At 41.7% G+C, this 144179-nt stretch overlaps 1 protein-coding gene across 1 annotated transcript; it reads left to right on the forward strand.

The window, feature by feature from the left end:
* Positions 1–5361: 5361 nt before the first annotated feature.
* Positions 5362–79827, forward strand: CACUL1 (CDK2 associated cullin domain 1). The gene is made up of 9 exons (XM_034777115.1): positions 5362–5853; positions 16470–16596; positions 23892–23994; positions 33206–33301; positions 46820–46922; positions 60520–60609; positions 70942–71080; positions 76623–76666; positions 77742–79827. Exons 1-9 carry the CDS (start codon positions 5526–5528, stop codon positions 77780–77782), a joined length of 1071 nt encoding a protein of 356 aa, XP_034633006.1. The 5' UTR covers positions 5362–5525; the 3' UTR covers positions 77783–79827.
* The last annotated feature ends 64352 nt before the right edge of the window (positions 79828–144179 follow it).

The raw sequence follows: 144179 nt of genomic DNA on the forward strand, positions 1-144179 counted from the left end.
CGTCATTGCCCTGTAGGAAGCAGAAAGAACACAGTAAGAAAAGAAATTGACTGGTGAACGGAACCAATTTGTTGCCCAGAGCAGAGGAAGAGAATAAATATGGAACTTTTTGGTGCAATATTTTACAAACACTTTTGAATTTTCGCCACATTAAGTACAGTGTGAGGGTGCAAGTGCAGGGAATGTAATGCCATAACTTAGAAAGGAAACATATAGTCAAAGGTAGGGTGATGCATAAAGTGGCCAAAGCTAGAAAAAAGTTCTGCAAAGACACCAATACCAGGCATGTGCGAAAAGGGAAAATGATCTAGAGAAAAGAAAAAATCCCAGGAATAGATACGTTTTGGGCTTGTTTTCATTTTTCACTTTCCTCAAACATTGACAAGACAATTTATAAATAAACAGAATAAAGAAAAAACTATGCTGAGGCCAGATATATTCCTAGTGCTCACCTTGGCTCATAATTTTTAAGCACTTGGCATTAGATCTGAGAGTGTTTAGCTAGATCAGCAGGAGAAATGACTTGATCTGCAGGTTAACAACACAAACACTTCTTAGTAGCAATTAAGATGTGCAAACATTATTTACATATCTTTGTGATCACTAGAAAATAGACACACTAATCTAGTCTAAAAATTGTTTGCTGATTTAGATTTCACCATAACATTCATTATAAAGGGCTCTTTTCATATTAAATATTACACACCACCTGCTGCACAAAGAAAGCCGTGATACAGAGAAACAGCTCAAGTTAACAACAAACAAAGTAAATTATCAGTCCTTCATCTTGTCGTGGTCAAGGCATAGCAACAGATCACCAAAATTGGATGATGGGAGAGGGACCAGTATCTATCAAAAACAACAAGGAGTCCTTAAAGACTAACAGGTTGCATCTGAAGAAGTGGGTTTTTTAACCCACGGAAGTTTATGCCTAAATAATCTGTTAGTCTTTAAGGTACCACCAGACTCCTCGTTTTTGTGGATACAGACTAACACGGCTACCCCCTGATACTTGACATTATCTATCAGTAATCTGAGCTCTTACAAGAGATATGCCAATGCCATGTTTGGCCTCTGAATCAGACCATGACTCTGTGGGAAACAGAGAAATTCCAGAAAGCTGCAACTACAGCTTATTGAATGTTGGTCTGAACAAAGCCTGATGGAGTCGTCCTTATTTCTGCCAAACTGATTACCTAGATCCGATATATAACAAAAAAACATAACGTGGCCAAATTGTTTTAATCACTGAATGCATCCAGGCCCTTCGCAACGGGCCGGCTCCAATGGCCATTGTAGTCTAATGGTTTCAATAAGCATGGATCAGACCCAATGTCATTTAGGCCAAAAAATGAATGGGCATGAATCCTGCAGTACCTTCACACCTCTCTAGAGATTATCTCACCAAATTAGGATTTACATCAGTGACATGACAGTGAGGAGCTGTTTGCACTGCTGCCGTTTGTGCTATATTCATTTTGTACATAAATGGGGGGGGGAGGGTTGTGCTTTTCATGTTGTCAGCATGGACAAGCATTTAAGCAACTAAAAACCAGTGCTACTGAGGACTGAAGATCATTATAGCAGGTAGTCATATATTGTATGTAATATTATTTATTAGAAGAATATTATAGAAGCTATTATCCTCCATCCACACACAGTAAGACAATCCCCTCAAATAATACAATTCAAATAAAGACAAAGTAGGTTTCTGATAGAGATGCTAGAAAAATGCCAATTGTTTTTCCATGGGAAATTTGGGGGAAAAAAAAGGTTCCTTTTTTTGGTTTTGTCAAACCTTCCCAAAATGTTTTTGGTTGCTTTTTCAATGAAAAATCAAACCCATAACATCTGCAGCTTTGATAAAAAAAATTATTTTCCAGTTTTCCATTGAAAAACAGAAAATGTATTTGAAAGTTTGTTTTCAATTAAAAGATTTTGTTTTTGCCAAAATTACTTTTTGACATTTTTTTTTTCACCACTTCTAGTTTTAGCTCAATCTTCAAAGAAAAGTTCCAGGGTGCTCTACAACTCAAGTCCAAATCCAGATGATTTTATGTACAACTTTTCTTTCTCATTTGTCTGATGTTGACTGAAGCCAACAAGGATCTGAATTGCAGTTGTGCATAAGCTGGTAGCAAAAGACACTACCTCACGCGTCACAGCTGGAAACCAGCTTGTCAAGTACATCCTGAGAGATTCTAACAGAGATAAGTCAGTGGCAAGTTCAGCCATGTCAGCAAAGTGAGTTTGGAGTCAGACACAACAACTAACAGTATCATGCCCTCACTCATTCACAAAGGCCCTCACCCTGTCTCAAATTGGTGGCACAATTTGAATGACAGAGATTGAAATTTTTAAAGGACATGATCAACATAAAATGACAATTCTGTCTGAAATGTTTTACCTACTTTCATTACTATAGCCATGTCTTCACCTACAGCGCTGCAGCACATCTGGTGAAGATGCTCTATGGCTATGGGAGAGAGCTCTCTTGCCTGCCTAAGAAAACCACCCCTACGAGCAGCAGAAGCTATGCCGATGGAGAGAGTTCTCCTGTCATCATAAAAAACACCCCCCCCGCCCATGAGCAGCAGAAGCTATGTCAGTGGGAGAAGCTTTCCTATTGGCATAAAAAACATACCCCTGCGAGCAGCGGAAGCTATGCCAGTGGGAGAAGCGCTTATGTTGGTGTAATTTATGTCTATCAGGGGATGGAATATTCACACCCTAAGCGACATAAGTTTTGCCAACATAGGTGGTAGTGTAGACATAGCCTTAGATTATAAACTCTTTGGGGGCAGGAACTGTCTTTCTCTTCTGTGTCCGTACAGCACCTAGCACACTGGGGTTCTGGACCATGACTGGTGCTCCTAAGGGCTAAAATAATATAAATAAATAATAATAATTGCAAGTAACTCCTAAGACTACTATAACTGAAAGAGATTGGAGAATGTTTTCTGCTTTGCATTGGTCAGCACTCTGTACATAGTCAGTGTCACTGTATCACTATAATCAGTTCCCCCAGTTATTTGTGTGGGGTTTTTTTATATAATAATATGGGAGTGAGGAAGAAAAGATTCAAAAATAGGAATATTTTGAAGAATTTTTAAAATCACAAAAATTAGGAGGGAGATAAGGTGGGTGAGGTAATATCTTTTATTGGACCAAGTGGGTCCAATAAAAGTTATTACTTCACCCACCTTGTCTCTAATATCCTAGGACTGACATGGCTAGAATAACACTGCATACAAAAAAATGGTAGGGGCTGTCTAAGGCTGGTATAGTGCCTGAAACTACTTTAAACTCAGATTTTAAAACGGACTAGATTTCAATTTCTTATTTCAACACTTACATAGAAATCATATGCCAGCAGAGGGCGACCTTTCCAAATTGCCTGAAAACTAATCCAAAATGAGTCTTTTTGTTTCTAAATAAATGGGTTTCTGCAGGTCTTGAACTGATAAATACTGCTGGATCCCAGTGGGTGGAATTGAAAGAGAACTCCTGAAATTTTCTCTTTCCTCACCTTTCAAGTTAAAAACATAATTTCTTAGTTATAGGAGAAATATTAACACCCCCCCGCCCAATAACTAGAGAAAACTTCTGAAAACTAAAATTCCCTCCATTCTCTGCAGTGATAAAACAGATCAGTTTTAACTCTGCTGCAGCTTGGAAAGGCTCTGAGCAGCAGCAGGGGCACTGAGACTGTTTGTAATCTCTTTAAGACAGTCTGCAAGTAGGGTTGCCAACTTTCTAATCGCACAAACCCGAATACCCTTGCCCTGCCCCTTCCCTGAGCCTCTGCCCTGCACAGCCCCTTCTCCCAGGCCCCACCCCCACTCTCTCCACCCCCTCCCTTCGTTACTTGTTGTACCCCACCCTCACTCACTTTCACCATGCTGGGGCAGGGGATTGGGATGCGGGAGGGGTGAGGGCTCCAGTTGGGGGTGTGGGTGCTGGGGTGGGCCCGTGGATGATGGGTTTGGAGTACAGGAGGGGGCTCTGGGCTGTGAATGAGGCAGGTAGGGTGCAGGAGGGGGCTCAGGGCTGGGACAGGGAATTGGGGTGCAGGCTCCGGGAGAGAGTTAGGGTGTGGGAGGGGGTTCCGACCTGGGGCAGGAGGTTCGGGTGCAGGCAGGGGTTCAGGTTGTGGGCTCTGGCTGGGCAGCACTTACCTCAGGTGGCTCCCAGTCAGCAGCGCAGCAGGACTAAGGCAGGCTCCCTGTCTGCCCTAGCCTGTGCGACTCCCAAAAGCAGCTGGCACGTCCAGCTCCTAGGTGGAGAGGCCAGGCGGCTCTGCATGCTGCCTGCAGGCACTGCCCTGCAGCTCCCATTGTCCACGGTTCCCAGCCAATGGGAGCTGTAGAGCCGGCGCTCAGGGCAGGGACAGTGCGTGGAGCCCCAGTGCCAGCCCCTGTGCCTAGGAGCCCGACATGTCTGACACCTGGCAACCCTATCTGCAAGGGGTATGCAGATAATGAGCTGAGACTACTGCTCATTATGCAGAAAAGTGCTTTTCGACTGTTACCTTTTCCTTCCCTCCATTTGCCTCAATACTGCCAAACCCAACTGTTCAAAAATCACACGAGTGTCTTAAAAATCACGAGATTTTTATTTTTATTTTTTAAAACTACCATTTTGGGTTCTTTTTATTTGCCTTTTGGGTTTTGACCTTTTTGGGGGGTGGGGTTACACTCAGATCACTTTTTCAAACTTTTCTCCACAACCATGAGGGCTTTTTAAAATGAAAGCCGCTCGTCTCACAGTCACATGATTACAGGAGCTGGGACGTTAAGAAAACCACCAAATATTGTGAGAGGTGTGATGAAATTGAGAGTGGGCTACGCTGCATCTCTTTTGTCCACCATTGTGTCTTGTCAGGAAGCTAGGTTTGTATGCTCTCTGAAGCAGATAGTGCCTAGCACAATGGGGACCTGATCCCTGACTGGGCCCACTAGGCACTACTGCAATACAAATGACTAATCATTGGATTACACTCTGTTCACATTTGGAAATGAGTCTCCCTTCCCCACCCCTCACAACAGAAACAATGTATTTCCCTGACAGGTGTGGGGGGGTCTCTTCTCCTGGACAGGGTCTGTCAGTCCCCCAATTCACAGCGAGGGTACCGCCCACCACCCCCGCTGTGAGGCTGAGCAACTCGCCCCATCCACGCTTTGGCCCTTTGCCTATAGTGACATGGCGTCGGGAACAATGGCCAGAGGCCACGTCACGTGATACATCCTACCGCCTCCCTGGCCTGGTAGACTACGATCCCCATAGTGCCCCGCGGCGGCATCGGGCGGAGGCTCCGCTTCAGCCACCGCCGCCGCCGCAAAGTGTCGCGGCTTTGGAGCGGCGCTTTACGGCTGAAGCTCGAGTTTGCTTTTCCGCAGCTTTGCCCTGCCCTCCTGAGCCGGAGGTTCTGAGCCCTGGGATGTAACGTGCAGGATGGGAGGTCGGTTGTGAGCTCCCCGCCCCCCCCCAGCCGGACCGAGCGGGGCCCCCCTCCCCCGGGCAGGATGGAGGAGGAGAGCATGGAGGAGGAGGGGGGCAGCAGCAGCAGCTATGAGGCCATGATGGACGATCAGAACCATAACAACTGGGAGGCCGGTGTGGATGGCTACAGGCAGCAGCACCCTGCGGGCCATGCCCAGGCCCCCCTCGGGGACCGGGCCCTGCAGCTGCCCGCGGATAGGAAGGCCCAGAGGGGGCAGCAGGAGGAGGAGGAAGAGGCCCAGATGGTGCCAGAAGCCAATGGCCTGATGAAGGGCTGTGACTCTACAGGGGCTGCTGGCAAGGGAGGAGCCGTCGCTGCTGCCACCATCAACACCTCCACCTCCAAGTTCTGTGAGTGACAGAGCCTGGCCTGCCCCTCTCCTGTCCCGCCCCAGAGAGGTCTGCACCCCACCCCGAGACTGCCCCTGGGTCCCACCAGCTTCCCACACATACACCCTGTGACCAGGGGGCCCTGGCCTGGAGTCTGTACCAGTGTCACCACTCACACGCCCCGCCCCTCGCATGCTCACACTCTGTGTCTGGGGTCTCACACCCTGTCCTGGTATTACACATGCGAGTCTACCCTAACTGCCACTTCCTCACCCCCTTCTGTAAAACTGAGCTATAGCTGGGACTTCGCCTGTGTGTCTGAGCTACCCTTCCCTCCACTTTCTGGAGTCAAGGCTGAAACTGTTCTCTCTCCCACCACGTGCTCCCCTCTCTCATCCTACTGCTTAGCTAAAACTGTCACTGTCTTTCGCTCCTCCTTCCCATTGAACACGCTCTTTCCCCCACATACCTGGATGGGCCTTGAGTCTGTTCTCAAACTGGTCCACTTCCCTGACTGTCTCAGCCCTTGCCTAATGTGAACTAAGAACAAAAATATTTGAACTGTTGACTGTGTTGGAAGTAGAAAGCATCCCTTCACACTCGTGCTTCGCACTTGCCTCAGAGTTGGGACTTCCCATGCTGTCTGGCTCCTCACCTGGTGGGCAGTTGGGGCTCCAGGCAGTTTGGTATCAAGTATCAGAGAGGTAGCCGTGTTAGTCTGTAGCCACAAAAACAACGAGGAGTCCGGTGGCACCTTAATGACTAACAGATTTATTTGGGCATAAGCTTTCGTGAGTAAAAAACCACTTCTTCAGATGCAGTTGAAGAAGTGGTTTTTTTACCCACGAAAGCGTATGCCCAAATAAATCCCTTAGTCTTTAAGGTAGTTTGGTAGTTTCAGAAAGGTCAAAATGGAATGTCATTTCAGCTTCTTCTGAATGAAATTTAGGAATTCTGGTTCTGCAAGAAATCTTGAAATTTAATTTTTCATTCTATTTTGGAGCAATTTTGTTACACAAAAAATTCTGAAATTTTGTTTTTAATGTGAATTCCAGTTTTCAGACAACTCTATTTTTTAGGTTTGAGGAACTACTGTGTTTGCTTTTGTGTTGTGTGGGTCTTCTAAAATATAGATCTATTATTAAAATGGCAGATTTCTTTTTGTTTTAAAGCATATTTGAGCATTTGTTCCCAGAGCTTCCATTAAATAGCTATGTATTAGAAGGTATGCAGACCTTCACTTATCTTTAGAATTCCCTTATCCAGTACTGCTATGTAAAAACTAGTAAAATGGTTTAATCGGAATATTTATGAAATCATAAACAAGTGTTCGGTTCATTAGAACTCCTCAGTGTGATAGATCAGTAGTTCTCAACCGGGGGCCTGAGGTGGCTGCGAGCAGGTTTCAGGGGGTCCGCCAAGCAGGGCCAGCATTAGACTCGCTGGGGCCCAGGGCAGAAACCCGGGACCCCACTTCAGGGGGCTGGAGTCTGGGGCCATCCGAGGCTGAAGCCGAAGCCTGAGCAATGCAGCTTTGTGGGGGCCCCTGTCGCGTAGGGCCCCAGGCAATTGCCCTGCTTTCTATCCCCTAACGCTGGCCCTGGCTTTTATATGCAGAAAAACAGTAGTTGTGGCACAGGTGGGCTGGGGAGTTTTTATAGCATGTTGGCGGGAGGAGGGGCTCAGAAAAAAAAGGTTGAGAACCCCATGATAGATCACTTTGGCCTGTCACAGATAAACCTTGGTGGTACGTGTACATGGGCAACATAGATCTTAGCCTCTGCAGCTGCTGCCGAAATGGTATAGTCTATAGAGGCACTGTGATCTGAATGCAGGGCCAAGAACTCCTGTGTTTTAATCCTGGCTCTGACACTGACTCCATTTTTGGCCTTGGATAAACCATTTAATCTCTTTGCCTTAGTTTCTACATCTGAAAAATGGGGATAATAATTACTCCACAGGTGTGTTCTGAGGATGTTTTGAAGAGATAAGTGTGTAGGAGTGAGGAGATGGAAGAGGAGAGACAAACCAACAATTTCTCTCCTGCCTTCACCACCTCAGCAGCAGCTTATTGTCTAAACCAGGTGTTCTCACATCAAATTTTTTGGTGGCCTCAGAGTGCGGCCACTAACTCTTGCTGGTGGTGGCTCTTACAATTTTTCCTAAAACACTTAATTAACTTTAGGAAAAACAAATAAATATTCACATATACACGTCCAAATCATTGTAATATATTTATGCAGTAGGAAGGCGGTAGTAAATAGAGCTCCCCAGCACACCCAGACTTTGCTCCTATTCTTGTGCTCGGAGTGTGTCCTGGAGCGGGAGCCCCGCACAGTGCCGGGGAGCTGCCAAGCCTGTTGAACAACTGTGGTACCTACAGCAATGTAAACAGCGAGTGCGGCCCCAGGCGTGGGAAGTGCCAACCCCTCTCTCTGTTCCTGCCTCCTCCGGCGCTTCAGCAAGACTGGGCACTCACCGGCCATCAGTGGAGTCCCAGGCTTCCCGTGCCCCAGCTGGGGGGAACGGGGGAGCTGCCCGGGGGAGCGCCCCAGCGACTGAGTGCCGCAGCTGCTTCCGCTGACGAGCTGCCTCCGGCACTGGCCCCACTTATCTCCAGAGGTGCTGCCCGGAGCCCACAAGGAGGATGCGCAGTGCAGGGCACCGATCCCTGCAGGCAGCACCAGCATAAACACCAAAGTGGTACATCTCGCTGTCTTTGGTAACAGCTACTCAGAAGCAACAGCAGGGTGCTGCAGGGAGGGGCTGCTTCTTTGTTCCCCACTTGTCCCTCTCTGCTCATGCTTTGGAGGCTGTCATGGCTGCAAAAAAATCCACTGGTGGCACCATTTGAGAAACGCTGGTCTAAACTACTCTTCAGTCTTGCAGTTTTCAGCACGAGTGCAGTTGGATCCATTGCTGATCCTCATGTCATGAAGGGGCAGTTTTCTAAAGGTAGACAAGATTTTAAACAGAATACTCCCAGGCAGCAGAGTAGACCTGACTAGGAGCATGTTAATTTCACTCTTCTTGCTCTTGCCCTATACTGTCTCAATCCTCTGTGAATGGTTTTTCCATCTCTTGATAAATTTGAAGTCCGGTAACATCTGAATAGATCCCGCTCTCTTGTTTCCTTCCTGCAAAATAGAAAATAATGACTGGCGGTGTAATATTAATTTACATGCAGTGTGTTGGTTTTGTTTCTGGTTTAGTTGCCAACCAGTGTACTTTTTTGTCTAACTACTCCTGCAGGCTTGTAGGGGGAGATGTTTGAAGGCTGACCCTTTTAAATACATATGGGGGGGGGAGGGTCAAATCTAGTTTAATATATAAATGATATTCTGGTAGGGTTGGTAGACTTAAAACTAGATAGACTTGATATTGCATATTTAATTTCACACTGTCCTCCTTTTGTTCCCATAAAAGATTTAAAATAAATTACTTCTCTGGTGCAAGCTGTGTTGTTCATCGCCAGATAGATGATTATAAACCTAATATTTATAGAAGCTGTTCATTTTGTAGGTTTTTTCTAAGGTCATTAGAGAGTCAATTCATGTCGTTTTACTTAAAATATTGAGAATTTATCTGTGTTTTAATCAGATCATAAGATAATTGTAGAAAAAATGGATAAAGCGCAGTTTGCATCAATGCACAATGTGGCTGTAAACTGTTTTAAGTTAGGCTTTTGCCCTACTTGCAAACATGGCCAATATGGGTTTGTTGCTCAGCTTAATAAAATCCTTGTTTGGCAGTGCAGCTAGCAGCACGCATGATCGTCAGATATGCTGACATGTGTTTACCCAATTTATGTAAGAACTTAGTTATAAAGCATTCTGTATGTTCATTTTTCTGTGTAAACAAATCCATTGATGTAGACAAAAAGTTTGAAATTTACTCTTGGTAAGCATTGTGAGTGGGAAGTAGTGGTGTGAAATGCAACCACAGAATGGATTCATAATCTTGCTACATTATGCCGGGCCGCAGCTGGGGGAAAGTGCCATTGGACATTCTTTTAACTTCCTGTACTACTTTGTCTAAAAACAAAGAACAATATGGAATGGTCATCGTATGAAAAGCAACAATTTCTACAGGTAAACTCTTCATGCAGCATATGACAGACTGTTTTCCAAAAGTATTCATTCTTAGAACTAATTTGTTATAGTTGTGAATGGTGATTGCAGGAGGAAAACTAGAGTTATTTTTCTTTTATTGTTAAATGAATAAAAATATGAGATGCAAGATGTGCTTGGATATATTGATATATTTGAATGACACTATCTAGCAGGCTTTGCTAATTTAGTTGGATTTCTTTCAACCGTGCTTTGCAATTGCCTATAATGCAGTTTCTTCCAACTGGCTCTTCCTGATCTGAATTACCTAAGACCTATTAAATAGGGCTTGCACTGTAGTGGAGAATAAAGATTTACATTACTCTTGGCACTTCTGGATGATCTTGCAGGAAAATGTGCGGGTTGCTTTTTTGCTGAAAAATGAGTCAGTGCTGCCATTGGCAATATGGAGGCCCTATGCAAACCAGTTTCAGTCAAGCTTTCGCCTCTCTCATTTAACACTGCTGATGAATCTTTCTGCATTTTCAGCTTTTCTCCTCTCCTCTTATGCTGAGTTTTCTTTATTTTGGAATAATGCACTTCACAAATCCCATGGACTGTGAGACCTTTGTGAACTAATCAAAAGACACAGAACATATGATTTAGCATTTAGCCATCATGACAGTTTGCAACCACTGTTTGGATGTTCTCTCTGAGAAGGAGTGGGTCCCTATAGGTGCTTTAGAAACTATAAAAGCTCTGTTGTTGATTGCAAAGTCATCTGAGCGTGGGTAAGGTTGGATACGCCTTTGGAACTGATGAAAAAGCTTCTTTAAATTTCTGTAGAGCCGCAGAGACCAGACCCATAATGGTAGCCACAAGCTGATGTGATTGGATTTTATATCAGGGAAGCCGCGGGATTCTGTTTGAGGTTAATGGTGTTTTTGGAAGAATTCTTGAGTTTTCACAGTGTGGTTTAGGGTTGTGTTAGGTATTACTATTTTCTCAATATGATTTAAAAAGTGTGCTGTACATCCTCACGTCAGAAGTTTGGGATTATTCCTGCTAAATTCTCTCTCTCTGCTGTCATTTTATTTTTGTTGTCTGAATAAATGACAAATAGCCCCTTGTCAGACCTTGACATGCATAGGCATTCTTGGCAATTTGGACACAATATTCTTCTGTTTTACTTTGACATATAATTAATAGCAATAAGTAGGCACAGATTTTTTTTTTCTACATGGATACATGTAGCTATTGTTGGTTCACTTTTCATGTTAGACTAATCGCCTTGCATTAATGTCCATGTTAACTCTTTTAGTTTTTCCTTTAAAATTTCTTCACTTGCAGGATCTATTAGTCGATCTGTGAATTTAAATCTGTCTGGAAGAGTGTTCAGGGACAAAGTGCTTCAGTCTTTTTTTTTAATTTGTCACTTTGTGCTATACAGGAAGTGATGTTAGCATAAAAAGAACTCTGCAGCTTTCTTATCAATTTCAAGTTTATTTTAATGACAATTATTGATTGCGCTTTGCTGTTTTTTGGCATTTGGACAGCTTCTGAATGAAGTTGATGTAGAAGAGTTCATGGAAGGCCTGGAACATGAATATTTTTTGACTATATTTCAGTTATGACCATGACATTGAAAATATTGGTTACAGAATAAAACTCATCAGCATTCTGCTTTTCCACTTTAATAGACAACATTTAATTCAGTGGCACATTTGACTTTAGGCTCTGAAGAAACTGAATTTCTACACTTTCTGAGATGAGCACAAATTCCTTCTATCTTGCTACTTTTCAAATCTTGGCAGTGTTTACAATTTACCTGGGAAGAATTGTTTGGTTTACTTCTGTCCTTTCAATCACCGGTTTTCTACCACTTGTTTCAACAGTAGTCATAGTGCATCAGATAAAATCATACGGTGATAGCTGGTAATCGGTGGTTTGCAGGATTGATCAGCAGCTTTCACATTTACTATGATTTGAATGTGAAATAGCCACTGGATGATTTCAACACTGAAAAAATAAATAAAAATATGTTGCCAGATTTATGTAGAACCATATTATCAGCTGCCCTTTGGAGAATTGTAAAGAATTTTCTTCTAATATTTTAGAATGTTTTCACTTACAGATTAAAACTGGAGACTAATGATGTTGGTGTTTTAAAAACAATAACCCCCCCAAACCCTCTACTTTCAAATATTTGTGATATTCATAAACAAATGGAAAAAATACAAATAATTCACCTAAAAACTCAGAGTTGGTCTCCCTACCCTCCACCCTGCCCTTGCTCTCGATAAAACTGTTTTTGCACAATCTCAATGTTACCCCCACAAACCTGATCATCAGGCAGTATTGTACTAATTCAGCATTTGTTCTGTGTTAGTAGATATGGGTGGGAAAGAAAGGGATGTGATGTATATGAGAGCGAGAGTTCTTAGAACTCTGGAGTAATTTTTTTATTTTTTTTATTTAAAGAATAAAATGAGCAGAAATTGAACAGTTTATAGTCATTGGACTGTTTGATATATAAACATTTTGGTTGGCTTCAGTTCAAGTGTGTGTGGCAATCAAGTGCACTTTACTCCTGAATGGAATAAATAGTGTTTGTAATAGCTTTCTAATTAAAATCTACTACACAGTACTTCCAAAATCAATAAATTCCAGCCAGTTAGTACACTGCAACCACTACCTGTATCAGAGCTTTATTCATAAAAGTGTCACTTTACCCTTTCCCTCTTCAAGACTGAAACTGAATAGTTTTTCAGGTTTCTAGTGCTTAATTCTTTGTGGTGCCACAAAAACATTGATAGAGCTTATAACTCTGTTTAAAAATTGATTCCATTTAGTTCCAAATTAGTTCTTAGGTCACTCATTTTCTTTGTCACTGTAGCTTAGTTTAATTACACTCAAATCTACACAAGGGTTTGGACTAATATTTAGTGTTGGCTGCATGGAGGCATTATCTTTTGGATGAGACTTTAAACTAAAGTCTCTTCTTCCTCTGGTGACCAAATGGACTTTAAATATCCCAACATTCTTTTTAATAAAAGCAGATTGGGCTGTCCAAAGCTACATGTAAGGTATTGTTGAGAATAGCTACCCAGACACTGGACAACTGAGTTTTAGGGCTAGATCCATAAAGCAGTTTAGGTACCTAATTGCCACTTTGAGCACCTAAATCCGGAAATTAAATCCTCAAAACCCCTAGTCAGCTGCCACCTAACCATGTAGGTGCCTAAATTCCCACCTGTAAAGTTCCCCTGCCGCCGGCCATGTTCACAGCTGCCTTAATCCTAACACCACTGAGCAGCTTGGTGACTAAGCCCTGAAGGATGCTCAGACTAAATATTTCCCTGCTTGTCTCTCCTGCAGGGCCAAATCCTGTAGGCATATTCTGAGGCGTCCTACTGGATCAGGCCATGCATAAAAATCCAAGGAGAAGAAGTTGGTCTCTCCCTTATGCACAATAACCCACTGGTTAGGACATTCACCTTGGATGTGAGAGATCTGGGTTCAAGTCCCCTCTCTGCCTGATTTCGAGAAGGCTCTTGAAGCTAGGTCTCCCACCTCCCAAGTGAGCACTCTAAGCCCGGGTGTGGGTATTATTCTGTCAAGCTGAAGCTGTGCCACTTTGTATAAATTATTTAAATATTCATTGTGCCAAAGAGAGCAAGACTGATTTTCCAGCACAGCGTGCAGGCATTCTCCTGGAAGGTGGGGACTTGAACTTTGGTCTTATGCTCCAATGACTATTTAATTATTTATATTGCTCTCCTCAGCATTTCCTGTTGGCTAGCTTAGGCGGCTCCCCACTCATCTTGCTGGCTTTTGTGGATCCCATTCTTGGATGCATCACTCTCCCCAGGCATTGCATAGGGAGCCTGCGTGCCCAGCTTGGGGACGTAGATTCCACTAGGTGACAGGGCACCTAAATGTTACATGTTGTAATGCTAAGCTTGTCTCATAGACTCATAGACTTTATGTCCCCTTTGTGGCTCTAGTCCTTAGTGTCGTAGATAACTTTCACTTCGCAGATTTGCTGGAGTATAGTGGCATGCTGTCCGAATGAAGGTTTAGGTGTGGCTAAGGCAGGCTACAGTACTCGATAGGAGTGCAACATACACTGCTGAGTGTCCTAAAGCCTCTAGTGTCCATCCATTTGTAATGAACAGAATGTATAACAAATATTAAACAAGAGTGAACAGATAGTTAGTTTTGCCAAGATGGGCTGGCAGTATAGCATTGTAGAGTTACCCAGTCGGCAAAACTGCTGAATCTGAACTAAATGCTATAAGAAGAAATATGTAAAGTACCATTCTACTGAGAAATCTTTGCAATTCGGTTCTGCTGCCACTGCTACTATTCAGACACTTGCCTGACTCACACCTCTTTCCATGCCCTTTATAGCTTTCTTTTTTTGTGTTAGTGCAGTCTTTCATATTGCACGTTTTGCCTGAAATTCTGTCCCTCTTGTTGCATTAAGCTACCACGCTCCCTTCATTCAAATCGCAAACTAAAACATGTTTAGTTCACTAATCCCATCAGTTTTAATCCACCAAATAGAGTAGTGATGCTACATTTAGAAATGTATTTAAAATACCTTCATGGTTTCTGACTATAGCCCTCTCCAAAACATTGTTTGAATTTATGTTGTCCATTTAGAATGTGAGTGATTTGGAACTGGAGCAATCTCTTCTTCTGCTCTGTACAGCACCAAGCTCCCTGCTCAGATGATAATACACTTTTGAACTGATCAGTTCAGATTTGGGAAAAAGCATGCTCTGTATTGTGTTGTGTTGACTATCCAGTGTCTTTGGGTTAGTTGAAACTTGTGTTCAAACTCTCTAGGCCTTGGCTACACTCGCGTGAAGCGTGAGTGTAGTCGCGCCGCCAGTGCTGCAAGAGCTTTCTAGCAGCGTTGCAAGTACTCCACCTCTCCGAGTGGAATAGCTTGCAGTGCTGTGAGCAAGCGTGCAGCTCTGCTGGCGCTGATTACACTGGCGCTTTACAGCGCTGCACTCGCTGCGCTCAGGGTGTGTGTTTTTTTCACACCCCTGAGCGCAGCAAGTGCAGTGCTGTGAATTGCCAGTGTAGCCAAGGCCTCTGAGAGCAAGAGCTAGCAAGATGGTCCTGCTAATGCAATACACTGTGTGTTTTTGAGGAAAAAGGTGTTGTCCATTCTAGAATGGCTGATCCATGGAACAATTCCATGGGTAGTTAATCAAGCTTTCTTTTCTGAGAAGAGAGAGAGAGCTTTAATTTCAGCTGTTAGGGGCTTGACTATGCCTGTGCGGATGCACAAAGTGTGTTGGGAAAAGGACACAGGAAACAGAAGTGGGATGGTGGTGGAGCTCAGTAGTATATTTATTCTTAGGAACTTACGTCCCCCATTACCATAATATCCGAGTGCATTGCAATTTTTAATGTATTGCTTCCTGCAACATCCCTGCCAGGTATGGGTGTACTATGCTTCTCTTATAGAAGGAGGACTAAGGCACTGAAAGATATAGGGCTTGTTTACATGGTGCCTTACTTTACACCCCAGCCAATGGGGACTAGTGTTCACTAGTGTGTTGTGCACTAACTGGCTCATATGGCCCCTTGCTGGCATGCACAAAAAGTTCCCTAGTGCGTGTTAATGGTCTACATCAACACACACTAGGGAACTTTTAGGGTATGTCTACACTGTTTTAAAACTGGTGGCGGTGGGTCTAGAGACTTGAGCTCATGCTATGGCACTAAAATCATCTGCGTAGATGTTCAGGTTTGGGTTGGTACTCAGGCTCTGAAGCCTGGGAGAGGGTGGGTTTCAGATCCAGAGTTCCAGCCTGAGCCCAAATGTCTACACGGCTTACATTTAGTGCTGTAGCATGAGTCAGTCTGTAGACCTGGGGTCTGAGACTTGCCACAGATTTTGAAACACAGCATAGACATACCCTGAGTTTGCACCAGCAGGGTCCACATAGGCCAGTTAACACACAATATGCTGGCGCACGTTATAATTTACAGCCCACTTAGTATGGACTAAGGCACCATGTAGACAAGTCCTAAATTGTCGCTGCATTGACTCATGAACCTGTAGTCACGAGAGTTGATGGTCTCCTTTAACATGGTTGTTGTTTGCATACCAATTGAGAGGGATTGTTCTGGGAAACTGTTGCTCCCAGCCTGCCCTTGTTCTTCCGCCGTGGGAGAGCTTAGTGTTAATCTTTAATTCTGGTTTCCCACACAGTTGCATAATATGTTATAAGCCAAGTCACTGAGCCACTTTCTGTTTGTTTCATATTATCATTATTGGAGCTTCCAGGGTGGTGATTTTCCCTTTCACAGCAGAATTGCTAACTATTTTTTGGGGCCACAAAACACTGACTTAGCAACCTTTCCATTTCAGTAAACATGAGATTCAAATTGGGGTATAACCTCTATTGTGAAAGATGGGTGTATCCTAACAAAGATTAAATGCACTTATTCATATGAAGTTCTTTGCGTGCTTATCAGTTGTGATCTGACAGTTCACCAGCCTCTGAGTACCTCGGCTAAAAGTGCAGTAAAACACAGTTTTTTCTTTTTTTCTTTTCATAGTAATGAATGTTATAACCATTGAAGATTATAAGAGCACATATTGGCCAAAGTTGGACAGTGCCATAGATCAGCTTTTAACTCAGAGTCCTGGTGACTACATCCCTATCTCCTATGAACAAATATACAGGTAAGGAAACCTTTAAGCACTACATAGCTTCCTTTCAATTGAACGTATGTGGAAAATCTTTCCTTACGTGCTACATATGTCACTGATTTTGTCTATTATATAAAGTGCAACCCATTTACTACTGATGTGGTTAGAATCCGAAAAAATAAGTTGTCCAAATACCCTTGCATCTCCTGTCGGGGAATAAATGCATTTATGCTTGATCTATGTAGATCAAAACCATGATCACCTTGAATAAGTGAAAACTATAAAAATAAAATACGGTGCCCTCACAGAATTTTGGTATAATACACCCAGAAGTGTGTAGCACACCCTTAATTATGGCAGTAGAGGGAGGGGTTATGGTAAGAAGTTGAGTGAAACCCTAAAAGGTTACTTGAGGCAATGATTACACAGCAAAAAAAATCCCCATCTTAACAAGTCTCGGAGCCTGTGTCAACTGACTTGAGCTCACGCTTCAAGGCCAAAAGTAGCAGTTCAGACATTCAAGCTTGGGCTGGAACCCAGGCTCTGAGACCCTCTCCTCTCGCCAGGCTTCAGAGCCCAGGCTCCAGCGTGAGCCGAAACGCCTACACTGCTAATTTTAGCTCTGCAGCACGAGCCTGAGTCAATTGACCCGGGTCCTGAGTCTCACTGCCGTGGGTCTCTTTTTGCGGTGTAGATATACCCTTAGATGCCTGATCCTGCAAGGTGCTACGAGTCTACTCTAGAAAAGGATTAGTGATTTATATTTCTAAACCTGGGATGAAAGGGAGTTTTTGTCCTGTGCTTGGCAGCTATTCAGGGAGTAGGAGAAATGCTGGTGGGAGTAGATGCAGCTGCTTATATTGGGTAAGGGGCTGACTCTTGCTAGTGACACCAGCAGATTAAAGGCACCTTCCATGTTCCTTAGCAGAGAACTGGGTGCCTGGAATGCAGTCCTATTTCAGCTCTATTTCATGGGGCTTGTGGCCTCTCAGCTCTTGTCTACTGCCGTCACTTGGACAGAGCTTTCCACTTCTACCTCCCCATTTCCCCAAGCTGGATCCTTAGAAAAAGGAGCCAGATGGGGAAAATTAAATTACCTGCCACATTGCCTCTTGGGCACTGCCTGTTGCTGCCCTACTTGTTTAATAAAAGTATTTATAATTTTTCAACAATTACAAAATTAATCACCTCTACCCTGCTCTTCTCTCCCTCTCCCTGCACTTAGAAAATGCTCTCATCAGTCTCTGGCCTGCAACATCTGTATCAAAAATTCAGAGGGATAAGTTCACTTTAATTCATTAGATGGTTACTGAATCTGCATTCTTCAGAAGTAACAGATGTTCTCCCCATCTAGAAATCTCAGATGAGCACAAAGCCAGCAATAAAGACAAGCTTAGCACCTACCAGCATTGACCTATGATAAACAATAGACACAGCAAATCCAGACCGTTTTTTTCCCCCTTCAGATAATTAGAGTAACTCTTTACTCCTTTAGAAATAAAAATAATTGGTCACAATCATAAAATGAATGATATATTTTCATAAGAAACTAATCATAAGGATAAATAATTTTAAATTTCTCCCAAAAGATTTAAATCTCAGAAGCAACAATTGGTATTCAGATTGTGATAGTGCCTACAGGCCCCAACAGAGATCAAAGCCTTAGTGTTCTAGCCACCATACAAACACATAGTAAGAGACAATTCTTGTCTCACAGAGTTTACAAGCTAAATAGACAAGGTAGACGAAGCATGGGGGGAAGGAAGTATATATTTTTGTATACCGAGACATAGATGAAAAGACTTGCCCAAAGTGTTGCAGGAATTCAGTAAGAGAGCCAGGACTTGAACCCACATCTCTTGTTCCAGTCCAGTGCCTTAACCAGAAGACTGTTTTTCCTCTCCAAATCTACAAACAGCTACACATCTTTATCTTTCTCACTGTCTGAGAAAGCGATGGGAAAAACAAAGACCTTCTGGACTTAAAACCTAAGATGTACTAAATAAAGGAGCCAATCCTTCTCTCACACACAAAGTACTTTAATAAAGTTTCCCTATACACTGATTATTTTTCCTGTATCCCTGAGGAGTTAAAAATAACAGACACAATCTGTAAAGAGCATCTCTTAGAAAATCTGAGGTAGACGGATCAGTTGTACTTCTAGCACTTTTTGTAAGATCTCTTTAAATCTAATAAAAACGTAGAATTTCGATCACCGTTATTAGAAAATTTACAAATCTCCGATTATTTTCCATTCAGTTATTTTCTAATTGTTCTATTTGGGGAGTTGATAATCTCTCATTAAAGTGTGGGACTGTGCCAAAAGGAACAGCAGTCTGGTAGAATTCTTTCAGCTTCCTTAGAGTAATATCAGAGCAGTGATGACTCAGACTCAGCCTGCAATCGGGAAGTGAAAACAGGATCTGAAAATGGGAAATAAGTTCTAAAATAGAAGTGTTCAAATACAAAGTTAAACACCGAAACCTATATGCACATACAAACATTGCTGTCTAACTACAGCTGTTTGCTGTTTAACTACATAAAGAAATGCAGAAATTCAGGGCAGGAGTAGATATAGCAGCAATTAAAGTACAAACCTGCACAATGTCACGTAGAACTTTGTAAAATGACGTACTATTTCAAATGAATCAGTCCACTTCACTTATTGTGGGAGTGGCCATATATTGTGCTGTGTCTGAACAAATAAACCCCATAGTCGTGTGCTGTCTTTATCTAAATGTAAGTTTAAGAGGTCACAAAACCAATCTCATCCGTCTTATTCTATCTCCATTTCTCTGGATCCAAATTACACTGTTGTTTCTGACATTAATGTATTCTATGATATATTTCTACCTGGTCATTCCCAGTACAGTTATTGCTGTCATTAGAATTTATGCTAGACGACTGAACTCCTCAGTATGGAGGCGTAAACATGAGAAACTACAGGGAGTTGAGTTGAAAACTAAGTATATGTAAGAGGATGAGGAGCAGTTTCTAAAAAGAGTCCTGTTGGCTAGGGAAGTAGCAGTGTAGGTGGCCACTGGAGGAGACCTAGAAGGGGATGGACAAAATGTGTTCTATAGTAAAAATTGTCATGACTTTGTAATGTCTCTGAAGGAGCTATTAGTCTGCCATGATAATTCTACCAAAATGCCTCTTCATTGGCCTGAGAGGGTGATATAGTTACTGAGTGTGCTTCTCTTTATTCGTCTGTGAAACTGTGAGGTTAATTCCTAACATTTCATCAGTGTTCGAGTTCTTGGAGGTCTTATCCTATGATTCATTATGTGATCCATATTACATGTTTATTGGCATTGTTAGCCTCTGCTGAGGGAGGGAAAAAAAACAAAGGAAGGAACTGGAGATTGTATACGCTTGAGGGCATTCTGTGCCAAAAAATTAAAAATTCTGCAACAAAAACCAAAAATTTTGCGAAGAATATTTTAAAATTCTGCAAATTTTATTTGTCAAATAAATGTGGAGGCTCCAGCATGGCATTGGGGAGCACAAGACACAGTACGCAGAGGTGGGAGATCACCTGTGCAGCTCCCCCCGGGACATAGACTCAGCGGTGAGGCTGCACCGAACCCTGACAAGTGCAAGGACCAGGCCTGCCCCAGAAACACCTCAGGGCACTGCCCCTCCTTGCCAGGTGTGGGCAAGCAGGCTCAGCAAGGCAGGATCCAAGTGTGGAGGGACTTAGTGTTGGGGGATCCAGGTGGGGTTGAGAGGGTTCTGTGTGGGGCAGTCTGCGGGTGCGTGCAGTTCAGTGGGATGTGCGTGGGAGGGGGGATCTGGATGCACAGGGGCTTGTTGGGAGGGAGGGGGTTCTGGGTGCAAGGGTAATGGGACTCTGCAGTGTGGGGTCCAGGTGAAGGTGATTTGGGCTCATCAGGGGGATCTGGGTGTGTGGGGGGGATAGAGCTCTGCAGGGGGCTATGGGTGTGGGGGGCTCAGTGGGCAGTCGGGCTCAGTGGGGTAGGGATCCAGGTGCAGCTGGTTGGGGCTCGATGGGGTGGGCATCTGGGTGCGGGTGGCTCGTCGGGTGATCCAGGGGCAGGGGGAGTGGGGTTTATCGGGGGGATTCTGATTGCGGGATGAGGCTCAGTGGAAGGGTCTGGGCATGAGGGTGTCTGGATGCATGGGGGTTGGGCAGATGGGAGAACAGCTCCCTGTACAGGGATCCCTGCACCTGCAGATGAGGTGTGATGGGTGCAGGTAGCGGGGGAGGCGGAGAGGAGGTTGGCAGAGCTTCCTGCAGTCGGGGGAGAAATATGGGGTTGGGTCTGACCCGGCTCCGGATGCCATGCAGGGGAAGAGGAAGTCCTGTCCTCCCCATCCCAGCCAGGACTAGCAGCTGAGCCTGGCGCAGGGTAGGAGCCGCCAGCTGGGTCTTTCCCGGTCCCGCCTCCTGCCCCACAGTGATTTACTTCTCTGGCAGCTGCCTTGGGCCACTGAAACATACTGCTGGGGAGGGTCGCATGACCACTTTTGTGGCTTCCCTTTGCTTCCCCGTCAGAAAGTCATTTTTCTGTGGGGAAGCAAAGAAATCTGCAGGGGACATAAATTCTGTGCATGCGCAGTGGTGCAGAATTCCCCCAGGAATAGTTGTAGTCAAGATTTTGGCACTTCAGCAGAGGTGTAGAGAAGGTTGTTTGGCATTAGCTTGTTATAAATGTGTATTATAGTAGTACCTAGAGGCCTCAACTGGGATCAGAACCCATTCTGTTAGGCACTCTACAGACACACAGTAAGAGGCAGTCCCTACTGCAAATTGTGTGCATTCTAAATAGATAAGATGGACCAAATGTGGGGAGGAGAAACAAAGACACAAAGAGGTGAAGTGACTTGCCCAAGATCATACAACAGCTAGTGCCAGAGACAGGAGTAGGAACCAGATTTCCAGTCTGCTGCCCTATCCGTTAGTTCATGTTGCCTCTGAGTACTAGAAGGATTAGTAGTAGTATTAACTTTCAAAAGAGCCAAATTCACATAAAATTAAAAAAAAAAAAAAGTTGTATTAATATAACAGCAAAAGTTTTTGGTAGGGTGGATTGATTTTTAAATCATTGATTTAAATCAAGTGGGAAGCCTTTATTAAAATCAATGATTTAAACCAACTTTTCCATTTGTATGTTAGTTATTTTCTAGAGAGAGTTGCATTCTTATTAATTAATATAACCATTAAAACTTGTTGGTTTACAACTAAATGAGCCTTCATGCTAGAATTGGTACATCTTTCTGCTACTAAGGAAGCAAAACTGTATACATTTATAACTATATACATTTATTTAAGCAAACATATAGCTTAATATTTTCAGATTAATAATTGTACATTTTTAGTTAGAAAATGGAGAATGACATACTGATTTACTAGATAATTAACTTTTTTGCTCATGATTTGTGTCAAGTTGCATTAAGATGGTAACTGAAATTTAATTAAACACATAAAACAGAGTATAAAACTTACTTTGATTAAACAAAACAATCTTAAATGTTTTAGACACATAAACTTCTTATCAAAACATGTTTTATGTTTACAGCTAAACGATTTATTAAACAGAGGGATAAACTGTAGTAAATATGCCTACACGAAAGTGACTGAAGCTTATGTTCCTATTTGCCTAAGTCTCTTGAAAATGACATTGAAGTTACATAGGCTTGATCTATTTTGCCGTTTTTTTAAAAGCTTGACCTCAAAAGTTAGCTATTTCCTCCCGATTCTTTCTTAATATAGAAAACCAGCCTTTAACTCAAAGTTTGATTAGAGGCTCATGGATTCAGCATATTTATTTTTTATTGAAATGTTTTAGGAGAGTATAATAAGTTTAGCCCTTAACATATTTTGTATAAATTCATATTTCATTTTAAACAGGTTTATTGTTAGAAAAACTTATAGTTTAAATAACAAAATAAAAAAATCAAATTCAAATTAAAAATCTGATTTTTAATTTAAAAAAAAAGTAGGGCTGTCAAGCAATTAAAAATAATCATGATTAACAGTGCAATGAATAGCGATTAATTTTTTTTATTGCACAGTTAAACAATAGAATACCATTTATTTAAATATTTTGGCTGATTTCTACATTTTCAAATATATTGATTTCAATTACAACATAATGCAAAGTGTACAGTGCTCATTTTATATTTATTTTTGATTACAAGTATTTGCACTATAAAAAACAAAAGTAATAGTTTCTTTTGTTTATCATTTTACAGGGCAAATATTTATTAAAAATATACACTTTGATTTCAATTATAACACAGAATACAATATATATATGAAAATGTAAAAAAAATCCAAAATATTTAAAACATTTAAATTGGTATTCTATTGTTTAACAGTGCAATTAAAACTGCAATTAAATTTTTATAGCGATTAATTTTTTGAGTTAATTGCATGAGTTAACTGTGATTAATCGACATCCCTAAAAAAAATCTATTTTTATCCTCCCTATATTTTGGCAAAGGTAAGCTGTGTCTAATCTTCAAGACGTTTATGATTAGCTTAGGGCGTGTTTTTGCTGCAAGTATTGTAAATATTTGTTTTATTACTATTTAAGTATATTTCTAATGTGTAATTTTGTTGCCATGGAGGAAAATAAAATCTTTTAAAAGAAGAACTAATGTTGATGATTTGACTTACACCAACCAGATCCTAAAATGAGCAGTTAAGGTACCATTTATGGCCTCCTGACTTCATGTTGGTGTGGAGATATGGTTTTATGTCAAAAGTCTTAGACCAATGGTTGGCGATTTGTAATATGCTCTCATTCTAAGGCAGTCAGCCAAGTTTTACCCTTGGCAATACATTTTGTGGCTTTTGATGGCTTAAAACCGATGTTTGTGCTATTTTTATTTTTATGACTGATTGACAGTGCTGTATATCTTATATGAATTCAAGAGGCAGAAATCTTTTAAATGCATTGGTAATTTTAGTGGAAAGATTTTATTATTAATGTAACTTGAAAAAATCATCAACTGAGTACTTGATATGGTAACTTTAATGCTGTGTATGGAAGGAGAAACATACAAAGTATACTGTTCATAGAATTACCAATGTACTCAGGAGTGCAAAATGACTTCCTAGACAGCATTAGGTTCTGATCTTGCCCTGAGCTCCATTATGGTGGGTCTTCATTGAAGTCAATGGGGATCCATGCTGAGATTTCAGGATTGGGGCCTTAGTCATTGGCTTAGTGTACAAACTGTTAAAGTGTCATCTTGTTGCCCTCTAAATTGAGATTTAAAGCAGTATTTTAAATGTTCACTGCCCTCCATTGCAAACTGTTGTAAATTCATCATTGTTCCTATATTTGTTTCTGCAGTTGTGTGTATAAATGTGTATGCCAGCAGCATTCGGAACAGATGTATAGTGACCTAATAAAAAAGATAACTAACCACTTAGAGAGAGTCTCAAAGGAGCTGCAGGTAAGAAGCTGCACAATCTAATTTTGTTGTTTTCCTGGGATCTGCCATTGTACCGGAACCAGCATTTAGAAGGGGTTGCTATCAAGACTAGTGCCTGCAATTCAGTAAATTGATACGTAATTAACAGATTTAGACAGTAACACAATCGTAGGAAAGTTTAGATTGTACAGCACTGGTTTACAATTGGTTCATATTTGGCAAGTTGTCATTGCAAGCATAAGAGCTGAGAGTTAATATATTTTAAAATGAAAGCTTTGATAGCGGGGAATCTGAACATAATGCAGACAACAAATGCATCAAGCAGGCAGGATCTGGCCCACGTGACACAGGTGCTTGACTCAGCTTTGCTAATCTAAAGCACACAAGGTCACATACAATCCACGTAGATCAGAAATTGGAGACAACTGTGCATATTAAAAGAAAAAAAACTTGGTGATTTATGTATGAGATGGTAAAAAGTAGGTGTAAATTGTGTACCGTTAAATATGAATTCTTTGAGATAGAGACAAATGTGCATTTTTCTTACCCATCTCTAGATGTCAGTGGTTTACAGCAATCATAATACAGCTTGTATGTTCCTATCGCACTCTGCATTTCTGATATTTCTACAGTGTCTTTCATCCATTTCTTTTGTGTGTTGTGTTATGTTTGGAATTTCTAACATGGAAATTATAATGTAGCATTCTCCAAATTGTTATCACTTGGTCAACTGGAAGTCTAGGGTATCCGGAAAGTTTTCAAACAGCAGGCTGAAAATGGAAAACTATAGCTGTACTTTTATTGCTATACTGTAGGTAGTTCTGTTCATGTTTATTTCGAGTGAATGTTGCACTGACATTAGTTGTTAACAAACTAAAATTACAACAGAGTAATGTAATTGACTTTAATCACTTTTGAAAACTGATATTATAGTCACTTGCTGACTTAAAAGTCAAGCAATAACACGAAACATATAGGAGTCTTCAAATATAGCAGTTCTTTGTTTTCACTTGGTGAAAATATAGTACCTTGCCTATAAATCTCACTTTTTCCCCACAATGCTTCAAATTAATGACAGGGTTTTTTACTGGTTTTAACTTAAATCTGTTTTTGGTTTTTAAATATAAATGAACACATCAAAATATGTAATAATGTGATCATGCTGATGTTACCCTCATCTAAATTTAGGCTGTAAGCATTTTGGGGCATGGTCTCATTCTTTGTCTACTATGAAGTGCCTAGCGCACCTTTCTGTGCTTGTAAAGTAACCAAGAAATAAGAATAATTCCCTTACAATGTCTTACATCCCCACATAACAGCATAATGTTCTACAAGCATTAGTTATAGTTGCTGGTTGCAACATCTAGAATTAAGTCTTCAGCTCAGGTCCTGCTGAATTGGTGCAATATACACGTTTTTTCCTCCATTTGTATGAGAATTGACAATCCTTGCACTGGCTCAACTAGTCGTCCTAATTCCATCCTACGATGGAAATTTGTGTTTGGAAATTTCCCCCAAATCCCTTGCTCCCTGCTGTAGTGCTGGCTTCTGAGATAGTTTCTTCAGGAATTTACTGTTTTAAAGACATCTGTGCATGGATGCACTAAAATCCTTCTTCTAAAAATAACTGCTATAACCTATTGCAAGAATAAGCGAGAACTATTTCGTGCAGTCTCTGTCTTTGCAACAGCTTCTTTGCTTAGATTGAACACACCTTCTGACAGGTGATAGAATTATTATGGTATGATATAATGACATGACCTTTGACTTTAGCAATAATATTTTGTTTCATATACAACAAATCAAATAATTTGGAACGTGCATGTGCAAAGATTCCTCACTTAGCCTGGGTTCCTACAAGAAATCTCAGTAGAACAAAGAATGGCCACACTGGGTCAGACCACTGGTCTATCTAGCCTAGTATCCTGTCTTCTGATGGTGGCCAGTGCCAGGTGCTTCAGAGGGAATGAAAGAACAGGACAATTATTGAATGATCCGTTCCCTGCCTTCCAGTCCCAGCTTCAGGCAGAAAAACTAATTGGCAAGAACCCTAGTAGGCAGTTTTGTCCATGTCTACCAGGCCCAGACTTGCACACTGGCATTTTGGAGAATGCTAAATTCTCTTGCTAAAACAATTCATTCTTTTTTTGTGTACTCATAATGAGAGAGGTGGGACATTCTGATATTTTCATCATGCCTTCTTATTTTCACAGTTAAACTCCACCAGTTTGTACTTGCATGTTTTCAAAATGATATCTCTTTATACTCTCTCATGTAGAACTGTACGTTCAGTAAGTGATCAAGAACCAGTGTAAAGATGTATTATGAAATAAAACTGAGCATCTTGGTTTCTTGTTAGGACAACAGTCTTGTTTTTTCAGCTATTTTTATACTTTCCAAAGTATTACTTGCAAACTGACTCTTGGGGAGTGACATTTCTGCTGCTTACCCTAAACTCTCTTATTTAACTGAAAAAATTCTGGCTTGATGTAACATAAATCATTGTCAGTGTCTTATTATTTTGGTTTAGTTTCATACATTAAGGAGCTGACTTAAACTAAAACAATGTAATCCAGCTTTAAATTGGTTTTAAGAATGTCCATACAGGAATTTGCACAAGGTTTAACTAAATTCACTTTTTAAAAAGACATTCAGTTTAAACCCTTGCAACTCTGTTTAGAACAGGCCTTAAGTGTTAGATTCCTGACAAATAATCTATCTCTGAACCTGTCTGGGAAACCTCTAGCACGCCATTAATGCTATACAAATAATTAAAAATTATCGCGGTTTAAATCTCAAGTTTATGGAATGTAGTATTCATAAATATAGTTCTAGCTTTAACTTCAGTGGATAGAACTCCCTGTTGTGGAATGGTTACCTGTAGTTCAACTCATACATAAAAGCTTTCACACTGTAAAATGATGGAGTGTGTGTGAAAGGATTTTAACACTCACAACTTGAGGTGATGTTAAACAATTTGCACTGTGGGTCTGATTGTACAAGTTCTCTGCAGGTGAACTCACACTGAATTTGCTCACAAAAGGCTTCCAGGATTGGACCTTGAAAGTGGCTTTAGTAAGCAGAGGATTTTGTGCTATAAGACTGTCTTGGGTTCCCAATCTTTGTACAACGCTACTAGTTTACTATGCTAAGATTTTTGCCTGCATCAGCCAATTTCAGCTGCCTCTCCTTCAGTTTTGCTTGCTGTAATCTGCACTGGAGCTTGAGTTACTCCAAACGACAGTTTCACAAAGCAAGTTAGACTGTGTACAACTCAACTGTAGGTGGGTATCAGCGGAGTACTGGGTCCAGAGCAGAGTCATCATAAAAGGTCCACTTGAACACCTATTGAAATAACTGAAAAAACATCTACTGATTTTAATGGGGGCTTGCGGGTCTCAGAGTGCAGATCAAAGCCTGAAAATGTATCTAGTAACAGGTACCAGATGTGTGAGTGGGACAGGAATTGGTATGGCATTTATAAAGGGAGACATGGTTGGGGGTATTTGTAGCTACTGCATAGCATGTAAACATTGTTCTAAAATACTAGGCAAGATGGTTAAGTCTTAAAGTAGTGTCAATTTTTGGCAATTTTTTGTTGTCGGCTGCCAGTCTGGCACCAACCCTCCTCTTTTTCAATTGGGCTTGGAACCAGCTATAGCAGACTCTGGCAAATGCGTAGCAGCAAATGAGACCTGAAGGAATAAAAGGGTGTAAAGAAATTGGTCAGGAATGTAGTTGCAAAAGCAAATATATTCGAGGAACTTTACACAAGACTAGGAACAAAGACTTGGCACAAGCATGGGACAAAGGACTAAAGATATAAAGGAAGTGAGGTTCATCAAAGATGAAACTGGTGTGGTGTTGACTGATGGTAGTTTCCTAAAGATAAATGGAGAAGGTATTCTGAACAGCTTTTAAATGACGAAAACCCAGGAGAGCAATGCCTCTTTGAAATGATGAAGTAAGGTGTAGTGGAGCCTATCACAGCAATCTACTGTAATTAGAAATTTTTTTCCATGCCTGACTGAAGAGAACACATTTACTTTTTCTATAAAAGGGGGCTATTTAAAGTTTTTAAAGGACAATGTGTCATTTAAGTTGGGAGCGGGACAGATTGTAGTCTGAAAACTACCTATTACTCTCTAGCACTTAAAAATTCTTAAAACATGTAGTATTTCAGTGCATAGTTCACATGTGTGGCCCACAGCATAGCAGCTATTCTACAGTGCTGTAGCTGAGCAGACAAACACTTGCCTAACCGGTGTGATTTAATAGGGATAGATACAGAAGATGGGCCCTTGTACAAGGTGGTAATTAGTATAATTTTGTGTCAAGAGACTGGGTGATAAAAATTGCAATGGCAGGCATGCAAAATGTCATCTCAGCAAGCAGAGTAGTTAGCAGCGGTTGTGTAACAGCTGCATTACAGAGCATCTGTGTATAACCAGTATGCCAGAACAATCTGTCAAGTATCAGGGGGTAGCTGTGTTAGTCTGTATCTACAAAAACAACAAGGAGTCTGGTGGCACCTTAAAGACTAGCAGATTTATTTGGGCATAAGCTTTCGTGGGTAAAAACCTCACTTCTTCAGATGCATAGAGTGAAAGTTACAGATGCAGGCATTATATACTGACACATGGAGAGCAGGGAGTTACTTCGCAAGTGGAGAACCAGTGTTGACAGGGCCAATTCAGTCAGGGTGGATGTAGTCCACTCCCAATAATAGATGAGGAGGTGTCAATCCCAGTCCCTATTCAAGCCCAGATTAATGGTGTTAAATTTGCAAATGAATTTTAGTTCTGCTGTTTCTCTTTGAAGTCTGAAGACCCAACCACATCAGCCACACCATCAAGGGCTCATTCACCTGCACATCCACTAATGTTACATATGCCATCATGTGCCAGCAATGCCCCTCTGCCGTGTACATTGGCCAAACTGGACGGTCCCTCCGCAAAAGAATAAATGGACACAAATCGGACATCAGGAATGGTAACATACATAAGCCAGTAAGTGAACACTTCAGTCTCCCTGGTAATTCTATTACAGACTTAAAAGTCACTATCATTAAACAAAAAAACTTTAGAAACAGACTTCAAAGAGAAACAGCAGAACTAAAATTCATTTGCAAATTTAACACCATTAATCTGGGCTTGAATAGGGACTGGGAATGGCTGGCTCATTACAGAAGCAGCTTTTCCTCTCCTGGAATTGACATCTCCTCATCTGTTATTGGGAGTGGACTACATCCACCTTGATTGAATTGGCCCTGTCAACACTGGTTCTCCACTTGCGAAGTAACTCCCTGCTCTCCATGTGTCAGTATATAATGCCTGCATCTGTAACTTTCACTCTGTTCATCTGAAGAAGTGAGGTTTTTACCCACGAAAGCTTATGCCCAAATAAATCTGTTAGTCTTTAAGGTGCCACCAGACTCCTTGTTTTTTGCAGAACAATCTGGTCATCCTCACGTTGAAATTTCCTAGTGGGAACACTGAACAAAAAAAGTTGGAAATCTGTCAGTTATCTGAACATAATGCTTGAGCATTTGATATCTCTGGACAGGCTTTTTAGTTTTGCTGGTTTCTAGTTTTATTAAAACCTATCATCTGTCTGTAGTGGGTTCATCACAGAGATGCTTTTACTTGACACAGTTCCTTCTAGACTAGAGAATATTCGCCCCACGTACATATTCTTTTGAACACTGCATTAAGGGACCAGTCCATCTTCCATTGAAGTCAATAGAAAGACTTAATGATTTCAGAGGGGTTGAAAAGAGCCCTAAAAAAGCAAGAGGAAATGGTGTTTATAAACTTAGAATCTTTAGCTTTCCTAATATCCAATATTACTCCTGGTTATCAATTTGAGATTGATGAAGTGGGTTCTAGCCCACAAAAGCTTATGCCCCCAAAAATTTGTTAGTCTCTAAGGTGCCACAAGGACTCCTCGTTGTTTTTGCTGGTACAGACTAACACGGCTACCACTCTGAAATTTTAGATTTATACCTTTTACTGTAGGTGGCAGTAGAATGCAAATAAAAGTTTACTTTAGTCGCAATGTAGCTTAGACTTTACAGAGGGCTAAATTTTAATTTTGACACAAGCAGCAGTTCTGTCTAGAATGAATACTGCCATACTAATTGCAAACTAAAAAAAAGGCCAATTAACTTTTCTTCTTAACGTTAATGGATCACAGCCGCTTCTACACCCCCATTAAAGTTACAAAACATACAACGTATTGCTTCTGTATTCATTGCCTCCCGCCTCCTCTGTTTCAAATTGATTGCCAGGCCCCCACTTCATACATTCTTTGCTGGAGAAATTACAGTGTAAAGGGGTGGATGTAAAATGAATCTACAAGGCTGAATAACAGTTCGTTAGGTGGCACTGAAAAGTTAACAGAAACAGAATAGGAAATTATTGCTTAGTTTGAAAGAGTGTTCTTGGCTATCAATAGTAGGGTGGACTGGTGAGCAGCCCAAACCGCAAACAGAAGCCAATGTATATTTAATTAAAATATGGAATGTATGTGCCACTTGTCGTCATAGATCATAAACTTTATAAGGCAGGGACTGTTGTCCTGTTTGTGGAAAGTGCCTACATTTTGGGTGCTACTAGAATTCAAATAATGTTTCTTAATATTGATATATTGGGAGGAGAGAGTTGAGCAGGGGATGGCTTCCCGGCTTCTTATACTGCCATAGGGGTTCTCACCTCTCCGATCACCATTTATTGGAGTGAGTGGGTCTGTTGAATGGCCCTTCTCTTTCGGGTCCTCTCTGCATCTTTGGGCAAGGATTTCTTTGTCTCATCCCCCCCTTTCCTCCAGCTAATAGGCAGAGAAGGTGACTCAGTAAAAATGGAGTATGCTTATTGAACCCTTTTCCTAAGAGTCAGATTGCATGTGTGTGGTGAGTGGGCTGAGCAGAATTTCAGAAATGAGGCAGCTGAAAAATGGTTAATTTGGCATTCTTTAGGCATTATTAGAGATTTCGTTCTGGTCTGTCTAGGCAGAGGGCTTGTGGGGTTCCTTTGGCCTGGCAGCCATGGGTTCAGTTTTCTGCTGGACTTCGTCCCAAAAAGCTGAAAGAACTAAATATAATCTCATAATTTTTAGTGGATATTTTGTTGGAAAAAATGTAATCTTTAATGGACGTGGCCATGGGGAAAAAAATCAAGACATCTATTTCTGTTGTAGAGGCTTGACAGATTAATTTTCCCAGTGTGAAAAACAGCAAAAATTATTAATTGCACTTGTGGATGTGCCTAATTAGACTGTGACAGCGAGAGAAGTGATCATTCCTGGTATTGCACTTACATAAGTTGCTCTAGTTGGGGAATTATCTGTTACGCTTTCCTTTTTCAACCTAGTAGTCAAAATTTTATTAAATATGAACATCTCACTTTGAAATCACTAACTTGCAGTTACGTTGGTCACTTACTTTTCATCATGATTCTCTGCAACAGAGAACCACCCCTACTTCTTATCAAAATGGGTTTATTTAGTAATTTTTTGGTAACGTTTTATCACGTTGCTCTAATGGCTTGCACCAGGTTTTAAAACTGCATGGAAATAGACGTGTGGTGTTCTAGCAGTTAACTATTTCCTTGTGGTAAGTGTGCAAACATCTTTAGCCATGACACGTCTGTCAAGCAACTAGCTGTCAAACTTGGAAACACTCTATGTATCCATCTTAATTTGAATTTCCATTTAGTATCTCATTTTAATGAAGAGCCATATAAATAAGAAGCTAAATTCTTAAAACTACCAAATGTATTGTTAGTGTTTGTGTGGAGTCGGACAGGGGAAGGCATGTTCCCTGTTCAAGTTCCATAGCAAATGTGGCTGGCCTTGGAGAGTAGCAAACCCCTTGAGAGTGGTGCTGTTGCTTCTGGCCTAGAAACTTCATAAGGCATTATGTATCACACCACCTCCAACTGAACGTCTGATCATACTTCCCTCACACGGAAAAACTCAGCAAAACCCAGAGAGACAGTTTCTTGAGGAACAAATGCCTCCTGGAACTCCTACTTGGGCAATGTGGCTCCACACTACCTTATATGCCGAGCAGTAGCTTAATGTCACCATAATGTCTAAGAGCTAGATCAGGGGCGGGCAAACTTTTTGGCCTGAGTGCCACATTGGGTTTCCAACGTTGTATGGAGGGTCAGTTAGGGGAGGCTGTGTCTCCCTAAACAGCCAGGCGTGGCCCAATCCCCGCCTCCTATCCAACTCCCCCACTTCTCGCCCCTTGACTGCTCCCCCAGGACTCCTGCCCCATCCAACTCCCCTGTTCCCTGACAGCCCCTGCCCCGGGAGTCTTACCCCATCAACCCCCCCACACATTCCCTGTCCCCTGACCCCACCGCCGGACCCCCCACCTCTGACTACCCCCTGCCGCCCCATCCAACCCCCCTCTCATTCCTGACTGCCCCCCCGGCACCCTTGCCCCATACAACCCCCCTGTTCCCCGCCCTCTGACTGCCCCAACTCCTCTCCACCCCCCCAGCCCCTGACCACCACCCCGAATTCCCCTGTCCTCTATCCACACCCCCCCCCCCCCGCTCCTTGCCCCCTTACCGCACAACACAGAGCACCAGTGGCCGGCGGCATTACAGCCGCACTGCTCAGAGCACAGGGTCAGGCCGCAGCTGCCCAGAGTGTTGTGCTGGCAGCGTGGCGCGCTGAGGCTGCAGGGGTGGGGGGGGGAGGGGAGGGGCCGGGGGCTAGCCTCCCGGGCCAGGAGCTCAGGGGCCGGGCAGGAGGGGCCCGCGGGCCGTAGTTTGCCCACCTCTGAGCTAGATCCCAAAAATGGATCTATGCAGGCACACTTCAGTGCCCATACAGATTCATTGTCAGGATCTAGCCCTGACCTTTCAAAAGAATGTTTGGATGCTTAGTTAAATGTACATACTTGGTTGTGCTAAATAATGGTTTATATTACAGGCATGCTGGAGGTATAACTGGACATATTTGTCAGAGTAATGACACATTTCTGGGGGGGAAACTGGATGTTGTAGGCTAAGTTTTTGCTGGGTGTCTTGGTGGAGGTCGTTCTAATTCTAATTGGAAATAGGAATTCTGGATTAATATGTGACTTGCCCCTCTTGGACTAAGTGTTGCATTCTTTTTAGCCTTGGGAGTTTTGAGTTGAAAGTGTAGTCCATGGTGTCCTACATTTGTGTCTTCCTTTGTGTTAAAATTACTCCTTCCCTTTTACCGTTTCTTGCAGGCCAGCCCTCCAGATCTGTATATTGAAAGATTTAACATAGCTCTTGGACAATATATGGGAGCATTGCAGAGCATTGTGCCTCTTTTCATATATATGGTAAGTTTAGAACATTCTTTTTGAATAGACTATGTCCATGCACATTGAGATGTTAACTGAAAGTGGTAAGAGCTAAGTGCAACTTCAATGACTTATTTTCATACAGAATTTAGTATTCATTGTTGCTTTTGCTGCTGGTATCACACTTATGATCAAATCTAGAAAGATAAGAAAAGCAATGCAATTAAATTGAGAGTTGTTTGCTATTTTTCTGCCTTGCCAGAGTCTTCATAGCAGAAAGACTGATTTTTTTTTTTTTTTTTTGTACTGACAGCAAAAAATCAACTCTTGTGTAATTTTTTAAATGTATTGCGAGTTTGGCCAGCTCATAGGCTTGTTGTATGTTGGCCTGGTAGGTTGGGTGCATTATGGAGAAGATGATTTCTCTCTTTAGGTTGCACGAATTCTCTAGGCCTACAGTGGCTTCTTGTAGTTATGTAAGCGGGGGGGAACCACACAAACGGTCTCTTGGAAGTATAGATAGCCATATTGATAATGGAATTCAGCGCATCAGTTGCACCAAACAAATTTGTTTACAAACCTTACAGTTTGCAAGTATTTTTGCAGAAGTTCTAAACTCATTGAACTGTAACTATTGGTCTTCTAGATTTTCTAAATTCCTTCCTGTGGAGTTTATAAGCTCTTTGATACCTATGCAGAAGCTTATAATAATTCTGTGGGAACCTGTTAGAGCTCCAAGATTTATATTTTTGTAATGAATAACTAAAAACAAAAATAGCATGTGATCTCATCAAAAATAGTTTATGCATTGGACTTCACTCAAGAATATGAATAGAAGGAATATTTCATATGTAGATCAAGAAAAAACTTAGATAAAATTTTTAAAAATGTCTTATACTTTTAATCTCAAGCTCTGTTTAAAAAAATTCCCTTTCCTAGATGCAAAAAAAAATTTTGTTATAAGAAGGGGGAGTGCATGTGCGCATGTGTTTAATTCATTTGCCACAATTTTTAGCTAAGGGGTCTCTCTTGTATCTTTATTATAATCCTGCAAATTATAAAAGGAGATGGGGATTCTTTAGTCCCCTCCACATGGACCAGTGAGTAGTGGAGCCAGGGAGCATGATGAGGAGGTGAGGATTCTCCAGCCCTCTCCTTGGGAGCTAGCACTGTCTAGTTTGCCCAGCTTAATCTCTTGTACCAACCCCATTGTGCCCCTCCCCCACAAAAAAAAAACCCTAATCCCCTCCCCAACAGATCCCCAGAGATCTACTTGCTGGTGAAGGAATGAGTCAGTTCAGTCCCTTGAGATGGGATATGAAGGCAGAGATAGCTATACCTCTTGATTTACCCATCTTTGTTGCGATGAGTTGGCTCTCCTCAGGAGCGTGCCGTGCTCGCTTTCTGCGTGCTAAGTGAGAAACAGTTGCATTATCTGTATGCTTTGAGCTGTCCTTTGTTCATGATTTAGAGCCCATATCTAAAATAATATGTTCTTAATATTCAAGTACATGCTTTTATCACCAGGAGGTAGGTTTATTGTGTAAAATCCTGGTAAAAGCTGTCTTTAGCAGATAGCATTGCAGTAATTGTATTCTCTTATTCAGTATAATAACTTTTTTATTTAATCACAGGTTCTGATTGCTGCATAGGTTTCCCCATCCCATCTTTTGTCTTTTTATATAGCAGTCATAACAGTGTTATTTCAGCTGGTGTTCATTTCTTCTTGATGTGAAGGGAAACTTTTTAAATTCTGTTAGTTTTTTGATAGAGAGTTTTTGAGAGTACAGTTAACAGTATCTGAAAATGGTGAAAACAAATAAACTAATTATAAATCAAACTGTCAGACTTACTGATTAGACACTATACATGAGGGCTATGTAAGTAGTAAACAGGCAGATGGTAACAGAATCTGCTTTTAACTCTGTTTTAAAATGAAAAATATAGATTCTTCTTCGAGTAGTGTCCTTATGAGTGCTCCACTGTAGGCGTGCTTGCATCCCTGCGCTGCTAATCTGAGAACTTAAATAGCAGTGTCCATTGTGCCCGCACATACATTGTCTCTCCTCGTGCTGTGCCATGAGGCTAGCCAGCATGCGTGGCCTAACCCTCCTCAGTTCCTTCTCAACCGCCCCTGGCCAGAGATGGAGCCATTAGTAGTCCTTTAAGACTATCATCTTAATTCACATACCTATAGTTACTAGTTGTTTTTCTATTTTTATTTTATCCTTTAAAAAGAAAAAAATTTAAAGAAGACTTTTTTTTTTCTTCCGGCCTTTTCTCCCCCATTGGGGACCCTTTCCCCCAACGGGGTATGCCCAGTTCGCTGGGCTTCAAGAATTGCCTCACTTGTAAAGAGGTGATTCCAATCGCAGATAAGCATTCTCAGTGCTTTCACTGCCTCAGGGAAGGCCATATGCAACAAAAGCGTTGCCTTTGCCAACAACTCTGGCCAAGATCCTGCAAAGACAAAGAACTCTGCCAGAAGATTATCTTCATGGAGGCAGCTCTCCGACCCCAGTTTCCTGGTAGATGTGAGTCTTTCCCACAGTCTTCCACATCTAAGGGCTGTGGACCCCTCTCACAGATCATCTAAGAGGAGAGCAGGAAGCCCCCATAGTGAGCGCCGAGATAGCTGCAAGTGATCACCACCTCACTCAGTATCTTTGGCATTGAGGTCATCTCAGTCTGGCACCCATGGCTCATGGAAACCGACAGCAACTGGTACTGCTGACAGGCCCACGGACCCAATGGGCATGGGCGCCGTGTCATCGGCATCAAAAGACAGGAGTAAGCACTGTTCTAAAAAGACGCTCCCAGTATGCGAGCCTGAATAGGTACCGCCAATGATGGCTTGCCAGGCACCCAAGCGACGGGTGCGGAAAATATCTCTGTCCCCCCGGCATCACTACCATCATTGGCATCATCGCTACTAGCGGAATTCTGCCATTCTAGATACTTCCACATCACATGCACCAGAGTCTCCTCCTCTCAGTACCGAGACCTCTTCATTGAGCCTCTACCAAGCATGGGAAGTATCCCCACTCCCATGCGATGCCCCTCTGCTCTCTAGTGAGGGTTCAAACAGTGAGCCTGAGGAGGTAGTGTTGCAGTACTCCTCCCAAGCTCCATATGGTGCTCACTACCAAGAGAGCCCAACGATATACCCATAGAGGGTCCCAACACCACCATCCTCGTATGGCTATGCATGGGTGCCACCACCGGGTTCTATGCCACCACCACCCCAATGGCCATACTGGCTGGCGCTCTCTAGATTCCATTGGAGGAAGTCAAGAATACCCACTATCAACTCCTTGATACTCTATTCTTCTGCCTCCTCAAAGATCACCTTCCTGATTCAGGCCATTTTAGACCTGGCAAGGGACTGTGTGGCACACCCTGGCATTAGTGGCCCAACCTGCAAGCGAGCGGACAAAAAATACTATGTCCCTGCCAAGGAAGCTGAATTCCTATTCTCCCACCTGCCACCCAACTCCATCACGCCATCAACTCCCATGCACGACAACACCAGTCAAGAACTTCTCCCTATGACAAGGATTGGAAGTGCCTTGATCTGTTCGGTAGAAAAGCGTACACCTCAGCCACTCTACAATTTCGTATTGCCAACTACCAGGCCCTCATGGCAAAATACGATTACATAAATTACTCCAAACAGAATGACTTTATTGAAAAGATGCCAGAAGCACATTGTGACTCATTCAAGGCCATTATCCAGGAGGGCCAATTAGTGACAAAGATGTCACTTGCCCACATGCTCAGGGTTTAGCTGATCGCCATATTTGGGGTCGGGAAGGAATTTTCTCCAGGGCAAATTGGCAGAGGGCACAGATCACTTGCTGGAGGATTCTCTGCACTTTGAAGTCTTTAGACCATGATTTGAGGACTTCAGTAGCTCAGACATAGGTTAGGGGTTTATTACAGGAGTGGGTGGGTCAGATTCTGTGGCCTGCGTTGTGCAGGAGGTCAGACTAGACAATCATAATGGTTCCTTCTGACCTTAAAGTCTATCACTGCAATCTGCCCTCAATGCAGCCAACACGGCAGCTAGATCAGTCTACATGGCTCTGGTGATGCGACGAGTGTCATGGCTCCATTTATCGGGCTTTCCAAAAGAAGTACAGTCCACAAGCAAGGACCTTTCCTTTGAGGGTATGGAGCTCTTTTCCAAGAATATCCTAGATGATCCGGGAGGGATAGCTCAGTGGTTTGAGCATTGGCCTGCTAAATCCAGGGCTGTGAGTTCAATCCTTGAGGGGGCCATTTAGGGATCTGGGGCAAAAATCTGTCTGTGGATTGGTCCTGCTTTGAGCAGGGGGCTGGACTAGATGACCTCCTGAGGTCCCTTCCAACCCTGATACTCTATGATTATTTTTTAGCCCTAAAACAGTCCGGACTATCTCAGCTCTCTGAGGGTCCACCTAGTCTAGTGGCTATTACAGCCTTTCACCTACTTTTAGAGGGATACTCAGTGCTGTCACACCCAACTACAAAAAGGTTCCTCAAGGGTATAATAAACCTCTTCCCTCAGGACTTCCTATCCCCACATGGAACCTGAACCTTGCACTGAAAGGACTGACTAGGCCCCCCTTCAAACCGATGGCCACCTGTTCACTAATGTACCTATCAGTGACAACGGCCTTCCTGGTAGCGATTACCTTAGCCAGGAAAATAGGGGAGAGTGCAATTCTGATGACACATCCTCCCTACACAGTATTTTTTCCGGACAAGGTTACGCTCAGGTTGCACCCAAGATTCAAAGCTAAGGTAACCTGTCAGTTTCACATGAATCAGTTGATTCACCTCCTAATCTTCTACCTCAAACTTCACCAAGACAACAGGGAGGCTATGTTGCATGCCCTGGATGTCAGGCCTAATACCTGGACAGGACAAATGCCTTCTGGAAGCCCCCTGGCTTTTCCTCTCCATGGAGGAAAGATTCAAGGGCTCAGCAATTTCAGCCCAAACACTTTCGAAGTGGGTCTCAAACTGTATCAGACATTGCTACCAAGTTTGCAGTATGACACCTCCAAATGCCATTCATACATACGCCACAAGGTCGATCTCCTCATCCGTCACCTTCCTCAAGAATGTCCCTATTTTAGAGATCTGTAGAGTGGTGACGTGAGCATCAGTCCAGACTTTCACAGAACAACTGTGTGATCCTTAGTACTCTGCCTCCAATGCCATCTTCGGCTCCACGGGACTGTTATCTGTAACTGACCCAACTCTGAAGTCCTGGCCCTCTAGAAGGGATACTGCTCAGGAGTTGCCTGCAGTGGACCATTCATAGGGACACTACTCGAAGAAGACGAAGAAGTTACCTGGTGCTATAACCCTAGTTCTTCAACATGTGTCCCCCTTTAGATGCTCCACAATCCACCCTTCTCCCTCTACTTCAGAATTCTTGTCTTCTCTCTGCAGTAGAGAAGGAACTGAGGTGGGTTAGCCTGCGTGCACTGGTTAGCCTCATGGCGCAGCATGAGGAGAGACAGTGCATGTGTGGGCCCAGCAGACACTGCTACTGAAGTTCTCCAATCAGCAGTGCAGAGATGCAAGCACACCTACAGTGGAGTACCCAGAGGGAGAGACACATTGAAGAATCTTCGTTACTGCATAAATAGGGCCCTGCCAAATTCACTATCCATTTTGGTCAATTTCACAGTCATAGGATTTAAAAAATTTCAGCTATCTAAATCTGAAATTTCACGGTATTGTAATTGTAGGGATCCTGGCCCAAAAAAGGAGCTTGGGGGGGAGGGTGGGTCACAGTTGTTGTGGGGTACTCCTATCCTTACTTCTGTGCTGCTGCTGGCGGCAGCAGTGCTGGCTTCAGAGCTGGGCAGCTGGAGAGTGGTGGCTGCTGGCTGGGATCCCAGTTCTGAAGACAGAGCCGCCACCAGCAGCAGCACAGAAGTAAGGGTGGTAATACCGCAACCCCCCCTAAAATATCCTTGCGACCCCCTCCTGCAACTCCCTTTTGGCTCAGGAGCCTCAATTTGAGAAATGCAGGTCTCCCTCGTGAAATCTATAAAGTTATGGGTAAAAGCACACAAAAGACCAGATTTCACGGTCCGTGATGCTTTTTCATGGCCGTGAATTTGGTAGGGCCCCATGCATAAAATGACATAGCTTCACTTCCTAGTTATGATTTTCTTCAAATATTTGCATCATGGGCCCTGATTCTGCAATCTGATCTGCAAGGGAATGTTCTAGCACCAGGCAGAACTCCAGTGACGTCAGTGGGACTCTGCATGGACGGAAGGGTCCACTTGCATGGATCAGATTGTAGGACTGGGGCCACACCCAGTGGCCAGTGTTTAAAAGAAGGTACTTGTAACTTAAAACAGGAACAAACTAACGCTTAGAAAGCTTCATATGCATAGTATGAACCTTAAGTTACTGTTTAGCTTTTACTTTCCTGCTTTGGATTTTCCCTATCCTGCATCATTTTGGGTATAAGGCTTCCTTGTTCGACGACGGTCATATATCTTGCCATTCCTGAGCTGGTCCATATTCAAATTTTGTTTTGTAGATTTTTTTTTCTTAGATCTTGATATGTATTCCCTTCTCCCCCACCCTGAGAAAAGAAAACATGTATGTATCAGCACCCTCTTTTAAAATAAAGCAGTCTGATTCAGATGCAGGTAACAAACACTTGTACTTAACTGTATGCTCTTATAGTCTTTAAATAGATGTAGCGAAACAGTTGGAAAATCTATTGTTCCAGAACTAACTGTTCAGCTAAGTGGTTAGTGCATTGAAAAAATGAATTAGGATCATGAATTGCCTTTTCTGTATTGTCAAGTTGCATTCAAGTAGTGTATTTTGAAAGTATAACAGTATTCATATAAAAAAAAAAAACCCTCCAAGAAGTCAAACAACCTTTTTTCCTGAGAAATCTGTGGTACATCTTGAACATGTTTTTGTTCCTGAGCTCCTTGGCGTGTCTCAGCCTCCCCTCTCCATTGTTTCCTCAGTACTGCCAAACAGTGTATTTTGCCGTGGTTTGAATGTGTGTACCCATTGAAGTCAATAGCAAAACTCCTATTGACTCCAGTGGTACAGGATCAGGTCCAATGACATGTATGGGAGGATTGAAAAGGTAGGAAGTATGTATGCTTGATCAGCTCAGTGTATTGACCAGTATATGCTGTAAGGCTCATCTTTCTGAGGTGGTGGTGGTGGATTTCTGGAGAAGGGATTGTTGCAAGACAAGGAATTCTCATTTCTTTCTTTTGCTAAAAGCTGTCATTTATGGTTTTAAAGTTGCTGCTGGTTTACTCTTTGTTTAGGTGTGCTTTTAGGCTGGGCTTTTCTAAGGGTCTTAAAGGAGCTAAGCACTTAACTTCCACTGAAATTCAGTGGACTTAGAATCCTCTGAAATCCCAGCCTTTTTGCACAACTAAGCAAAGATCTAGCCAGCAGCAACCTACATTTGAATTCTTTTGGCTCCTTTGAAAATCCCAGCCTTAAGTAATTATCCAGGGCACCTAGAACTTAGGTGCATCTTTTTTTTTAATAAATCCAAATAAAAATATGATTCGCTTTCTGGATGCTTACTAAGTGTTTACTCCACAACATGCTGTGGGACATAAACTGTGGAATTCAAGTTAAACAAACAAAACATTTCCTATAATTGCCTTAAATTTATCATTTTGGAATATTCACCTATTTTTGTCTAGAATTTGATTATTTCTTTCTTACATGGATTTGTCCAAATTATGTCATGGCTGAGTCCCACTAGTTGAAACCCCGTTACATCTCATGTCATGAAGTGAGTCTAAATAAATGTATGGGCCCTTCTGGTTTTGACTGCTGAATTTCATCACCACTGCAATTCTTCTCAAATGTTAGCATTCTTATTTTGGCACCTTCACATACCTTGATGCTCACTGGATGGAGAATATATTGCATGGATGGTAGTGAAAGTGCTTTTCTTTCACATTTCCTGGTTCACCCTAGTAACACTAACTCAGGTTCACATTTGACATTTTAGTTGCAGTTATCTTTTACAAAAAATCTGCTGGTCTCTCCACTAAAGAGGGTTGGGGGGAGAATATTCTCCTCCTTGCCCTTTCTGCACTGAAATATTTATCACTTACAGGATAGCTACATTTGTGAGAAACAGCAAGTGGATATAGCATGTAAACAGCATTTCCGAGTAAACAAATAGGTCATTTATATTCTGTAATATTGCCTGTATGACAGTGTACATACAGTAATGTTTTCTGTCACAGCATTATAGAAATTATAAGCCCTGTTAAACCATCTAATCTTTTCCTCTTGTTGTTCAGCAGTATTCCCTACACCCCCACTATATTCTCTGTTGCTTTTCCAGTTATAAAACTTGTGGGATTTCCACCACTTCCCAAAGAGTGAGCGAGCATGTTGTCTGTCTAATTTGTTTAATCTTGGCAGAGACAGATTTATTAGAATTCTTTGACTATCTCTCCCCCACTGTCCCAGTCAAATCTGTTGTTTTGTCAGGTAGGTGTCTCACCCCAAAATAGTCTCAAAAATAGTTACTGTTGTGCTGGTTTCTGGCTGTCAGACATCAGCTGCCTGAGTTGGCATGGCAGGGAGGCTCTGTAGAAATAAATCACTTTATCTGGCTCTAGTCAACTGGTGAAAAAGACGGTAAATCTGACATTGCAAATACCATTAATGTAGTACTCTGGGTCTAGTTAGTTAGTGTTTACAGTGGCCTAGCTAGCTGATGGCTCCTACACTGGAAAAGCACTATATGCTGCATCATTGGCTACATGCGACTATTTAACGGGGAATTTCAGGGAACAAGGAAATAAGGTCTGACAAAGGGCACACTTGTTAGAATGTGAATGCACCAATCTCTTTTACAGTTCAGCAAGGGGTACATTTGAATCTGATTTATGCATAATTTCTGCACTGTAATGCCATGACTATTATTAATTCCACCAGTTTGCACTATTAATTAATGTATTTAGGAATGTTGTATGGGATGGTCCAAATCATCTCTCTGAAGTTGTCAATTTGAGCCATGAATGTGATTAGATAAATACTTTGACAGTACTAAACCACCTTGTACTGTAACAGACATTACTGGAACTGTTTAATAACACTGCATCATTTTTCAAAACTAATTGTGAAACCTGCTAAAATTATAAAAATAATGGGATCAGATTAAAGTTATAATACCTTTTTTATGAAGTATAAAAAAAGTGTGTTCTCTTATCATTGCTAATCTAATTAAAAAGAATGAAAATGCCAATAGCTATAGAGAAATTCTGAGTGTTTTTACTTAGGAAAACCGTAGAACGTAATTTATAGTCCAAATCAAAGGCAGTGTCTTCATGCAGTAAGAGGACCAGAAAAATGCCACCATGGCTGAACAGCAGCTTAAAAGAGGCATTTAGAGGCAAAAAGGCATCCTTTAAAAATTGGAAGTCAGATTCTACTGAGGCAAATAGAAAGGAGCATAATCTCTGGCAAGTCAAGTGTAAAAGTATAAGAAGGCAAGCCAAGAAAGAATTTTGAAGAATAATTAGCTAAGGACACCAAAACCAAGAGCACACAGTTTTTTAAATACATCAGAAGCCGGAGGCCTACCAAAGAGTCAGTAGGGTGATTGGATGATAGACGTGCTAAAGGAGCATTCAAGGAAGAGAAGGCCATTGTGGAGAAGCTAAATTAATTCTTTGCATAGGTCTTCACTGCAGAGGATGTGAGGAAGATTCACACACCCAACCATTTTTAGGTAACAAATTTGAGGAACAGTCACAGATTGAGGTGTCAGTAGAGAAGATTTTGGAACAAATTGATAAATTAAACAGTAGTCAATCACTAGTAACCAGGTAGTGTTCACCCAGGAGTTCTGAAGGAACTCAAATATGAATTGCAGAATTGCTAACTGTGGTGTGTAGCATATTGCTTAAATCAGCTTCTGCACCAGATGACTGGATGGTTGATAATGTATTGTCAATTTTTAAAAAAGCTCAAGAGGAGATCCTAGCAATTACAGGCCAATAAGCCTAACTTCAGTATCAGGCAAATTGGTTGAAACTATAGTTAAGAACAGAATTATCAGACATGTAGATCAGTGGTTTTCAAACTTTTTTCAGTTGTGAACCCCTAAAAAATTTCAAATGGAGGTGCGGACCCCTTTGGAAATTGAACCTGTGGTCCACGGACTCCTACCATAGGTATCTTGGGGTATGTCTATACTTACCTCCGGGTTCGGTGGTAAGCAATCGATCTTCTGGGATCAATTTATCGCGTCCTGTCTAGACGCGATAAATCGATCCCGGAAGTGCTCGCCGTCGACACCGGTGCTCCTGCTACGTTGTTCACGTAGCTGAAGTTGCTTATCTTAGTTCGAACTGGGGGGTTAGTGTGGACCAGCCCTTGGACTGAAAACTGACTGAACAGAATTCAGCTATAAATGTTGCATGTGCTCGGCATAGCATTTGATATGACATGTGAAAGGGCACTAAACTTTGGACTTCTATGGTAACACCTGCAGGTCAAAACCCATAAGTGTTGTTGTGGGTATTCACATACTTTTGATCAGAAAAACAGAATGCCTTTTCTGGGACCTGAAACTTAATTTTCATAGTCACCTTTTGCAGACCTTTTAGACATTAGTCTGCGGACCCCAAGTTGAAAACCACTGACATAGATGAACACAATATGTTGGGGAAGAATCAACATGGCTTTTGTAAAGGGAAATCTTGCCTCACCAATATGTTAGTATTCTCTGAGGGAGTCTATAAGCACGTGGACAAGGCTGATCCAGTAAATATAGTGTACTTGGCCTTTCAGAAAGCCTGTGACAAATTCCCTTACCAAAGACTCTTCAGCAAACTAAGTAGTCATGGGAAAAGAAGGAAGGTCTTCTGATAGATGAGTAACTTCCTAAAAGATAGGAAACACACTGGGACCTGTGGTGTTCAACATAGTCATAAATGATCTGGAAATGGAGGTGAACAGTGAGGTGGCAAAGTTTGCCAACGATACAGAATTACTCAGATAGTTAAGTCCAAAGCTGACTGAAGAATTACAAAGGGATCTCACTAAATTTGGTGAATGGATGACAAAATGGCAGATGAAATTCAATGTTGATAATTGCAAAGTAACGCACGTTGGAAAACATAATCCCAACTACACATACAAAAGGAAGGGATCTAAATTAGATGTTATCATTCAGTAAAGAGATCTTGGAGTCATCATGGATAGTTCTCTGAAAACATCTGCTCAATATGCAGCAGCAGTCAAAAAAGCTACCATTTTTAGAAACCATTTGGAAGGGGATAGATAAGACCGAAAATATCATAATGCCAATATATAAATCCATGACATGGCCACACCTTAAACTGCAAGCAGTTCTGGTTGCTCCATCTCAAAAAAGATACTAGAATTTGGAAAAGGTGCCGGGAAGGGCAACAAAAATGATTAGGGGGATGGAATTGCTACCCGCCTCCCCTCCCCCCCCACTTTTCCTCCTCTCTGCCCCCCACTTTTTACCTGCTCTATATAAACAAAACCATATGACTCATCTGTTGATGCACAACTTGAGTGCATCTTTACTTGCTTCTTTCCTCCAATTTTTTTTTTAAATCTTTCAAGGTAAAAATTATTCCTCTATATCTAATGGAAAAAGGGAAGAGAGAGGCTTCTCCTCTTCATCTTGCAGTGAGTCAAGGGCAGCAGGGCCTCTTTCCTCATGGTGTTCCCAGCTACTGCTGCTGGAGAAGGAGGGCAAGACACCTCACCCCTTCCCCCACTTCCCGCCCCACCTCTCCTAATTCCCTGACTCTGGATTCTGTGTAAATACAGCTCTTATCCCATCCCTTTCTGTCTCTTGATCTGTGGCTAGGCCTTCATTAGGAGGAGAGGTGTGTTCTTATCACGTTGCCTAACTCATGGTAAAATCCTAATGAAGTAAAAGCACGTTGTAATTTTCATGTGTGTTAACAGCTCAAAACACTAGATCCCAGGTGTTGATCTTGACCTGTAAACTGCCTTGTCACTAGGATTTTACCTTTTGCTAGTTACATATTAATACCCTTTTTTCACAATTTTTGTGGGCGGTAGCCATGACACAGGGGATACGGTCAGTGTTGAAGGGGAAAGCTACTAAATTCAAAAATATTGCTCCCAATTCAAACCTCTCTCCTCCCCCTTACATCAGTGACTAGACTTGTTTCACCTTGTGTTAATTCATTGCCATGTAACTGCAGGTACTTACTACATTTGTAAAGGCTGGTGTGAATGTTCCCTTGCATTTGTTCCAGGTTATAAATGTTTGTTGCCTTTATCAAAATCAATTGGATTTAGGCATTTTTGCAAACTTTACCAGCATTGTTTGAGCAAGGAACCAAGGTGTTTTAAAACACATAATTATGTGGTAAATTAAATCAAAACGAACACTTTAATGTTTCAATTTTTTTCCTAAATTCATTTCAAATTTAGGACTGCTGTTAATATAAATTACTATACAAAATTGGTGTTTCTGAAATGTGATAGTGCAAAAGAAATCTGTTTCTGGTCTATCTAATGTATTGCAGATTATGATTAGAGAATGGCAAGTGTATTCTGCTGTAGTATTTCACATTTCCTTTCCTCCCCGGTTCTACTGGGAAGAACATGGCTTCTGTTTTGGCATGTACTGTACTGAATGTTAGTACACTGTCTTCTATGGTTGGTTTAAACTCCTAGTTTTCTGCAGTGAGATTTATTCCTGGGAATAGGGTGTGTTGATTGGTGCTCGTTGACTGACTCTTTGGCAGCAAAGCAAAAATATTGTGAAGTTAAGTGTAAATAGTGGTTGTGCAGTGGTGGTTTTCTCTTGGAATTGTGAATTAAAAACAGTTTACAAAAAAGACTAAACCAAAAACTTAAATCTGCAGGACCTCTCCAACCAGATCATAATTTCAAAGTCAGTCAATTTTGTTCATAAACTATATGACAGTCTTTAATGAAGACCTGTATAATCCTCATGAAACTACCAGTGCTGTCACAAAATCTGTTAACTCTCCCTTGCCATGAAGCTGATGAAAAACACTTCAGATGATTTTTACACGCATGTTCACCCCCCCCCCCCCCCCCCCCCCCCCCCCCCAAACAAGTAGGTGAGTAGAATTTTGCAGATAGTAAATCACATCTTAAACATTTGGATGCCTTTGATAAACGCATCATTGCTATAAATATGATATCCACACCTATTTTGGTATTGTAGTCTGTTCAAAACTATCATTTAAAGTAAAATGTATTTTGCAGACACAAACCCCAATTCTGCAAACACGCATGTGCTTACCTTTGAGACTGTCTCATTGGCTTCAGTGGTACTACTCATGTGCTTAACTTTAAGCATGTTGCATGTTTGTAGAATCAGGGTTGTTTATTTGCTAATCTGATTCATATTACACAAATCGGTTTAGAATTCAAACAATAGCATTATTACAATTTTTAAATTTGGACTCCATTTGGTGGTAAAGTATATTTGCTTAGTCTGCTATTGTAAAGTCAAATATAAAAACCTCTGTCTGTATTGTTTTCCAGAATAAATTTTACATAGAAACCAAGCTTAACAGAGACTTAAAAGATGACCTTATAAAGCTGTTTACGGAACATGTTGCAGAAAAGCACATTTACAGCCTAATGCGTAAGTAAATTTATTGGACTTTTCTTAAAATGGGGGGCAATCAGATTCTGTCACAATTCTGGGAAACTATAATATTTTCAAGTGTAGGTTTTAGGAGAAAAAGCAGAATAGCTAGGAACAAAATGGCAAAGAACTAGAGGATTTAAATGCGGATTCCAAGAACAGTACTTAAAACAGGATTTAAAGATAGGGGAAAGGGTGCCATACTGTGGGGGTTTTTTTGGTCTCCCAGTAAAAATGCAATGTAATAAGGTTGGTTATTACTAAATTTATAGCTTTATAAATGTTTTAGGAGGAAGAATGAGGCATATTAATGGCAAAACAACAATTGCGCTTTCACAAACATCATTTTGTGTAGATGTCGCTGTTGTCCAAGTACTTCATACCAAAGATGTCCACTTTACGATTACAAGAACATAATATTTTATTGTCCAGCTGCCTATGCGCTTTTCTAGTTTCAATATCAAAATGCTAAGTAAAATGTGGTGTGGTTGGAGGAATCAGGTGCCCAGATGTGAAATGTGGTTCTCGTCTTGCTGTACATCCTATCTCCCTTCCCACCCCACCGATTAAGAAAAAGTTGGGGGATGGACAAAGTAGTGGCTAGTGTAGCCTTCATTTTTATTTAAAGTTAATTTTAGTGATGTTATATTACACCATTGAGGTGTAATGGTGGCTACAGTCTCAAGTTTAACAGAATTATCTCGGTTTGTTTTAGATCTAGAGCTAATAGGAACACATGAAACCACAGGCAAATAACACATAATCACAAGAACATGGTCCACTATCTTTTATCCATTTTTATTAAAGTTACCGACAAAGTTATGAATGTCAGCATACACAATTCCTAGATATTTCCAAGCATCGGTTATAACTACAGAAATACTCACATCCTCCTAGATATTATTAGGGTCTGGTGGGTCTCTCATAAATTGATCATCAGTAGAGGGATGGTTCCTGCTAGAGTTTTCCCATAGGAAGCTCAATTTTCCCAATCTGGGTACCCCATTTTTATAATATGATTTTGCCTATACCTACATTCTGCACATGTATATGAAAGTGTCAACTCTCCTTTTTTCTTATTGGTTTAATATACCCTAGGAACTTAAGGGACCCCGATTTCTATAGGTTGTATAGGTTTCTCTTTATTTTCATTAGCATTGACGCACAAACTGTATCCTGTGGTTAAGACACATGTTGGAGGCAGATGTGCCTCTACAGCTTTTTTTGTGAATTAGATTAAACCGCCAGCTAATTTTTTGCAATGTTATCGCTTGGTATCTTTTTTCCCCCCATAATTTTAGGACATCAGGTTATTCGGTCACTTATTTAAGAAACGCTAACATCTCTCCAAGGCCTAAAATAACTCAGCTAAAAATCTTACAGGCTTCAGCCTACAGGTCTTGTGTTTCAGCCTTCCTTACTTAGACATCTAATATATGATTATACCTTCTAAATACTGATCAATCTTATACTTCTATAATCTTACAGATTAACTCTATTTAACATACAATGATTATATATAACATGACATGGTAATTAATCATAACATTACACAATAAATGAATAATACATTAAAATCATTGGCTATACTAGCCAAATGAACTGTGTAATACTGACAGACTTTCTCTCTAATGCTATTATGTTAATACAGGTGCAGTATACTAAACTACCAGATGACTTCCAAGAACTTTGGGCTGATTTAAACCCCAATCCTGCAATTAACTCCACGTGGGTGGGTACCTGCACTCCATGAAACCCTACTGAAGTCAGCAGGCATCCCACATGGCAGAGTCAATTGCAGGATTGAGGCCTTATGAAAGTCACAGTTGGCTCTTTGAGTAATCACAAGAACACTGCTTCCGCCATTGTTCCTACTTGTCTCTGTCTGCAATGGAAGATAGGTTTGCAGTATATATGTATGTTCAAGGCATTGATAATACTTATATATATATATATATATATATATATATATATATATATAAAAGTATTATCAGAGAGAGAGAGAGTGTGTGTGTGTGTGTGTGTGTGTGTGTGTGTGTGTGTGTGTGAGAGAGAGAGAGATCCCAGGACTGACACACTGAAGCCTATTATGTCAGAGTCATTGAAGTGATGGAAGCAACTACAAGCGTGGCTGAGAGCCCTTGTTCAGAATATCGCTGTCTAATCATCACTGGGTTTTGTGGTCTGTTACCATTCAGTTTGTTCTCATCCATTTTGACTTTATGAAGTACACCCAGGCATTGTACAGCTACAGTAAGATATGTATCTATGACATGCAAAGAGTCCTAGACCATTGTGATATCATAGGTAACTCAACCAATCACCACCCTTACTCTACAGCTAATTTGCATGCTATAATTTCATTAGTTATCTGAGAGAGACTGCACAGATGGAGGATTAAGTGGGTGAACTGCCACCCACTTAAATCTCCAAGCACAACCCCTCTCCCCACCAGATACAAATCAAGACATCCACCCATACAACACAACCAGCATACCGAATAACCTCAGACACACACAGTCCCTTATGTTAATACAGACCACTCATTTGCCACATGAACAAATCCACACAACTCTCCGGGCATAACACAACCAGCACACCCAGTATAACCAAACATCACTCTGAAGCATAAAATGTATGAGTCAGTATGTAGCATGAAAATATCTACACACGTGGTTGATAGCTCTTTTTGTTCAGAATATCACTGGGTTCAACCATCACTGGGATTCATGGTCTGTTACCATCCAGTTTTTAAGTTCTCAGCCACATTTGGCTCTCTTACTACACATAACTTTACAAATTACACCTATACGACAGCATGGGCTTTCAGCTACTAGTGTGATTTAATTTAGTATGACCTTCTGTAAGGAAATAAGCTCTGTAGCACACTAGTTAAAATTTTTAGAAAATAAGAAATTCCTGATCTCTTTTGCCATATAATTTTTCTGTGAATTATAATTGCAATATCAAAAGCAATATACAAATAACAGAAAAAAGAATTTACCAGGTAACACATGTGACTTTTTCCTTTGATTACCACAGGCTATCTGTCTTTCTTCTCTACTGCTTTGTGATGAGCTGCAGAAATCAAATTAAAAGAAAATATTGGAAAAAGATAAAAAATAAAAAACTGCAGGAAGTAGAGAAACCTACTGTTTGGCTTTGTGTGAAGTAGGGTTGCCACCCCTGCAGGATTGTCCTGGAATCTCTAGGAATTAAAGGTTAATCTTTAATTAAAGATTGTCATGTGATGAAACCTCCAGGAATACATCCAACCAAAATTGGCAACCCTAGTGTGATGTGCACTGTTAATGGACACCCTGGTATGACTTCATTTATTTAGTCTCACCATTCAGCTTATTAGAACTAAGCCATTTAACATCTTGTGTTGTATTTTTAAACCTTTCACAAACTTTTTACTGTGATCTGACTTTCTTATATCCTGATTGTAATAGTGCTTTTTAAAAATCAAACGTAAAAAGTGGTATCTTAACAAAATTTTAAACTTGCTAAAGTATCCCAGCACATATTATACTACAGTAGGGAAATTGAGAAACATCTTGCAGTAACCTTCTCAAATAGTCACTCTAAAATTTAATGCCAGAATAAATGAATTTCCCTTTTATATTTTAAAGACCGTGTAACAAAAACAATATTATATCGTACCCCAGTGACTACCTATGGTTTGACTCAATATCTTTATATAAATTGCATTTTTTAATTTAAAAAATAATTTGGATGTCAGGTTACCTGCTACTATAGTTCAGTGAGACAATATCATGAGAATAAACGTTCAAAATAGGCATCTACTTAGACAAATAAATTAACTTTAATTTGTGGGCCTCTTGGAAGATTGAATTTTCCAATATATTTGAGAACGTTTTGATAAGATGTTGAAGCTGTCATTTTTTTTAACCCCCTCCCCCCCCTTCCTCCCCCGAACACACACAACGCCAATCTATCACTATGAAAAATGCTTGGAGATTATATATTCTAGGCTCAACACAAAAGAATAACTTTTATTTTTACTTTTGAAATTTGTTCATCTTTTTAATGCATTTTTGTTGATGGTATCTTGTCAGCCTATTGAAGGCTAAAAGTTGAAATTTCTATTTCAATTCCCATTCAAGAGGGAAAATGAGTATAGTTTAAGTTTAATTGATTTGTAAAGTGCTCCTACACAAAGGCACTGTCAGAAAAAGGACATATGGCATGGAGATTTTCCGCCTTTAATATGCTGCAAAGGCAAAAGTCCCACTGACTAAGGCTGTCTACACTAGCACTTTTGTTGGTAAAAACTTGTCGGTCAGGGGTATGAAAAAACATAACCCTGACCATGGGCGGCCGGTGAACCGGCTGTTGAGGGAAGCTAGCCCTCGGCCCCACCCCTTCTGCCCGAGGTCCCACCCATCATCCTTCCCTTCTCCCTCCTCTGCCCCACAGGAAGCAGAGCACCCCGTGGCCCCACCGCAACAGCCGTGGGCCGCCTGAGCACCCCCAGTCCCAGGCGGGTCCCTAAACCCTGCCTCGGAGCGCTGGGCGGTGTGGCCTTAGTGCCTTCATTCCTGAGCTCTGGGCAGCACGCCAGCTGCCCCAGCCCTAACCAGCTTTGGCTATTAAAGAGTGGGAACTGGGAAGGAACTGCAGGAAGGGGCCTAGGGATGGAGTATGAGTAGGGTCACACCAGGCTGTTTGGGGAGGCACAGCCTCCCCCAGCCTATGATACCCACTGCCTATGCCCCTGACCGACATAAGTTTCACTGACAAAAGTGCTGGTGTGGACAGCGCAATGCCAACATAGCTAACACCGCTCATTGGGATGATTATGCCTGCAGGAAAGCGCTCTCCTGCCGGCAAAGAGCGGCTTGACAGGACACCTGACAGCGGCATAGCTATAGTGGTACAGCCGTGCCACTGTAAGTTCCACAGTGTAGACATTGCCTAAAATAGGGCCTGCTTCTGCTCCCTTATAGTTGGGGGTGAGAAGAGAATAATTAGAACTCTAATCTTACTTGGAATCCTCTAATGCACCTAGGCAGTTGGGGGTGCAATGGGTTCTGAGTTAAAGCCTATGGTTGAGTCCGGGGTTGAACTTGAGCTGCTAACTAGTGTTAAAAGCTGAATTTCTGTCTCTTCACTGCTATTTTATGAACACACCTTTTATGTAGCATAGGCATTCCCTGACTTGTTGTTTGTTGTGGGTCTGAATTTAGAGTCCCTGAAGGAAAAAGGAAACACCGGCATATGGCACACAATCTTTTGTGACCAGTGCAGGATGGGGCCTACGCTCATCCTTGCTTTGCAGAAAAAGCATAAAATAAATGAGCTTTGTGCAGATTTCTAGCCATGTTTTGCCTGTGTTCATACCCGTTCAACCTGATTGTCTTTGCAAAAATTCATGGGTGTAACTGGTTGCAGAATTTGGCCTTTAGTGTGCTATTTCTGGACATAGTATCATAATTTAAAAAATACTACATAGATGTGCCCACACAACTGTGTACATATGTATAGAAAAATATATGAAATCACACAAACAGAAATAATTGTCATGGCAGAGCTCTTTAAAGTAGAGCCACATAAACTAAGTGAATATAACCATATTATTTTTCTTATGTGGGCTAAAGCTGCCTTCATTTGATAAGGCAGCTATATTAAATGATTAGTGGCGCATTTACTAAATGCAAAACAACTTTACTGGGTATAACAAGGAGAGATGCAACATCTGCTTTACAGGAAGCTTTGGTAATATTGAGTTATGCAGATAATGCCTTCTCTTTTTATTTCATGAAAAAATCTAGTTTGTTGTTGATGGGATTTATGCATGAGATTATTATAAGTAACAAAATCCAGAAATAAGTAATAGTCACTAATCTAAACCACAATCACTTTCTTTATATTGTAAACCTAAATACAGGTCATTTGAAAGGCTTAATGTTTTCATTCTTTTCAAACACACTAATATACAAATCTCCAGTCCTTCACTTTACAATAAACTGAGGTAGAAGATAGTTTTGTTCCTTCACGCTCTGTGCGAGCGATATGTCGCATTTGAAATGGTAGGAATAAAATGTTTTCTGATAATAGAACTACTATTATCCCTCACAATTTGGTCATTGACATTTAAAGTGGATTGTAATTCAGGAAGCCAGGCTTTTCTACAGGGCTAGTTGGAGACCTCTCCAGACAGTCGTGGCTCACAGCTATGCCTTGTATCCAGAAGAACCTTTAAAAAATGATTACTTTGTTGTGTGACATCACTGTTCACTGATGGAATAATAGGTACCTGAAATTCTGTGGTCCATTTGCAACTTCTTATATCTGCAAACCTATCCAGCCGCCTTCTTTAGTGGCAAAAGAAGATTTTCAAGTAACAACTGAGGGTTCATGTTTGAAATGAACAACTCCTTGGCACCTCCAGGAAGGGCTCACTACAACTCTAAAGTAGAAAGCTCAGTTGAGGGTCTGATGCCCAAAGAGCATAGTGTGTTTTCTGTTTATCTATGGATAGACTAGTGATTTACTATTATAAAGGCCTGGTCTACGCTGGCGGGGGGGGAGAAAGAGGGGGGAAATCTATCTAAGATACGCAACTTCAGCCACTCTATTCTCGTAGCTGAAGTCGACGTATCTTAGATCGAATTAAAATTACTTCGCGTCCTCGCGGCGCTGGATCGACGGCTGCAGCTCCCCCATCGACTTTGCTTCCACCTCTCGCACTGCTGGAGTTCAGCAGTCCACGGGAGAGCGATCGGGGATCGATTTATTGCATCTACACTACACGCGATAAATCGATCCCCGATAGATTGATCGCTACCCGCCGATCCAGCGGGTAGTGTAGACATACCCAAAGACTTGGGATGATCCTGTTCTCACTCCAGAAACTAAAGAAAGTCAGGTGACTCTTGCCAAGAAGATGTGGTCCATGCAGCATCTAGATACTGAGAGAAATAGCTGTACTAATTTCAATTGGTCTACTAAAGAACAAGCTAATAGGGAACAAACTGGATTTGGAAAAGTATCTAAAGAAAAATAATTCTGATTATTCTCAGTCTAGAGCAATGGTGCTCACTAACTTGTTTGGCTGGGGTGTGTTAGATTCTATCCTTGGGGCACACCAAGAGCCTCCGTAAATGTTGGCATCATACACTCCAAAGCTGACTTTCACCATTCCTGTTTTCATGTACACATTCTCCCTTCTCTCCATGTCAGTATTTGAGCTAAGGAATTTTCAGAGAGTTAATTGTAGTTAAGGGAAAGCTACCCTTGTAAAACATGTGATAATGCCTGCCGTTTGGTCCAGTCTGGTGATTTCCAAAAATGAAAAGATTGCCCTTCAAAAGCATCATTTTGATCCAAAGATAAAGCACTCCTGTCTTGAGCAGGAATCATTTAGCTGAACTAGAGGAGGAGATCAGCTCCACCAGAGGAAAGAAATTAATTTCTTCCACGCAGCTTCCCAGTTGCCACTTCCCTTTTTCATGGCTGCGGTGGTCAGGGGGCATGGGACTCAGGCTGAATCTTCATGCTTTCCCTTCACTCACCTGTCCTCTATATGAATGGATGAGAAAGGGAAACCTCCAGCTGCCTGTTAGTACAGACGCTCTCCGACCTACAGAACTTAGGGAACTTTTTGTGTAAGTGCGCGTTTGTGTAAGTCGGGTTTGCGTAAGACAGGGAGCGTCTGTATAGGTGTGTGATAGAGTGTACCTCTTATCCTGAGGAAGTACTATAAGGAAAGAGGAACGCTGGCTGGCTATTTTACTGATATAAAACCCTTAGTCAGATTTCAAACCAGAAGTGCAAGATTGGAATAAAGATGGACCCCCAGAAACAGAATCCCATTAAGAACCAGAGTCTAAGCATGAAAATACAGGCACAAAATTATACTAATGGTTTACAATATAGTTCAACACTGATTTTTTTTTCTAGCCCCACACTTTTTTAGACTCTGCTTTCCCAAGTCATAACATATACCTAGACAGTCATACAATTAGCTAATCAAAAGCTACTCCTTTATTTGACAGGTTTGTTATCTACAGGCTGGCTCACTATAATAGCAAGCAGGCATTTGATTTCTGTAGTACTAGGTTCTAGATTTAATTTACTTAAGTGCATTGAAAATAAATATTTACCTGAAAAGATAAATCTTGATATTGATCAAGAGCCAAAGCCAATATTTCTGTCAGTGTTTGTCACAAAAATAACTGTGGCATTGATTTGTGTGATTTACATTCTGAAGTCTGAGAGTCTGACTTTCGGTCTGTCAGGATTTTTTTTTTTTTTTTTTGCCCTGACACTGGAACCGCCTCCCCATCTCCCAGAATTCTTACTTGTGAAACATTGAATTGATCCTATGATATATTTTAGTCAGAGTTGTCATTTACAGTGTTGTTTCTTTTCCCCAGTCATGTTCCCCCAGACTCAGCAAGGGTCTAAAGTTGTTCACTGTTTCACATTTAAAAAGGGCAGGATTTCTTCCATAATCTCATATGAGAAAAGGGTTTGTTTTAAAAGGTCTTCTTTGACAAAGATAGGGGAAAGTGCTTCAACTGTAAAAAAAATTTCAAGGAGGAAGCAGAAAATTTGACCTGGAAGTTGAATAAGTTCAGCGATGGCTCTTTGCAAAAGAAATCCACTCAGATCATCCTTTCTTGCTTCTGATATGGAATTAAAAAGCATAAATACCATATGAAAATGCAGAAAAAACTAAGGCAGTTGGAGGCTGGTACATGTTGCAGGGAAAGAGGTTTTCTTGCAAGAGGTTTTTCCCCCCCACTTTTTCATACCTCAGTTAATGGACAGGCAGGAGAGGGTGTGTCACTTGATTTGCACTCCAGCGTATTACTAACAGATGTGTATCTCTATACTGTCATCAGTCAGCTCATTAATGTCAGGGGAACAAAATGTACTGATTCTTTCTTTGTTTACTAAGAAAGAAGGCAGTAGTGTGACTCACTGTCTTACACTGATGTGTCCCATGCCCAGCTTTTATATATGGGAAGAGGGACTATGCAAAATACTCAGAGAAAACTGGACAGTACTTAATGCCAAGATCAATGCCTGAATGGGCTGCTATGGCAGAGAAGCTGGTGTCTTTCCCCACCTCACCTTTTGGAACAGGCAGGCAGAACTCAAGATTAATCAGATTGAAGGATTTTGCTACCTTCCAATGATGACCTCTCTTTATTTCTCCAGTTTGACTCTTCCCTCTCAAGGGGTCAGCTACAGGAAAGCTACCTGCAGCTGCACTGGCAAAGCAAACTAGAAAAAGGGCCTGAAAAGAATATCTATGTTTTTGGTTTCCTGGCTGCCAAGAGGGATGGGAAATGCACAACATTCTCATGGGTGCCCCCATGTAAAGCCCTGCAAATCCATGGATATCCACTTTATATTTGTGGATATCTGCATCTGCGGATAGCCACGGACCATTTTTGAGGATTGGACGCGCATACAGATTTTGTATCTGCGCAGGGCTATAAATATAGGATCTCAAAGGCGGGAAAGCAGCTGTGTGCAGCTCATAGCCTATGCTGCTTCTCCGCTTTCCAGAGCCTATGCTCCCCCACCCCCGTACGTATGTACTTTGTAGAAGCAGCTGCCTCCCTCTACAACTGCCTTGATAAGGCAATAATGAAGTTGGGAGAGGTTTCCTGAATAGCTTGGCTGCTTAAACCATGGTGATAGGAGCATGCGGGATTTTGCTGCCTCTCTTGATCTATCACCTCCCCTTTATCTGTATATGGGGGTGGGGGAAGAGATTATAGGCTGCTTCCCTGTCTTCCAGATTCCCCTCTTCCCCCCAACAACTCCCATACAGAGAAAGGGGAGGTGATAGATCAAGAAGCGGTTGTCTACAGCTCATAACCTAGGAGGCTGCTTTCCTGCCTTCCAGATCCTCATAGGGAATATAGGATCTCGAAGGCGGGGAGGCAGCCTCATAGGCTTTTTGCTGCAGACAGCTGCTTCCCTGCCTTTGAGATCCTACAGTACACACCCATGCACACAGATGCTCCTCTGAGAGGCACTGTCAGCGTGCTGCTGCGGGGGTGGTGCGGATGCAGATAGAGATAAGATGGAGTGCAAGTCGCAGGTTGGACACAAGTTGATTCTTGCTGAGATGGATCGGATGCGGATCCACATTTTTGTATCTGCGCAGAGCTCTACCCCCATGCTTGCTTTACCTTTAAGATAGGGTTGGTACTGCTCCTACTTTCCTTTTCACTCCTACCTCAATGAGGAAATTAATCTGTGTTGTAGGAAAGGAACTATTTTTATTTTTCATTTAAATGACTTGGGCCCAGCAACTGTGCTGTCTCAAAATCAGTACAGTTTGAGTTAATAATCCAGAAAAGCTTTCCTGATGAGCTATTGTAGCTTTAAGGCTGGTGCAATCTGCCTACCAAAAACAAGTGGTAAAAAATGTTGGTGAGTTAAGATGTAATAAGGTTTGGGGAGGAAAGCACAAATTCACTTCTGTTAATGAGAGGATTGATCTCCAGGTGAACTTGCTAATGAAATTTGTTTATAAAAAGGCAGGTGCAGTAATCAGTAAACCAGCACAGAGATTACTGTTCACTTTTCTTGCCATGTATTGTGGTCTTCAAAGACTACATAGTGTGGAATAGAATTATATCTCAATTTGAAAAAGAAATGTTTTTATGGGAAAAAATCTAAACTAGTATGGAAATACTGTAGTCAGCAACTAAAATCATGTTTAAGTCTAAACATCTCCAAGCTATGAGTTAGTCATGCAAACAGTCCTAACTTTCAGGACTAGTTCCATTGACTTCAGTGCAAGGACTACTCATGTAAGTTTGCAGGTTGGTTTGTGAGCTGTCATCTCCTATGACAGTGGGGTCCCACCTGGGGTCCAGTGTCCGCTTGTGCACTTCAAGTGTCTAAACTGTGCCCTTGGGCAACTGTCACTGAGAAAAAAATGTATTTTGTCTGTTCTATAAGCTGTACCCCATGATTTTTAAACAGTGTTTGAATCAGCTCTGTCATTGCAGGGGGCCAGTAGGGGACAGCACTTTTCTAGCTGCCTCCCATTGTTTCCTCAGCAGCCCCAGGCTTAGCTCTGATGTGAGCTGAGAGCACTTTGAGCAGTTACTATCCCTTTGTTAGCTTCTCTGCTGGCTTCTTGCTGCATTGTAGGAGTTGAAGAATGAGTTGCATGCTTACTTACCAAATTGTGGGAGCCCCAGGGAGAACACAGCAGTTTTCCTCTGCCAGGGTCTAAGGGAAGGAATACCTGTTTAAAGATGGCTCCCCTTTCTCCTCCTCATACAGCCATGCAGGATAGCCCAGGAGAGGGAGGGCAAAAAAGGTGAGAACCTGCAACCAATTATATCTCCCTTATTCTCTGCCCCAGCCCTATCACAGATGAAAACAGCTTGGGGGATGGTTCTAACGTGCACCTGGTGGAGTGCAGTGTGATCCATCATGCTTCCTCCCTCCTTCCCGGCCCAACATGCCTCCTGTACCATGGGCAGCAGGGACAAAGCTGTAATAGCCAACACTGTTGGCTCTACATCTGTTAGAGACCCACCCATACAGCATTTTGCTTGGATCAGATGTGCCTTAAAAGAAAAAAGATGTTTTGTGTCTCTGGACACTTGAAGGCAAGATTTTGTTTTCCATAATGTGAAAGCAAATATATAAAAAGGTATGATTGGTTTATAAATTTGTTTCAGATTTCATCCCAAGAAGACTGTATCTGACTCTGATTTTATTTTCTGTGGTCAGAGGCATCGAAGTAATTTGCAGCTTGAAGCATGTTTTATGCACTTGTTTAGGGAGCTTGCTTTTCTGACTTCTCTCTGTCTGGCTGATAGGAACCTAACATTTGGTGATACCGTTCTTCTCTATAATAATATTCTGTCTGTCCTTCCCCATTTTGTAAAATTGCCTGTGATGAGTGTTAGTCCTGCTCAAGTATGATTAAATATCTCTGGCTGTTGCAGCCTATCGGGGATATAAGATCAAACACTACTACAAAGCAAGATTGGCTATTGGGTTACCTTTAAAGAAGTCAGTGAATTATGTCCAAATGGTTTGAAGATACTGTCAATGGCCATGTATTCAGCTACTCCTAGCTGTGAACTTTCTGGCTTTTGTTGAGTTTATGTTCATTTTAATGTTTAAATATTTACCTTTAATGTGATTATTATTTTTAAATAGTCTTCTCAAACGTTTTAAGGAGGAACTGAAAAAGCCATTTAGACTTGTGTTTTAGATGTATGATATATCTATAGCTTAATCTCTTCTAGACCATATTTAGATATCTCTACACATCATAATAAAGCCTTGTTCCCTATGTGACATCACTGTATGCAGCTTTCCTGACTAGCCTACAGACTGCTGCAGGGAAAATCTGTTGGGGGAAGGTTGCAAATGTCTCACTGAATGCAAATCACTGTCCTTTCAAAACTTCCAGATTTAAAGGGACACTGTTCTTTTTAAAATCACACTTCTGTCTGAGACAAATATACCTATAATAGTTACAAATAGCACTTTGGATTACTATAATTGAAAGATTAAAGACAGAGATTTCTCTTGTCAGGTTCCACTGTTCTGTGCAGGTCTTTTATACAACAGAAGAGGGAAGAACTTAAAAAAAAAAAAAAAAAAAAGCTGTGATTGTAAGTGTGGTGACTGCCATCTTGACCAATATTGGGGATTAACTGGGGACACTACAGCTAAAAACATACGTTTCTAGCTAAAGAGGCAGGACCATGCTCTGTGGATGGGGTAGAGAGAGGAGTGTATAACACACAAGGACCAGTGGCTTCTAGAAACATACAAACATTAGCAAGAAGGGCTTGGGGCACGTGTAGCTCTTTAACAAAATGAATTACAAGTAGTTCGTATTGTAGTTTATACAGGTACAACATTAATCAAATCCACCTCATGTTAAAAACTAATGCCGCATAATATGCTTAATAACAACAGTACCAAATTAACTATCATTACACACATCCGAAGAAAAAGTTATTGATAGTGTCTCCCAGTGACATATTAAGCCAATAAATGCATCAAGAATGAAAGATAAATATTCTCTCCTATTTAAAAAAAGAAAGCACTCTTGCTTATAGCTGATTTTTAAAAGAGAGGTTTTGTTTCAGGGTGAGTGTTCATGTTCGGACTTCAAATACAAAGCAGATATTGTTGCCAGGATGGTAAATGCCTTGAAACAGTTATTAGTGGAAATTCTTATGCTTACCATAGCACTGTGAATGTTACTGCTAAAATTAAGTTGCATTTACTTCAGATCTGTCTCAGAATCATTGAAACACAGTTACTTGCCTGTTTTTCCTTACAAGCCCTATACGCTTAGCTGTAACAGGAGAAATATTATTTCACATTTTGGCCACATATAACTTTATATTGTATATTGCACTTTAACTAAAAGGTTATATTTATACCTGTAAGAATGCAGTTCCCACTCATTTGTCTGTCACTTCCCCATTATGAACATCGGGTGACAGACACAGAGCAGGAAAAAATAACTTTCTTTAACTGCCAAAAATGTATGCAGAGAACCTAAAGTATTTAACCAAGAAAATGGCTAATCAGGCTTCTCTTTTTGTTTCAGCTTTACTTTTAGAAGCTCAGTCAACACCGTTTCAAATAACCCCTTCGACCATGGCAAATATTGTGAAAGGCCTGTATACACTTAGACCAGGTAAATATTCATTGCTTCCTTTTGGACTCTCCCATTATACTATAGTGCCAAAACATTCCACAAACTAGAATATTATGTGAGTGTCATGATCTTATCTGTCAGTCAGTGTTTAGCTGTGTTGTGCAACATCACAGCAAAGCCTTTGTTATGAATGCAGTAGATCTATGTTGTGACCTGCAGGAGGACTGATTCTTGCATTGGGCTCCCACCTTCACTTAAATAGTGTAAAATAAGAGGGGAAACAAGCATGAGCACTGTGCTTCTTTGTATTACTATAAGGGGATGAGGCTGCTCAATAGGACAATCATGGCAGATATTCAAAAACAAGATAGATAAAACAGTGGGAATAGTATGGCCTTTCCATCTAAATGGTCTTTCCATCTATGATGCTGTGGTGATTAGAGAAGTAATTTTGCTATAACAAAGAAATAAATAATTCATTGATTTCATGGTAAAGTTTTATTTTGCCCTTGGGTAAAATTTATATATTGTGGGCTTCAAGTCCAACATTAGTTATCTCAACAAGCCCAGAAAATTGTTGTGTGTGAGGGTATGTCTACACTGCAATAAAAAACCTTTGGCACTGTCGCAGATGGCCTGTGTCCGCTGTCTAAGGGCTCTGTCTGTGGGGTTATCAAATTGCAGTGTAGATGTTCTCATGAGTGGGGCGGGTCTCAGAGCCTGGGCTCCAGCCTGAGTGTCTACACTGCAGTTTTCAGCCCTGCAGCCTGGGTTCTACAAGTCTAAGTCAGCTACCCTGGCTCTGAGACTCGGTGCTGTAGGTTTTTTTTATGGCAGTGTAGACGTACTCTGAGGTTTTTCATTCATTAGAAATTTAATATGAAATTAAGAAGGTCCTGTAAAGTATAATTTGGAAACTGAAAGGAGCCCTAGTCAAGGGACAGTATTCCCAAGGAGTTTAACAGTGCAGCAGCAGGTAATTTAAAATAACCATTACTCACTGGTATGTGTAGTTTGCCATGTGGTGAGCTCCACAGTTGTTATAAGACTTACGAGGCATATAATAAAATATGTAATTTAAACAATATTGTAATGAACATGTATTCATTATGCTTTAGTTAGTGACCAGGTATAGTCTCTGCTGTAAATCTCTACTGTCAACAGCATCTAACTGGCAGTGAGGAGAGGGAATGTTTTGGGCACCCTGTGAAGTTCCCGGAATGAACATTTGTTATGCTCCTTTATTTTTCTGCTTCAAAAACACAAATACCAAAATGGGCCTGGATTTCCTCTTATCTACAATGCCAGTTTTAGCTCAGTGGAGTTATTCTTGTTTTGTACTCGTGTAACTGCAAAGAGGATTGTATCGAGGTGCCATCACATCATCTTTTCTATGGCATTGCCACTCAAAGAACCAGAAATGACAGGAAGCTTTATGAAAATTTCAGAGTCTGGCGTGTATGAGGGCCAGTAATGTGGTGGTCAGACAATCTACAGAATTGACAGATTAATCACTCTTCGCAGGCATGTCTTATTTTTTATCAAACATTAAAAAGTATAAGTGATAGGAGGTAGGGGAAGGAAACTGGTGATGACTTTCATCTTTACCCTCTTTTACTTTTCAGTGCTGGAGAAGGAAAATGTATTTGAAAAGAGCACAAAGGCATGATTTCATTCTAAGTTGAGCCGATCTGTAAGATTTTGATATTACTATCCTATTTTATATCCCAAAAGACAAGAGTATTGAAAACCTTACAAAGCCTGTCAACACTGAATGGAACTTGCCTTGCCTTTTCCTTCACAGACAAAGTTTAGTTTGGTTCAGTACTGTCATTTCCCTCTCAGATTTTCAGTATTCTTATTGTGTTCTAAAGGATATTTAAATAAGATTGTTACCAGGTCATGAAAAATCCACTGGCTAGTGTTGAAAAGGAAGACCTAAGCCATTGATTTCTTCTGAATTTAAGCTTTCCCTTAAAAACCAGTCCGCTCGTGATACTTGCTGTCAGTTACCAGCTGATCCAACTCCTGTGGCAGTGCTTTTGCAAATCCCTCCCTCAGTGCTTCTCTGCCCTCAGAACATTCAGCATCCCCTTCCACTCCGTGCACTTCCTGCAGCGAGTCTGCCTGGGCGGGGCTCCTGGGGAAGCCAGAGGGCCCTGCACCCCAACTCTGCAGTCAGACGTGACTCTCATTCAGTGCAAAATGGAAGGTTTATTAGTCAACAGGAACACAGCATAGAACAGAACTTGTTAGCACGGAAATCAGTGACTTCCGGCCAACTCCGTCTTGGGGAGTCCTGGGCCAGAAGCCCTGGACTCCCCCTCTTCCAGTCTCCCCAAGCAGACTGCCAGCTTCCAGCGACCCGACCTCAGACACCCCCATTGCTCCTCCATGTCTTTGTCTCGCTTCCTGAGCAAAGAGTCACCTGGTTGCATCCCCCTCCCGGGTCTCAGGTTACGAAGAGCACCAGTCATAGCATATGTGCAGGCAGCTGGAGCAGCCTCACTTGCCTCAGAGGTCACATCCCTATTCCCACCGCCGAGGCATTGGTGCAGCACACAGGGAAACTGAGGCACACAAAGTATTCATCCATATAGTAAAACTCTCATAGGCTCAACAGTAAGACTCTCGTACCCCATAACAAGGGGAAATCCCCACTTCATCAGTCATGTCCACAAAAATGAGATTTTAAAAAATGATATTTGGGGTTCTTTTTATTTGCCTTCTGGTGTTTGAGGTTTTGGGTTTAACCATCTTAACTTTTCAGTCCCATCTTGACAATCCCGAGGGATAGAAAAATGAAAGCTGAGATTCTCCTGTAATTGCATGACTCCAGAAGTGTAGGCTTTAAGAAAAACACCAAACAGCACAAGACTTGCAATAAAATCATGAGAGTTGGCAACACTATAATTATAACTTTGAGTATCTTTTACTCTAAATTCTCAAGTCATATACCCAGTAAGCTGCATACCTGTTGACTTTGACTAGAAGTACATAGTTGTCTGAGTAATCCTGCTGGACACTTCAGAAGTAAGCATTCAAATACCTTTGTAATATTTAGAGAGAGATAAGTAAAGAATGGCTGAGTGGGCACTGTGAAATCTGTGAACAGTGCTTATGCTGTGGAAGAGAACAGTGTCTCTTTGGTTAGGAATTAAGGAAAGAATATTGAGTTTGTAGTATATATAACACGCCAAATTCTTAAATTCCATCTGTCAGACATTCACCTTGTCATGGCTTTAGTCAATACCAGTATATTAAAACAAATTGTTTGGGTTGAAAAGATGAAGATAAGGATACTATGTGAATGCCGTTCTAGTCAGACTGGAAGTGCTCTAAGTTTGTACCAAGAACAATTCCTCTGTATTGAAAGATGTTCCTTAGTAGAGTCAGTCCTTGATGACTTGGATTCTAACGTGTTCAGAGGAGCAGGCCCCTGGGAGGCTGTGAGACCGCCTCAAAGGTGGGAAGCTGTTCCAGTTGTATATGATTGCTTGATGCCACTCAGTCTGGAAAAACAAACCAAGGGAATATGAGCTTCAAGAACTATCTCTTCTCTACGCTCTGTCTCCAAATGGTTCTGTGAGACTAGGCGATTGACAGAGTAATAAGACAGGCTGGCAAAGGGAGGAGAAGAAAAGTAGTGCGACTGGAGAAACTTGCCATGCACTTAAGTACTCTGATCTGGGCTGAAGTCAGGGAGCAAAATATGTCCAGCAGCTGAGTTCCCTGTAAGCTGCGCAGTAGCCTATTTAGCTCTGTGAAGGCGCTCAGGGAACCACCCAGCCCTGATCCAGACCTGCCGCGCCTAGGGAAAGGGCACCCCGGACCTGCCGAGGCACCCCTCCCCCAACCCCAACTCAGCCCTGCCCCGGACCTGCTGGGGGAGGGGCGCCTATCCCATGGCCCCAGCCCCAGAGCTGCTGCGGTGGGGAGAGGTGCCTTTCTTCCCCCCCCCCTCGCCAGCCCAGGTGCAGCTGGGCGGAGTCCTTTCTCTCTCCAGTGTAGCTCCGGAGCTCCCTCCTGCACCCCAAACCGCTCATCCCTGGCCTCATCCCAGCCCTACCCTGAACCCATACCCCCAGCCGAGCCCTCACACCCCTGCACCCCAACCCTCTGGCCCAGCCCTGAACCCCCTCCCACACTCCAAAATCCTCGGCCCCACCCCCACCACATGAATTTTGTTATGTGCACCGATATGAAGGTGATGTGTCACATATCGCCTCCATATTAGTGCACATAACAAAATTCATTCCACACATATGTGGAAAAAATTAGAGGGAACACTGTCCAGCAGCTCTCCTTAAGCAGCTCAATCTGCTTCTTTTTGTGCTCTCTTTTCTACCTAATTTAGTGTGCCTTTTCTGGAGGAACACAGAGACACTAGTAGATTCCTCTCCAGATCTCCAGCAGCACAATTTGCTCTGATTAATGTTGGGGATGGGGAGGGCAAAGGGTAGAGAAAGGAAGCCACATAGTGGAAGGAAGAAGAATTGGGTTTGTTTAGTTTGGAAAAGAGAAGAGTGAGAGGGGACATGATAGCAGTTTTCAGGTATCTAAAAGGATGGCATAAGGAGGAGGGAGAAAACTTGTTCACCTTAAGGCATGTCCATACTTACACGCTGGTTCGGTGGCTGGCAATCGAACTTCTGGGTTCGATTTATCGCGTCTTGTCTGGACGCAAATCGAACCCAGAAGTGCTCCCCGTCGACTCCGATAATCCTGCTCGGCACGAGGAGTATGCAGAGTCGACGGGGGAGCCTGCCTGCCGCGTCTGAACCGTGGTAAGTTCGAGCTAAGGTACGTCGACTTCAGCTACGTTATTCACGTAGCTGAAGTTGCGTACCTTAGTTCGAATTGGGGGGTTAGTGTAGACCAGTCCTTAGTCTCTAAGGATAGAACAAGAAGCAATGGGCTTAAACTGCAGCAAGGGAGGTTTAGGTTGGACATTAGGAAAAAGTTCCTAACTGTCAGGGTGGTTAAACACTGGAATAAATTGCCTAGGGAGGTTGTGGAATCTCCATCTCTGGAGATATTTAAGAGTAGGTTAGATAAATGTCTATCAGGGATGGTCTAGACCGTATTTGGTCCTGCCATGAGGGCAGGGGACTGGACTCAATGACCTCGCGAGGTCCCAGTCCTTGAATCTATGAAGGAGACAGAAGAAGGAAAGAGAATAGGGGCTGGGAAAGAGAGGAGGAAGGAGAACTGAAGGAAAGAGATAAGACTATGAATGAGCAACATGCATAGACAAAAGAGATGAGGGGGTGAAAAAAGAACAACATGAAAATGGCAGGGGTGGGGGCAGGGAAGAGAGGATGGAGAAAAACAGGTCAGATGCAGTGACCAGCCAACGCATGGGGTTGAGGTAACTCACACTCGAAGCTCTTGAAGATGTGGGGGTAAATGTGGGTTTAATCCGTTGTTCTAAGAAAATATGTAGACATTTACACAGTGCATTTGGCTGCTGTCCATAACTTTCCTTCATTGGTAAGGAATTTGTAAGATACTGTTCTCTCTGACTCTCATCACCATTAGAGGCTTTATCGTTCTAGGTTTAAACACTTTTTATGTCACATGTTCAGTGTCAATGGCAATGGCACAAAAGAGCTTGTCAGCAGTATTTTATGTTAAGAAATTAGCTTGGGCTAATGTGTCCAATGCTAATAGTTTAATTGTGTGTGTGTGTATTCATGAAATGGTATAATACCTAACTTACTGTGCAATGTGAAAGGTGGTACTGTTTTGTGCATGTTATTAGTGAACCCTACTACAGTGATGAAGGTATTGGTTTATGCACTGGTGTTCATGTGTAAGGCCATGTCTACACTAAGAACATGGTGTATTTTTAACACTTTAGGTAAGGCATGTTCAGTGGTCAAGTAAACCCTATGAGGGAGCCTAGGGTTTACCTTAGCCAATGAACACATGCTAAAAGTACAACTTGCCTTTTCTACACTAGGATTGCAACAGTTGTTAGCAAACATCCCCTTCCCTTCTTCTCCAAGCAATCTCAGCTATAGATACTTGCACTGTATCTTTGTGGTACTTCTCTGTTTCTCCATGTCTCTATAAGGGCTGGTCTACACTGGGGGGAAGGGAGAGGGGGAGGGGGATCGATCTAAGATATGCAACTTCAGCTACGCGAATAGCGTAGCTGAAGTCGAAGTATCTTAGATCAAATTACCTGGGGTCCACACGGTGCGGGATTGATGGCTGCGGCTCCCCCGTCGACTGCACTACCGCCGCTCGCTCTGGTGGAGTTCCGGAGTCGATGGTGAGCGCGTTCAGGGATCGATATAGCGCGTCTTAACAAGACGCTCTATATTGATCCCGGATAAATCGATTGCTACCCGCCGATACGGCGGGTAGTGAAGAAGTACCCTTAGGCAGGGTGCTGTATGCTACGTTATTTTTGCTTTGTCTCTTCTGAGAGTCTATGGATCAGCCTGGATGCATGGTTGCTTCAGTTAAGAGACCCTGTCCGTGGAGTTGCCTCCTGAAGGATGTATACTGTAGTAAGTGAAGGCAATGTAGTAAGTAAAGGCCTAGTGAAGGCCCAGTAGGAGGCCTGAACCAAAACTAAAGTAATGGTCAAGGCTTTGCTAGCATAGAAAGCAAAGTTAAGCTGTGAGCAAAAGGCAGGCCCTGCTCACAGAAGTTGGCAAGGAAAGGGCTGATGTTGCAGAAATACATATTCATTTAGCATAGTTATAGTATAAACATGGTACCAAGACATACCATACCGGAACATTCCACAGATAACAAGGTACAACCCCTCTATGCAGTAAGGGGCCGCCTCGCACCTTGTACCTGTTGGTTCGATCAAAACATCTCTATCCATCATTTTACCCTTTTGCCCCTGTCATTGGGATGGGTCGGTCTGTTCCATGTTTACAAATGTGCAAAATAAGTGGAGTGCATCAATTCGTGTCCATAATGTACAGTTAAGGGATGCAGGAACATATACAGGGACTTGGTCTAGCACCCCAAGTACCAGTAAATGCGTTTACCATGTGCAGGTTTGTGACAATGCCTGTCCTACCACAGTCCCAACACCATCTCCTTTCATTCCTCCAGACATTGATACTGACATAAAAGAAGGATGTCCAACTGTACAGCCATGGCCTGTATCAGGAATTTTCCTACACCCCACTACGGACTATATGGTAGAGAATGTAGGATGGCTTTACGTGCCATTGAAGCTGGACTTTGCAGGAATGAACATGCCAGAGCAATGTCCCAGTCATTATAAGGATTGGTTTAACTCTGAACTGCAATTGCAGTTACAACTTTGGAAGGGCTCTCAAATTGTCCCACAACAAGATAGAAATAAAAGGGACATACTGGGAACGGCCCTGGGAGGCTCGAGCCTTGGCATGTCATTATGGAATTCGGCAGATATCGAAAACCTAAATTGGAAGATAAGTACCGTGGTGGACGGAATAGGTAAAGCAGTTAAAACAGGGGGGGGTGTTAGCAGCTTATTAATGGACCAACATGCAATCACTATTGACAATATGCATGTCATTGCACAAGGGTTTCAACACTTGAATGCCACTGTTTTGTCTCTCATTAACAGTATACAGAACAATGACGTTTCATTGGCAGTAGCCTGCACGGCCTATGGAAATAGGGTAATAGAGATGGTACAGCAAAGTTTATTGCAGCTGCAGCTCCAAAATTGGCCACGTATCTTAAATCGTGCCACCATCATGAACCAAATACAACAACAGGGCATAGACCATATGATGCCTATCTTTCTACAATTTGCAAAATTTGACAGCATCCCAAAAAGAAACCAAGGGGAACGCAAATGCATACATCTCATGATGGCAGTGCCCAGATGGGTACAAGAGCCAGTTAAAGTATACTATGCTAATAGTGTGGGGACTCTAGTAAACAAAACTTACGTGCAACATTACCCCACTGTGCGTCTAGTGACGGAGACTGGCTCAGAGATCAATCAGGCCTGCTGTACAAAATTTAATGGATGGTGGCTGTGTGAGTGCTATGCCAAAATTGATATTAATGCCACTAAAAAAGGCTGGGCACGGCTGGTACAAAAGGAATTGGTTAAGGAGGTGGTGCGCATTCAGGATATGGCCTGTGCCATAGGGTACTACAATTTCTCTATACATGGTAACACCTGCCCTGCAAGTGAGGCAGGATTTTGTGTACCAGTCACTGGCACTATCCAAATAGGAGCCCATGCCTTTTGGCCAACAAAAAAGGGTAAGGCTGTCACTGAAATGGTCATCATTCATGAACATCTGCAGAAGTTACTAGTTGATCTGTTTCCACCTGTAAAGTTCTTACAGTTGGACATACACGACTTAGTAACCAGGACAAAAGAGTCCCTAATACCAATAGCACACCTAATACAACAGCAAATGCGTGAAGTGGACGAGGTTCAACAGGAAGTGGAAACACCCTGGTGGGCAATCCCCGAGGATGTAACTTTACACCCCGTAGTTCGTACTCTAAGCATCATCCTCATGGGAATCCAGGCCCTAACTGTGATGGTTTTAATAGGAATGTGTTGCTATATGATCCGTCAAACAAGACGCGCCAAGTTACAAGGTCGAGTGAATAAGGGAATGGAAATGGCAATCAATACTGCAATTGTACACCCAAATAGTCATTTCACAGAGTAAGGAGTTAAGGCACAGTAACTAAATACATGTATCCATATATGTTTTTATGTATTTATAGATAAGTTGTTTTATAGAGTAAGGAGTTAAGGTATAGTAATTAAATATATATATCCAGATATATATTCCCATTTAGTAATAAATAAGTTAAGATAAGTCATGTTCCGGGCATAGTTTGTATGTCCCCGCAAAGCCCTTGATAGGTATCCGAGAGACTGCTAAACCCCACATATGTGTGGTCCCGGGCCTAACATTCCCAGGCCCACCATATGGGATTGAAAAACTAATTGGATAATAGAAGCTGTCTGCCAGTCGTACGAGGGAATGTGCAGACTGGACAGACGGATGGGGCATGAGTGTATGGATGGTAAAAATAAGGTAACCACCTCAGTGTTTAGCCCACTGGGTTATCTTCAGTCCATGCATTATGCTTTTCCGGGACGATGGGTAAACATCCTCCCCTTAAAAAGACAAAAAGTGGGGGAATGTAGTAAGTGAAGGCAATGTAGTAAGTAAAGGCCTAGTGAAGGCCCAGTAGGAGGCCTGAACCAAAACTAAAGTAATGGTCAAGGCTTTGCTAGCATAGAAAGCAAAGTTAAGCTGTGAGCAAAAGGCAGGCCCTGCTCACAGAAGTTGGCAAGGAAAGGGCTGATGTTGCAGAAATACATATTCATTTAGCATAGTTATAGTATAAACATGGTACCAAGACATACCATACCGGAACATTCCACAGATAACATGGAACAGACCGACCCATCCCAATGACAGGGGCAAAAGGGTAAAATGATGGATAGAGATGTTTTGATCGAACCAACAGGTACAAGGTGCGAGGCGGCCCCTTACTGCATAGAGGGGTTGTACCTTGTTACGTAGAGGGGTTGCACCTCAATACGTCAGGAGTGATGTGTAACTTGTTTGTACTGGTGTATAAGAATGTGTCCCTGGGGTGGTGTCTTTGTCCGGCCACGGGGGCAGTGGAAAGTCCCGCCACTGAGCTGGGTCCTTGCCAAGAGGCACTTTTCTCGTAGTATGCCCTGATTGAGGCTCAGAAACCTACAGGGAACTGCAATTGTGTCCGAGATCGCAATAAACCTGGCCGAGGTGCCTTTGTATCTTAGTAGACTCTGTGGTTATTGGGGATTCTCGTCGGGTCTGCTGTGTCAGCTATCTGCGCAGAGCTGGGGCAGCACACAGAGGGAACACACGCACGCAGCCGAGTGATATCAACAGGAGAAAGCAGAAGCACCACACCGGTAGCCTCTCACAACATATACCATTCGGACTTAGTATGCTGTGTAGTTGTTTAAAAGCTTGTCTTTTTCACCACCAGAAGTTGGTCCAATAAAAGACATTACCTCATCCACCTTGTCATTCTGACTTAGTAGCATTTTATATCCTCATGCTCTGGTGTAAAGGATTACAGAAGGTACAGGGCAATAAAGTATATGGCTCATACTATTTACAGCTGTACGTGTCTATGGCACCATTGGCTCTTGATGGAGAAGCACAGACTCTTGCGCCAAAAATGTGTGTGACTTTAAGAATATCTAGTCTTTTAATTCAAGCTATTAAACAATTTATATACTCTTTTAAAAAACCTTCAGTCCTCCTTCAAAATAATCATTGCTAATTCTTAAAGAGAAAATTACCGCTCATAAGATTTTTCTTCCTATTCTGCATGTTGCATCATTATTATTTTTCCCTTTTCACACAGAGTGGGTTCAGATGGCACCAGCTTTATTTTCTAAATTCATCCCAAACATTCTCCCCCCTGCTGTGGAATCTGAGCTTCAGGAATATGCTGCTCAAGACCAGAAACTTCAAAGAGAGCTTATGCAGAATGGATTTACCAGGTAATTATTAGCCTTCAATGGCAGTTGCACTAGACAGCGCTGAAACTACTAAAATGCATATACTTTAAAAAAAAAAAAACTATAAAAATTTAATTATATTATATTCAATAGAATATTAAATATTATTCTAAAGACTTGAACCAGAATGTTCAAATCTGGGTATTTAGGCACCTAAATCCATAGTTAAGCACCTACCAATGTGGCCTGATTTTTCCATTGAAGGCAATAGGAAGTAATAGGTGATCAGCATCTTTCAAATACTTTCAGATAAAACTGAGATGCTTCTGATTTGTTTTATACCCTCATGGTATTTTGATTTATTTATTAGTGGGTGATCATCTTCACTGTCCATTCCCATTTAGCATTGTCCTTTGAACATTGCTTTTCTCTAAAGTAGTAAAAGGACACCATCTGTTTTAATTTTTGTTAGTTTTAAAAGATGTGCTGGGGCCTACTGTAAACACCTTTTCCTCCCGCTCCAGTCCATGCTCACACATCTTACGGGCCTATTGTCTTTCAGTGAACTTGGCAGGCTGCAGCACATGACTGCCACTTCTGCCTCTCCTGACCCAGTACTCCTGGCTCCCTCTGCAGGAGCCAGAAACACCAAAGTTAGGCTGAGGAAGTTAGCAAGCCCAGATCCAGTCACAGGAGCATCACTGCAGAGTAAAGCAGCTAATGCACAAGGCAGGAAGTGAAAGTGACCCTCAACAAAGCATTGAAACTGATTATACACACAGTACTATCAAATGCACAAAGTAAACAAACTGAGTAAAAGAGAATTTTATTTTTCTCTAAATGTCAATTATTCTAATCCTTGCGGCTGCTTATAACAATAGTAGGTATACAATATTCTCACAGAAATGGGAATTTATACATGATAGTCTTTCTTAAGGCTTTCAGTTATCACTTTTAGGTTAATATTATATTTCAGTTGATGATCAGTATTTCTGAGAAGCTCATTCTTTTATCTCCTAGCTAGAATAACATCATGTCTTGTATGTTGGCTGTCAGGATAGTATGCAAGGAGACAGAGAACTTTGTTCTCTCCAATCATAAAGAATACACATAAAACAAAAGGTCAGGTCAGTCTTAACACATTGCTGTTGACCTTCAGATCACTTTGTGATCTGTAGCTGAGCACGTCTGAGCTACTTTAAATATCCCCGAAGTGTGAGTTCCAGTTACTAAAGTAGAAATGTTACTAGTAAATGTTCTACTGTTCAAAGCACCAATGCTAAAGAATAATCATATGCCTGCCTTTTGACACAAAACCAGCACTCTGTATTTAATATTGGCTTCTATTGATGGGCAGCATCCTGGCGTTAAGATTAATGGGAGTAGGATCGGGTAATATTTTAAGTATTTCTTATGTGCCCATTGCCTTGGTATTTAAGTGGTAATTTGAAGACTCACATGTTTTCTACTGTGGTTCATTAAATACTGCTTGTATATATTGAATAGCCTAAGAAAATGAGAGGGCGTTTATACTTGGAAATTTAGTCAAGCCGTTTAAGTTTTGACATACTCCATTTCAAAGACTATAGATAGAGCAGAATTTATTTAAGTTGTTTTTGAGAAAAATTGACGTCATTAAAAGAACCCGCTTGTTGGTCTCTTGAATTATGGTTTGTTCTCAGTTATGGGGTTGTTCTTGGGGAGTGGAGAAGTAGAGGGGAGATTGATATTGACGACAGCATTGTCCACACAAAATGAGCATCCAGAATGAATTGTTGTGCTTATCAATTCAGCTAAGAAAAGTAGAAAAAGTTCTCGCTGCATTAAAACCCTCATTAAGAATGTGTGGTTAAAAAAATATATATATCAAGTTTAGAAAAGACTTTAAGGGCATTTATCTGCAAGATGACTTGAGATTTCTAAAGCTTCATTTTTGCCAGTAAACGTGTTTGAAATGATACAATTACATCTAATCACTTAAACCTGGAAATCTGATGATGAAATATGTCTATTTTTAATTGAGAAGTTAAACTATATTTCCTCAGAGACCATTCATAAGCAAGTTTTGGGCTGAGCTTTTTAAACACTGGCAGTATTCCAAGTGCTAATAAATTTGATTTGAAAGATCTTTTTCCATGATGCCATAGGTCAATAATTAATGATTCATAGCTTTATCATAAAGGGTTTAACTCTTTCCCATCAAACTATGCTGACAGCACTTTGAGTGGAAGGAAAAACTGTGAAAGCGTGTGTGCTGGTATATAGCTATTTCAGCATCATTTCTGACATTACCACTGCAACACAGAGCTTTATTTAAAAACCTACATAAAAATTATGTAGATAAGCCAACCTTTGTTCTTATCCTATTGGTTATTCATGTAAATCTACGTTCCCAGAAAACTCTATATATTTTGTCAGAACAACTTGATAAAAAAATTCTAGAGTGTATATTCTGTCTTGACTGCAGTAGTCTTTCTTTCTCTTTCCCCCAAAGAGTCACTTTGCTCCTCTCCAATCCCGCCCAAAAATTGCTGCAAATTTCACCTTTTCTCACCATGCCACTCTCCTCTTCCTATCCCTTCACTGGCTTCATCTCATCTTCCATATCAAATTCTAACTTCTTGTCCATGTTTTCAAGTCTTTTCTGTTCTACCCTACCTCCCCTCTTATTTTCTTCTCCTCTTTGCTCTTACCAGCACATTCTCTCATTATTTTGCTTTTTTTCCTATTCTGCTCCTTTTCCTGGAATCTTTGCCTGGGTGTGGACTGTAACCTCCATGGCCCTGATCCTACACTGGGATTTACATGGGTGCAAGAAAATACCTTTACCTGTTTGTAAAGGACTGATGATGTTGGTGCATTTAGTAAATAATCCTAGTTTTTTTCCACTGACTTGTGGGGCCCTGGGGCTTTAATATCTTTGTCTTCGTTTTCTATCTGCATATGTGATGTTGGATAGTTCTTGGGTACAACTGTCCCAATGTTTTCTGTGAAATAAAAAAAAAAAAAGTACTTTGCTATCTATTAATTGCTACCTGTGCGTGTGTGTGTGTGGGGGGGGGGACAACAATTGAACAGGAAATACCCACAATTTGGGTTTAGCCTTTGAAGGTGTTTATACGATAACTCTAATATAATGTAACTGATTTTATTCTGTAAATATCAATATGCTATATGAAAAAAAGGTCTGGTTTGATTGGGCATTTGGAATAAACTTAGTTGTTATGCTTGAAAGAGCAGTATTAGAGTATGCTATATATGCTTAGATATTGCTTTGCTGGCAAGCACTGGTGTTAATTTACAAAAAAAATTGTAATTTTCTTCTTTCCATTTTTAGCATTTAAAAGAGCCCATCACTGGTTCTGAGTGACTTAGCAGTAATTTAAATTCACTCTAGTTAAGTGATTGACAATAATACTATTATTACTCAACAGTATATTACCAGTCTAAAGATATAGAAATAAAGGCCTCCAGTTTTACCATCTACATATAATCCTCTCCTTCCTAAATGCTAGAGAGAGGCTTTGTAGTATATTACTGGGAAGTTCCCCAGTCTATACGCTAACAGACTAGTGGGGGGAAGTATGTTCAAGAATCAAGGAGCCCTTGTGGGGAGCAACCTACCAGCTGTCTTGTATGGACCCCACAGCAAGTGCTTTGAACCACCAGGGGTCCTTGAAACATAGTTTGTCAATTTCTATTTTGTACAAAAATAAATAATTGCCTGTTCCTGATGTTACTGACCATTGTAGCCCAGTTCCAATTCACGTTGTCTCAATACATTACTTTTGTTAATGGTTGTTATTTGGGATGGGAATACCCAGGGTCTTCTGCTGCCAAGTTTTGGTGTTCTACAGTGCTTAAACAGAGCCAGGCATTGATGGCTGGTTCCTTTGAAGAGCAGTATTGGTATCTGCCTGCAAACAGGCTATCTTGTCCTTTCTCTCTCAGTTCTGTCTGTGACCTCATAGGAGCATAGAAGCAAGAGGTCATACAGTAAGGGGGGATGGTAGAACCTAGAACAAAAAAGGGTGGATGATCCTCAAGACTTCTTTTGAGCAGCCTTTGGTCAAATGCACTATGAGAAACCACACACGCTCAGAACTATATAGTAAATTAAAAAAATTAAGTTGTATTAGGCTTTTATATTGAGAACTATAGGCTTATATTCAATTAGTGATTGGAGCTGCAAAGTTCCATATTAGTTCCTCTCTAATTTAATTGTATATGTGATTTGCTTATGTAATTTACATTCATGCTGATGAAACAGTTATTCTGCTAAATTAATTCTAGAGTTGGTAAAATTCAGCTGAGTTTCAAAAGAATGTGCACTGTGGGGATGGAGATAATTTCCTGCAGTTAGACTAAGCTTCTGCGGTGCTGTTTAGTACTTAAAATTACAGATTAACTCATTTATTAAATATAGATTGAAAAGCCATCAATTTTAGCAGCCTGATATATAAATTATGAAGTCAAAACAACATTCCTATTTCCTAAATGAGACTTTCTGTAAATGCAGTGGATTGTTGACATCTTCACTGCTCCACATCTCACACTAAAATTAACCACAAGGAGACTGCATTGAAGAATCTTCAGCAGCCCTAATTACATGAGGGCACCCCTCTAGAAAGTTTTCAGCAGTGATAATCAAATCACTAGTGCAACTGAAGATGGTGGGGGAGTTACCTAATCACTCAATGGTGATTCTTGCATTAATGACCTTAAACAAAGTGCTCACTGCAGGCTTAGCCTCAAAGAGGATGGATTTTATTAAAGTGGTTGACTGCTTCCTGTTGTCTCACATGAACGCCTGATCTGGATTGTCTGCTAGCAGAGAAGTGTCGGATTCTGGCTAGCATAAAGAAAATAAATAACACTGAGACATCTCTCTTGCCTCATAGTGGTCAGCTATTGCCATCTAACTTCAAATAAAACTACAAAGCAGTAGAGTTTTCTGCACATACTAGTCAATAAAGTCAAAGGGGTGACAAAATCCTAACCCTTTTGAAGTGAATGAGAGTGTTGCTGTTGACTTCAGTGGAGCCAGGATTTCACACACATTGTTTTTTAAAAATCCTCTTTTTAGAAGAATTGTATTTGGACTCAGTAGATCAGAAGAATAAGATGATTTCGGCAACTGCTAAATCTAAAAATCTTTCAGATCTTCTAAAATAGCTTTATAACACTGGTATAAGGAATTGGTTTTACAACAAATTACTCAATTACAGTCTAGTCTCAAATCAGACATTAAATAGTTTTATTTAAATCCAGAGGATGAGCTTTTTATTTATCATCAGAATTATTTTTAAAATAAATATTAAAGAAAAGGATAGAGTAACTAAACTATATAATTGTCCGATCTCACTTTTTATTGTATCAGGTGTATTGATTCTGGTGTGGGTTTTTCCCCTAATCATATACTTCGACTGTTGTTGTCATTAGCATATTTGCATACTGTTTAATTTCTGCTAAATGTCCGAGTTTTTCTTTTATAAATTAAATGTGGTGACTTTGCTGTCATTGGTCTCCACACTGGTTTTCTGTCTGATTCAGTGACCATTCTTTTCTCCCCATTCTTTCCCAGAGGTGACCAGTCACGCAAGAGAGCTGGAGAAGAATTAACTTACAGTAAGTAAGAATCCGCTATTGTTCATTGTCTAGTTTAAAAAAAATAAAAAGAATAAAACTCTTTGATTTTCTGTGCTAGTTGGGTTATGGGTCTCTCAACCAGCAGGTGGAGACAATATCATTTTCCAAGTATATAAAGGTGTTACTCTCCAGCAGGGGGAGGAATGATTCCTTTCCATGTGGACTGCTTGAATACAGAGAAAAGGGTGGGTCTCTGAGGTCTGGGAGTGATCAGAACCTGCACTCCAATGTGTTGCTGTCTTCCACGTAACCACTGCTAATGGGACCAACTCTAACAAGGCCCCCAATGTTGCCTCTGAGACAACAAGGTGTCCGTGGAGATGGGAGGCCAGATTCTCCCACAGTTATAGCCCTTTGCACCATTAAGCCCATGTAAAGGGGCCATAATTTGGCCAAAAAATGACCAACAGACAAGTCTATCAGATCTGGGCCCTGTACCTGAGTTTCCCACCTTATTCCCTCCCATGCATAAGGGATATATGAAGGGAAAGAGGGAGGAAAGTGGAACTCTGCTACAATTCTTTGCTGGCTACCCTATCCCAAAGGCACAAATTAGAGCTGCCCAACAGCTTGCTCTAACTTGTGTCAGGGCTGGAGCTGGCCTGCCGAATCAAGGATTGATAACTAGGTCTTTGGTGTCCTCACCTCAGTAGAGCTTTGGCACAGGAGAGAGGCTAGTCCCATATCTTTTACAGTGAGACTTAAAAGCAAGGTCCTGATCACTTGACACTAAAGATCCCTTGGATCTTTTGGTAACTGTTAGTAGCATCAGCTCTTGTTGAATTTTGACTGCACTCTATCTACCCAATTTCTTCCAGTAATATCAGTGGAATATGCCCTTCTTAATTTCCTTCTCTAGACTGGTATGCAGCATTGCTCTGTGCTGCCATTCTTCGATGCAGAAGGATGGTGGATGAAATGGCTATAGAGCTGGCATATCCGATTCAGTGTATACACAGTTCTTTATAATCTGTCAGGATGAAGGGCGCTACAGAAGTGTGTAAGTTCTAATGAGGATTTCTGATTAACCATTTCTCTTTTATGTATATTTCAGACGGCTCATCAGCATGTGCAAGCTCCAGAGGCTACAGATAGTGAACATACCGGATGTGCTTTTATTCCTAGCCAGAACAGACACTGGAGGAGCACAGATGATATCCAGAGCCTCAGCTGGGGTCTGCTGATATTCAGGAGCTCTGTCACAAGTTGTACCTGGAAGAGGAGTTTGGACATTCTTCGTTATGTAATAAAATGTCAGTTGCTGCTACACTTGGGATAACTTTGAAAGACATGACTCTTTGGTTCGGGGTCTCAGCAAGTTCTTAGTCTCTGATTCCGTGAGGGATGCGCCTTGAAAAACAGATAATTTCTAAGTGAAAATTCGCAGCCAAAATCAGCAGCTTCCTCCAAAAATGTTAGAATGGAAGAATCTTTTTTGCACTCTTGTTTTTTATTATGGACATTCTTTAAACTAATTAACACATCAGTGTATTAGTTTTAAAATGTCAAGGTATTTTCTGAAGCTTTTACTTAAATAATAAGAATAAAGATTTGTTTCTTTGCAGTATTTATTATTCAGTACAAAGTGACAGCAGCTTTAAGAGTTGGTCCCTTCTAACTATAATTCTGACAATGAGTTTTTGATTCCGGATTTGTTTCTTCCATCGTTTTTTTCCTAACTTATTTTCTTTTTTTTTTTTATATGTTTTTTGACTCTGTGCCTTCAGCTTGTGCACTTGGCAACTTTACAGACCATATTTGGTAAATGCAAAATGTGTTCTGAAGGAAAAGCTTGTTACGTTGTGAACAAATACGCTGCAAAGTCACAAGTTTCTCCTGCATTACTAGGATATGAATTTAGAAAGGAAGAAAAAGTTTAACCTGACAATGTCACTGATAGTGATTTGGCCCCCTTCCCACTTTGTGTTTTTTCAAGTGTTTATTTAGTATTAATGGTGGGACCAACTCTTGTAGAAACATCCCTCTGCCCCCTCTCTTTTCTGGTGAGTTTGTTGGCCTCCATAGTAATGACAATAGATCAATGTGAACTCCAAAATGAATGCAATGCCATGTTTTGTGTTGTGTGTTATTTTGGAACATTAGCTGCCGCAGCTGAGAGTTGGATTATGAGCAAGGTTCTCCAGTCTGTTAAATTATGCTATGTGCCACTCTGGCAGCACTGAGCAGACTTAAACCTGCCTTAGTTGGTCAGTGGATGACAGAACCCAGGCAGGGCTGCCGGAGTGGCTCTGACAGGCTACCAGCATAGGGAGTGTGACTGGGGAAAAGGGATATGGTCCTGCATCCAAACAGCTAGAGTGTAAGATACGCAGCACTGTTCAGGATCAGGGAGATACCAAGGTGATGTAATGCATATGTGCATGCATACACCCTCTTCTAGACTTGTGCCAAGCTCAGGTGGGCTGGTCCAGTAAATCTGGACCTGTGGTCGTAATCGTAATGGTTAGGAGATGAGTTTCAGTCAGCAGTATGGGTAATCGAATCCAGTTAATTTAAATAGGGAGAGAAATGTTCTTGAAAAAGTAGTTTTGATTCCAGATTCCTTTTATTATCTTTAGTTAAGAAGAGAAAAAAAAAAAAAACCTTAGTGATATCAGAAACCTTTCTGAGCTGAGGTAGAAGTTTATTCACAGTTCTGCCACACACAGCTGTCGTATAGAAATTCTCTGAGCTTGCATGAGTTGTCTATAGATTGCAGGAAAAAGCAAAATATTCATGTGGCAGTGACCAAGTTCTTTTCTTTCCAACTTTGCTTTGTAAACAGACTATATTCCCTTCATGTTTAAATTGAGAATCAGAGATTCCAAGGCCAGAGGGAACTATTATGATCATGTAGTCTGACCTCCTGTATAAGACAGGCCATAGAACTTCCCCAAAATAATTCGCAGAGCATAGCTTTTAGAATAACATCCAATCTTGATTTAAAAATTCAGAGATGGAGAATCCACCATGACCCTTGGTAAATTGTCCCAATGCTTAATTAGTTTCACTGTTTAAAATTTACTCCTTATTTCCAGTCTGAATTTGTCTAGCTTCAACTTTCAGCCATTGGATAGTGTTGTACCTTTCTCTGCTAGCTGAAAGAGCCCATTATTAAATATTTGTTCCCCATGTAGATACTCAGACTATGATCAAGTCACCCCTTGATCTTCCCTTTGTTAAGCTAAATAGTTATATCATCATAAGGCATATTTTCTAATCCTTTAATCATTCCTGTGGCTCTTCTCTGAACCCCCACCAATTTATCTATATCCTTGAATTGTGGGCACCAAAGCTGGACACAGTATTCCAGCAGCGGTCACAGCAGTGCCAAATACAGGGGTAAAATAACCTCTCTAGTCCTACTCGAGATGTATGCATTCCAGGGTTTCATTAGCTCTTTCGGCCACAGTGTCACACTGGGAGCTCATGTTCAGCTAATTATCCACCATGACCCCCCAAAGCTTTTTCAGAATCACTGTTTCTCAGGCTAGAGTCTCCCATCATGTAAGTATGGCCTACGTGTTTACATTTAGCTGTATTAAAACACACATTCTTTGCTTGCACTCAGTTTACCAAGAGATCCAGATTGCTCTGAATCACTAATCAAAAACAAACCATCAAGGATAGGGTTTTCAAAAGCACTCAGCATTTGGTGTTTCTCTGTTTCGACTGAAGTCAATAGGAGTTTTATCATTGGGAGCAGAGTTAGGCCAATGTCGAATGTTTTTTGTAAATCCTACCTTGAGTGAACACAGTGGAGAAAGTAACAAATGCTAATAGAGAATGGCTACTGATTTTAATTTTGCCAAGTTCCAAAATTTTATCAAGAGCAGTTTAAAAAAAAAAAAAAAATCAGATTTCAAAACAAAAACCTTTTGACACTGTCCTTAGTTGTACAATTACTCCGTATACTGTGACAGCAAATATTCTTGAATTAAGAATATATACATCAACTAGTTGATTTACTACATCAGTACCATTCTAGTTCATACGAAAGTGTGCAAGCTCTCAGCTTCATCATGCCGTTATGAGTTTGCTCTGTTTTTTTACAAAGGGTTTACTGATCTAGGGTTTGTAAATAACTTGTAGGACTTAGGCCTCATATTTGAGGCAATGATTTTAATTTACTCCTTTATTGTTGCATTACACTTAGGACACAGACTTTTGAAACAATAATTCTATAAGAAGGTAAAATAAAACATTCCTCTTAGTGTGGACAATATTATATGCACTATAACAGTACTTGAATGCTTTTCACCATGTGGCATTCTCGTTTGGCCAGCGGACATGAGAACTCTCCTTGTAAAGCATTGTATTATGTTGTAAATTGGCATTAAAATTTCTGTATGTTTTGGCATTATTAACCTAATGCTGAAGTATTGTTTATCTTGTCTTCTAGGGTTTTATCATTGTGAGCTGAGCATGAAATGGAGCATAGCATAATATGCTAAATTATTTTGTTTCTTTGTAAACTTGAATTTTACTTAGAGTAAAACTAACTCAGCCAATTTGAGCATTGATTCTGTAAAACCATGACTACAAGCAGCATGGTCCTAGTTACACTAGTAACTCTAACCAAATAACAACTTTATGGTAAATTTGCATCTGTTGCTTACCATGAGACTAAACAGTAAATTTGGTTATACATCGGGTGTCCTCTTCTATGTCGCACTGGTTCTCTAGGCAAACTTGCTATATTAAAATATTTTTAGATGAATTTCATTTCTTGCTTCTGAAAGTTAAAATTTATCTTATTACTGTTAAGAGTTGTGTTTGTAGGAAGTTCTTGACTAAACAATGTTTAAGGCAGTTTTCAACACAGAAATAATCTGTGGTTCTGTATATAGCCCAGATTGTGCAGGTGCTGTCACTCAACTCCGGTATAGACTTTGGACCTGACTCGACATCTTATGTAGTCATTGTGGAAATGTAATGCAGCTAAATGGAAAAGGTGCAGAGAAGGGCAATTAAAACGATTAAGAGGATGAAACAGCTTCCATACCAGGAGAAAGAGAAAAGACTGGGATTGTTCAGTTTAGAAAAGAGATGACTTGGGTGGGGGGGGGTGTATGATAGAAGTGTATAAAATCATAAATGGTGTGGAGAAAATGACTATAATGCACAAAAGGAAGTACTTCACACAACGCACAGTCAACCTCATTTCCAGGGATGTTGTGAAGGCCAAAAGTATAACTGGATTCAAAAAACAATTTAAGTTCTTGGAGGACGGGTCCATCAATGGCTATTAGCCAAGATGGCCAGGGATGCAACTCCACTCTCTAGGTGTCCCAAAACCTCCAACTGCTAGAAGTTGGGAGTGGACAACGGGATGGATCATTCATGATAGCCCTGATATGTTCATTCCTTCTGAAGCATCTGGCACTAGCCACTGACAGAGACAGGATACTGGGCTACCTGGATCATTAGTCTGACTCAGCATGGTCATTCTTATGTAAATAGTTGGGTCTTTTTCTCTGGGATAATTACTGGGCAGAAATACAGTCTGTCAGGTTCATCCCTCAGTGAAGTCAACCAGGGTGAATTTAGCCCAATATTTCCTTTTCACACATCAAATATAAGGTCCAGTTTTACAAGCTACTGAATGCCTCTATCTCCTTTTAACTTGACCAGGCATGATTCTTCATCTTTTATGTTGAGAACTCCCTGGCCCCAAAACAAAAATTACTAATTTCTGAATGATTGAAAAATGATTCCCATGTATTTTTCCGTGGAAAGAATAGGTTTTATGGGACTAGCCTAACTCAAATACTTGCAAGTGCACCCCTCTCCTCAGGTCTGGCTGACTTGTGCTTGGTGTAGACTCCAGTCAGGAGAAAGACAGATGGCCACCTTTGCACTTCCCCAATGCTTGGGGCTGGTTCAGCCCCCAGTGCAAGTTGTAGCAGTCTCAGGGTTGTTCAGATTTACCAGCAGTGGCTCCCAAGGGTCCATGAGTTGTCTTAGAGCACTGTGTTCTTCCTTTAACATCCTCCTGGCATGTTCCTTACACTAGGGGCTTGTGAGGGTGGCAGCATATTTGTCTGCACTGACACTATGCCACCGGGGCACTGCCTTATGCTAGAGGAGGGTGCCTTGTTGGTCACATAGGCCAGGTTTAAGACTGCTTTTAACCACTGGAATAGTGTGAAAACAGTCCTATTGGGGCTGAGGATTTGGCCCATGCTGTCAGTGTTTTTTGTAGGTGTGGCTCTGATGCTGTCACTGGGTTCCTTTGTCAGTGTCCGATTCTAGTCTCTTGTCGTCTTGGCTGCTGAGAGGGAAGGGCCTCTCCTAAGCTCTCCCCCCAACTTCCGCTTTCTCCTTGCTGCAAGAGAGAAGATACGTGTTGTGTCTCATCTGAAAACTTGACACAAAGGAAACTCGCGGTATTTTGTGGTGTTTTTCTACTATACCAAGCAATGAGGAAGGATTAAATTGATCTGGTCCAGATTTTAATTTGTAGTTTGAGGGAATCCAGGAATTTCATAGCTGATATGTAAACCACTGAGCAATCCCGCCTGGCTCTTCTTCCATCCATCTTTGGAATCCTGTTGGCTGGCCCCCTGGTTCTGAGCTCCTGCTAAAGGATTTTAATTAGCATAGCATTGGAAAGCCTTAATCCTATACTGATGGGATAAAAATGGTGGCAGCTACTTCCTCTAGTATTGTTTTCAGCTTGTAGACACAGAATATGTAATTTATGTGAGGTGACCTGTGGGGGCATTTCCCCAGAAGTTCCTCCAATCTCTGTTAACAGACAAATGGTAATTTAATTGATAACATTGCGATCTCTCTCTGCTTGCTATCAACGGGAGAGCTGCTGTTTGCACAAAGGGAACAACTCAAAATTGAAAAGCACCAAATATTTAGTTGGTGTTATCTGAGTTGAGGAGTTAGTGATGTGGGCTGCACAAGGGAGGAAGGTGGAATAAGAACCTCCCTTAACCCCCTGCTTCTGCCACCAGGCCTTGGTCTGGCCCCACAGGAGTAAACAGTAATGCTGTGTGCCAGCTTACTAATGACCTAGAGCAGGTGAGAGAGGAGGGATGGGGGAACGGGTGGGCACTTGGTTTCAAACCACCACCCCACCCCACCCCATTGGAAAAAGTGAGGAGGAAGCAGGAGAGGGATTGCGAATCTGGGATAGTGAATCTGGGATATCTCTGAGGTACAGTGCTTTCCAGAGCTTCCCAACAGGGTTGGGGGTACAATGTATGCACCATCCCTTGCTCAGGTTTGTGCCTAAAGGCACAATCTAGCCCTTAGCTGTTATTTAATGGTCTTCTCCATGCTGTACATCTGAGGTCTGGTGGAGTTTGGAGGACCTCCTCTATGTGTCTGGTGGTCCTATAAACCACTCCGTTCTAAATGGCTACCCAGACATTCCTTGTGAGAAATGGTTCTGCCAGAGTTCCTTGTTACACTTTCCTAATCCTTTAACTCTGTTTAGCTTTTGAACCCTTCCCTCATGCAAACACATTTCTCTCAAATCTCTGAAACACCTGCAGTCATTTTAAAGCCTCCTCTCTTCCCAGCAAGTCTTTCCTCATAACTTACCATCACTGTATCCGGTAACATCAAGCCGCATCATGCCCAGTGCAGTCTTGTCTCGGTGACATGATGGCCAGCACTGAGCACAGTGCTCTAGATAGAGTTAAGAGATTAATTTATTTCTTGGCATTACTTTGGGGATCATCACTATAGAATCTCTGCCCCTTATAGTGTCTATATAACTATAACACTTTTATTTTCTTCTCTACCTCTGCTAAGAAGTTGCCCCACTCCCACTCAGTGTTCTGGAGGATTCTTCCATTTAGCACATTTGGGCACTTTCCCCTCTGCTGCGCAGGAGGGAGCAAAAACACTGAAATTCAGCAGAAAAAGGGGTAGACAGGAAATGCAGCCACACAACATGGCTCCCTCAGATTTCTTCTATGCCTGTAATGCACAGTTCTGTGTGAATGCGGGGAGTATATGGGCAGCTGGGGGGGGGGGAGCAGTTGCTCTGAATGGCATAATCCTCTCTGACCTAAAAAGTGACTGGCTGCCCTGAACCAGCCATGCCCTCAGTGTTGTGAGAGAGGAGCTAGATGGTACATAGGAGGTTGGTTTTGCTCTTTTGGAGCTCAATCCTGCTCCATGTAAAGTCAATAGCACCAATTCCATTGACTTCGATTATGCAGCATTTAGCCAGCCACTGGAGATCCTCAAGGTTTGGGTATTGTGTTCCTGTGGATTGCTATCCAATGGGAACATTTGTAGGCCCTGTCTGTACTTTCCACCCTGCCTCACTAAGGGGAGCTTGAAGTAGAACTTGCAAGGAGGACCTCTCTTCCTGTGCAGGAGGAGGAGGATGTATGTCTTTTGGGTCCTTCTTCAGGACTAACTTGATTTATGTTTAGTTTCCACTGAAACGTATTTCCCATCTGCTGCTTGTACAATCCAGCTCCTTTTAGGATCTGTCTTTATTATTCCTCCACTATCTCTGCCTCTGCATACCTGAAGATACTGTTTAATTCTTTTGTCTGAATCACAGGGATAAGTATAGGAGGTGAATGTGTGTTTAATTAACATTTTGAGATGCCTCTTAGCCCTTTTATTGTTGCAGCTGCTATTATGGGGAACCAGTGCTCTTATGTTGGCTGCTTTTCAGTCTCCTGGAATCTGTCTCACTTAAGATTTTATAATCCTGTTTGTTAATTTTCTTTAAAGCATAAGAATCTACAATTTCTGGTCCTTAAACTATTTATAATGCACACAATCTTATAGTATTTGTTCACTCAATTACAGCTCTTCAGACAGCTTTCTAAGAATCAGAGAAACGACTGGAAAGCACACCACTTGCTACTTCATGGCCACTGAGTATTACAGGGAATATTTTGGTGTTGCACACACACAGTTATATTTATGTTGACCTCTAAATTGAAAATGCATTCACCACAGATTTCTGTGCTCGGTGTACCTATTAATTAGTTATATGCGGTACGGCTGGTGGAGGGAATATTCAGCACAAAAAATAAGTTTAAGCTTTATTAACATTTATTTTCCTAAATTATTATTTTTTATTTGTATTACAGTGGTGCCCAAGTGCACAGCCACAGATTGGGGCTCCCTTGTGATTGACACTGTATAAAACCATCAAGATGGCCCCTGCCCTGAAAAGCTTCCAATCTAAAATAGCCAAAGACTGGGAAAGAGTCAGAGGAAACAGAGGCAATTTACCTAAGATCAGACAACAAGCCAGCAGCAACCTGGGAATAGAACCCCGGTCTCCTGACTGTCACTCAAGTTTCCTACCCATGCAGCCATGTGAGTGAGTCTGCATTTTCAAAAGGGACTAGTGATTTTTGGGTGCTCAACCTGAGACATCATAAAGGGCCTGACTTTCAATGACTAGGTGCTCACCTGTTTCTGAGAAGCAGACCCCTTTAAGGTGTGTCAAGTTTGGTACCTGAAAACAGCCTTCAAACTACTATCAGAGGGGTAGCCGTGTTAGTCTGAATCTGTAAAAAGCAACAGAGGGTCCTATGGCACCTTTAAGACTAACAGACTAACTTCTGTTAGTCTTAAAGGTGCCACAGGACCCTCTGTTGCTTCAAACTACTAGTCACTCTGGAAACGTAGACCCTCGTTACTCTAGTTCTAATGTGTAGCATCTAGGGCTCAATGAAGAGACTCCAGAATTCACCATTGGTACATCACAAGCAGCATGAATGGTAATGAGAATTGCTGTTTGTCATGTCGCACTCTGGGATATTGTTAGTGAACCAGGAAATACTCAGATTATTTCCCAAGAGAAAACCAAGTGAAAGAATGAGTTACTTTGTGTGCTCACACATTGCTTCAGAAATCTCTGCTTTCATTCGAAATAAAGGTTGAAATAATTATTGAATTAGCCCTCTACCATTTTTTTTGTCTGAGTTGATTTTAACCTATTTAATTTCTTAACATCTGCTCTTTCAAAAGAAATCTTTATTCTGGCTCTCTAACCCTGAGGCTTGTGCAATACTGAAGAAACTACTGTACTGCTAATCTGTGATGGGCTAGATTGTGCCCTGGCCTCAACTGAGTAAGGAAGCAAGGCCTCCCTGCCTGCCAATCTCTTACCTGATTAAATCTACTTGGGTCCAGGTCTGGTTCAGAGGAGTAAAGTCCTTGCTGTACAGATGTTCCCTTCAGTGAATGCTGGCCCAGGCATGGAGGGGAAGAAGTAAACTGCATCCTTATAAGGAAGGAATTATGCAGCAGACACACCCTTGTGCGGCACCATGTCTTCAGTACTACTTTGGGGCTGGTGCATTTACACCCTAGTCCTTACTCAGGGCAATGCCTACAGGGATGGTCAAGCCCCAACTAATTAGCCAACCTACTGCAGATTATTTTTCATGAGCTGGGGGAAAGATAAAATTTCAAAGCAGTTTAAATTATGTATTGCAGAACTTGGAGAGAGGTGGTGACCTTGGTCAAAGCCATATGCAAAATTCTGCATTAGCACTGATATTTCAGTCACAGCTACAGCATGAAATGCAGAGGATAGATCCCCACAGCGGCACTGTCTCCCTTGTACATACTATAATCGTCTGTTTTTAATGAACCTGATCATACAATATATAGGCAGTAATACAAATTGCAGATAAAATGTGAAGTTTAAACCTAAACCATGAATATTTGTTTACACCAATTTACCGGGAGTGGGGTGGAATCAGTATTAAAATTCAGCTTAAAATGTAATTATCAGAAAAATGAGTGATATCTGCTTACTATTAGCGACTTACCAATGCACATGTTTCACCAGTTTAATCATTTTCTAAATTGATTTAAACTGCTGCAAGTCCCTGGTGTGGACATTTTAAAACTGGTTTAAAAGTGACATAGATTTTTACCCTTAATTTATCACCACAAATTACTTTTTACAGCTGTAACTCCTTGTTGAAACTAACTCAGCTATGGAATATGTATTTCTACAGCAAATACATGATTTATTTCAAACCCCACAGATAACTCTCCTGATCATGGTGAACTCATTAATTGAACAAAAAAAATGCCCTGACCACCAGTAAAAATTATTCCTTTACCCCGACCTTTTCTTTCCTGCCCACCTATCTTTCTCTCCCTCTTTCCCCCCATATAGATATGCAAACTAAAACAGACCTAATCTGCCGTTAGGTGGGACCATTGTGACTAACCCACCACTATTGTCACAGCAGTGCACCATGGACCAAGGAATGATTTTTAAATTATTTTTAAGAGAAAGTAGTTCTCCTGATCGACAGGTAACAAGATATATTCCAAGGAATAACTGGCTCGCAATTCAGTTCTTCTCCATCATGAAGAACTAATTCATAATTTAAAACCAAAGAAGGGCACATTAATATGCCAATTCATGATGAGTTTTGTTGTTTAAGGTGCAAGGAGCACTCCTTCCTGGGTGTGAACTTGTCACTGCCTGAATCCCGAGAGTGTCTAATGCTGTTGTAAACGCATGCTCTGATCAGCCATGATTTCCACATTCTCTCACTCAAGGAGCTGGCAGAACAGGAGCACAGCCCCTGAGCATGCCAGGAAACTGAAGCAAAAGTTTTCCAGCTTGGGTGCCAAATGGTAGGCACCTAGGTACCCTTCTAAATAAGTGGCCTTATTCACAGAAGTACTGAGCACACATACAGCTTCTACTGACTTTAGCATTAGCCACTAGCCTATGAAAATGCTGGCCTAGGCACATGGAGTTGGACTGTCCTTGAATGGGCTACTCAGACCTGGGTCCAGAGGTAGTAAGTAGGTGCTTACAGGTAGGGTTACCAGGTAGCAACTGTGGAAAAAATGGGATGGGAGTGGGGGTGAGGGGTGGGTAATAGGTGCCTATATAAGAAAAAGTCCCAAGACTGTCCCTCTAAAAACAGGACATCTGGTCACCCTACTTAAAGGGGATGGATCACTTGATGATTACCTGTTCTGTTCATTCCCTCTGAAGCACCTGACATTGGTCACTGTTGGAAGTCAGGACACTGGGCTGGTCTGACCCCATATGGCCGTTCTTATGCTTTGTGCAGGAATATGTGGGAGCTACATTTTCCTCCCTCCTGCCAAGTAAGGAAGGGAGGAGAATGGAATAGGTGGAGTTTTGTCTCGGACACTTCCCCATCCCTTCCTCCACCCCCTAAAGAACTGGGGCATGATCTTTGGCTTTCCCTGTGCCCCAGCAGTCCTTGGCTGCCTTAATAACCCCTTGATAACCTGTGTAATTTGGTTGCCCTAACTCAGTTTGTGGGCAGAGCAAATGTGCATTAAAGCTACCTTTGCAATCCTCTTTGAGTTGCATGCCCTGGCCACAGCTGAAGATTTATTGGGCCCAGACCTTAGGCAGTACCCTGGCCACAGCAGGTGAGTTAAGGATGATATGGCAGCTTTAATTCTGATCACCTTTGGCTGAATTAAAACAACTGCCAACACATTTGGGTGCTCGATCTAATTTTTGTTACTGGGTGCTACAGCAGCAAAGGTGAAAATATTGGTGCCTTAAAAGTGCCAAAATAGTGCCAGATACTTCCTGTGTCAACATAGGGCTCTCTGAAGTAGTGATGAAGGGGAATTAATTTAAATGTATTAAAATCTTCCACTGTCAGTGCTGGTTCATGATTCCCTAGGTCTTGCTATGCTGTCGTTCAAATACTCATGGTTCACTGATTCTTACAATATGAGATTATGCCATTGGTCTCCTTTCATAATTCACTGTAATGCATGTCTGATGTCAGTGACTCAGATAAAAAGGAACTGAGCAGAGGTAGCTTTGCAGCAGTTCCATGATTCAGAGTGAAATACCGAGATTTTTTTAATTTAAGTTGAATTTCTTCAAAAGCCATTCAAATCCAGGACCTCTTTTATTCTGAGCCAGAGTTTTTCAAAAAGGCCTGTTTTAGTGCATGATAAATTCCTGGATTTATTTAACTAGAAACAACTAACTGTTAAGTGCAGGAGCCTTTGGCCATAGCCGCAATATCATCACAAGAGAAGAAAAGATACGAAAACAATCATGTTAGTGGAACAAGTAAATGAGAATCTGCACATGGCTCATGAACAAGTTGGGTTAGCAGCCAGTGTTTGAAGGCTTGGTATACCCGGCTTCTGTACTGGTATAACTCTGTTGCTTCGGTGGGTCTGCCAACATAGTTATACCAGTGTGGGGATGTTGTGGATGTGTACTAGTGTGGATGTTGACTGTGCCTTATGGGCACGGTGATTTTGAGTGATAGTTCTGGCATGTTCTCTTAGTGAATGGAAAGTCCCCACTTTAATGTTTTTGAGGCATTTAGACACACAGCCAGGCTTGAGTTTAGTCCTTTTAGTTGCCTCTTTCTGGTCACAGCTTTCCAGCAGTGTTGCAAAATATGCAGTCTTGGACAGCTAAGCCAGACTCTTATTAGACAGAATGGAAAAGGAGAGGGATAGGAAAGAAAAGAAATTAGGTGGGGAAAGAAAAGGACACCTAGGGGGCAGAAGGGGAGAGAGACAAAGTCTCAGATCCCAGGTGGTATTCAGGATTTAACTGGAGCTGGTAAAGGTGGCAGTGTCATCTTGGTCCCTCTGCCTATGCCAGTCTGGTGAGGACATCTCTTAGGATTAGAACAGAGAAAATCTAGGGTGCCAAGAGATGGTGGTGTGGCAGCCATAATAGTGAAGCTCAGTCCTTCCCCTTCTCTGTCTTTCAGTCAGCCAACATCACAGTAGCCTCCAGCTGTTTGTCCATATTCCCCAGAGCGGGTGTGTGTGTGTGTGAGAGAGAGAGACATCCAAAGGAGTAATGGGCAGAATAGTCTAACCTCTCCTTAGGTTGTCTGCCGTCGGCCTAATTTCTAACACACTAATTTTGGTATGTTGAGTTTTGGTCTCATGTTGTCTTGTTTACCAGGCATGATCTTAACACAGCCCTTGTGTTATAGCAATAGCCCTTTTTTGTTTATACTAATTCAGTCTTTGTCTCCATCTTGCAACTTTTCCCATCAACATTTATTGTTATAGGTTATTGTGACACTTTATGATCTTTCACTCACTTTTCACAGTTGAGCTCACAATTTGGGTAAATTTGTAGGCCCAATGATCACATCAGGCATTTTAAAATAAAGTGGAAGGTTTTGATCCTTTGGTAATTTGCCATTTCAACAACTGCATCCTCTTCATTCTTCAGCTGTATTACCCCCTTTTTCTGTGCCAACAGCCATCAATATCAGCTATTGAGTGATATTAAATTGGATGGTAGTGTCTAGGCAGAATCATTGTAATGACTTGTTACCTCGTATTCAGCACCAGTGACATTACCATAAGCTGCTGCATTCATAATCCAGGAGCTGGCAAGCCATTATAGTTCACCGCTGTTCTTGAGTAGGTTCTTTGGTCCATATGTCCCCAATAATTCCTTGCTGCCCCTATGCTTTGGGTTCTCTGTTTGCCAGCCATGAACATATCTGTTTCTGAAAAATCCAAAGTTGTTTCTTTACAAGTTTAATTTTTCATAAGGAGATTATCTGACTCCAGTAGACTTCTTAAAGGGGAACTCAAATAGTCAGGCTGATGATTTCACCTGCTTCACAATAATAAGAACTTGGTGGGGAATGTCTTCTGGATTCTCGAGCCAGCCTCCTTTTGTGAGGATACAGGCCCGGATCCTCTCAGGTATTTAGGCTCCGAACTTCAACTGAATCAATAGATGTTTTGTCCCTAAATGTCTTTTTTGCTCTGGGCCACATGTCTACTTATTCCTGTCTAATTACCCAGTTTGCAGATGCAATAAGGTGAGCATGGTTAATTGCAGGCACACACACAAAAGATTAATGGTGAAACCCAAACTCCAAATTTATAGGCCAAGATTTTTAAAGATTGGTGCTTAAAGTTAGGCTCCTAATTGGCCTTATTTTATAAAGCACTGAGCATCCAGCAGTACCCTTAAAAAAAAAAAATCTGCCTTGCTTTCTCAGATCCATCAGTCTGTTGATAATTGTGTTTGAAGCAAAGTGTAATCACCATTTTTATAAATGAGTGACAATAACTGTTCAGCTGCTTGCAAATCCCCAGTAGATGGAGTACAAATTAACTAAAACAATCCCAAGGCCCTCATGCTCCCAGTATTGTTAAGTCAAGTCACAGTTGAACTCTGCCAGCTCATGAATAAACTCTAATCGTTCAGAGAAGAAATGTTTGTTATTGTCATCAGGCTTATAGCCCCAGAACCTGTGGAAGTTCTTGTTCAGCTCCCGTTTTGCCAGCATCCTGAAACGTGCTGAGATGTCAGGTTTGTACTCTAAAAGCTGACAAAGGACCTATGAAGAATATCAAAACTCTCCTCACCTCCTGAATATTAAATTCCTCTCTGCCTGTAGTGCTTGCAGAGTTGTGGGGATATCGATGTGATGTTATAGACATAAACTGTGACCGTATAGAACATTGTTGCAACCAGGGTCCTATGGCTGCACCAGTTCTTGTACAGAGGAGGCCAAGTGGGGTGTCTATGGAAAGGTTGTAGTTTGCTGGTTATGATTATGCCATCTGTATGTGTGTATAATTTTTGTATTTGAAGTTATGAATATTGGCTATGTATTTGTTTGAGTCTAAGTAGCCTCAGTGAAGCATTAGGTCAGCTTCTCGAGAAAGGACTATTCTCAGTAAGTGCCCAATCAAGAAACATATAACTGACAATGGATTTTGGGAGATGCCAATCCACATCTGAGCTTCCTTGGGAGCGTTCAAACTAATATGTAAACAAAGGCGTCAGCCTGCAAAAAGCTGAATCATTCATAGACATGTGACTTGCCCAGGTGGCTACAGACTCCATCTTGTTACTGTGCTTTTGCACAGGAGAACAAAAGGGTTTCCGCCCACAAGAGAGACAATATAAAAGGCCCTGGAAACCCCTCCATTTTGTCTAGAGCTGGCTCAGAATATAGCCTCTTCACCCCAAAGAGTTGCCTGAAAGAAACTGGAACAAAGGACAGTAACTACGGGGGTGTGAGTGATTGCTGGACCCAGACTAGGAAGGAGTCTAGTCTGTGACAGAATCTTATTGGAACGTCTCTGAGGGTGAGATTTACCTGCATTTAGTTTCCTACTGTATTAGGCTTAGACTTGCGTGTTTTTGTTTTATTTTGCTTGGTAATTTATTTTGTTCTGTCTGTTATTACTTGGAACCACTTAGATCCTACTTTTTATACTTAATAAAATCACTTTTTGCTTATTAATTAACCCAGAGCAAGTAATTAATACGTGGGGGAGCAAACAGCTGTGCATATCGCTCTATCCGTGTTATAGAGGGCGACCAATTTGAGTATACCCTGTGTAAGGTTTATACAGAGTAAAACAGATTTATTTGGGGTTTGGATCCCATTGGGAACTGGGTGTCTGGGTGCAAGAGACAGGAGCACTTCTTAAGCTGTTTTCAGTTAAGTCTGCAACTTTTGGGGGACGTGGGTCTGTGTTTGCAGCAGGCTAGCATGTCTGGCTCAACAAGACAGGGTACTGAAGTCCCAAGCTGGCAGGGAAAATGGGCTCAGAGGTAGTCTCAGCACATCAGGTGGCAGTCCCAAGGAGGTCTCTGTGACCCAACCCATCACAATTAGCATCGATGAAGCTGTTTAATGCCTTCTGTCAGAGACCAGCATGTTGGCTTGTGCTCCCTCAGAAATGGGGAAGTAGAAGGCGGGGGTGGTTCAGTAGATTAAGCACAGGAGTGGGTGTAAGCCATTCTTTACATTTAATCCTTGCAAGTCAGTGGTGTTACAACCTAGCCTGTTACTCTCCTGTGCCATCCCTGGGCTGTTGCAAGTGGAGCCCGTTGTGAGGTCCCACATGTAGCTGAGTCAATGGGGTCTGGGTAGAGTCTAGTCACTGTTTCCAGTGCTGGAATTCTAGGGCACACTCCATGCTCAGACCTTTTGTCTGATGCCATACCTGTGTCTGACACCTCTTGCGGCCCCCTCGCCAGTCACTTACACACACATTCCCTCCGAGTTCCACCTAGCGGTGGTCAGTTTGGGCTTCTAGTTTAAACCCTTTGGTGACAATGTGGCAGGAAAGCAAGTAACACAGGCTTAGCAATGGAATTTCTTAACCATTATCATCATGGCAAATCCCCAGGGACATAGCCTCCTTGCAGACTGAGCACCACCTATATCGATCTCTAGCTGAGTTCTTAGGATGCTTCCCCTTGCCTACCTGCATCACCTCTATCTTGACTGGATTGAGCCTTTAGCAGCCTTTCCCATCCATGCCCCAGCTACTACCAGACAGAGAGAAACTCAGCAACACTTTTTGGGTCAAAGAAGTTGGAGGGAGAGAGAACTGAATGTCATCAGCACACTGAAAGGACTTTAGCCCATACCTTCCCACTGCTCCCAGATATACATTGAAGAAGTGGTAAATCTCAGCTATTTCAGCCCAAGGCATGGAGAGGGCACTTGATAGTTGTGGGCCTCCCCTCACATGTTCCACTCTGGGTGGAACAGAATGTGAGATAGCCCATGGGGCAGAAAAATAATGGTCCAAAAGCCACCTACTGGGATATGTCTATGAGAGAAAAGAACTAACTTAAGGTCAGGAAGCCAGTCATCACCTAATGATCAATGATATCTAAGGCACCTGCTAGCCTGAAGGTAAGATTTAATGGGATCATGACTCAATTGCCAAGCTTTAGATAGCCGACACACAATTTAGCAATTTCATATTTATGCAGCTCTGATTATTCTCTGAACGCAGAGTCTAAACAAAAGAATGGATTGATTGTGAAGTGTTGAAGATGCTTGGTCCTTTTTTTCTAGATGTCTGCCCTACATCGCAGAAGCAAATTCTTTTTTTTTTTTTTACTTTTTACTAGTCTTTTCATCACTCCCATCTCCCTTTCCTACCTCACAATACATGCTTATGTAGTAATAATGATAATCAAAAATTCAGCTGAAGGCAAATTAAAAATATCTTCGCATTTTCCTTTCCAGTAATTTAGATCATTTTCATCATGTTACACTGGATTTGTTTTTGTAACATGATTCTTTAATGAGTTATTAATGAGTCTATGTAAATGAGAGGTAATGTATATCATAGGACTGCACTGAATTAAAAGAGACTGCAGTCAGAGAATGCTAAAAAATTATTTCAGGGATTTAGTTTTTCTTTCTTTCTTTTCTGGACTATTTTGAAAGTAATAAATAGAACATTAAATTTTCTGTTTTGTTCCAATGACAATTATTTTAGACAGACTCAAACATTTTGCATGAAGGGAAAACAGAATAAACTGGTAAAAACCACAAGGCTAAGAGTATAATCTTCCCACTGCAGTAAATAAGGAAGTACAGTGTAATCAGATCTTTATCTAATGTGACCCTCATGGCTCCATTGAAATCAACGGAGCTACACCAATTTACATCAGCTGAAGATTTAGTTTACTTTAGAGAATATACACTTACCTTAACAATTCAGGTCCCAAACACTTATGCATGGGACTAACATGCGATTAAAATTGCATTATTTTGCCCACAAACTAGAAAGCGATCAAGTCATACTTGAGACGTATGTGCATCAATTGAAATGTCACTGATGTTTTTGAGGGGGAGGGGTCTGTACACTGTAAGTAAGCCGGTACGGTGTACCAGCAAGAGCCGGTACGCTGTGCCGGACTGGACCGGCTTCTCCGGTGGTGATTTAAAGGGCCCAGGGCTCCAGCCGCTGTGGGGAGCCCCGGGCCCTTTAAATCACTGCTGGAGCTCCAGCAGCCGGGCTCGGGTTGGGATTTAAAGGGCCTGGAGCTCTGGCCCCTGGAGGGAGCCCCGGACCCTTTAAATCACTGCCGGAGCCCTGCCGCCACTACCCCAGCCGTAGCCCGAGACCTGCCGCCCCGGGGCAGCAGCGGCAGGGCTCCCGTGGTGATTTAAAGGGCCTGGAGCTCTGCGGTGGCCAGAGCCCCGGGCCCTTTAATTCGCCCCTGAACCCCAGGGCTCCCAGCCGCCTCTGCAGCTGGTAGCTCTGGGGTGATTTAAAGGCCCTGGGGCTCCCAGCCACAGCCGGAGCCCCAGGGCCTTTAAATCTTGAAAGGCCACACCTCTTCCCATTGAGGCCCCGCCCCACCCAGGACTCCGGCGTACCGGTAAGTCCTTTAAGTTACTTCACCCCTGTGTACTTCCCCCCTCCCCCTTTGAATTGGCTCTACCATTCTCCTCACCGTTACTAAAGAAAACATTGTAACTGTGCTAGAAATGACTGAAAATTTCTAAGTAAAAAAAAGTGTCACATTGGAAAGTAGATTTCCTATAAAAGGAGCACAATGGAATGATGCCTGCCTCTGGAGGTGCTGGCTTAGATGAAATTGCTGGGACAACAGGTAACTCACTGATTTTCCAGAGGCGCTATGCCATGTCATTTAACACAGCTAAAATGTGTGCCTGGCGTGCACAGAGAAGTGGGAGGATGAAGGACATGACTTCAGACCTGTCAGACCCATTTTCTTTCCTCCTGTGCCTCCATGTCATGCATTGCTTATGTGGCTCTGCAGACATATTCACTTCATTTTCAAGTGCACAGACTCTGTTGAGGGGTGTGACCTGGAACTGGGGTACCACTGAGCCCTCTGTCTTACCATCCTGGACTCCTTCTCACACGGTGCTGCCATGACAAGCTGCAGACCGTTCCTCATCCTGCACTCCCACCAGCATTCACACAGCCAGGGACACACCCACCTGTAAGTTACATGAAAGCTCTGCCAGCCACTGCAGAACCAACGATAGAGAGGGTCCAGCCAAAATACCCCCCAGCTCCATGGGCTAGGACCCTGGACCTGTACTGGTCTGGTCTGGTCAAAAGCCTGACCAGTAAAGATTATTACAATTACCCCGTCCACCTCTCCCTTGATGTGGAGAGGAATATGCATAAACTTCTGTTAACTGAACTGAGATTTTCCCCCAAACACTTCACTTACACCACACTGTTTTAGGTAAAAATATAAAACAGATTTATTAACTACAGAAAGATAGATTTTAAATGATTATAAGTGATAGCAAACAGATCAAAGTAGATTAGTTAAGAAATAAAAAAACCACAATCTAAATCTTATACACTACACAGGATTTGAATCAAACAGTGTCTCACCCTGTTAGATAGTACAAGCAGTTTGTACATGTTTCATACACAGGCAGGGCTTTCTTCTTTCCTGCCTAGGACCAGCACTTTCCTCAGTTCAGTCTTTGTTTCTTAGGTGCTGAGTTGTAGAGGGAGCAAGGACTCTTGGTGATGTCACTTCCCCCTTTTATAGCTTATTCCATAGAGCGGGAACCCCTTTGTTCCAAGCCAGTTTGTGGAAAAATACAGGTACCAAAATGGAGTTCAATATCATGTGGTCTAATCACATTCTCATGCATTTGAGTCAGAGCAGGAGCCGTTACCCATATTCTAGCTAGAATGTCCTCAGGAAGGTCTATCAGGTGTGGATAGGAGTCTTCCATTGTTAGTTAAGTGTTCTTTGATGGGCCATTAAACTTGAATAGTTCCTTCTCCACGTGCTGGCCAGACTAGAAGTAAAGCTTTTGTGGGTGTTACCCAGAGCAAGCACATTTGAAATACAGATGCACAGTCAACATTCATAACTCCAGATACAAAAATGATACATGCATACAAATAGGATAATCATATTCACCATTGACACCTTATGTGACAAAGTGCATCATAATTATGTCATAATCATACCCCTATGGTGAATATGGGGTGCAGTGTGTCACAAGGGGTATTTCCATTTGTTCTATAAAGGAATGGGCATGGCTAGGAAGGGTAGCTGGGTTAACTGCCTCACCAGTTAAAAACAGAAATGTCTTCTGTCTCCACCAGCCTGATACAAACTCCTGTGAAGTCAATAGAAAGACTCCCATTGACTTCAATGGGATTGGGATCAGCCCTCAACTGCCTAACTGACCCTTCCATCTGCACCACTCCCAACTTTAGGCTCCTTTAGACTGCCAAGTTAAGAAGCTGAATTGGGAAGTGTAAACGATATCCCTTTTTGGGTCCCTACCGTAAAAGCTGCACTTAAATCTGGCTGCTGTTGCTGCCCATTAAGGCCATACCTCTGAATTTGCCAGAGTCCAATTGTGGGGCACAAAGTGTGAAAAAGACCCTAACTGAGGGAGACACACAGAGTATTTGGGCAGGAAACTGAACATGCCATGTGACTTGTTCCTCTGATGTGAATTACTGTTTCCATAACCTTCAGTAAATGACTCAGTCTGTCATGAATCATTTTTAACAGAAGTGTGTGTGTGTGTGTGGGGGGGGGGGGGGGGGGGGGGGGGGGCACTAAATTGCTATGAAATGTTTGAGACTAAAATAGCTGACATCCTCCTAATGTAGGACACTTGAGAGACATGATTCTAGCTGGCTAAGGGGCAAGAGACAGTTTTTCTTTGAAGTCTCCCTGGTATTGTTCCTGCTAGCTTTGAAGTGAATAGTGCCTTGTGTTTTTAAAATGTATGGTGATGTGCTGTGAGCACTCAACTTCCATGGACCCACTTGAGCCCTTGGATTGAAAGCACCTTTGGGGCCTAGAGAAGAACAGGAGTACTTGTGGCACCTTAGAGACTAACAAATTTATTAGAGCATAAGCTTTCGTGGACTACAGCCCACTTCTTCGGATGCATATAGAATGGAACATATATTGAGGAGCTATATATACACACATACAGAGAGCATAAACAGGTGGGAGTTGTCTTACCAACTCTGAGAGGCCAATTAATTAAGAGAAAAAAGTTGGGGCCTAGGTTATGCTTGAGACAGTCATTTAAGTTAATGAAAGTTGTGTGGTTAAACCCTCAGCTTTTAAAATCTCAACCTCTGGGATCAACATTCAGGTTCTGTTGTGAGCTGAGCACACTTTTTGTGCTTGATAAATAATACAATCCTAGGCATGTTACCGAAAATGAAATAGGAAGGGGAGAAACCCAAAAGCCCCTCATCCTATAGTTACCATAATGGCAGTAAGCATTTTCTCTCTCCTTGTCTTCCCCCCCATGTGATGAGGCTCAGACTGTTGAGTGCTAGGAACTGACCTATGCTGTGATATCAAAAAGACGACATGGGTAAACAGAACATGGCTTGGGGCAATCAGTGTCTCCAGTCATACTCCACTCTGTATGGGCTAATAACCATTTCATTCTCAGGTTGATTTTTTTTTCCAGATTAACCGTCGTCTTCTTTTTTTTTTTTTTAGAGATTACTTTTCACGTCTATTTAATAATAACAACAATAAACCCTTACATTCATAGTGTTATTTTAACCCCCCCCCCCCACACACACACTGTTTAACACTGAAAACACAGCTTCCTTAGGGGTTGGAATGAAGCAGTTGCTTAAAGAAAACAGCAAAACTAACCACAATTTAGGACATGAAATATCTAGTAGAGAGTAAGTCAGTGGGAACTGTACTATTGATTTATGAGGCCAGGTTTTCACCCTGAGCCTCCAATTCAGCAAAGTGTTTAAGCATGTGTGTAAGTCCATCCCTATTCAGCAAACTAAATGGGAGTTAAACACATGTCTAACACTTAGCACAGGCAAAGTACGTTGCTGAGTCGGGACAGTCCACTGAGTCCTGGCCTCAGTGAAGAACTGAGATGGACAGAACATAATTAGTCAATCTGGCAAGGGTACTGGGGATTCTGTCAGAGGTCTTTAAAGGGGTGGAGGTTAACTAGTTTTCTTAATGTACATGGGAGATTCAGTAAATACTACCACAAACCAGTGAAAGATACATGCAATACAACAGAACTCTACTGCAACCTAAGAGTATTATGAAAACTATACAATGATTATGAAGGAGAAAGAGAAGAAGGGAGAATGATTCTAGGGGAAGAGGTGATTTGGGCGATTCTGATCAATTCTGCTATTTTGTTAGCTGTAATGATTACAGTCACATGAACCTTTCCTCCATGCTTGGTCAGCCAATTGAAATAAGAGGACATGGAAGTAGAGAACTAGTTGCCCAAACTGCTGTGTGTACAGTCACAGGTACCAGATAGCAGCTCTGATGTCCACAAAGGATGAAATTCCCCCATCACCTTGGGGGCTGTGGATCCATGGGGGGCTGGAGTGATTGATTGTTAAGCAGGGACACAAGAAGACTTGGTAGCCCGTGCCAAGTGCACACAACCCTCCCTAGAGAGGACTTTAGGGACAGGCCGGGCATTGGGCACAGCTGCTAACAGGGCAGCCCAGAGGATTCAGGGGGCCTGGGGCAAAGCAATTTTGGGGGCCCCTTCCATAAAAAGAAGTTGCAATACTATAGAATACTATATTTTTGTGGGGGCCCCTGCGGGGCCCGGGGCTTGGGGCAAATTGCCCCACTTGCCCCCTCCCCCTCTGGGTGGCCCTGGCTGCTAAGTCCATTACGTCACTGAGCCAATAGCCATGAAAAGGGATCACTTCCTTGCCTGGCCCTCCAGGTGAATTTCATCCCATGCATAGTTCCCAGCACAAAGCTAATTTACTTGGGCTTTGCGTAGGTGCACGTGCTTAACTCAAAGCTCGTTGCGGGCAGTTGATTTCCCAGATTAGTGCAAAGTGCACCCCTTATTTTCCAAATGGCTTGTAGCATGGAGAAGTTAGACCACTTTGACTCTATCATCACTTTGCTGCCCTATACTTAAGACGTAATGTGTTTTCATCAAGCACAATTAACACAGGCTACTGGATGATAACAAGAACATTTTTTAGTGCAGGAGCAGGTACTGGAGGGATTGGCACTTTGGCTGATTAAAAACCAAACCTCTCAAAAAGGCTGGCAGAAAATAGAATAACAATTGCCATCAGAAAACAACTGCAAAGAAATAAAAGCTATAGCAACATAGCTTCAGCTAGTTTATATTGGCAGTGCTCCAGTGAAGTCAGGGGAACTATTCTGAGGTACTCCAGCTGAGGTGTTGGTCATAGGCTATAAGAAGCCTGAAAATGATGTTTCCATTTAAATGATAGTGTGTCCCTCAGGGATCCATGAGGGTTAGGTTGTGTAAGACGATTTTATCCTAAGCACCTGGCCACCTCTGATCAACCGATGCCAAGCAATCAAACAGCAGGTGAGTAGTAAGTTAGAATTGAAATGCATTGGCACTGTTGTGTGAGACTTCTCCAGCACCTGGCCAGGTTCCGTGTCTCTCTAACCATTGCAATTAATCCTGATTTTTTCCAAAAGAAAGCTTGCTTCAGGAAGTGATAAACAAGCTCAGTTTGAGCATAATAAATGTGACTTAACGTTGTGCTTGGGTTTTAGCTCGTGAAAAATGATGACATCAATAAGTTGAAATGAAAATTAATCATTTGGCAATATGAACAGTCAATGTGCTGTATCTGCAGGATACACAGTACGTTTGATTGCTAGGGGCTTGTGTCCTATTTCTTGTGTCTCGACAAGTGCTGTCTTGCAGAGGAATAAATGCACAATTAGTTTATTGGTGCTGTTTGCTATTTCAGCCCAAATCCTGTGAGGAACCACAATTCCATGGTGTATTGATTTCCTTCTCAGACAACAGAGCTGTCTATTGTTAGGGAAAGCGTAGTCGAAGCTGGTGACTTGCTGTTTTGATTGACTGGCAATGTGGGAATAGCACAAAGTTAAGTCTTATCTAATATAGGAACATAATGTAGCACTGAAACCTGTGCAAGTGACTGCTAGGGCATGCTAGACCTGTCATCATATTGGAGAATTCAGAGAGTGACATGCTTTAAACCAGATAATGCTTTTAACAATTCTTTCATTATTAGCGAAAACCTCAGATTCACAAAACCTGAAAAACTTGGCTTCTCTTGTTTTAGTTAGCAGAAACCACAAGGTTAAGCACACCAAACAGCTATTTAAATATTCACCCGAATGTGCTTGTATGTAGGGGGAGGCAGTCATGCTGTTTTCATAGATTATAAGGCCAGAAGGGACTATTGTGATCATCTAGTTTGACCTCTCCCCATAAGACTTCCCTGAGTCAATTCCTGTTGGAACTACAGCATTTCTTTTAGAAAAACAACTAAACTTAATTTAAAAATTCCCATTGATGAAGAATCACCATGGCCCTTGGTTAGTTCTTCCAATGGTTATTTACTCTTGATTAAAAATAGGGCACACGTGTTTAGTCTGAATTTGTCTAGCTTCAGCTTCCAGCCATTGGATCTTGTCATACCTTTTTTGCTAGCTTGACGAACCCTCTATTATCAAATTTTTGTTCCCTGTGTCATACCTATAGACTGTAATCAAGCTTTGATGAGGTGTTAAAAGCATAGCTGTTTATAGGTTTTTCTAAAGTGAGTGGCTGTTTGAAGTTCATAGAATCATAGAATATCAGGGTTGGAAGGGACCTCAGGAGGTCATCTAGTCCAACCCCATGCTCAAAGCAGGACCAATCCCCAACTAACTCATCCCAGCCAGGGCTTTGTCAAGCCTTACCTTAAAAACCTCTAATGAAGGAGACTCCACCACCTCCCTAGGTTACCCATTCCAGTGCTTCACCACCCTCCTAATATCCAACCTAAACCTCCCCGACTGCAACTTGAGACCATTACTCCTTGTTCTGTCATCTGGTACCAGTCTAGATCCATCCTCTTTGGAACTCCCTTTCAGGTAGTTGAAAGAAACTATCAAATCCCCCCTCATTCTTCTCTTTTGCAGATTAAACAATCCCAGTTCCCTCAGCCTCTCCTCATAAGTCATGTGTTCTAGCTCCCTAATCATTTTTATTGCCCTCCACTGGACTCTTTCCAATTTTTCCACAACCTTGATGTGTGGGGCCCAAAACTGGACACAGTACTCCAGATGAGGCCTCACCAATGTCGAATAGAGGAGAATGATCATGTTCCTCGATCTGCTGGCAATGCCCCTACTTATACAGCCCAAAATGCCATTAGCCTTCTTGTCAACAAGGGCACACGGTTGACTCATATCCAGCTTCTCATCCACTGTAACCCCTAGGTCCTTTTCTGCAGAACTGCTGCCTAGCCACTCGGTCCTTAGTCTGTAGCAGTGCATGGGATTCTTCCGTCCTTAGTGCGGGACTCCGCACTTGTCCTTGTTGAACCTCATCAGATTTCTTTTGGCCCAAATCCTCTAATTTGTCTAGGTCCCTCTTTATGCTATCCCTACCCTCTAGTGTATCTACTCCTCCTCCCAGTTTAGTGTCATCTGCAAACTTGCTGAGGGTGCAATCCACGCCATCCTCCAGATCATTAATGAAGATATTGAACAACACTGGTCCCAGGACCGACCCTTGGGGCACTCTGCTTGATACCGGCTGCCAACTAGACATGGAGCCATTGATCACTACCCGTTGAGCCCGACGATCTGGCCAGCTTTCTATCCACCTTATAGTCAGGAGTGCTGCCAGCTTTTCTGCCACCGTAGGCGGCGGAAGGTCCCGCCCCGAAATGCCGCCCCCCACAGAGGCGGCGGAAGGTCCAGCTGCCGAAATACCACCGCGGTCGCTGCCCCCCAATTCTAGTGCCCTAGGCAACCACCTAGGTCGCCTAATGGGTTGCGCCGGCCCTGCTTATAGTCCATTCATCCAGCCCATACTACTTTAACTTGCTGGCAAGAATACTGTGGGAGACCGTATCAAAAGCTTTGCTAAAGTCAAGGAATAACATGTCCACTGCTTTCCCCTCATCCACAGAGCCAGTTATCTCGTCATAGAAGGCAATTAGGTTAGTCAGGCATGGCTTGCCCTTGGTGAATCCATGCTGACTGTTCCTGATCACTTTCCTCTCCTCTAAGTGCTTCAGAATTGATTCCTTGAGGACCTGCTCCATGATTTTTCCAGGGACTGAGGTGAGGCTGACTAGCCTGTAGTTCCCCAGATCCTCCTTCTCCCCCCCCCTTTTTTTTAAATCACAAGCCCAATATTTAAGTTCTTTCCTTTTAATCACAAGCCCAGTATTAAATGTGTGCACTTTAATAGGGCATCCAAATCCTTCATTCAGATGCTCAAACCAGCGCTTAGAACCCAGAATCAGGACCCTAATAGCCTCTTTGTATGCATCTAGGTTTCAGTCTGAGCGTCTAAAGGAGGAATTTGGAAATCAACTTAAAATATGAAAGTTTGGGCCACAATCTATATAATTTATATTTCCATTGATATGAATATAGAGAATGTTTTGTTTTTTTCTTCTTGCCAAGAGATGACAGGTACTAGTGTTGAGAACAAAAAACTGGGTGGGAGGATGTAAAATATCAACTTAGCTGTAAAATGTCCCAGGAAAATGAAATGAGAAATTGTGTAATTCCTGTTTCCCTACCTGCCAGTGCCCAAATGTGGAGCACATCATGTGAGAAGGAATGGGGAAAAAAAAGACAAAAAATTATTCGAAGAATTAAACTTAAAATGTTGCTGGATTATCCCTTCAGTGTAAATAACTTTCTATAACCTTAGCTTTGTGATTCTTTATATCTGATTTTTACCATGATGTGAGGGGGGACACACAAATCATTTGGTACTGAGTGATGTCCATTGAAATGAGACACATTGGAGAGCTTGGCACTTTATACCAAATCTGCTTCTTATGGTTTTAAATTGAAGGGTTAAGGGAGAGTATTTCTGTCTCTGGGGTTGTTCTATCCATTTTAGGTACTTATATGGCCCCCATTCCTGGACTATCTGAGCACTACACAATCTTTGATCTTTATTTACCCTCACAACACCCCTCACAAGGTAGGGATGTAAAATTGTCTCTATTGTACACAATGGGAAGCTAAAGCCAAGAGACTTGCCCAGGGGGCCACAGGAAGCATGGACTTGAACCAAGGTCTTTAGAGTCTAATGCTCTAATCACTGGACCATCCTCCTCCTCTGTAGCCTGCTAGATTATCTCAGATGGAGATAAATTCATCCTAGCTCAGAAAATTACCTCTGATCAATTTTTTTGGCCTTAAAACTGTACCAGGTTACACCAGATGGTAGGTATTCTAACAAAAATGGACATAGGGTTAGATACAGCTGGGCCTCCTAATATGGGTTTTATCCCACTTTGCAATTTACTTAATTTCAACACGGCATCAACGATTTCTCTCTGATCTTTGCTCATTCTCTGCTGTGCATTTGCTTGAGAATCTGAATGTTCTGTGGGTAACTTGAGATGCAGTTAAGTAATGACTATGCCAATTGTTCAAATTACCATCTCCAAATTGCAAACTGATTGTGTTAGCACCATTATATGAGAATTTGTTAATAATAGAACATTCCCATGACACCCAAAGGCTTCTCGACTTAGAACTTTATAGCTTTTACAAAAAGCCTCTTCTCTGATGATAAATTTAAATCTAATTTTCTGGTCTTCTTAACATAAAGGGGAGGGAGATATTTTATCCTGGTCAAATTATCCATTCCTTCTTTGAAAATCAAATCTTACTCAGTATAAATTCATTAAACTACAAAAGGCAAAATACCTCACTAGCGTCAAAATAAAATTAACAATAGAGTAATGCAATTTTATGATGAACTGTGTTACAAAAATTTGCATGTATGATAATTCCTCCCTGTAATAGATATCACTTTGGAAAAAGTAGATGTTTTTTCCCCCTTCACATATAGATCAGTTTTATGACAATCCTGTGTATGATAACTGTGCTCAGATCTTCCAGAACAAAACAAACAGTAAGACCTTGATCTTGTGAAAATTCCCTTAACTTTGCACATTATACAGTCAATAGGACTTCTCACAGTGCTTAAATGAAGCACCTGTGTAAATATTTACATAATTCAGGGATACTAATTAATTAGTATCAACTGTAATGTACTGGATATTTTCATATATTCGTAGATTAAAAGGCCAAAAGGGACCATTGTGGTCATCTAGTCTGACCTCCTGTATAACAAAAGCTATAGAACTTCACTGAATTAATTCCTGTTTGAAATAGAGCCTATCTTTTTGAAAAATGTCCAGTCATGTTTTTAAAATTGCCAGTGATGGGGAATCCATGGGTAAGTTGTTCCCATAATTAATTACCCTAACTGTTAAACATTTGTATGTGTACCTGCAACTAGGTGGAATGAAATTTTCTCAAGTGTCTCCTTCTAAGAGCTGAAGTCTACAAAGGTGTGACACCCTGTACCTCAAAATAGCACCCTGGAGCCCTCACATTCACCACTGATATGATTGATATATATATTTTTTTTTTTACAAAGTATGCCTTATGAGGTATCATTTAAAAAGTCTTGATTTGTTGAACATTACTATCTTGTTGAATTGTATGCAAAGTTATGAAGTATTACTATATATTAGAAAGGCAAAGGCACAAAATGAGCTCAAACTAGCTATGGGAATAAAAGGAAACAAGAAGACTTTTTATCAATACATTAGAAGCAAGAGGAAGACCAAAGACAGGGTAGGCCCACTGCTTAGTGAAGAGGGAGAAACAGTAACAGGAAACTTGGAAATGGCAGAGATGCTTAATGACTTCTTTGTTTCGGTCTTCACCGAGAAGTCTGAAGGAATGCCTAACATAGTGAATGCTAATGGGAAGGGGGTAGGTTTAGCGGATAAAATTAAAAAAGAACAAGTTAAAAATCACTTAGAAAAGTTAGATGCCTGCAAGTCACCCGGGCCTGATGAAATGCATCCTAGAATACTCAAGGAGCTAATAGAGGAGGTATCTGAGCCTCTAGCTATTATCTTTGGAAAGTCATGGGAGACGGGAGAGATTCCAGAAGACTGGAAAAGGGCAANGTTGCATCCGACGAAGTGGGCATTCACCCACGAAAGCTTATGCTCCAGTACATCTGTTAGTCTTAAAGGTGCCACAGGACTCTCTGTTGCTTTTTACAGATCCAGACTAACACGGCTACCCCTCTAATCTGGCACTGGTTCCACTTCTCCATCCCCTACCACCCAGTCACACACTGTCCTGCTGAAGCTGCCAACAAGATGAAGGATGCTAGTTAGTGCCACCTGAAATGGTTTGTGGTTGGCTGTGGTTTTTGGGGGGGAGGGGCATGAGCAATAATAAAATAATTCACCAGACTATCTTTTTCTCTGTTGAAAAGAGATGGACAAGTATAATTGCCCCTATTCTATAGACAATGAAACTGTCTATAAGTTTAGTCGCTTGCCCAAGATAACCCAGAGGGAGTTCAAGGCAGAACAACTTGGCTGTCCTGATGCCCAGACCTATAGACCTTGCTACCTCTCAAATGTTGTCAGAAGTTATTGAAGTTGTCTGTTAATAATGATATTTATATCACATTGGTGTAGGTCAATTCAAAGTGATGTCCTGGAAGCAGAACTAAACCCAGGATTGTGAGTTCTAATCCTTGAGGGGGCCATTTAGGGATGTGGGGCAAAAATCTGTCTGGAGATTGGTCCTGCTTTGAGCAGGAAATTGGACTAGATGACCTCTTGAGGTCCCTTCCAACCCTGATATTCTATGAACAAGATGCTTATCCAATTGTCAGTCATCGGACTCATCTAGTTGCAGTCTGTAGCAACAACAAGCTGTGTTTAAGCAAGCACTTTGAACATTGAGAGGTCCTTTCTACTAAACCACTTCCTTTCAAAGAAGGAAAAATAACTGTTGTTCTGATTAAGAAAGGTACAAAGTTTCCATTTACATAATTCGTTTGGGTCATCGTTCATTACTTTTGTTTTAAACAAAATGCTTCTAACTTTAATTCCTCAACACATGGACTAAGAGGCTGAAAAGGCAAGAGAAAAATACCGTAGTGTGCAGTTTGTTTTGCATCCCTAGAAGTAATTTAGTAGTAGTATGAAGGACAATCTTCATTCGTGGCTGTATTTGCTTTTCACAATCAACTCTCTCTATAACTTTTTCATGAGTGATGTACCTGAATATTTGGATGCTAATAACTAGACTGTATCATTAAATTTATTAATCTGACTTTGGGTTATTGCGGATTATGTACTATATGTTTTGTATGATTTTTAAACCAACCTTTGTACTTCTGGATAATTTAAGCACTATACCCAGATGTACAGACACTCTTTTCTTAACCTATGTACCATATAATTTTAACATTAGCTTTAATAATTTTTTAAATTATTAATACCTCTGCCAGTTTACAAAACACAGGCCTTGACATTCAGTTTCCTTTAAAATCTTTCCATGATCCTCCTCATTGCTGGGTTTCGGTACCCCCCAGAATTATAATTTAAATAAGGATGGTCAAACTACCTAATGCATTTGTTCCTTGTACCCGTTGAATTCACCACTGAATTTTAGTTTTTCTTTCTCCTGACAATGCTATCCATCTATATTTATCTCTCCATTGTTATACAGTTCCTCGACTACGTGATGCAATGTGACTATGTCTTTAACCTATTTTCCGTTACCTTTTGTTTAATTTCATATTAGGGAGTCACAAGATGAAGTTAAACTTTAATCTGAGCTACACGGGTTAGCAATATCTATCCAAATCATCGAAAGTTTTAGGATAAGAATGGACCCTAGAAATGGTAATCTTTGGTTTCTGCTGCAGAGCGATCCAGCGATCCATCCGAGAACTATGCAAAATCATTACAGTGTAAACCCTATAAAATAACATTTTGGAGCATTTGGTTTTCTGTTTGGTTTTTTCTTCCACCAAATAATCCTTATCTCTCCTCTGAATTTTTCCCCACTGTTGTTTGCATTAAATCACTGTAAAGGAAAATGCCAAACAGCTCTCTCTATTTATTAAACAGTAACTGTCAAGACTGTATTAGATGGGTTTTTAAAAAAAAACAGATTTGCATAACAACAATGTTCAGTGATATCTATTATGATTGATACCGTGTGTAATTGTCTGCAGCGTCTCCAAGGCCTCTTTGGAAATGTGGTCTGTGACAATTATTGTCTTGGTATAAAATATTTCAAGAAAATGATGCTGTTGGTCACCCTCTGTTCAAGGTTGTTTGTTTTATTGTTGAAATGAAATGTTTCTCATCTAAGGATTCGGACAGCAAGTATTTACCTACCAGAATGATTTTGTGATTAGCCCTTTATATATATGATTACTTTGGGTTGCAGGAAGACAATATTTTCTTGTTTAAAAGCTACTGTTCTGAGCTCCTTGGTGCAAGAGCTGGTCAGATTTATTTTTTTTCCCCTGTGGAAAATATCAACTTCTTGTTGAAAAATGGGTTTGTTTGTTTTGTTTGCCTGAAACTGAAACTTCTTGGTTTGGGGACAGACATTTTTTGTTTTCAGGTTTCTGTACTGTCAATAAAAAGTCAAAAATTTCTGCAGAAAGCAAATGCTTTCAGCAAAAAACGTAGGTTTGTTGAAAACCCAATTTTCCTTTGAGAAACAGTTTCAATGGAAAAGTGTAGCTAGGCCTACTCAATGCATTATTTTCCTCTCAAGAAAACTTTCAATTTACTTGATTAATTTAAAAGGAAGCAGTGAGGCTATTAGCACGTGCCATGCTATCAGTCAATCTGAAATGTATTTCCAAAAGATCCCATTACCTCATAATTGCCTGGATCTTCAGAAGATGTGCTAAGAATGTGATCCAGTAGAAAGACTTTGATTTCACTGGGGTATAGATTAGGCCCTTAGTCTTGTTGTCTGTCTAATTCACTGTGCTGAAAGCAAGACATTTTGTCCTAGTCTTAGCCTGTTGGAAAATAGTTTAATGAAGTGGAAATAAAGCTTCTGAGAATGTGGAAGCTCTGTCAAAGATTGTCACAATCTACTCTAGACACTGCACAGCCTTTAACAATTTTTAAAAGGAAGTTTAATAAGATTAAATGAAAAAGAAAGTTGCTTTTTTCTATGAGCTGTAAGTGTAGGGAACTGCGTAGAGCCATGCCCAGCAGTAGGTTTTTTTATTATTACTATTATTTATTATGTTTTCCATGCACAGAGTGTACTAGGTGCTTTATGGACAAATATAGAGTTACACCTTTTCCCCAAAAGCCAGTAAGGGTCAAACATCAATGGGAGTTTTGTAGTTCACTTAAATAGGATTGGGTTCTATATACGCTATGTACAGCTGATGGTATGTGACATTAGCCCACACACTAACAGAATGGTGGAACTGGTGTGTGTCTTGTTGGTTCTGTGTTTTTGGCTTAGACTTTTTAATGAATTCATAAATCAACCTTAAATATTTAGGACATAACATGTGGAGGACTAGGACTTCCAGACCCGTTGGAAGAGATGCATACTTAAGGAGAAGCTTGAAGGAAGGAGAGGTTGATACCAAGCTGGGAGGGTTGCAAGCACTTTGAGAACAGGATTAGAATTCAAAATGATCTTGACAAACTGGAGAAATGGTCTGAAATAAAAAGGATGAAATTCAATAAAGACAAATGCACTTTGGAAGGAAAAATCAATTGCACAACTACAAAATGGGAAATGACAGCCTAGGGAGGATACTGGCTTTCCAGGGAAATGTGACATAGCCACACCAAACATTATAACTGTATAAGAACACCACACGAAGTTCTGCCTAGAGATTGGCCTGCCTATATATATGACTGCTATTTTGATTGATTGCACCAAATCCCATCTTTGCTTCCTAACACCAGTGACCGTATCCTGAACCTCATATAGTGCTTACTGTGAGTTCTTCTCCTCTTTCTCCCTCTGTTTGTTTACATTTTTGGTAGGGGATTTATTCTGAACAGCCAGATTCCACTTACTGTCACTGTTTTTCTTTTTTAATGAAGGCATTTTAAAATGGAATGATTATAAAGTGCTTGAAGTTTCAGCTTTGGATATGAAGTTGCTTTCCCATTTAAAAATATCTGCTTCCAAATCACTGCTGCCTTTATTCAATTCTAGTTATGTGCACTGTTTAGAAAGACTTGTAAGGTTGATTGGCATTCTCAGCACAGTCTGCATTCACGTAAGGACATGTCATGGTAATGAGACTTCTGCCGTTACAATAAACATCTTATTAAAACCTAATTAAGGGCCCAATTCTGCAAGGTGTCATTGCTACCGACACATCGCTGAGTACCCACACATACCAATTTGGGAACTTTAATTGAAAACATTAACCCAAAAGGACATCATGTACACTGAATGCCTCAACATAAGAGCCCTCGTCTATTTCTGTAGTGTCTGTGTATTCCAAATGAATTGACCTTGGTGATATCCATTGGCATGTTACTTGGCCCCAACAGAGACTAGCATCCATTTCATTGTTATACTGTGCCATGATTCATGCTGCAGCTGGGTATATTAGGTTGAAACAAATAATTTATTGTTTAACAGTCTTTTGAGAGAGTGTTTTCCTCATATTTATGTGCCATTGAAGTTGCTTTAAAACCTGACGGTTCATCTAGGCCAATTGCGTGGAAATTTGACATTAGCTAGATTTGTTTCATTCTGAAAAACAATTCAATTTCTTCCCCCAAAGGCTGGGAAACACTAGTTCCTTCAGAATTTAATCTCTAAATGACCTTATTGCTGCCGCATTGCTATCCAGGGGAGCTCAGCTGCTCATGAGAGTGGAAGGGGGACGTGTTTGTTTAGAACTGATAATGCAACATGGAGCCTTCACCCCTAAATCAGTGGTTTGAGGGAAGAGGCTGCTGAAGGGGTGCTGTGCTGCCCTGATGATGCCCCCTACCTGGCCATCAACACCCAAGTCTGGGTCTATGCTGGAGCCCATGAGCAAGCCCTCATTTTTCCATGAGTAACAGGGATGCTGTGTTTGCTTCCCCCACACTCACGCACACAGTATACTGTCCATCATGAAGGGCCTCTGTCAGGCTGGTCTGATCTATCTCACAGGGATGCTGTGAGGGTTAGAGAATCTGTACAGTGCTGTGCAGCTGTAAAGCACTCTGCAGGTGCTAAGCAGCGCTAGCATTATTATCACTGATGTTATTCTGCTCTGATTTATATCCTACACCGCTCCATACCAATTACATTTTCCTTATATGTTACATGCTTGCTTACCCGGAGCAAGATCATAGAAATGTAGGGCTGGAAGGACCCTTGAGAGGACATAGAGTCCAGCCCCTGCTCTGAGACAGGACCAGGTAAACCTAGACCATCTTTGACAGTGTGTCCAACCTCCAGTGATGGAGATTCCACAAACTCCCTTGAAAGCCTCTTCCAGAGCTTAACTACCCTTATAGTTAGGAAATTTTCCTAATATCTAACCTAAATCTCCCTTGCTGCAGATTAAGCCCATTATTTCTTGTCCTATCTTGGTGGACATGGAAACAATTGTTCACTATCCTCTTTATAACAGCCATTAACATATATGAAGACTGTTATCAGGTGTGTCTCCTCCTCCCCTCAGTCTTCTTTTCTCAAGACTAAATGTATCCAGTTTTTTTTTAACCTTTTCTCATAGGTCAGGTTGTCTAAACCTTTTATCATTTTTGTTGCTCTCCTCTGGACTCTCTCCACTTCATCCACATTTTTCCTAAAGCGTGGTGCCCAGAACTGAACATAGTATTCCAGCAGAGGCTACACCAGTGTTGTGTAGAACTGGACAATTACCTCCTATGTCTTTCATATGGCACTCCTGTTAATACACCCTATGGTGATATTAGCTTTTTTTTTTTGCAATTGCTGGCTCCTATTCCATATGTGATCAACTAGAACCCCCAGATCCTTTGCAGCAGTATGATCACCTAGCCAGTGAGTCTCCATTTTGTCATCGTGCATTTGATTTTTGACTTCTTAAGTGTAGTACTTTGAATTTGTCTTTACTGAATTTCATCTCATTGATTTCAGACCAGTTCTCTAAGATGACATTACACTTATAACATTTCCTGCCACCTACAAGGTAAGATTGCACCACTTCCCTGGGTTTTTTAACCTCCAGCTAGAATGAGAATTTGACTATAATCTTGTCTGCACTAAGGAAGGAAATGGTTGTAAGAACATTGGTTTCATGAAATACTTTTATTACATCACTGGTCCTTGAAGCAGGTTGCTGCAGCCATGCACCTGCAGTGTTTTTGGTGGGACTATTGTAGTGCTTTCACATAGGGTCTGTTTACAGTACTTAAAATAAACCATACCTGACAATTGTTGTCAGCAAGGACTTCTCCCCAGGCCTCCCATCAACTGGAAATGAAAACAATTTGCTGCTAATATAGACAGGAAAAGAATTGTTTTCAGCACCATTATGTGGAAACTTGGTGGAACAAGGTGTCTATTGTACTGTCTTCAACTGTGCTAAATTCCCCTATCCCCCATCTGAACTAGGATCTAGAACCACATTTTTCATAGGTGGCCTCTAGTTTGGGGTACTCCAGTCATTGGGTACATAGTGCACTTAAGACCTGATTTTGAGAGATGCTGAGCTCCTCCATCTCCAGTGGAAGTCACTTATAAATGAATGGAGATATCCTATCTCCTAGAACTGGAAGGGACCTTGAAAGGTCATTGAGTCCAGCCCCCTGCCTTCGCTACCAGGACCAAGTACTGATTTTGCCCCAGATCCCTAAGTGGCCTGCTCAAGGATTGAACTCACAACCCTGGGTTTATAGCAGGCCACTGCACAAACCACTGAGCTATCTCTCCCCCCAAGGTTTTCTGTTGTAGATGGGGGTGCTAAGCACCTCTGAACATTAGGCTCTCAGTGTCTCTAGTTTGGGCACCCACAAATGGAGGCACCCAAAATAACTGGGCTTTTGTGAAAATGTCGGCCTAATCATTCTTCAAAACTAGTGACTGTGAACCTAGGAAACCTAGTGCTGACCACCCCTGACAACACTAGCCTGTTTTCCTAGTTTAGATGGATACCCAGAACATGCTTTACAACCATTGTTGTATAGATGCATTATGAGATTCCTGAAGACTTTGTCCCATAGCACATAGTACTGTGCCTCAGAGACACCATATTGCAAGATAGAATTTGGAAGACTAGCTAAACTTGCACAGCTGCAACACATGTGGCTTCCCATCCACTATGAGGAAAAATCACTGTAGCCTGTGCTGATCTTTAGCTTGACTTGCAGAGAGGTGATGCAACTAGTTCTGGTAAAATGTCTGGGATGGCTTTTGTGTCTGGATGCGGGTGTAGAAAGCTCAAGATGTTCCAGGTGATGATTTCCTGAAATGCTCCTGCTTAGTGTATGTGATGCATTTAGACACCCCTGTGGGGAAAGTCAGATTTACTAACAGCAGCTAGTCTGAGGTTGACTATGTTGGGAGATACATGTTTCATGCAATCAGGAAAGCTGTTTGCTTCTCCTTTGTGCCTGCACTATTTGTTCAGACAGATACACCTAATCCAGACATCTCAGCTGGTGATGAAAAGTTATGGGGAAGGTGTAAATTCAATCAGGCCCCTTTGAACAACCTTCCCACAAAACATCAGATCAGTGTCCTTCCAGCAGAGCATTCAATTAAAAAACAAAAATTAAATTTCTGATGTGCCTGTCTTGTTGCCTGTATTAAACTAGGAATGATATGATCTATGAGTATGAATGACACTTGCAGCAGAATTATTCCTGCCTCCTTGCCAATGTTAGTGCTGATGATTTAGGCCATCGTCTGTCTTGGAAAAAGCCTTTTCTTTTAAATTAGATGTCCAAATGGTCTTTAATTCAGTTTTTTTAAAGTTGTTTTTCAAAGCAAATCGAACACTAAAATTTCTACTTTGTTCCCAAGTTACCCTGAAATGAATACTTGGCCACAGAAAATCCCCTATCAAATGACTATCTAACAGAGAGATATAGAAATTGGCTCAGATCTATGGCTCATCTAGTCCAATGTCCTGTTTATCACAGTGTCCAGTATCTAAATGATCTAGAGAAAAGGGCAAAGAATCCTTCCCAGAACAGTTAATCCCCCATGAATTAGAAGTTGGCTTATTCCCTGGAGCATAATGGTTTCTCCTTTTTAGTACTGCATGTTGTCTTTACCCATGTAGAGGATTCTATTAAGGACCTGATCCTGTGAGATTCTGAGCTCTCTTAACTCAATGGGAGCAAATCATACATGTTGGGTAGAAATATCCCTCCTCACCAAAGGGTATGTTGTAACTGTTATTAGAATTGCCTAGTGGTTCTCTGACCTACTCAAAGAGGAAGCTTACTGGGGAGTAACTGACTATTTACCCATTATTTGAAAATCCTGTGGGTTGCTCCTTTAAAGTCATTTCCAGTGGAAAGTGCAACTCATTTTTCTATGCTTTTTCAAGCTCCTGTCTCTGTATTTTAGCCCTGAACACAAGGGAAAATCAGACACACACTATATCAGGGGTAGGCAACCTATGGCACGTGTGCCGAAGTCGGCACACGAGCTGATTTTCAGCGGCACTCACACTGCCAGGGTCCTGGCCACCAGTCTGGGGGGCTGTGCATTTTAATTTAATTTTAAATGAAGCATCTGAAACATTTTAAAAACCTTATTTACTTTACATAAAACAATAGTTTAGTTATATATTATAGACTTATAGAAAGACCTTCTAAAAACGCTAAAATGTATTACTGGCACGCAAAACCTTAAATTAGAGTGAATAAATGAAGACTCGGCACACCGCTTCTGAAAAGTTGCCGACCCCTGCACTATATCATACTTTCTAGGTATGAGCTTGATATCTTCTCTTGGATGCTGTTCTTTAGAGACCTGAAGACCGGACCCTGAAAGTTAAAGATTCTTGGCCCTGTTTCAGTTTTGCTTGATTGTTAGCAACATCCAGTAGAAAATGAAAGCATTTCAGGGTAACTGATGCTTTGTTTGCCATATTATTTTGGAAATATCATGTCCTTACAAACTTAAGTGGGAAATAGATCGTATTTAACAGTTAAACTATGAGGTTCCTCCCCACCAAAGTCTGATAACAATTTTCTTGAGTCCAGAGAATTACTAAAAAGCAGCAGAGGGTCCTGTGGCATCTTTAAGACTAACAGAAGAATTGGGACCATAAGCTTCAGATCTGAAGAAGTGAGGTTCTTACCCACGAAAGCTTATGCTCCCAATACTTCTGTTAGTCTTAAAGATGCCGCAGGACCCTCTGTTGCTTTTTACAGATTCAGACTAACACGGCAACCCCTCTGATATTTGACACCAGAGAATTACTGAAATTTCTCAGTGTATGTAGCTGACCCTTCCTTTTCTGAAACTAGGAACTCCTCCTTTTGATCATTTATATGCCCACCATTTGGAGTTGGCCCTTATGGCTCATAGTAAGAGATGGCACTCTGCTGGGGCAGGCTGCACGCTCCGGGGGATCAAAGCAAGTTCACTATAATATGGTTTCATTTTTTGGCTCCCGAGGACAGCGTTATATCGGGGTAGAGGTGTATATTAGCATGATGCAAATCACCTTTCTGGGAGGAAAAAATAATCAAAATCTGGTTCTAAGCATTTCTCCATTTTATATTTCATGCCATGAGAAATTCGTATATGGTTTGTGTTTTGATTTTTCTAAAAATATTTAAGGAAACCTTTATGCCTCTGCTAAGTGAAGGTCATTGCAAATGCATATATTAATTTTCATATTTCTATTTGTAAGCTGCCCTTTGAATGTGATGCTAATGCAAATTTATGTTTTTAAGGTAAATCTAAATCTTAACATTTAAATACGGAGTAATCCCAAGAGTTCAATTCTCATTCATTTAATAATTCAAGGATTTTTTTTTATACTGTGAAATTTGAACAAAGCACTTAGATGTTACCATGGTAATCAGCCTTTAAAGTATTTTGAATTACCTAGAATCCTAATGTACTGGCACAAAAGGTATTACAGGAGACCTCTATGAGCTTTTAATTTATTCTGTGGAAAATCCTGCTTATTTGGTGGCTTTGTCTGTAAATATATGTTTTTGACAGATCGTATTCTAAACATTTTCTGCTTCACACAGCACCCTCCCTATATATCCTTTAAAAAGCAGGCTCATTCAAGGCTATGGGAAGTTTTGCAATTAACTATAGTGGAGCCAGGATTTCACCTCAGATCTTTATATTTTTAATGGATATTGGTGTTTTCCTTTATTTCTTTAATGAAAGTTGCTGGGGTTTCTGCTGTTCTAAGACAGAGCACAGTTAGAACGTTTTAGTCTTTGTCTTGTTTTGCAAATGCTGACAATACAGTAGAAAACTGAACCTGATGCACTAAAGCTTAACAGTAGTTAGGTGTGTATGCCTGGCCCCATGTTTGGTATTGGATGTCTTTTGCTACACACAGACAGGTCTTAGATTGACTAAAGAAAATTCAGAGTGAGATAGGCCTGTTCTGAGAATAGGACTGCGAACTGAGAACTTCTGAATCTGAGGTGCTACAACATGGGATCTTCCAAGCCCTCATGTTGGTCTTCACTAAATCTCTTCTAAGGGACAAGCACAGACTCCAAATAATCAAACATACAGACCCCCAGTTTACTTGGAGAACTGTCTCTTGAACAGGTTCTGGCACAAACAGCTGGATGGCACTTCTAAAGCATTAGGCTGTTTAGGCAACCTGGAGATCCATTCTCTGCCCCCCTTTTGGCTCCAAGGAATCCCCTTGCTAACCCTCCCCCAAATCCACAGGACAGCCCTGTGCAAAGTGGGTTGTGTGATCACAGGATACAAGAATTGTTTATGCTGGGAGTGGGGCAAAAATTTTTGATAGGTTCACTCAGAAATACTGAGGCTGGGTCAGGATTCTTGCCTGCTCTGAGTCCCACCAGGTCTGGACTCTTCCCCAGACAGTTCTCTTCCTGTCCTTTGCTGTTGGGTCCCACCTTTCCCCACAAGCTAGAAAGCAGCAAGTGGTGGGATGTATAGTAATTTAAAAAATGAAGCTATTATGGAGACTAGGGAGGCGAGGAAGACATTACGTTACTCAGCTAATGAGCCAGTTCCCTGCCTATAACAGGATGTGAGACCTTGTCCAGATATTATTTTTATAGGGTACTATCCTGCAAATCACTGAGAATACTGGGCATCTTTGTCTCTGGTACTATACAACACTGGGACAAGTCAAGGGATAAATAAATAGACTCTAAATCAGTCCTTGGATAGAAAACTCAAAAAAATATAGCCCTCCATAAAGTGGCATTAGCTTAAAATTCTGAGCTGACAATTGCCCAAGATCTTCCAAACAATGAGTAATTACTGGTGTTACCCAGAAAAATTAAATAAATGCTCTATTGGATGTTCAGTCTTAATTCTCACAGATGCATTTATTATTATTTTCTCATGCTGGTGTCCACAGGCGCCAAGAAAGATGGCGGAGCCTGTTGTGTGAGGGACTGTACAAACCAACCTATAGACATCGACTTGGTTTAACAATCTCATAACAGGGATGTTTCATTTCCCAAAACCTTATTCTTCAGCATAACTACATTAGAAGGCCTAGGCTGCAATTAACTTCTGTATCCTTAGATAGTTGCTGGGTGTGCTCAATCTATTAAAGCATTAAAGAACTTCCAAAGATTGATTAAGGATGCCGTCTGCTGGTGGTGTTTTGTACTTTCTGGTTGTGGTCTGGGATGGACTGTTTTCTCTTTTTCGTTCCCATATTCCGTCTTTTGCTAAATCCTGATGCTTTGTTCTTATTAATATCCCCAAATCCTCCTTTTCCTCTAAGGATCCACTGCTAAAAACTTTTGTCCTGATTTTGTCACAGGTTGGTTTCTGTAGACTTCTGAAACCACATGCAAGGTGACACTATCCAATGTCACAACAAAAAGTTCACTGTCCAGTAACTTTACATGGTTGTTTTTAGTGAAGCATTAATACATGGAAAGAAAACCCCTTCAACTACCAGGCAATGAGGGTACTGAGTCTCAGACATCTCTGAATTCTGTATCCCTTCAAAGATCATGCACCTTCCAGCTGATCTCAGTGCTGGTGTAGGTTATGAGCCGTCTATAGTATGCTTATAACTTAAATGTCGGAATAACTTTTTAGACCTTGTTCGACAAACCTGAAATTAAAATGTTGTGAAGAATGTCTCTGACAGGATTATACGTACTGTGTTATTATTTTTATTTGGATTAGCGTAGTGCTTAGGAGCTCTAGGCATGGCCATGGGTGTATGGGGGATTCTAGGGCGGGGTAGTACCTCTGTTGGAGGAACACATCATGCTCCTTAGGGGTAGTTCATCTGCTTTGGTCCCTACCTATACCCAGCTCTCACCTGTGGCTCCAAGTAGCTGTTTGGATGCGACAGCAGCAACACCCCGGTAAACAGCTCCAACGAGCAGGCTAAACCAGCTGAGGGTAGCTGATGGATCTTTTGCCTGGGCGAGATAGGGAAAGTGCCTTTCTCTAGCATGCGAAGACTAGGTCTGGCGGGCTGGGCAGAGGAAATCAATTTGTGAGTCAACAGCCATGACGGCGCTTCAGCAATGTGCCGTGGGACACGGAGAGCATGACAAGGCACTGAAGACATCCTGGTCGCCCATTGCAGTTAAGGAAGTCCCCAGCCATAACCATTCTTCGTGCCGCTGGTATTTGGCTTCCACAGCTGAGAGAGTGGGATTGCCCCTGTGCAACAGCTTTCTCACTCAGAAATTTCCCGCACAGGTTATATATAAAAATATACATGGACCAGGACTCCACTGTGCTAAGTTAATACAATTGTTGCACACTGTGTGCTGCACTGTCATTCCTGTGAGATGTAGGTAAACAAGGCAGACTGGTATTTGGGAAGCTTTTATTTTCCCCACTATCACACAGTTAATTATTAAGTAAAAGTTTAGAGCAGAAGAGAGGTTTAGAGCAGAGGAAGTTTAGGAAGTTGCAGACCACAATAATCTTTACGATGGCACCAATCCTGCTGCAATCACTGACATTCAGTACTTCCTTCCATCTAAGCACACAAGTAGTCCTGGTGAAGCCAAGGGGACTAAGCGTGTGCATAAATGAAGATTATTATATTGGTCTGTAGGCTCCTAAACAGCGTGAACAAATAGAACGTTGTCACTGGAGGTAAGGGGCCAGAGCCTCAACTGGTGTAAATTGGAACCAAGGATTTGGCCCAAGATGAAAAGGCATCACAGCTTCTGTGTGTTGGATTTTCCTGTGCTCAGACAACGCTCATCAAGGAAACAACACCAAAGAATGACCAGATGTGAACATCCCTGAGTGAGCGAGCATGGCACGTCACCCTGCAACATTCTGCACTGGAACTGAAACGCAGACTGGCAGCTGCCTTACAACTGCTCCCAAGGGTGACCCCTCTTCTTCAAAGATGCATCACTCTGAAAACAAAATGATGATGGTGTCTCCCTTCAGTTACAGAATGACATACACAACCTGGGGAGTTTTGACCAGACACACAGGTTGGCCATTCAGCCAGTTTGCTCCTTGAGGCTTGACCCAGAGCATGGGGCAGTGCAGACTCTGGACAGGAATTCGCCTCTCTTGGTCTGGTGGCGGATTACTTTGCTATGGCCCTTTCCAGGATACAGCATCCCTCACCCTAGCACCCAGCCAGCTCTTGTGCAGGTTGAGCCACCCCTCCTCCCCACTTCTCCCACTCCTGAGGGCTGAGCACGAAGCATGGAGGCCCTGCTCTCCATCCTTGCTCCAGAGTTGCAGTAGGAGTAAGGCCAACACAGTCATATAGAGAAGTAAAGGAGGCCCTCACTGTCCTATGTAGGTGGAGATATATTGTAGCTCTTTATGCTTACATCATCTCTGTTCCCTCTTGATTTTGGTAGGGTCCATTATCTTCCATATAACTGGAAATATTCCCCTCAAAATAAGCCCTTCCTAGGAGGATTAATATGGACTAATGTGGGGTCAGCACTATATAAAATTTGAGGGAACATTTGCTCCTTGCCCAATGAGTGCACAGTCTAACTATGACAGACTATACAGATCAGACACCTAGATCACAATTTCCATATCTCATTTTTCACTTCAGTTTTCTCTGAGTTCAGCTACTGCAACAATAATGTGACTCTTAATAGGTGGGAGTGTAGTTGAGTGGGCAGCGCAGATTACTGGGAGTCAGGATTCCTTAGTTCCAGTTCTGGTTCTGCTTGTGACTCAATCTGACTTTCCCATCTCTCTGTGCCCCCATAAAATGGGCAATAATTATATTAGCTACTTCACATGGGAGCTGTAAAGCTCAATTTATATTTGTCAGGTGCTTTGAGATCATTGGGTAAAAGGTTGCAATGTAAGGGCATGGTATTGTTATGCATCTGTTGGCAGGGCTACCCCCGATATTTTAATAAAGAAAAGCCCTGGGGTATTGACTATGGAAATATTTCTGCCATACAATTCCAGAAAGAAAAAGCATTGACTTAAAAAGACCAGTGAGAACATTTGCAAGTCTAATGTTAATTCATATCCCCAGGACACATGGAGTTTTGATCACAGACACAACAAGCACATTACTCGTGCGATAATTGTCACTCACAGAGTATTTTTTAAAATAATGTTTATCTTTTATTGCCAAATGTGCTGTGTAACAGGTTTTTAATGGGTAAACAATACAGCAGTCTGATTAAATTATATCACAGTCCTAGTAGCTTTCCAGTGCTATTGTCAATAACTCTGGTAGTCTGCTCATTAAATCTTTGCAAAGTTAATCAAAATCATCTTACCGCTGATCCAAAAAAAGTCTCTATATGAAACTAAAGAACCGAAAAAGTCTGAAGACTTTATTGGATATTTCTGGTTATTTAATGTACTGTGTGTTATTGAAAGGAATAAGAATACTCTAGCAGATGAGGTCTTGCATCCGTGCTGTTTAAAATTTATGAAGATTACTGCGGTCTGCAAAGTTCCTACTTTTAAATGTTTGAATTGTATGTCTGTTATTTTTAAGGTAATTTTGTTGGAATATCACCATAAGTTCACAAACACTACATTGGTTATTTGTTCTGATTAGAATTTATTACTTTTGCTATGCGAGTACTCAAAAGTCCCCATCAAGATTTGGAGCTTCATCATGCTAAGTGCTATGCAATCATTTAGCAAGACAGTCCCTGCTTCAAAGATCTTGCAGCCTAATTTGACATAGTTTCATCATCCTGGGGGGGAAATGATGATGTTTTAAGGTGGTGATTTTTCACCTCCTAAGTGCTTGTGCTAACTCATCAACCCAGTCTGTCCCTAGCTGAATGTTGGATCTCTTTTCCTTTTGCTATTCAAGGTCATTGCTGGGGCATATCTGGGCATATTGTTTCTGGCCAATGCAGATATGGTAATACAGGTATGTTCTGTGGTAATTTTTAGATTGTTTTCCTCCATTACACCCGAGGGAATTTTGTGCAGAAAAAAATCAAGATTATGCAAAATTAAATACTTTTATTTATTTATTATTTTTTCTGCAAATTAAATTAAATATACCACTATTTGAACCTTCTTTAGAAATATATGCAGGTATTTTGTATTTATATAGCACAGTTTATCATAGAATCTACTGTAGTCCTTGAACAAAAAAAAGTGATGTGTGATTAGGGTGACCAGAGGTCCCGATTTTATAGGGACAGTCCCGATATTTGGGGCTTTTTTTTTAATATGGGCTCCTATTACCTCCCACCCCCTGTCCCGACTTTTCACACTTGCTATATGTGATTTTTAAAATTGAATAAAGTTGTTAAAGAAGGACTTGTTAAACTGGGATTAGTTTTTATAATTTTCAGCAAAATGACCCCTTTTCTGCAATAAATTAGATGCTCACATCTTTTCAAAGTCCAAGTGCAAAACTAAAAATAAACAAAAGAAAGCTTTGAGTCCTTGCGGTATCTCAAGTACTGTGCAATGTAACAAGATTATTGTGCAGTTCTATTGGGTTCTTCTCTCATACTTATCAAAATACTAGCATCAATAAGACTAAACCAAATGATTTTTTTGTTAGCATAAACTCTTTTTAAATTCCAAGATTGAAATAAAGTTACACCAGCTCTTTCAGTTTGTCTTCCGAAACACCTCCTACCAGAGAGGACAAGAATATACAGTGAGATGCTGCACTCAGCACCAGCTGTGTTTGTTACAGCATTTATGTATCTGAAAGCTAATGCTTTCAGGAACAGTCAACATGGATTCACCAAGGGCAAGTCATGTCTGGCCAACTTGATTGCCTTCTATGATGACATAACTGGCTCTGTGAATATGGGGAAAGTGGTGGATGTGATATACCTTGACTGGGATGGTTTAGTTGGGGTTGGTCCTGCTTTGAGCAGGAGGTTGGACTAGATGACCTCTTGAGGTCTCTTTCAACCCTAATCTTCTATGATTAAATGAAATTCGGAAGATGGTAGGCTGTTGATGACCAAAACCTGGCAAAACATGAAGCACAATCCTCCTTGACATGACTCATTACAAGAACTCATCTGAGGTTGAAAATTCTTACACATTTCAGGAACTTAATTGTGGGCTGCCCAATGAATTGTCAATAGCTGAAAGAACAGGTGCACCAACTTGCTACCTGATCCGTCGTTACATTGTTGACATCTTCAGCCCTGAGAAACCTTTAAGAAGTTTCCAACGAAAACTGAGTATGTGTCTCAAGGAAAAACAACAGTTCTTACATTTTATCAAAAGCAAGGAGAGTGCATAGTTTCTGGCTTTCAAATGTAGCCATTAGGTCAAGGATTGGCTTGCATGTTTCATTAATAAAATGCAACACAATCTTCAGCATTAAACATTATGTTTCATCTGACACACTCTTTCAAGTTCCCTCAACAAATATGGGGCAAGTTGTCACACACACCCATTTCTTCAATAAAGCTGTGATAATATTGAAAGTGCTTTTCATGGTGCTGAACAGCAACAAACCATGTTTTGCAAGAATTTTCCACCATCTTTAAATACCTATCCAGGAAAATCTTTTAATCTCTAATTTGCTGGTATATTTGTAATGTGGGACCGTTGTTGTGGCATTTTCTGGCAAAATCAATCAATGTTCCCTTGGCCCTCAGTGTGATCCAACATTTTTCATGGCCTTTCTCTATTAAGGGACATTATGAAATATTATGTGACAATACATTGTATATGTTTTATAAATAATATTATTCGGGTGCATAATTACCGCAATTCCCTGGGGTGTACTCTATGGCTTTATAAATGTGCTGATGATAAAACCCTTCATAGGCTTAGTTGGGGCAATACACTGCCACAGGAACCTGAACTCGTAATTTTGAGCTTGTTTATCTGATATTGCAATATTCCCACTCCCAAGTAAATTTTATATTACACAATATTGCTTTGGCATTGATGGCTTCCCATCAGCCGGGTCCCACGTGTCTTGGTGACCTTCAGACTCCTGCTATATGTATCTGTTCAGGCACTGATGATGACATTGAAACAAAGCATTCTGATTTTTTTTCCCAATCAAAACACTTCAGCCAATTAGGCATGAATTTGTTAAATGTTTTGGATGACATGAATTTGTGTTTTTTGGCAAAAAAAATAATCAGCTGAGAGGTTATGCCTAGCTCTAGTCCCAGCACAAGTCTTCATCTGTGGCATCCCTTGGATCTGGGGGTCTTTCCCTTACTTGGTCTGAAGGGCAGATTATTTGTGTGTTTTTAAGGCTTAAGACACACTCCACTCTCCCCCCCCCCATGTTTTATCAGTTTTTTAAACTAGGAAATAATTATGAATCACTCAAAAGCAGAGGACATAGACTCATAGACATGTAGGGCTGGAGGGCACCTTGAAAGGTCATCAAGACCAACCCTCCTGTGCTGAGGCAGGACCAAGTAATCCTAGACCAGGTGTTTTTGTCCAACCTGTTCTTAAAAACCTTCAATGATGGGGATTCCACAAACTCCCTTTGGAAGCCTATTCCAGAGTTTACCTATCCATATAATTAGCAAGTTTATCCTAATATCTAACCTAAATCTCCCTTGATGCAGATTAAGCCCATTACTTCCTGTACTTCATTTGATTTTGTCCTTCCTAAACGCAGTACTTCACACTTGTCTTTATTTAATTTCATCTGGCTGATTTTAGACCAATTGTAATCCTGTCCTCCAAAGTGCTTGAAGCAACACATAGGTTGGTATCGTCTGCAAATTTTATAATCATACTCTCCAACTCTTTATCCAAGTTATTAATGAAAAATATTGAATGGAGCTGGACCCATGACTGGCCACTAAAGAACCCCACTAGATTTGCCCTCACAGTTTGACAAAGAACCATTAACAACTATCCTTTAAGTATGCTCTTTCACCCAGTTTTGAACCCACCTTATAATAATTTCATCTAGACCACATTTCCCTAGTTTGCTTTTGAGAATGTCAAGGGAGACAGTGTCAAAAGCCTTAGTAAATCAAGATAGATCACGTCTACTACTTCCCCTCCCCCCATCCACTAAGCCAGTGACCCTGTGAAAAAGGAAATTAGGTTGGTTTGGCATGATTTGTTCTTGACAAATCCATGCTAGCTGTTCCCTATTATTCTCTAGCTGCTTACAAATTGATTGGTAAATAATTTGTTCCAGTATCTTTCCAAGTATAGGCTGGTTTATATTTCCCTGGGTCTTCTTTGTTCCCCTTTTTAGAGATAGTTACTATGTTTGCCCTTTTCAAGTCCTCTGGGACCTCACCCAGGAGCTGTCGAAGATCATTGCTAACAGTTCCAAGATTGACACGTGATAGAGAGAACTGTAAATCAGCTAGTACTGTGCTCATACGTATCAATACCGCCAGCTCCTTGCTAGTCATCGGGTGCGTTGTTGGCAAAGCAGGCTAATGTAATCCTTGGATATATAAATGGGAGACGGAAAGTGATGTCACCTCTGTGAACAGCACTGGTGACACTGATACAGCAATACCACATACCGTCCTGGGGCTCACATTCTAAAAAGGAAGTTGAAAAGGTGCAGAAAAGAGAGTTTATCAAAAAGGAAGATTGAGAGGTGACTTGATGACAGCATGTAAGTACCTCCAGGGGGAGAAAATACTGGGTAATAAAGGGCTCTTAGTCTAGTGGAGAAAGGCATAACAAGAATCTATGGCTGGAAGCTGAAGCTTGGTCAAATTAGGACTAAGGGACACATTTGTAATGGTGAAGGGTGATTAACCATTGGCACAAACTATCAAGGGAAGTGGCTGCTTTTTTTTTTTTCCAATCTCCCGAGGTCTTCCTCTACAGTCCTGCTTATAGCTTATGCTTTAGAGACAAAGGGAGAGCAGATTGCTGCCAAATCTGATGTACTCCTCCCTTCTGTTGGCTAGCTCTGGGCCAGATTCTGCCCCCTTACTCACCTTGAGAAGTCCCTTACTCTGTGAGAAGTCCTAACTAAACATAGGAGGACAAATCTACTCCTCCAGGGGGGCCGAGGCACAAGGCTGCTGCAGCAACGGAACGAACGGGCTAAAGACTCACGGCACCATTTGTGGAGGCCCCTGGGCCTGCATGTGTGTTGACCCTGCCCCATTCCCATCACTACCCTCTGTGCCACTTCAAGTGGGACAGGTAGCATTCTCCAGTGTGCACTGCTTCCCATGGGGTGTCTTTGGGGAGGGATTGCAGGTGTGCTGGCCCCTGTGGGGAGTGAAAGGGCAGGGGGAAGACTGCTTGTGCTCTATCATGACCTTATGCATCTGCACACTGAGCAGTCACAGTCTAGTCCCTCAGATTTATTTGGGCATAAGCTTTCTTGGGTAAAAACCTCACTTCTTCAGATCTGAAGAAGTGAGGTTTTTACCCACGAAAGCTTATGCCCAAATAAATCTGTTAGTCTTTAAGGTGCCACCAGACTCCTTGTTGTTTTTGTAGATGCAGACTAACACAGCTAACCCCTGATACTTGATAGTCTAGTCCCTATTGAACACCAAAGCTTCCCAAAGACCATGAATGAGCGACGGCATGAGGCAGGATGAGGTTTTTATTTCAGGAATTTGTCAGCTTGGAACAGTGCCTCTAACCTCCACAATGAGTCTGACTAGTTGATTATAATAAAACTGTATTATGAAAGCTAGGAAGGTAGCCCTCCTAGATGGTAGCACTCTGACTCCTTGTGTGTTGCGTATGGACTTGTTCTTAGGGATTCCATTTCACACAGTATTTGGCATAGCAGTAAGACAAGCCCTACGGCCTCTTATATGACATCTTCCCTTCTCCTGGCCAAATCAGGTGCAGGTGCATGCATCTGAGAACAGCCTTTGGCCCACAGGATTTTAAACATCTGCTCTGGCTGGCTTGTATTTTGAAAACCAATAAGGCAGCTGGCCATCTTAACATCAATAGTGAATGCCGATTAGTACACTGGCTTTCCAAAAGCTTCACTGTGCTCTTGGGTGTTTTTTCTTTTGTTTTAGCATATTTATATGTATAACAAGCAACCCAAAACCACCTGAAATATGAAGTTTACGGGGAATCTTAAACTGACAAGTTGCAGTCACGTCAATAAGTCTAAGATTTTTACCAAAACCTTTAAAATGTAGCCTGAGGTTTGCATTAATATTTACACTAAATCTCCACCATTTGCAAATTGCTTTCTTTCCCCCTTGGACCCTCATGAGAGTGAAATACATTTTCGCCAGACACCTAGACATGGAGTCAATTTTCACAGCAGCGGGAATCTCATTAGGGCTTGTCTGGCTGTTGAAGGCTTCCTTTCTTTGGCAGCAGAATGGTGAGCTACTTTTGTCGTCAAACTTGAAACCTGGCACAACTTGTTTATTTCAGTTTGCTGACTAGTCGCCTATTTCTGGCAGGACTATGGTGTCTGCTCTCTGCTGGGTTCTGGGAGGAGGAAGAGGATTCAGTCATGTGGTGGAGCATTTGGTCTGCCGGACCTCAGCTCTGTTCTAGTCCAGCTTCTACTTTGGGTAAGAAAAGAGAACCGCAACATGACTTCATTTCAGCCAAACTCCTTGCTGCAGGAATGGGATACTGGGCATGGTGTCTAAAAGTTCACTGAGATTCCATGGCGAAGGGGTGCAGAGTTACAATCTAGCTAGGACTCGGAAATATATTTTTCCAAATGACTTTTTTATAGACATGGCCAAATGTGTGTTTATTTGTATTTATTTCTAGAGTACTTGTCGGCATGGTATAACTGCTGTATCGTTTAGTGATGAGTCATACCTGAACTAGAGCCTGATTTAACCACTTGCGATCATGAGTCATTCCCGTGCTAGGCTCCAGCCAATCCACAAGTCAGGAGCTGGTCTAGTGACCCTCACAGCAGGTATATAAACTTCACAGGAGAAACAGCAGCTCAGTTTGTTTAATGTCACTTCATGGCTGGAACTCTCCTCAGCCTCATAGTGGTAACAAACGCCACAGGCCTCAGCCTGCTCTAGCCCTGCTCTTGCTCCAGCCTCATTACCAGTTCTGCTCCACCCTTGGTCTTGTTCCTGGATTTACTCTTTCCTTGTTCCAAGACGGCTCTGGACTCCTGATTCTGACTCTGACCCACAGCTCCAACCACTAGTCCTCACCATGCCCATCATGGTTTCTGAGAGTTGTAATGCACCCACACCCAACAGCGCTATCACCACCATATGTTGCCTTTGAGCATTCCAGCAAAGTAGCCTGTTTATGTAGCCTGTATTCTGTATGACTACAAAAGACTCCAATGGCCTGCCAGAGCCAAAGAGAAAAGAAATAAACAAGCTTTTCAACACCATGACCAACGAATTGTTAGAAATTTGGATGCAATAATAACAATATTTAGCATTCATAGACTTTTATATCTTCAGATATCAAGGGGTAGCCGTGTTGGTCTGTATCCACAAAAACAACAAGGAGTCCGGTGGCACCTTAAAGACTAACAGATTTATTTGGGCATAAGCTTTTGTGGGTAAAAAAATCTCACTTTTTCAGATGCAAGCTTATGCCCAAATAAATCCGTTAGTCTTTAAGGTGCCACCAGACTCCTTGTTGTTTTTATATCATCAGAGTGTTTAGTGAACATTAAATAATGAATCTTTATAATACTCCTCTGTGATATGTAAATATCACCTCCTTATTACAGGTGGGGAAATTGAAACAGAGAGGTTAAGTGATTTGCTAAAGGCTATAGAAGAAGTCAGTGTCAGAGATGAGTTTAGAACTTTGGACTTCCTGGCTTCTTATCCTGTGCACAGACAACACTGGCTGACTTCAGTCCTATATGAAGTGGGACTACTCAATGGAAAGTCTTTGCATTTTGGTCAAACTTAAGAAATACATCTATGTACATCTATGTGCTGGTTCCCTTCCATAAAGATGATATCAAGACAATGCTTTTCCTTAATGAAGTTGGGAAACATTTTGATAGCTGTCTTGATGGGCAATGACATTCTTAGATAAGTCAGAGTCAAAGTTAACTCATACTGCAACTCTCCTTGAAGAAAGCATTTATTTGACAACTAAGTCGTAATTTGAATGGTAAGATTTTTCCCAGTGTCTAATGATGTTTTGATGACCTTTTATGCAAGTGCAAGTCATTACTATAGTGGAAAAGCTGAACTTGACCTTGCTTTTTTAAACTTCAGTGCTAATTGATGAATTTGCTGACATTTTCCAGTGACCTCTATGACTTGAAGACATCCTAGAACTGACTTAATTAAAGATCAGCCTGAATAAAAATGAATTTCAAAAGTACTGTGTGGTTTGTGATTTCTGTTGAAACTCTCCTGAGTTTCTCAAGTGGCTGGGATGGAGGTGAGTTATCATTCAGATAATCACACAAGTTGCACAAGATAATTAAGTGAAGCCTCGTTTAATATAGAAGGGAGAAAAGCACCGTGATATTATACTGACAGGCTGCTGTCACGTAAGACTTATTGGAGCATGAGCTTTCGTGGGTGAATACTCACTTTGTCGGATGCATGTCATGTTCACCCACGAAAGCTCATGCTCCAATACATCTGTTAGTCTATAAGGTGCCACAGGACTCTTTGCTGTTTTTACAGATCCAGACTAACACGGCTACCCCTCTGATACATAAGACTTATGAGGATTCTATAATTGTTCTCTGGATTGTTTCAGACTGGCCCATTGAGTTAACTCTGTCATGTAGTCTGGAAATATTTAAGTCCCGTCAGAGACTCCAGGAAGTTCGACTTCTCCTTTATGTGCCTGGGCAAGATTTTTTGCACTCTCCATGGGATCTTGGATAGCCCTCTTATTAGTAATTAATTATTAATTGATTATTCTGTTCGTGTCTCTACTTCTGCCGTTACGAGAGCATCTGGGAATGTCACAATTTTTAAGATAGTCAATGAGGGTGGGATTTTCAAAAATGCTCAGCGTTGGCCTAACTCTGCTCTTACTGATGTTACGCCAAAGCTAAGCCCCTCGGAATATCCCATTCCAGGTTTCTTCTAAAAAGAAGACGCTTTTCTACTGCCCCGGTTAGTACCATGCCGCACAGATGAGTCTGGTTATCAGAAAAGTGCCTTTTGTGGGTGGGTGTGCTCAGATGTTCTTCCGTGGAGCCTTCCTTAGCATTGCCGCCTGCCTGTGTTTTTCCTTTTCTCTCCCTTCCTCTCTCTTTCAATTGAATTTTGCTTCTCATTTCAGATGATCCTGTCTTTCAAGTATACCACAAAGTGTTTTAGTTCAACATGCCAAGTGCCTGGTAACTAAAGCTGCGTGAATATGTTTGGCAAAACTGGGCGGGGGAGGGGGTTGCCTGCTGCTGTGCAATGTTCTGCAGTTCACTGAACTCCATGTGGGAGGAGACTTGTGTTTCTGATGGGATCCACTCAGAATTAGGCTCCCTAACCTTGACTTTCCATCAGGTGTGGGGAAAGGCCCAGTGGCCTTCTAATGTGTCCTCTGCTCTCCCATGTTCCAGGTTATCTGGCTGACCTGTTTCCCACTTAGCTCCTCAGGGAGTGGATGAATGACCTGGTTCCCCATCCTACTTCAGTGGGTCAGCAACTCCTCCTTAAATCCTCTTAGTATCTTCTGAGATGGCAGGCCTGTCCCTACTCCTATTTATTTCCAGGAGAACCAGGAAATACTCCAATCTGTTTTGTTGAGCCCTTTGGTCCTTAAAGTGAAACCCAGTAGTCACACGAGTCCTTTGGAATTGCCATTTTCAACATTTACCCCCTGGTATGGAAGCTTCTCTAATAATGAGTAGTAAATACCTGATTCCAGAAGCAGTCCCATCCATTTCAGTGTGATTGCTTGCGATGTCCAGAGTCACACAGGAAGCCCATGGCAGATCGGGGAACTGAAGGTGGATCTCCCAGTTCCTAACCTAACACCCTAACCACAGGTCTAGCCTTCCTCTCTCTTGCTCATTTTAGGTTCAAATATGCAACCCTTACATTCCCTGGTGAGCAATTACTCACGAAAGAAGACTCATTGGCTTCAACTGAACTATTTGTGTAAATAAATTCTTACTAAAGTCAGGGTTGCAGAATCTAACCCTTTACCCATCACTTACTCCAAGTTATGATAAATCTCAGCTTCCTTTCCTTCCCCCCAGCCCCCAAATTTATGTTGTCGGAGAGTGGAAATCACAGGAGAGTGGTACACTAGAAGCATGCACAAGGACATCATTATATAACTCTACCTAGACATGGGGGCCCATATTGTTGTATGCGACACACATATTCAGTGAGGCTATGTGCATTTGAATTTTTGAACTGGTGCCGTGTTTGTCATTCTGCTGTACTGGAGAAAGCTTTTCATAGAGCTGATAATATCAACCTTTGCCTCTTTTGCTAGGATGGGCAGTTGGAATAGGGCCCACAATGAAAAATTCTCGTTTATTCTCACAACCTTTGCCAGCCTATTAAAAATAAATGTACAGAAAGCGGAGTCAGTGATCTGACTCTAATGGGAGAAATGCACTCATGTAATGCTGAGGCTGGATTTTCCATGGTTTTCATTGTTCCCTAATTGATCTAACAAATCTTACCGTTTACCTAGTAGGAAAGGATGAATGTGGAAGAGGAAGCCTTCTGGGGAAGGAATTTGCTATTAAAGATCCAAACAAAACCACTGCTCTCTGTGCTTCCCAATCTTGTGAGCTCATGCAACTCTTGTTAGCCTGACTGTGTCAAAGCCAGAGGGGAGAAGAAGGGTGGGAGTATCCAGGAGGGCTCGGGATTGTCTAAGGAAAATCCTGGCCTTGACGGGGAGTAATTCAATTTATTCTGATTTATTGCTTGGGGGTGAGGGTGGGGGTTAGTTGTTATTTAACAATCTGTCCTAAGTAACAGGAAGTACCTCACGGTGCTGCCCCAGGAGCAGAGCAGGAGTGGGGAAGTAACTTGTTATTGGCCTGTTCTAGGAACAGATTATTTCCTCCTCTGCATCTGCTCAGCTGGCAGGTGTGTGTGGAGCCCATTCCTTGCCCCTCTGTGCTAGAGAGGATGCATCAGCCTTACGGAGGCTTCGCTCCTTCTTGAGCTGTGACACCTCTTATAACATGAGGCTTACTGGCAGTGGGGATAAAACCTTAAAAGCATGAGCATCTAGTGCCTGAGTTAAAAGATCTTGCTGTGTTAACTCAGAGACTGTACAGTCTCATAAACCTCTGTGGTCCAGCCATTAGAGGTGGGCAGAGAGCCACACAGTAAGTATAAATAACAGAGCTGTAAAGGGGTTATTATACTTAGGCTTGGAAGGATTTGATTTGTATCGGTAGGTGTTGGTAAATGTCAGTTTCACCGTACAGACACAAACTGTCAAAAATATTTCCCTTGATGATCACTGAAATTTACAGATAAGCAAAGTGAGAAAAATGTGGCTTAAGAGCTTATTTGAGTTTGATTTAAGGATATTTACTTCATATATTTTGGCATGATGTTGACCGTTTTGTGTTTTAACAGTAATATAGCTTTAGCTCTTTGAATCTCAGCATCTGTCATGAAATAATTATTGTCTGATCCCCCCTTGCTGCCTGTTTCCCCATAATTTTGTGCAACTATGAAAACTGAACTAGATAAAAATAGACAAAAAATGTGTAAACTCATTGATATTATCCATCAAAATGATACAGAAATAAAAATTGAATTCTGCCACCCTCTCTTTCCTTGGCTGTGCAACCTCCTAAGGACAGGTCACAATCCTTGAATGGCAGAAGATATATGAACTTAGTGGCCTTCTTCACTTGAGCAATTTGCTGCAGCTCTGTTTGGGTTGCCACCCATTCTGATGATGTTTTTATGGGAGCGTTTAGATTTCTACAGCGCTGTGCTATGATCAGACATGAATTAGTCACGCTGAACTAACAGAAAGGTGGAATCCCTGGGTTAAATGTGTACTGTGCACCTGAATGTGTAAGCTCAGTAAATAGTGCAAAGGCTACTATATTGCTTCTTGGTAGTTCAGGGTACCATCTGAGCCAGGTTAAGGGGGTATAGGGCACTGGAGGTAGAGCGATTTAGTGGACCATAAATATCACACATTAAATAGTACACTACCATACTGATTATCCATGGCCATTTCCCCATTATCAATGCTTACAAAACAGAATGGCTGGCATTATATAAAGCCTTAAAAGAGAGCAGAATAAATCCTGCTGTGTTTATCAGGGAGCAATTTCCAAGCTTTTTATAAATTTGGTTTTAATTAACAGAAACTTGTCAAAACCACAGCTCATAATTCAGGGCTCTCTTGGGGCTCCAGTAATTAAATGCACTTCTAATTTCAAATTTGAAGATGCTGTCCTATTTCACATGGATGTCTCTTTCTAGCTGACTATCATTTGTCACTGATGCCTCAGGAGTGCATGAAACAAATGATAATATCATACATAGTTGACTCAGAACATTCCACTGTACAAACATACTACAGATTATTCTTTCAAAACTTTCTGACCCAACTGGCCACTTCTTTGGTGTGTGAAAGCCACTCTCTGATCAAAGGCTTGAAGAGCTCCGACCGTGTTCCTTCTCACTCTTTGCCCATGTCCTGCCTTCTAGAGCCCCAGAGCAAACCCCTTGGACTCCTCCTTGGCCTGGTGATGGCCTATCCATCTCCTTCCACAGCCTAAGTTCTTCCTTGGTTCCTGCTGCATCTGCTCCACTAGTCTCCTACTCCACCTCACCTGATCCTTTCCAGCATTCAGGCTTTACACTGTAGAACCTTCCCGTCTCCCAGTTGTTGCTCCACCAGACCTTCCCCACCTGTTGGCTGCTACTACACTTACACACACACACACACACAAGTACATTTTATCTGACCTTCTGCCCTCCTCCAGGCATGCAACTTAGTTCCCAATAGCTCAACCCAAACAAGCAAAACCCTGTGCCCCTTGATCTTAAGCAGGCTGGGGATAAACACAAAATAGTATCTTATTATTTGTTTGTACAGAGCCCAGCACAGTGGGGCCCCATTCTTGGTTGTTGCCTAGGCTCTACCCTAATAAACATGATGATAATACTACTACATTGGAAAGCAAGGTGCACCTCCTCCTCCTCCATTCTCTTCTTTGACTGAACAGACAGACAGGTCATTCTAGGACTTCAAAACAATTGAATTACTCGCAACTCCGTGCACCAGACTGCTAATGCTCTTTGCAGAAAGAGTGAGAGGTCCTGTAGGATATGAATGTTCCAAATCATATCCAAGTGTAGTTAATTTTATAGACTACACCACATTCCTTACCAGAGGTATCAATAAAAAAGGATGCAGAGGAAGAAATACATAATTTTAATGAAAGACTTCCATGCAAATGCCCCTCCACTGCAAACAATTGGGATTAAGCTGTATAAGCATGTTATTTCTCATCTCCAGAGCTCTCTGTCACAGTCACTGATGCATCTTCTTCATAAATATTCACCCCACGGGACGTCACCCCATAAGTCTCTTTAAAGAAAGAAAGTAGATTTGTATGCTCAGTAGCAAAAAGGTGGCAGATAATGTTGAAAGAGAAAGTGTCCCTTTTACTTCTGAATCTCAAATCTGCCCAATCGTTCATTTTAATTTAGATTTATGAGAATAATCCTATGTTAACTAAAAACCTCTTGATTAAGAGTGAGATATATGAGCTTTACACACTCGGGGACATTTTCAAAGGCACAAATGGGAGTCAGATGCCAAATTCCCTTAGGGATTGTCCACATGGCACCAGCAAAGTGCACTAGGGGGCATTATTTGTAGCATTCAATAAAGTGCTGCACTCTAACTGCTCCGTGTTGACTCTGCTGGCGTGTTCTAAAAGGGACTTAGTTCATATTGATGTAGTTGTGTTTCAAGCAGAAACAAATTAACATAAGTTTAACGCAGTACCTTTTAGAGTACGGTAGCAGGGTCTACATGGAGCAGCTAGAGTGCAGCACATCTTGCGTTCTACAGATAACACCCCTCTGGAGCACTTTGCTGCGTCATGTAGACAAGCCCTTCCTCTTCTTTGAGAATCCCAGACTATATATTAATTTTATTATTCACCGATATGTAATTATCAACAATATGATTATCAATGATATCTTAATTATTATTTTCCCGTATGTATTTTTATTTCTTTCTTAACTATTTACTTTACAGTGGTAGCAAGGAGACAAGGAAATTGTAGGATGAGATTCACTTTGGCAAAACGTGTGAAGATCAACAGATGAACAGGCATGATTTAATGAATGATAGGTGTGTAAATGGAAGGAAATGACCTCGTAATGAAAATGAATTTCTAGGAAAAGACAATATGCGCCAGCACTCAGTGAAGGTGTCAAGAACCTTACTTCAGGTAAGTATCTACACACTTAGTCAGCCATCTGCTAAGTAGCATTCAGAAACCAGAGATTGCCATGAGTAACAAGGCAAAAATACCCTTGTGGCTGTAAAGAAATTTCCTGTGAAGAAAATTGTAGCAGGGTAACATAATACAGTACCATTAATTAATACAGTACTTCAGTTATAGCACCAGAACACTCAAATTACAGACACTGTTTACATTTCAGAAACTGTCTATTTTGTAGTGATGCCAATAGGAACAACATTGTTTTCCTGACTTGACTTTATGAAACTGCTGGCCCCAGGCCTAACCAGTGTTACAGTTAATAAAAGTTATATTGGGTAGACTAGAGAAAATCACTGTAATTCCTATAGTTACCATTTGCATTCAAGCCATTTGATAATGAACTGTCTCTGAAATATCCTAATTTGCATTAAAATCTGTTTTTAATTCAAAAGGAAAATTATGTGGAAGTTTTCTGATGGGGAACACAGTGGTAAGAGATGTGGAGGGCGGGGATCTACAATATCAAATCTTAGAAGTCAGGTCAACTTTTCAAGTCAAGATTTTCAAAGACACAAATGGCAGGCCCTTAGGCTCAGATCCTCAAGGGAATTAGATCACAATACCTTTGAGGATCTGGGTCTTTACTCCTTTTTAAAGTCAGTGGGAGTTAGGTTTTTGTCCATGCCTTTAAAATCACTCCTTTAACCTTTCACCTCCCTTGGTTTATGTTCCTTTCTTCTCTTGCATTTTGCAATTTAACCAGACTGGTTTCTCCTTGCCTTCCTGATTCCCTTTTTTGTCGAATGTCTTCTATGAGTCAGTTAGCTGAGTCTAAGGATTTTAATTTCCTTCTGTTTCATTTAGGGTCTTTTAGACTACCTTCCTCTGTTTGTTTGAAAATCCCCTGTTCAAAAGTTCTGTGTCACAAGAGATAGGTTATGGTCCAATCTCTCCCCTGAGGTAGCTGAAGTGAATTATCTTAGTGTCTGTTACTCAGCCTCTCCACGTTTAATCCCTGTATGTTAACAGTCAGCAACACAAGGGAAAATCCAACTTTTGAGAGCTCGCAATGTTTGCAAAGGTCATCGGATTTTCTTGTCTCTGGTGAGTAAGTAAAGATCATGGAGAAATGAAACATAATAGGGGAGGGGGGCAAAGAGGGAACCTCAACAAACCAACTCACAACCCCTCGCGTTCAGATTTCTTATCATGCTGTAGATCCCTCTAGTGATGCCTCTGCCAAGCTATCCTACAAAAAAACAACTGCCTGGAGCATGTAGATGAATATATCTTAGCTCATGTATAAACTGCTACATATGCAGTGACTCAGGCCTCAGCTAGGCTACGCCTACTGTGAAGAGAGGCAGAGGCAAGCCAATGCAATGGAGACAACCCTAAGTTCTAAACCCAGAAATCTGGCAGGAACAATAATATAAATAATAGACTAACGATTCAATATGAAGTAACATCAAATACTTGCTTAGGAAAATAATAAACTATAAATTACCATCTCAATAAAAGAAATTTTTTCAACAACACTCTGTGTCACCCCAAAAGAGAATCAGCTCCTTCTCTCCCTGGCTGCAAAGTCCAGCTTCACCCCAATCTCCTGCTTTTGCCTCTCTCTATCTTGCACCTGTCCTTCGCTTCAGTGCTGCCTCTTTCCAGCAGGTCCACCTGCGAACGACAGCTCCTTCCCCAGAGAGTGACACCCATTTCCCCAGGCACCCGAACTGTATTCCCTCTGTCAGTGCCCTGTTGGTCAACCTCATCAGTCAGACGCTCTGTGTCCCTCGCAGCCGGGCAACTGGCATGCTGCCCTTCACAGTCCATCTTTCTCTAACAGAGCTTCCCCAGTCTGGCCAGCACACTCTCTTCACGCCTTCCCAGTGCCCCTTTTGGGAGATTCTAAGCCCCTTCCCCAGCTCGAGCTGTCCTCTCATTGGCTGTCTTGCTCCCCTGGACGGCATCCTGGGCTGCTGCATCACAGCAAGTACCAGGGCCAGGGTTACTACACCTACTGGCATGACTTTGCATTTTGTTTTGCAGCTGCTCCAGTCCTGTAGCTCCCCAGATGATGTGTATGCCTCTGTTCATCCAGGGAGAGAGCATCTTTTAAATCCACTTGCACTAATTACAGCCAATGTTGATCCCTTCTGTAAGGTGGTTAGAGCACCGAATCTTGTCCTCCTGCTCCCCAACACAGATTCTTCAGCTTTCTTCACAAGCCACTGGCTCTGAGGAGGAGTGTTTGGATGAGGTGTGCAGGAGAATTTCCCATTTATGTGTAGAGCTGTGCCAGGGGCATGTCTGGGGATGGGAGGCAGGGGCAATGGATTCTTCCTAGAAGTGGGGGGGCACAAAGCCCCGGCCAAGCTGGAAGCCACAGCTAGGCTGGGGAGCCCAGACCCCACCCCCTGCCTGGGGTGGGGGGCCCCGAGAGCAGTTCCTGGCCCGTGTTCCTGCCTCCTGGGCCCCCCTCTAGGGCAGGTGGAGGGTCTGCGGCTCCACACAGCTGCTCAGGCTCCCCAGGCCGCTCTTACCCAGGTTGGGCTCCAGCTTCCAGCCTGGCCAGGGGGCAGGGCCTTGGGGGGAAGAGGAGGGGCAGGGGGCTAGGCTTGTAGTGAAAAGAGGACAGGCCAGGCCCCTCCACTTTCAAAAGTGAGAGGGCCATGGCCCCTTGGCCCTTCCTGTTCTGGTGCCTCTGATGGCAGAGCATTGATTAGAGAAGTGTTCTCTGGCTATTTGGCCTGCAAAGAGCCTATAACTATCTCCACAAGCCAACCCCAGCTTAGAGCAGCCTTTTGTGGCCAGAATTCAGAGAATGTCAGTGACCTAAAGCCATCTTTGCCCCTTCACAGTATCATTGAAATTTCTCCTTGGTGCTTAAATAGTCAAAGAATTGGTCCCCTAAAAATTAGTTTGGAAAAGATTGTCAGCTTTGGTAATTGGTTTTTAAAGTAACTAAAAGGTGCTAGTGTTGTTGTCATCTTTCATTTGCTGTGCAGACACAGAAGATGTTGTTTATTACAAAATATTATGATTACCCCTTCTCACCAGTACTGACAGCCAGCCCTAGCCATTATTGTCTCTTGAGACATCCTCTCAGAACATTGATTAGGTGCCTTGAGAGGATACTTAGCAAAGTGATGGATTGTAACAGTAAAGCATTGTGTCCTTGACCTGGTATGTTAATATTAACACCAGCAAGATACTAAAACCACTCAGTCTTATATCAGGGCAGCAAAAAAGATGCCAGGGTCCCTCTAGCAATACTTGACTTACTATGTAGTGTGACAAAGTTCCTCTTCTAGCTTGGTGGGTCCTGCACTTATTGGCAGATTTTCTTGCCTTAGAGATTCACCATGTGGTTTGGGGAACAGCCCAGAGACCTTCCCCTCTGGAAGAACCCACAGTCCAGGTCAATTGGGAGGTTTGGGGGGAACCCAGGCCCACCCTCTACTCCGGGTTCCAGCCCAGGGCCCTATGGACTGCAGCTGTCTATAGTGCCTCCTGTAACAGTTGCATGACAGCTACAACTCCCTGGGCTACTTCCCCATGGCCTCCTCCAAACACCTTCCTTATTCTCACCACAGGACCTTCCTCCTGGTGTCTGATAACACTTGTGCTCCTCGGCACGCCCTGTCAGCTCCTTGCACCTCTTGCTCCCAGCTCCTCACACTTGCACCACAAACTGAAGTGAGCTTTTTAAAACCCAGGTACCCTGATTAGCCTGCCTTAATTGATTCTAGACGCTTCTTCTTAATTGGCTCCAGGTGTCCTAATTAGCCTGCCTGCCTTAACTGGTTCTAGCAGGTTCCTGATTACTCTAGTGCAGCCCCTGCTCTGGTCACTCAGGGAACAGAAAACTACTCATCCAGTGACCAGTATATTTGCCCTCTGCCAGACTCCTGTACCCCACTGGTCTGGGTCTGTCACAGTAGATTATTTGTTTGTGACTTCTCAGCATTGCAAGAGGTAAGTTGGCTGTCTAGCGAGTATTCGAATGACTCTTCCGATCTTTCAAATCCTTTTGGATAACTCATGTATGGCATCACAGGCTGGACGTTAATCATCATCACAGAGACATATGTTAGCATTTAGTGTCTAGAAATGGATTAGCTTCATAGTCTAGAGAAGAAAGAAGGGCACAAAATTCAAATCTGGACTGGAATTTCACTGTTTGGAAAACACACAAGATTTTTTTATATACAACTGAAGGACATAAATCCACACTGTGTAGAGGTCAAAGCATAGGGGTTTATTACACACAGCGCTGGCGGAGTGTCACCTGGCTTATTAGGCTCAGAGACACTGTCAATTAATTGATTACAATGAAATATATAGATTTTCCATGGGCGGGGGAAAGTGACGGGGTAGGCAGTTCCACACCCCGGGATAGGTTTTGCAGCAAGACAAGATAGCACAATAGCCAATGGTTAAAAGGTTACACAATGTCTCCGCCCATGGTCTCAAGTTAGCAAATTAACATTTGATTAATATTTTGATAAAATGTTATTAGTATAAAATATATATGTTGAATTCTGATTTGGGGTCCATAGGAATGGAGTAACTCCTTTGATTGTCCGACAGGTACATGTCTAGGGGATAAAGCAAAGAAACAGTGAAAGCATATGAAAATAGAGATTGTCTCCTTTATGTCTTAAGGCAGGGCATTGGTCCCTTGGAAGGGAGGTGGAAGGGTGCTATATCATTATAGTGACATGTGCCAATATTTCATAAACTCAAGGTTGGATCTGTGGGAAGACTGTTTTCCCTTCAGGAGAAACACAATAGGAACAGGGATCCTTTGTTCAATTTGAAACATTGAATAAAACATAATTATTCAGTTATTGCTTTAACATCTGGCATTTCTACTGACCAAGTAGATCTTAGTAAAGGCAATGTTATTTTGTTTACCTCAGCTTTCTCTTAGCTGATCACTATTAGTTAGGCCTCTGGTCTCCAGACCAAACTCTGGACTTCGGGTCTGAAAAAGAGCTGGCACAATCCATATATACCAGGTTGTTATATAACATGCACATGGATTTTAACCCTTCAACAACTGTCTCTGGTAAAAATTACTCTGGCATTTTTCCACATAGCCAGCTCCTAAAGATGGTTTCAGTATTTTAGAATCTGTTAAGCACATCAATCTTGCTGTCTGAAATTAATGGTGGTGCGCCCCTGCTCAGCTGGCATTTCACTCAGCTGAGAAGCCATCTTCTAATCTTGACTCTACTGGAGCATATGATCAGCAGGTGGTGGTGGGAAATCTGCCATTGATCTAACAAGACCGCCTCATACCAATCTTTCCATAAAGTACCTGGATTGTTCATCCCACTGACACGGAGTCTTCTTTGAAATGCACAATTTTCAGTCTGCAATTTGGTATAAAACTGTTTAATGTACAATTTCCTTAGATTTCATAAATAATGTTGTTTAGAAGATGGGCCCCATTCAGACTTAGAGAAGTGAGATGATTGCTAAAGATGTAAAAATGGGCTGATTGATAATCTGGATGGTACCCTGTTTTCCACTTTTCATACTAACCAGATGTTTCCCATAGCATCACTCAGTGGCTTCTGCTTTCCATTTTGTACAATTAGCATCAGCTGTAATTAGCCTTACTCTAAACTACAGCTAAAAGTATAATACTTCACTTTCCAGTAGGCAGTTGGTGTTTTGTCACTGAAATGAGTCATGCTGTTATGCTCCAGTATAAATGGATGAAATGGAACTTTCTATCAAAAGTTTATAGGAAAATAGTATAAGTTTCCAGCTAGAAAATATCCTTAGGATGACCGTGTATAGCAGATTTCAAAACTACAAATTAACGGTGGCCAAGTTGCTTGAAAGTTTACAGCGTGAGAAGAGTGAGATGGAGCCACTAAGTAGGGCAATTATGATGTCTCTTTGCTGCGTGAAAAAAATTATAGGAAGACAATTGTGTGCTGAGTACGTTCTTTGTGTTGGAAAAAGTGTGAGTCACAGTAACTAAAAATCTGGATAATTAGAATCTTTGCAATGCCCCCTGAAGTCATAAATGCTAGCTTCATTGGGCCAAGGAGGAAAATGAATTCCAGAAGCCCCCAGTCGTGCAAACCTCAGGTGCTTTGTTGATCTCAACTACCGAAGTATAATATGAAGAGAGAGATACACAACATCCAAGCAAGTGCTGTAGAAGTGAAAAACTACCCTTTGGACTGCACCTTGAATCGAATCGGAAGCTAGCCAGTGCAGTTTGTGCTGTTGGTGCTATAACTGTATGTGGAAAGTAAAAACAAAGCTTTTGCTCAAGGAGCCTGCAATCTAAAAGCATGACCGGAAACACTGCACCTAGCTTACAAAGAGTGAGCAACTGGACAACACTGAGAGGCAGGCTTTGTGGAACAGGTCTGTGAATGGAAGAGAAAGGGAGTTTGGTGTACGTTAAGTTCCCGATTCAGTCCCACTCAAGTCACTAGCAAATCGCACAGTGACTTCAATGGTTCAGGATTAGGCTCAAATAAGAAGGCTGTTTCTGGTGTAACAGACAGGCAAGAAAGAAACCATGAAGATGGAAGTGGGAGGAGACAAAGAGAGTAACAAGGAGAGAAGCTTAGCTTAGAACTAAGGGAGAGAATGGGAAGGGATGGATGTTGAAGAAAATGAGAACAAAGATAGGTAGAGAAGAAGGGAATGCTTTGAAACTGAGAAACAGATGCTTGAGCTATACGTGAAATAAGACTGAAGAAGGCTGGGGGACATGCTTAGAGAGGTGGAAGTGGTTTTTATTTGCATGGGACAGGAAAGGAGCTTGAATAATAGAAGAAATGTTTGGGTAGCAAGTGATGTGCTACACATAGGGCTTATAACTTGCATGGTGTTCTTGCTATCTAATATTCCTGTTCAGGAACATGCATACTTTGATTTAGACTAGGATATAGTCATCTATGTCTGTCTCATTTAATTTCACAATGAATTAAGAAGTAACCCACTTCTGGAGTCTGTATCTTCCTGGCCCTTCAGAAATTGTTGCAATATGTTCATTTTGCATTAGAATTTTTTTCTTCAGTAGTTAAAGGTAGGAAATGGAATATCACATGATGTGAGTACCAAAGGATACAATAATGATGACACAGTATTTTGGGAGAAGGTACAGTAAGTGCCTGGGGGGAATGTGCAGCTAAAGGAGGTATTTTGCTGATCTGAATGATTGACTAGCAAAGTTAATTCACTGTGTGTATGTGATTAGAGTTTGCTGCTGGGTGGTCATATAATTCATTGGTTTGGTACCTAGACCTTTTTGTAGGGAAAGTTTTATTGTTTAAATATATAAAAAAAAGTAAAGCGAATACAGTCACGGCTATATCTACACTTGTGTGAGTTCTTGATCATTGGACTGTGTACATGCTTCTGTGTGCTCTCCATATGTGCACCAAATGTGCATATTAAGCTATGCTGGACACAGGTTTAATTCTGTGTACATGTGTATACTTGTGTCCACACTGCCACTGTCATTGTGCAATGTTAGTGCTACCCTTTCAGGGTTTTATGCAGACTGGGAGATACTCTAGGAACTGCTTTCCTGTGTGCTGTTGATACAGTCCAGTCTTTACACACTTGCCAATGACAGTTCCTGATCATGTTATCCCCTCACTGTTATTCCCTGGAAGACTGGAGCATGGGAAGATGATTTGCTTCTCCTCCTGCTCCTTATTGTGAAACAAGTGGTTACACAGTGGAGTGGGAGATCGGTGAGATGCTGGATGGAATTTGGGCGGAACTTTCTGACACGTTGAAGTTGGCTGACCTTGGGCGGTCAGTGACAATTCATTCAGCTCATATGGTACAAGAATGGTGAATACTGGTATTGTCACAGTATGCCCTTGGGTGGACTGTGGCTTCTGGTGCAGGAGAACCAGCATGGTGTGATGGGATCACATCATTTTGGAAACCTGAGGTGATCAACATAGGGCCCCATTATTTGGAATTTTAAAAAGTGGACTATTCTGGGTTCAAATATTTTTCCATCGAACGGTGGTTTTAAAGGAAGGAATAAATGCCTTGCTGGATTATCCGCTGTGGAAATCAATCTTCCATTACATTTAGTTTAACCTAAAAAATATTAAAACAAGAGACTCCTGCAAAATTTCTACAGTTCTGTATATACAATGGGAACAAATTTTGATACTTTTTAAAAATTCTCCCATATTATTGTCATATATGCAGTTAAAATGCAGTGCTATTCTTGGCTTCAATTTGTACCTCGACCTGCAGGTAGTAATTACATAAAAATATAAGCTCATATTGATTTCTTCTCACAGGAAAGAATGCAAGAGTGCACCACTGTTAGTCCTGCAAAGTATTTATTTGCCAGCTTCCTACAACAACCTTCCATTAGGCTAGTACTGATTGTAGTTAGTAATTTACCTGCTGGTCCCAAAAGCTTGTATTTTGCCACTCCCCTCTCTTTTCGTTCCCATTATGCTTCTAAGCATGGCAAAGGAAGCTAAGATTCTGCATCAGCGCATGAACCATTAGAAGTATGTTACTTCAGGACAAAACAGGTCAGATTAACACAGAGCAGTGCATGTGTTTTTGTGTCGGGGCAGTGGAGAGAGGCAGGGCAAACGGGACAGGGAGAAATCTGTGTTTTCCTCAGTCCTGTTGGACTCTGAGCCTGGACATTCCTGTATCTTGTTTCCTATACACTATGCTGAAATTGTACCCTACTGTTTTCTGACCATTTTCCCCCTCCACTGAGCATTATTTTTGCCCAAGAGAAAGAGAAGGTCCAATGAAAACTAGAATAACACCTGTATGGAGGGGCCATGATGTAGAAATGGGCCCTTGCAGCAGAAAGAGGAATGCAATAGGATATGCTGGCCATGGAGTAAATGTGGGGAAGCAGAAGGGACCACTGAACAACTTAGAGCTCAATGGGACGCAAGTAAAGCACACCGTGTACCTAGTCCTCCCACTGATGTTATTGGCAAAACTTCCCTTGATGTCAATGGGAGAAAAACTGGGCCCTGGGACTGTGACTCATTGATGCTACACTGGCTTGG

This window comes from Trachemys scripta, chromosome 7, assembly GCF_013100865.1.
Source record: "Trachemys scripta elegans isolate TJP31775 chromosome 7, CAS_Tse_1.0, whole genome shotgun sequence".
Taxonomy (NCBI): Eukaryota; Metazoa; Chordata; order Testudines; family Emydidae; genus Trachemys; species Trachemys scripta.

Coding starts and splice junctions, on each gene's coding strand:
- CACUL1 (XM_034777115.1), top strand. CDS start 5,526: ATGGAGGAGGAGAGCATGGAGGAGGAGGGGGGCAGCAGCAGCAGCTAT. Junction 33,302..46,819: donor TGCCTCTTTTCATATATATG/GTAAGTTTAGAA, acceptor ATTGTTTTCCAG/AATAAATTTTACATAGAAAC. Junction 46,923..60,519: donor GCACATTTACAGCCTAATGC/GTAAGTAAATTT, acceptor TTTTTGTTTCAG/CTTTACTTTTAGAAGCTCAG.